This window comes from Alosa sapidissima, chromosome 19, assembly GCF_018492685.1.
Source record: "Alosa sapidissima isolate fAloSap1 chromosome 19, fAloSap1.pri, whole genome shotgun sequence".
NCBI classification, from domain to species: Eukaryota; Metazoa; Chordata; class Actinopteri; order Clupeiformes; family Clupeidae; genus Alosa; species Alosa sapidissima.
The window spans coordinates 10321726-10457852 of record NC_055975.1 but is presented as its reverse complement, the minus strand read 5'-3'; the positions used below and the strand labels follow the sequence as shown (position 1 = coordinate 10457852).

Sequence of the window (136127 nt, the reverse complement as noted above, 5' to 3'; positions counted from 1 at the left end):
GTTTTCTATCACAAGAGGGCAGTGTTTCCTTAGGTACTCTCAGAAAATTCATGGCAAAACACCGTGTGTACTGCAGTCATATTTGCAATTTCAACTGTCATGGCTCATTACCCCAGATGATTAAATACTTCACTGATAGTTCTACCAAACAGTTGGCTTCTGTGGCTTCTGAGTGATCCCAAGTAAGATTGACTTTTCACACCAAGAATGGCTTACCTTCTTTTTTGAAAGGCAATTCTCTTCATTAACAGTTGCCAATTCTTCTTGTTCCTCTACATATCTGCTGTGACCTCAAACAATCTGTCTGAGACCCCTTCTGTCTTTCACTAATCAATGCCATCACTACGTTCCATATAAGATAGAAGACAGAGAGGGTTAAAGCGGAGCTAGTAATCAAGGATCTTTGTAGAAGATGTTTGTTGAAGAAAGATGATGGGAGAAAGTGAAAGCTTTGCTTACTGAAATGCCTTACTGTAAATGTGTTTTTCCATTCTGTGTGTTTGGATGATGGGTCATTCCATGCAACAGTTCATCAAACTCCTACCACCTGCACCTCAGATTTGCCTAAAAAAATCAGGTGGAAGATATACATCCAAACGGAAAAGTATAACATTTCAGGTCTTTTGTCATTGGTTTTCTAAAAAAAAACAAAAAAAGTTTAACATAGAGTGCTGGATGCTTAAATCTCTTAAGATGCATAAATCTCTATGCAAGTTTACATTAACATGATGATGGTAAACATAATTCAGCCTCTTTCAATTGCTATTTGTTCAGGGTAGCTCCGATAGAAATCATTTTTGAGGGAAAGAAATTTCCGGACATTTGGCTTTTTTTCTAGAAAATTGGATCTACTGTTTTACAGATTTGCAAGAGGCATGGAGATTTTAATAATATTACATTCTACTGATGGTGTACATATTTACTGTTTTAAGACTGCAAAGTGAGATGGCTTCTGGAATAAGTCCAAAGTCCTTGTGGAGGCACAATTTTAATATAATCGAAACACTTAATCAGATCAGAAATACACTAGCCTGGTTAGCACACAGACCTTCTTGTAATTGAGAGTGTCTGGAAAAGTTCATTGACTTACAGCAGGGGCGTAACTAGCAGTGAAATTAACTTAAATTGGTGCAACTTAGGCTACCAAATTGTTTCAGAAGTGTAGCAATCTCGTAAACAAAAGTTTTAAATACAGTTGTTTACTGAATTCCAAACAAATACACGTCTATGCCGATTAGCGATTGTATTTAGGTGCCCATGTTTTGGGAACATTGAAAATGGGCTTCAATGGCCCCTTGGCCAGACGGACCTGCAGTGCAAATCCCAAATTTGCCAAAAGTTCCTATGCGTATTCCTAGAAATACACAGTACATCTATTGAAACATTATAGAGGTAGGCTACTTTAAAGTTCCAAGCAGTGTGCTACTGAATTCTTCATGTTTGTCTTGACAATCAGTAAACAATCAAGAGCAGTTGTTTTCTCACAATGCGAATGTCTCATAGACATCTGATTTGTGTCATTCTCAGCTATCCCCATTCTTGGCTGAAAAATGAGACTGACAAGGTCTCTTGACTGCCCTTGGTGTGCGTCATGCATAACGCCGACTTTGCCTCCCTAATGCTTGTGTAAACCTAAGCCACAGACATGGTAAAAGAAATGTTGGTAAAAAAAGTTGTTAAGGACCAAAATTTCAGACTTCAGTGGTTCATCAATAAACGTACATTTGCAATTGACATAAAATGATCTATAAGATCAGCAAATCCTGGGATTTTCAGGCTGGGATTAGAGGCGAAGGACAAATGGAGATTGAGCACAAAGAGTGACATTGAACCAGGGGAAGGAGGGGTCTTTGCTTACTCCACTGGGTGTTCAGAATGTAGGATCAATGCAGTCTTTTACCATCTTATATCCCCAACTTTACAAGACTCTCCCTCTCTCTCTCTCTTTCTCTCATCAACTCAGAATCTGACAGCGAACAAGATGAGTCAACACTGTGGAACTGATATCAGTCACACTCCATCTCAGTTCATCAAATTAAAAGAAAAAAACTTCCCACCTGACCATCTCAGATTTGCCTACAAAATCAGGGGGGAGACAAACTTCTTAATAAAAAAGGTACAAAATGTCTTTGCGCTTTACGGTAATTTTTTACACACTCACAAAATAAAGAATTTAAGGAGGAGGGAGTTTTTTAGGCCTTCTCATCATTATGTGTGACCATTTTAAAACTGCAATATCTAGAAGGCTGAGCCAGGTCCTTTAAATTTGGAAGCAGTACATTATACATTCAAAGGCCACTCTAAACAAATATCAGAAAAAATGTGAAGGCTCTGTATAATTATATAATCTATTTTCAAATATTTAACAACTCCGTCCACACCTGAATTCCAGCAGAGTGCCTGAAAATGTTAAGCTCTGGGAATACGACTGGGAATACCCCAGCTGTGGCGCAACTGGCTGGGGCACCTGCACCGTACGCCGGCGACCCGGGTACGATTCCTGCCCCGTGGTCCTTTCCGGATCCCACCCCTGCTCTCTCTCCCATTCGCTTCCTGTCACTCTCCACTGTCCTGTCATTAAAGACATAAAAAGCCCAAAAAATATACTTTAAAAAAATCTGCCAGTTGATTATCACAGACCCACCTGCACAAAGACTCTGTAGGCATTTTTGATAGGCTAAACACTAGGTGGATAGGGTAAAAAAATAAGTTATAGATCACCATAAAACATTTTACAGTTTTGTATTATAAGTTTCTGAAATGTAATGTTTACAAATGCAAATGATACATGAACTATTTAAAGGGAAACTTGGCGGGATTTCCCCCTCTGCTGGAAAAATTGTGCATTATGCTATTTCAAACTGTGGGAAAAGGTAACGATAAAGCACATGGATTTGTTTACAAGCTAGCGAACGGTTAGCATACGTTTGGCATACGTTTGACTTCACCTTGGACAGAGTGGAAGCTGATACTCAGACAAAAGTTCTAAGTGTGTCCCAAGATCTTGTCTACAATGTGACTGGTGGGACACACTGGGCACCCAAGCATTTTGGACTAGCTTGCACTTTGCACCAAGCCACGCGATCAAAGGAGCTGGTTAAACTGTTTCACAATGTGGGGCACACAATCAGCTATCACAGTCTGTTGCAGGTTGATACTGCTATGGCAGAAAAAAAACATGCAAACCATGGATCCAGAAATAGGAACAGTGACTCCACTTGTACATGCGACAACATTGACATAAATGATTCAAAGCTTGATGGCAAGAACCCCTTTAATGCTACACAGATGGCAGCGTGGCAACGTGGTCCAGAAGGTGACATGATGATGAAGGATTTGAGGCCATCAAAAAGTGAATGCCTTCAGGTCCCTGAGGTGATGGAGATGCTTTTCCCAGCTGGAAAAGCCAAAGCCTGTCCAAAATCAAAAGATCTGATGAGAATGGATCAGCTGCAAAAACAACTGCCATAGACATGGCATCCTTTTTCAAGTGTCAGAATGAAGGAGACATGAAGCAAGGCTGGACAGCCTTTAACCAAAGTTACAGTGAAAGGTCACCTGAAATGACAAGCATTGGTTACATGCCCATTATCCAGGCACCTGCTCATGACCTAGATACACTGAATACTCGTGCTGAGATGTAAACATGTGACCAGAAAACTAGGGCTGCATCATGTTGTTATCACAGTGGATGAAGCATTGTACTGTAAATTGATGAGGTTAAAGTGGGCAAATGATTATCTGGATTGCCATGTTGTCAAATAGGTGGCCTGCACACTGCCGTAAAGTTCATGGAAGTCATCAGCAAGCACATCCAATCATCTGGATTGTTGGAAGCATGGGTTGAAGGGAACCTATTAGGCCCCAAAACTGCAGAGCAAGTTATGGCAGGAAAGTCTTACAACAAAGGAAATAGAGCTCACAAAATCACGCTGCAGTCCATGTGGAGGATGCTGTTGCCTCAACTGCTTAGCTTTCTGGAGGACCGGAATCGTGACCTTAAAGAATTACTGGATAAGACAAAGAACAACCCTGCAAGAGATCTTATGACATTGCTTGCTTCTGAAGAATTTCAAGCAGTCACAAGCAGACGTTAAAGCCAACAACAATCCAAACCTCAGCTTTTGCTACATAAAGATGGTTCACATTCTTCTATTATTCAATCGTGCACAGAGGGATAAAATCTGGGACCTGTACCTTGGTGCATTCCAGCAAATGTTGCCCTATTTCATGCGGTATAACCACATTAACTATGCTCGGTGGGGGATCATCTATGCACCAACTTCCACTGCCTATGAACAAGGGGTTTGAGGCTGGACAATTTGTAGTCAAGCTCTCTTTATGCTTCAACCAAGTGGACCGCGATCACAGTCAGGACTGGCTAGAGTGGCCAATTAATAGCCATACATAAAAGCAGATCTGATCTGATCTACTTCCTGTTTTGGTGTGAATTTTGAAAAGAACCATTTCAGTTGTAAAGCGCCCAGGTATAGCAATAAATACATTTGAGTATCCTGGGTATGATGATCTGGGTCTGGTTTGCTGTTTTTGCAAATGTAATAAAACATAGGAAAGCCCTCATCCTGGTTTGGACAAACTCATAAATACCAGCTGGAATACTACTGTTGCACCTTGTCTCTGTTTCTGACAGTTGCTGACTATGATATGAATAACCAGATTTCTTTGTTAAATTACCAAAATTGGGATAAGCTTCATAACCAGGTTACTGGTGTATACAATGGCCCTCAGTAAGCAGACTAGACAGCTAAGTAACAGAGGACAGGATACTGTCCACAGATAACTGCAGACAGGAAAGAATATACTGGTACTAATGTTTCTCAAAGAATGGATCCACAAATAAAACAAGTAGTGTGTCTTACTCCCACTCATGTTAAGTTTAGGCCAGTAGAAACTCTGATATGATGTCATGATTCACTCATGTCACAACAAACTGATCCTGCTCCTGCTAAGCTTGTTTTGTTAGCCAGCTAGCAAGATGGTGAGCATGGAGAAATATTGGAGTCATTCAACATCGTCAAGTTACAGTAAGCTAAGCCCAAACAAGCAAAATTGAGACAATATAACAGTTATATGAAGTTTTTTTTTTTTTTGGAAACCAAAATGCATCAGGTGTCTTCAGGTGCTAGCGAATGTAGTCCTGAAGCTAGACAAGTTAAAACAACTTCCTTCTAATTAGAACTCACACAGAATAGCAAATCACATAGAATGGCAAAATAACACCAGTCAAAAGTGCTACGAATACACTTGGCAAAAAGCGATGTTTGAACCTGGCCACAAATCCAGAGAAAGCACAAAGAGCTTCCTATCTGGTTCCTCAAAGGATCGCAAAAAGTCACAAAAAATCACTAAGAAAACAGAACTTAAGTATAGGTTAAAAAGTTTAAGAATACAAATCATTCCATGGCATCTAGATTGCAACTGGTAAAAAGCATATTCCCAGTCTGTGTTACAATTCTTAGAGGGTTCTTGGAAACTACCCCCCTGTAAGGGGTCCCTGGTCCCAAAAAGTTTGCGAACTCTTGGTCTATACATGTCAGAGCTTATCAAATTGTCTATGTTGGTAGTATTTGTTTAATTTAACATGGAAATTTGCATTTGCTTCCCATCGTCCCTCCCTCCCTTTGCACTTGTGCTGCCCCCTCCACCTCCCCCTGTCTCTTCGACATGCTCCTCAGAGCTGCCTCCTGTCACAGTGGCCAGGCGGCCATGAATATTCAGCGGCAGAGGCGGCATCTCTTCCTGCTGTGTGTGAGAGAGTGTGTATGTGTGTTGGTGGGGCTCTGGCCAAACAGAGAAATTGACACCCAACTCCAACTCTCTCTCTCTTTCTCTCTCTCTCTCTCTCTCTCTCTCTCTCTCTCTCTCTCTCTCTCTCTCTCTCACACACACACACACGCACCACAGAGATATCCAATACGGGCCCACTACAGTCTTATCACTAGATCCTCTCCTGCTTCCTGTAACAATAAACAAATATAACCTCCACCCACCTCCACCCCCACACACACCACCTACTTCTCTCTTCCGCCTCCTCTCCAGCTCTACCCCCTGCTACCACAGCATTCGGGTCCTGTCAGCTTCTGGTCTCCTCTCCATCCCTCTGGTGGCTGGAGTGCTGACCTGCATGTCCACTCTGCCACTCTGAGCATCTGTGGGCTAGGCTCCAGGAGTATGCGCCTGCCTGCGGCGCCATCTGGGTGGGGTCGAAAGTCATGGCATGCCCTGGCAGGAGTTGGGGGGCCTGGAGCAGCCTGACCGCCACACAGAACAGTGGGAAACGGCTTTAATTGGCAAAACGCAACAGGACAGAGCACGCTGCCAATCCCTGCAAAGGACAACACAGTGGAGGAGTGAAAAGAAGAAAAGAGAAAAATCTATGAAAAAGAGATGAAAAAAATTATTACCTTCCCTAAACTAGGAATACATGACCATCAAAGAAAATTAACACAAGGACTACAGAATCCGTGAAAATGAAACAGAAATATGTTTTATCTAATTAATTCCTAGTCATACACTGGTAGGAAAGGGTATGAAGCTAGGATTTGGTTAGGCATTCAGCAAAATGTTCATATGGGATCACCAGGAATTTCACTTGTATAGTCATGTGTAGTCAGAATGGTAGGTCTGCATAATCTAAATCAGAGGCCTCTATCCTTCTTTCTAACAAAGTATGATACGTTTATCATTTAATGAAATGTTTTAGTTTAACATGCTATGAGAATATGGTTCCCTTCCTTTTTCTGATTAGTACACCTCCTTTGTCCCTGACGCTTCCCTCTGTGGAAACTTCCAGATAGCTAGAAGTATGTTTGTTGTAGGGTGTCTGATGGTGCTGACCCCAGGGGGGGATAACAGCACAAATATGGCCTAAGATAAGAGGGGAGGCTAATGGGGGTTTGCAATATCCTGATAATATTAAACTGGCTAGATGGATCATTGTTATGGGTGGCATCTCCTGATTTCTGTGTGTGTGTGTGTGTGTTAAGGGTATAATAAGGAAACTTCAAACAGAAAGTGGGCTTGTTACCTGACACTGCATCCCTGGTACCGTGAATAAAGCTGCAGTCTCACACCTAAGTTGTCTTTTTTCCACACGTGCTTGTTAGCCTTCTCTTCTCTCTTTTTTTAGAACTGGGACAGGAGACCAAAATGCATAATGCGGCTTATCAAATTGTCAATCTGGTCACAGAACAATGTATTATTTACATTGCAAGAAAAACTATGTGAACTTTTTGGAATTACCATTTTGATCACTGATCTGATCATCATCATCGGGCATCCGTGGCCTACTGGTTAGGGAATCGGACTTGTTGCCGAAGGGTGGCCGGTTTGATCCCTGACTGGTAATAAAAATGTGGGTGGGGTGAGTAATTGAACAGCACTCTCCCACATCCATGGATGAGGTGCCCTTGAAGGCACCTAACCCTCAACTGCTCCCCAGGTGCTGGATTAAGGGCTGCCCACTGCTCTGGGTGTGATGTGTGCTCCTAGTGTTGGTCTCCTTCTGGTGAGCTCACTGCTCTGAGTGTGGGTATGAATGTGAGTACCCCCGGATAGGTAAAATGAAGAGAACAAATTTCCAATAGGAACTTCCTACAGGACTATACAGTATAGCTTAACTTAACTTAACTTACTTTATTTAGTCACAGGTAAACAGACAAAGGGCTGTCTTGGCAATATAAAACGCATGGTTACTGGCAAATAGCTTAGGGGTTTGTCAAGTCCACATTGGGGGTGGTTTTGTTATCAAACATTATCAAACGTCGGACACCTGGCGCAACAAGGCGGTTCTTATGTTTCCTATTCAGTCATGGGTGTGTTTTGGGCGTAACATCCTTTAAACCAATGAAAATGACATCTGTTATTCCCTTTAACAGCAAGCAGGTCAACTTCAAATAGCGCATCAGTATTTCAACGGCACATTTGAAGGAATCTGCTTGCACGCGAGACCGTATGGAACAAGTATTCCACTAAACCATGCTTTACTAAAACCAAGCAGAGTATAGACACACATCTGCACTCGTCTATTATTTGAACTAACTTCACTGTGATCTCATAGTCAACGACAAAACAGTTACAGTATACACAGTTAATTACTTTCATAGTTGACTGAAAATGGGTTACCATCGAAAACATAGCCTGAAAAAAGCAACACTTACCCCAAATATATTTAAATGACTAAAATAAAAACCAAAAAAATTGTAATCTATCATGTGTTTATTCAACGCACCTTTAAAACAATCACAGTGCTCATAGGAAAGGTAGCGAAACCTCCTGGCAGCAATAAGCTCAACCAAGCAGTCCTGATAACTACAGATCAGACCTGCACAACATTCAAAAGAAATGTCAGCCCATTTTTCCTTATAGGACTGCTTCAGTTCAGCCATATTGGCTTAGGAAGTCTGGTGGGAATGGCTGTCTTGAGGTCACTCCAGAACATCTCTATTGGTTAAGGTCTGCGCCTCTCCAAAAGGTAGATTTGCTTTTTTGAAACTATTCTTCCTTCTGTGTTTAGCCATTGTTGTGTAGGACCCAACCTTTTACTGAGCTTCAGCTGGCAGACAGCCACCTTGTCATTATCATGGATATACTAATAAACTTGGGAAGTCATTTTTTTTAAGCCATTAGGCTTGGGACTCACTTAGTCTTTCCAACCGACATTGTGAAAGCGTTCACTTATTTTTTCATGCCAGCCAGAAGTGTGCTCCCTGTGGTCTTCTTGGTCTGTTTTATATCCCTAAATGACTCACATAATTTTCCTATAAGGAGAAATGGGTTTGTGTTCTTAGGGACAGCCTATAATTTGTAAGCTATAGCTGAAGGCAAGAACATGTTTGAAAATGATAATGATACATTTTTAATTAACAACAAAGTTTTAATATCTGTGAAAGCGACGATCACTGGGGCCAACAAGTGTCAGTTGCAGATCCCCCTATGGAAAGAATTTCACACAATTTGGCATGCAGGCAAAAATGTGGTCAGTCAGCAGGTTTCGTGACATTTGAACCTTTACATCACAAGATATTGGCACAGGTATGTACTGGCTTCTGGATTCGCCTAGATAAGAAATCTTTATTGTCCATTAAATTGACTGCAAAGCCAAGTTATATTAAAGGCCTTCAAACATACTGTCCTCGAATGCCTTAGATTTCTCAAACCAACAAGAAGTGATAGTTTTTCACCTATTAGATAACGATGGTCATCTAATTGGTAATTTTGAGGTGTAATATAATCAAACTGACACCTATATCCAGAAATCAGGGGGGAGTACACTGTATCAGATAAAATTGACCTCAACTATTTTGATTATTATCAGCAAATATATAAAACAGATGTAAGAAAATGCTAAATATGATGCTGCCACCGGTTAACTTGTTCACCTTTCTTCTTCTTGTTTTTCTATTTTATCAATTACAAAATATCATGAAACTTTAGCAAGACAAACAAGACTTTTTTTTTCTGAGCGCAACATGAGCTTCTCTGTTTCATATTCATGAATCACAATGTGACACTGCGTCCTTCTCACCACCAAAGCTACACACTCAGCACATTTGTAGCCCCCCCCCCCAGGGCTCTTAATCAAATTTAACAGTCTTAGTGCAATGACATCAAAAAGCTTTGAACTACATCTTGACCTGCAACTGCACGTTTTGCAAAATAGTTTCCAGGGGTTCTCCAACGAAACCCCATCTGGTTCCTGTCTAGCAACACTTGAGCCCATTCTACTACCTCTCAATTCTTCTTCTTGAGTTATTTCAAGTGCATCTTGGGGTACATATGGGGAAATAAGAATTGAACATGTGATTTTTTTTCATTCATTTCCAATGAGGCTATTCACATGAAATTTTCACCAGACTTTGGTGTTAACTCAAGAAATCCACAGTGTCTAATGACTCTCGATTGGGAAACATTGTGAGGGGTAATGACGGGTACTAACTTTGAAATCATTGGTCCAGCCTTACCATACATCACATTTATCAGATTCCTAACGTTACTTCCTACTTCACCTAAACTTTACAAACTGACAATAAACAGCATCAACAGTCAGGAAACAATGTACTGTATGTGGGTCTAACATTTTTTTTTTGCGTGAGGGAAACGGTTATGAACTATGGTGTTCCAGACTAGATCTCCCTGAAAGAAGATCTAGGTGGGTGGGGCCAGGCTAATGGTTTGCTACAGTTCATTGAATTTTTTGGTCTTGGTCTTTTTCCTCCACCTCTTCCTCCACACACACTACCTCTCACATACACACCTGCTCCTCTTCCTCCACATACACTACCTCTCACATACACACCTGCTCCTCTTCCTCCACATACACTACCTCTCACATACACACCTTCTCCGCTTCCTCCACATACACTACCTCTCACATACACACCTTCTCCGCTTCCTCCACATACACTACCTCTCACATACACACCTTCTCCGCTTCCTCCACATACACTACCTCTCACATACACACCTTCTCCGCTTCCTCCACATACACTACCTCTCACATACACACCTTCTCCGCTTCCTCCACATACACTACCTCTCACATACACACCTGCTCCTCTTCCTCCACATACACTACCTCTCACATACACACCTTCTCCGCTTCCTCCACATACACTACCTCTCACATACACACCTTCTCCGCTTCCTCCACATACACTACCTCTCACATACACACCTGCTCCTCTTCCTCCACACACATCACATACACACCTGCTCCTCTTCTTCCACACACATCACATACACACCTGCTCCTCTTCCTCCACATACACTACCTCTCACATACACACCTGCTCCTCTTCCTCCACACACACTACCTCTCACATACACACCTGCTCCTCTTTCTCCACACTACCTCTCACATACACACCTGCTCCTCTTCCTCCACACACTTACACACCTGCTCCTCTTCCTCCACATACACTACCTCTCACATACACACCTGCTCCTCTTCATCCACACACACTACCTCTCACATACACACCTGCTCCTCTTTCTCCACACTACCTCTCACATACACACCTGCTCCTCTTCCTCCACACACTTACACACCTGCTCCTCTTCCTCCACATACACTACCTCTCACATACACACCTGCTCCTCTTCCTCCACATACACTACCTCTCACATACTCACCTGCTCCTCTGCCTCTCAGATTAGTTCTCATCCATTGTTGGTATCAACCCCACTCTCCCTGTGCACTCTGAACTGGCTTATACTGGGGTGACTGTCATCATATCATTTGCAACAAGTGTGAACATTACAATGTTTAGTTATTGTGTGTAAGCAATGAAATCTGTGCAACACCTTGCAGCGGTGGTACGTATATTCCGAAATGTCCCTGAGTGTACAGCGCACTTCAGACACCACTTTTTTCCTTTTTTTTACTCTTGCTCCCCATCTCCTTCTTTCCCTCTCACCTTCTTACTCTCTTACTTTACCTCCATATTGACATATCTAGCCAGCCCTTAATGAATTCTGTCCATATGTCATGAGCAGCTGCTGCGCTACCCCTTTCTCCCTCCCCTGCTGAGCTGTGAAAGGCCCATCCATGTACAGACAACCTCTAGCTGTCTCTCTCAGGGATGGCCATGCTCACCACCCCTCTGCTGGCACAGGACCACGGTTTCTTGGGGGACTTGTGGTGTGGGCAGCCCATTCAGATTATGGCCCTGTGATCATGGATAACTGACCCTTTTCAGATGTCTGGCTTAAACTTCACAGTATTAGTGGGGATTATTGGAGAGGAAGAGAGTGCTGGTGTTGGCATGTGTTTATGCCCAGATTCTGAAAGTGACCTCGCTCGCTCCTCCTCACTCGCTTCATCTATCTCCATCAGACGCTTTTCTGTCCATCATGCTGTCGCTGGCTAATGAATCATGTCTTTTTCCACGCTCAAGCTGAGCAATGCACATAAATCCGTACATTAACAGATAGATTGACTAACTTATTGATGTATACAGTACACAATTGGGGGACATTCTTACAATTGCTTACCCCTGTTTGTTCCAGTCAAATACTGTTCACAAGGTGTGACATGGTAATAGAGTTATTCTTACCTCCACCGAGAAGTTACATTTTCAGAGCTGTTTGTCCTTCTCTCTGTGTGCAGGATTACACAATAACTACTGGCTGGATTTTCATGAATCTTGGTGGAAAGGTGTAGCATTGGCCAAGGACAAACTCATACAGTTTCGGAGAAGAGGCAACTCACAGGACACCTCAACAAGGCTTAACTCAGACTACTGTTGAATTATACAGCATACATACACATTTGGGTAATTATTTGTACTGCTCCCTCTGACTGAGTGTGTTGTATCATGCAGCATGTCTGGGGTAGAATGAGGGAGGTAGGTGGAGGTACAGGGCACATGCATGAGCACTGAGCAGGGACATGATGACCGCTCTGGTGGAGACGGCACAAATGTATTAAACCTGAGTGGCAGCCAGTAAACATGATACACTTTTTGTATGGTTACCATAGTGCTTGGCTTGCTTGCGCCTCAGGTCAGCCCGAGACACAGAGTAATCTCCAGACTACTGGATAATTGCAGAGGTGAGTTCTTATATGCTGACACAAATGACCTTAGGTCCGACGCAAACTCCCCCAGTGATTGCCTCTTTGTTGTTTGCTACCTCAAACACTGCAGCTTATTCACATACTCACAACTAAAGCAAACCGAAATCTTGTAAATTATGCTTTTAAATGGATTTTTAAAAGTATGACAGTGAACACAGAAAAACCAAGGCTAATGTGTCACTGAATGCGATGACACTAACTCATGAGCATCAGTTTCATAAAGAGGAAGAGTGACCCAACCCCAATATTTAAGCCTCATGTACAAACTTGCCATAAATATCAGATGATCATTGAATGTAATTTGCTCCGCTTTCTGGACAAGGACACGTGCACTAACTCTACCAGAAAACGACACCTCATTCTACTTCAGAGTGACCATGAGTGGTAGAGGAGGGGGAGGGAGACAAGGCTTGCGGACGGCGTGTGATGGGCTAGAGATTAGAAATGACAAATAATATGGTAGACACTTCTGTCAGCTCCTATAGAAGAACCTGCCTGATACCTTGATTTCTAGGTTTTACTTAAATCTGTTCTTAAGTAGCCTACGGTCCTCATATTAGGACATCCTCATGTGTCGGAGTCTGGTCTAATGAAGGGGAGCACAGGAATCCAAACATAAAAAAACTCTAGGAGGTCCTGTAGTCACTTAAGCCTATATTCTACACTTCTGTACATTATGCAGTATACTGCATGTGCAAGCACATTTGATTGAAATGGTAGTTAGTATAGTATCAGTGCAGTGTAAAGTAAAAAGATCCAGAATTAATTGGAACTGAGGTGTTAGTATTGTGTTTAATTAATTTAAAAGACCACAATGAAAAAAATAGTTGTCATTTCAATCCTATGATATGATAAAACGGTAAAAATGTGTCAAATGTGTCAAATCTGTGTAATGTGTAAAAAACATAATAACCAGTTGTCTTTTTTCATAAACATATGTACACTCAAATGTGCGTAAGAGTGGCCTTGAGTATTAGAATGTGTAGACTCTATCCTTACCTAAGAATAAATTCAAAATAAGAAAACATGACAGAATTTTTGTGGGTTTTCTGCACAAATTTCTTCTTAAAAACGATTGGTCAATAAGGTCCATTGTCTCTGATCCTCTGTACAGAGGAGCATTATAGAGCTCTCTCTCTCTCTCTCTCTCTTGCTCTGTGTGTTTGTGTGAGAGAGAGAAAGAGAGAGAGAGAGAGAGAGAATGTCTCTGGAGTGATTTATTTGGCAAATCAGTAGACAATGAGTGGATTCTGAGTGGTCTAATAAGAGAGTGTATTGGGACAGGCTAATTGGCCGTGATTGAGCTGCATGTTGGGACTGTGGTCGAGTAGGGGCCTGGGTGGAGGAGACCGTCAGGCAATCATCCGCTAATCAGAGCACAGAAATTAAAATGGCATGTTTAGAGTTGAGGAGGGGATGATGTCAAAATCACACTGCTCAACACCTACACCAATGACTGTGTGTGTGTTTGTGACAGTGTGCATGAAATGCTTGTGTGCTTATGTTGTGATGACCAACAGTAAAACTGAAACGGTTTTGTGGCTTTATGTAATTGATCAATGTAATGCTTTTCTGACTGACTAATGCTTTACACTCCTGCATTTGTTAATTTTCACTTTGATCTGAAAGTGGGTTTGACCTTGTCTAATATAGCATATACTGTACTGTACTGTAGTGGGTTTGACCTTGTTTAATGTATAGCATATATGTACTGTGGTGGGTTTGGCCTTGCCTACTGTATATACTGTACTGTGAGAGTACAGAGAGCAAAGTATGGTATGTACCATACATTGCTATTGCATAAAGTGCAAAATAACCAAATGCATTTTGCTAATTTTTGTATCACTTCATGTCTGCTAGAGGGCAGTGTTTATCTGCATTGGTTGGTTAGTCTGATCAAAGTTCCTTGAAATACAGCTCTACAAATGTTTGCAAATGTGTGATGGCCTGTATGTCAAATTATTTTATGTATATGATACAACTGAGGAAAAAGTATCATTAAACTTCATGTGAACATGTACATTGTAAGTGATGGTAGAACTGTTGAAATAGTACCAATGCTAATCCGGTTACTGTAAAGCCAATTGGATGGACTAATTTGTTGTTCACTGATTCGTTCACTGATTTGATAACATCACAGAATTCACAGAATGACTACTTTTCCAATTATTTCACTTTGATTATCTTTAATATTCCTGTACCTATATTGTTTATATTCATATCCACAAACAATTTTGTTTGATGAAAGATATGTTACCATGGGTGTATAATCATACATCATCTATTGATAATGTATGATTATACACAACTATACAGTAATTGCTGAAATTGTTGGAACCCCTCCATGAAAAAAAAACATACATTTTTCTTTGAAATAATTTGAAACTGACAAAAGTTTGCCATTCATCATTGTTTAATATAAATTAGACTTCTAACTTTTTAAACACTAAAACTAATGTAAATGGCTTTGACAAAAATTACCCTTCACCTAAGAGTGTGTTGTACAAACTGAACTGAAGCAATCCCTGCCAAAAAACACTTTCTAGCTCTGACTGAGACTTCTGCATCTGTCAATGAGTAGTTTTCCCACTCTGCTTGAGCAAACTGCTCCAGCCATCTCAAGTTTGAAGGTTACCTTCCGCACACGGCAGGTTTCAGCCCTTTCTAGAAATGTTCAATGGGATTTAGGTCTGGACTCATTGAAGGTCACTTCAAAATAGTCCACTGTTTGATCCTTAACTAGTCTTGGGTGCATTGTGTGTTTTGAGTCATACTGTTGGAAGACCCATGACCTATGACTGAGACTGAGCTTTCTGACACTATCAGATACTTTCTGACGCTATATGTTTCACTCCAGGATGCCTTCTTGTCTTGAGATCTCATAGTGCCCTGCATAGTTTTAAGGCACCCTGGGCCAGATGCAGCAAAGGAAAACATAACTAAGCTTCCTCCATTTTTCAAAATTGGGACATGTTAATTTTTTTGTCTGTGAACATGAAGGGAGATGTGCCAAAAGGGCTTCAGTGTAAGCCTCATCAGTCCAAAAGGACATTCTCTCATATAATAAGGATTGTGACTTGACAATATGCACTTTAGCCAATTCCAGTCCTGTTCATTTGGGTGCACACAATGATACCAAACTGCAGAGTGACTGCTTTTCTCCATTTAACTAATTTGTGACAGTCCTAATAAAATGGTTCGAATTTGAAATGAGTCTTTTGCCTCTCTGGGATTGGTTAACCATGCATTCATGGTTATTTTCTTTTGAAAATGTTGTGAAGAGTCATTCACTCATCCACTCAACATCAAATACATCCATAACAAATCTGTCCTTAGAATATCTACTTATTTTCGCTCTAACCCTCATTTGTGCGCGTTCACGTATAGGGGTAGGGTGTCCCATTAATTTAGGGAGCAAGGGGGAGTGCTATTTTCCCCTTAAAATCAACTGGTTAATTTACCAGATGTAGATAAACCAACACAGCCCACACAACAGGCAACACGACGGCGGGAACCGGCATTTTCCTGAATAAAAATAGTAGTAGGCTAGTACCGATAGACACGTCAATGCTGCGCGTGACGTAGGTGAGCACGTTTGCTACATTCGCTACGCTAATTTGCATATAGTGGTGTCCCATTTCATAGGGAAAGATCTTCACCCCCACTTCCCTCGTCGAGGGGACTTTGTCAGGGGCAATCAAAAACCATGTGGAAGAGGGGAGAAATGGGACGGGCCCTTAATTACATACCAGAATCATGCATTTATACTTGCATTACTTTGAATTTTATCACTTTTAAGGAAAAAGTCTAATACAACTGTACAATTGCTACAACTGTATACCTGCTAACTTTCACACACACATCACATTGTGTCAGGTCCCACCCTCTCTGTTTCTTTACTTTATCCCAGCTATAGTCATAGGCCTAATCTGTTGCATACTTCTCTCCCTCCCTCTCTCTGAAACTCTGCTCTTGACCACACAGAAGAAGATGAAAACAAAGACAGCGGACCAACTCTCTGATGTCTGTCTTGCTCTGACATATTTCCACCTGTTTGTTCATGTAGGCTAGTTATTGAAAACAATGAGCTGCTGCAACCCTGCTGTTATTAAGAGTATTCTTTATTTAAGTGTCACTTTGCTTGCTCATTGAAATGGCCACCAACAGCCAATCAAAGTTCATATCAGCAGTCAACATCAAAACTATGTCCTCTGAGGCTGTTCATCTAGATTTCTTGAATAATGGTGTACATCATCAACAGACCGACTTTTCCTGATGGGCATGGTCCCATTTACTATCTGACCTTATACTTTTTGCCACCAGTGGTGCTTTGCGCTACTACTTGGACCCCGATGATTGCCGTTTGTGGCTATATGTCTGATATTTCTATCCTAAAAGTAGCCTATTTAGGTGACAAAAAAACCCATAGAATCCCAAAGCAGAAAGTTGTTAAGCAGAAAGTTAGATAAGCAATGATCGGTTACACTTTACTTGACAGTATCGACATAAGAGTGACATGACACTGTCATGAACGTGTCATAAACAAGTCATAAACGTTTATGACATAACGCTTCTGTCATTAAGTGTCATTCGGTTTTGTCATAACAAGTTAGGGTTAGGGTTAAGGTTAGGTTTAGAGTTAGGGTTAGGATTAGGGTTAGAGGTTAGGATTAGGGTTAGGGACAGTGTCATGTCACTCTTATGTCGATACTGTCAAGCAAAGTGTTGCCCAGTGATCACTTGTGTGTTGACTTTTTTAGTATGCAAATTGATTTTTCAGTATAATATCCCCCATCTGGAGGGCATAATGCCAAAGGCATTCTGTACCACCCTCCTTCACTCTGAGTCTATAGTTGTAGATTTTCTTCAGTTGGGTGGGGTTCTGCAAAGGGTAGGGCCACATTGTGGGAATGCTGGGTCACCCACCATGACAAATGACACATCACCCAGTTGAGAAGCTCCACGCAGACAGATACTGGTCAGCAGGCTACATCAAGAGTTTTTCCCTCCATCACCCTCACGAGGGATCTGAGGGATTGGATTGGTTGATCCTCTCAGCAGGTAATGTCCAGCTCAACCACCAATCCACACGGATGACATCATTTGTGGAAATGCGATGGTGCCAGAAGTGAGCGCATGTGAGACGTCTTTTTTAAAGATGGTGGCAGCCAGCTGGGTTGCTAACTGGCTGATCCCCTTGGTTGGACACATCTTGGCACCATAGGTAGATCAATCTATTTTATCCCTCCTGCCCGTCTTGACCAATCACATCTTTATCATGTGAGGACTGAAAAGAACCCCATGATATAATGTGACCATGAAATACCTAGACATTCTCAATCAAAATCTGGATACATTTACCAAGACACTAAAAAAATGGGACATGATTGGATCACCTAGCAGGTCAATGATCCAGATCAACACAGAAATGGTTAATTGAACACAAAGTTGAGCTTCTGCCATGATGATGTCAGTCCCCTGATCTGATCACCATATAAACCAGTGGTTGAGCTCTAGATGAAAATGCAGAAGGCAAGACATACTGTAGGAATGTGAAGGGTCTGGAGAGATTCTGTAAAACGGAATGGTAAAGGTCCTGCACTCTACTGTATGTTACATTAGAGGACTAAGATCTGTTTATTGGCAAAGGGTGGGGGTTCACAAAGTATTAAATACAAAGGTGCCAAGAATTGTGGCATTAAAAATATTAATTTCTTTCTTTCTTTTTTTTATTATTATTTCAGAATAAATATGCTTCCCTTCAGTGTTGGTTTGTTCATCATTTCCTTTCAAGATAAATGTCCAAATTATTCATTTTATAGATTTATAAATTGCCAAAAAAGTTGTTGATGGGTGATAACATTTTGGTGTTGTCCATTTGAGGATGGTACCTATTGTATCTACAATGTATTACATGCCCTACTGCGAGGCAGAACTCATACCATCGGTCAACTCTCAGAGATGGACACACAGAAAGTCTAAGGCTTTTGCCCAAACACAGGGGGTTTTCCCCCTATTGTGGAAATTAGCCAACAGTGTAGCAGTATACCTGTGCATGACATATGTGTGCATATATATGTAGATAGCTGGGGTTGGGTGTTGTACAGAGACAGAGAAGGTGGGGGGTGTCAAGGTGTCTGATTTGTTGTGATACCCAATGTAGCAGGAAGCTGTAGATTCCGGGCCTTCGCGGCATGCCTGCGGTGAGCGATACTTCCTCTAGCTCCTCGTGGCTGTTGCCAAGTTTTGCCAGACGAATGCACACAACATAGTGGAATCATAATGTGTATAGTGTCCATGTATGGCTGCTGTCCTTTTATGTGTGTGAGTCTGAGAGTGTGTCTGTGTGTGTGTGTGTGTGTGTGTGTGTGTGTGTGTGTGTGTGGCCTTTATGTCTGAAAAAATGTCTAGTTGTTATATTGTGCTTAAAGATCCAATAATTATTAATACCAATTACATACCAAAAGCTCATTAATACCAACACAAAATTACACATATCCCCATGAAAAATGGCACTTAGATAAAACCATTTTTTCTTAACATCATGTTTTAACATCATGTCTCTGTACCATTCACTCAGAGGATAGACTTTCTTCTGGCCACTTGGCCACTGCCTCTCTGCTGATCTGGCTGCACTCCCATCAGGAGCTGGACATCTAATTTAACTTTCTGAGGTTCTTCTTGTCTATCCAGGCTATACACTGGATTGCATCAGTATTTCACATTCTTCCCAGCAACTTTTGAAATGACTATTCAGTTGAGTCCTCCATATTTTTCCATATCCAGTATTGTAAATTGATGAACAATGACATGCGCACACCCAAGAATAACACCATTGGGTAAAATCTCTCTAGTACACACAGACTTTACCATATGATTTCAGAATCTGACTGTCAGACATGCAGATCGGAGCAGCAGGCCATGATGTGTGGAAAACTGAGAAACCAGATTGAATTGAATGAATTACAGGATGAAATAATATTTGCATTATCACCAAGTAAACCTGTTTTAGGCCCATTGAAAGTGTTTCTTCATGCATTTCAACCAGTAAGCTGGAAAAATGCTTGTGTTAAAAAGTTAACATTGTGAAAATCACAATCAGATATAATATTCAATGTTGTTAAATGAAAACTATCATATTTCTCATAAAAGCAGTAACACATTTGGTCAACCATTACATTTAGGGATAAAATCAAAGTCAAAGTACCTTTATTGTTTTCAAAGGGGTTAATGGTTTGCAGCTAAGGTCATAGGAAAGACAGACAGAAAAAAGACCCACAAAAAACCTAAACACAAAGCAGCAACAACAGGACAGGACAGTGCTCCATCAGCAACAGGACAGTTTTGAATGGGTCGATAGGAGCTCCTACCCTGTTCAGCTCAGATACAAGTGAACGTAAGAGCAGACTACAATGTATTTTTAGAACGTTTCCATGACCTCTGCCTGTGTCTGCCTTTATAGCCACACGAGAGAACGGTCTTGTCTGCTACTAACGTTCCTTATTGTGTTATTGCTGTGAATAGAAAAGAACGGTCTTGTCTGCTGCTAACGTTCCTTATTGTGATGTTCCAGTTTTCGGTTTTCTCGGCATTCCCTCACCTTTCCCGCTCTCTGTTTGTTTTTAGCCTTTCCCCTTTTGTCCAGACTTGATCTTGCACTCACCTGTGTTCACAAATCACCTCTTCCCATGTCAGCAGGTAGATTGTTTTGTCCTTCCCATCGCCTGCTTTCATTATCTTGTGTAAATGAAACGATATGTTGTCTAGCAGTGTGAACCCTGAGCAGTGACGCCAAAATCATGAGATCTGGCCTAATAAATGAAGACAAACTGGCGCTGGCACTATTACCCCTCCACGCTCGCTGGTCTTCATTATACGCTCAACTTGCCGGAGAAAATGACTTAACCCTGATCCGCCGCACTAGTCACAGGCCCTGCACATTTCCGAATGACCACACCACACCCCACCCCACCCCAGCATCAAACCCAGCATTCACTCTTGATGATAGCTCTTTAACACCAAGCTGGGCAATATATATTACGTCAAAAAGGCTGATTCTCTCTGTCAGTTTTCCAATTTCCCATGAGGAACCACACCGTCATTAAACCTGTTCATTCCCGTGTTTGTCCATTATTTCTTCTTTTTACATACAAGTTGGCAGCATTATTCTCTATGAGTGGTGATGGTGGCTGCTCATTTTTTCCCCTTTCCCCCACCTGCCCTAGCATTTGATTGGAAGAAATATAACTCCAGCTTGGGGGGTGGGGAGGGGGGCTGCTCTCCGTCCTGTCCAGCGGCTGAATCATGCACTTGATGAAATAGTGTTCCCACAGAAAGAGTAATAAAAACAGACTTGTGCATTATGGAATACACTAAATCTGTCAGCCACAGCAGTGAGCTAGAGAACATAAGAGAGGCTTATTCATACCGCCCCACCATACACACCTTTCAAAAACACCCTTATCTCCAATAATAATTTCCTTGTCAGACAAATGGGACACTATGCCCATGCTGAGGGCTGACCATGGCAGAACATGTACTGTACTGCTGTTTGGGTGACCAATGAATATCAGGGGCCTCATTTACAAAACTCTCGTATTCTAGGTTAATTTCTCATGTGTGCATTGTGCATACAGGTCGTTCAGAGAAAATGAATGTATGCCACTCTCCTACATGTGAAACCAATCACAAATGATTGTGAAACTGTGTACAACTGAGTGGTTAAATCTCTTGTAAACACCCTTCATCAATATAATTAGCAAATAAAAGAGCTTGAACCAAATCTCTAGCCTAACTTAACAGTGTCCAAACATATACAACTATACCAGGGCAATTCCATGAAAAATTACATTTTTTGTAACATCCATAACGCCAATAAAATGTGATGGTATGGTATGATGTGAATGATTACATGAAATTTGAGCATTTGCCATTTTTGGCTGAAGAATGTAAATGAGAAAAAATGCACAAAAAATGAATGTTATCATTCACATCATACAAATGCCAAGGCATTTCACTGGCGTTATGGACAAAAAGTCAATTTTTCGTGGAATTGCCCACCAACCAAACTGACCTGTAAAAACAATCAAAAAACTAGTAAGAACCAATCAATATAGATCAAATAAAATAAATAAAAAACAATAAAATATATATATATTTTAAATCTAGAAATAAAAACACCTGAACAGTTTTACTCTGACTTATGCATCTGTTCGATGGCTGCTGGAACAATACTATTTTTGTATACTTTGTTCTACACCTTGGATCTGTACACCTGTGTTCAGAGGCCAGAAGCTGAAAGTCAGTGTGTAAAGTGTGAGAGTTGTCACTTAATCTAGTTTAGCTTGTAATTCGCCATGTCTGATATACAGGGCCAACAAGTTGTCTTTTGACTCACCAATCAGCCTGCTGGATCACTTCACTATTTGATTAAGTGAGTTTTGATTCTTTAAAGAAAGGTTTCCGAGCCATGACACCCAAAGAGTGATAAAACGGATTTAATAAAATCATGAAAGAGTAAATCATGGATTTGTCATTGTGGAAACGTCTCCACGTCCTCTAACAGAACAGCCGCTGGTGCTCCTTTCTGCACACAGCTTCACAATTTGCTTCAAAAGCACGAAAGCAAGAATTTTCATTTTCCTTATTTTGTGGACATGGGATGGGAATACCATTGGAATATGCCAACTAACATATGATATAGAATGTTTCTCTAGCTCCACACTCTCATGTGTGCATGTAAACACCTGTTTGGAATAATAACTGAACCAGAATATGGACCCTAATTGGGAAAAGGGCAGCATGTAAATAAAGTCAGCGTGTAAAACAGTGAACGACCCCTCTGTTAGGCCACACCTTGTGGAAAAATGAATTTCGCATACTATGGTGTGTTACAGTGAAATCATTATAAAGTCATGTCCTTGAAATATAGGTGTAATTAATGCAGGAGCATTTCTAGGCATAGGCAACCTAGGCACTGGCATCTGCAGGGGGGTGGGGGGGGGGGGCATTTGGGTATTGGGCGCCAGCTCATAGCTGTGCCTTCAAGCACGGAAGACGTAGCAATCTAGATGTTACATTTATTGGCCATCAACTGACACTGTGAAGGGTTTGTGGGTGATGGTGAGTGGTGGGGGTGGGATGGGGCCACTGCCCTGCTCCCCACAAAGCTAAAGTGAAACAATAACCCATGGACTTCTCTGGACTCTGAACTCTGGAAATAGACTTGATGTAGCTTGTTGGTTTTACAGTAGATATTTAGATTTTTTGAGGCAAAAGTGTCGCTAGTAGAGCTAACATATGCTATGAATCACAAGACTACCACTTCTATGTAACTTTATTATACGGCTCTTCACAATGCTAGTAGAACGCTCCATTGACTTGAATGGGATTTCCCAACGTTCTACGGTAAAATAAATTCATGTAATTACCGCTGCAAACATATAATTACCGCTGTCAATGGTAACGGGTTTTGTGCTGCTGATTATATCACTCCGCAAGTATTCCGGTCACTTCTTGCATTGGAACTTCATTCAAAAGTGAAAGACGGTTGATCAGCTGAGTTCTAAAGAATGTTTGATACAAGTTCAGCGTGTGTTGCGAACTATTTGTTTCTCAGCAAAAGCCACGACGAAACGGTAACAAATAAGTGTAAAGAGACATATCGTGGAGTTTATTTTTTCGTTTTGGCAGGTAGCCGTATAATAAGCGGGATAATGTATAGAACGCCAGTCATTACGGGAAAATAAGTCCCTTCAGGGCGAAACAAGACCCCTCCGCTGGCGCGTCGGGATCCGGTTCGCCCTGTCGGGACTTATTATGACCGCGGCCCTTCGAATCGCAAAAAAAGCAGTTTTTCCTAAATAACTACCCGAACCGTGGCACTGAGAATGAAGAATCTTTTATGGTATGTTGGTCTCAAGGGCCCACATCAATCTGGCCCATAATCACTCATTTGTGATTTGCACCCTCCCTATCTTCAGTTAAGATGTTCAGAACTGCACCAAATTTTATGTGTATGATTGACCTGGCATTCTCTGGGGGTATGCCAAGTTTCGTAGAATTTCATCCATGGGGGGGTCTAAAAAAAATTAGGTTATGTGTACATTTAGTGACTGTACACTCATTGGCCTGTAGATGGCGGTGCACACATATACACATACACACACACAGACAGGCACCCACATACTATTGGTATTAGAACGGCCGATACATAATTACAAATTCAGTAGTATTAAAAGAAAGCCAAAATAAATATTCATCATCATCATCATCATGGCTGCATTTCCAGTATTGGCGATAAGTAGTCGTTTGTCCACTAGATGGTGCATAGTTGCAAAGTGAGACGTAATTTTGTTGGAAGTTAAAAGTGGGTTGGAAAAACAATGGACGCTTCCTACAAGGACTGTAGTTTACCGCAGAGAACGTCTAATAAGGATAGGATGATGTTCACATGAAATGTAATTCCCATTTCTTCTTGAAGCCGAAATAAATCTGAGGATGTTTATCGGACATGCTTGTTTTTTACTGCAGGTACGTTAATCTTATAATATCAATGAGGACCTAGGTAATGTTACTGTTAGCGTTGGTTGAGTGATGGAGGCCAATTTGATTGATTGCATTTGTAGAAAACTATAAATGCGGTTATAACAAGCAAATTGATAGCAGCACATAGCTGTGCAATGGAAGATTTACCAACGTTACACCGCTCTGATACAGTTTTGCCTATACATGCGTGAGACTGAGACGCCTGTTTATTTTGTTTTAAGTGCGTGCAGGGTGTGAGAGGGGAATTGATGTGCTTTGATTCCAGCTTGGTAGTTGTAGTCTGTGAAATTAAAAAGCACGTGTGTGTGAAGTATCCAAACAATGACACCTTCATTTCATTATGGCTGCTTTAGCAACACACCTTAAAGGAGAATTCCGGTGTGATATTGACTTAAAGTGTGTTGAAACATGATACCGAGTGTGAACGTATGTCTCATAGCCCATCTCTGCTTGTCCCCTGCACTCCAAAATCTGGCGCTAGTTAGCCGATGCTACCAACAGCTTTTTCAATGGTGGTGCTTCGGCATCGGACTAGCCATGCAAATGTGGAATTCTGTGGAAATGCATGGATTCCAGTTTCTTCCAGTAGCAGCAACTAGAACCCATGCATTTCCACAGAATTATTTTTGGAATCTGATCCCTTATCATACCTGTTCATTCTTACTCGTCGCTCGACTTATCGTGACTAAATTCAAGATGGCTGCAAACGCTAAACTTTGTGAAGATACTGTCTGTATAAATCGTCTTGTAAGTAAACTACCAGTGCTTTTTCAAAGTTCTCAATGTCTCGTTTTAAATGTCAGGGCCCTCGGAAGTCTACCAATGAAGTGTGGAGATACATTGAGCCTCGTAAATGGTGTAAAACAGTGATTTATTTGCATGGCTAGCCCGATGCCGAAGCACCACTATTGAAAAAGCTGTTGGTAGCATCGGCTAACTAGCGCCAGATTTTGGAGTGCAGGGGACAAGCCGAGATGGGCTATGAGACATACGTTCACACTCGGTATCATGTTTTAACACACTTTAGGTCAATATCACACCGGAATTCTCCTTTAAGCTACTGTGTAGTGGGTCCCATTTAGAAGTGGCTACTTCATTCGCGCTTTCCTTGACTCATGGAGCTGCGTGAATTTTATTACAACTTTTCGCCACGATATGGTAGTTTAAGTCCGCTTGATACTGTAAGGCGTAAGCCATTGGTTTCCAAAGGAGATTTTATTTGTGTCGCCAGCATAGCCTATTGACAATTTATGTTGTAAATAGGCTTACCTTATAGCCTACCTGTAGCTTAGGGAAGCTAACAGCTTTCTATTAGGATCTAGTTTGTTAGTTACAGTTTTGTCATAACTCCCTGATGCATTTTTGCATTTAGAATAGCCAAAGCGTGGATATGGGTGAACCCAGCCTGATCTGCCCGCTATTTACAGTGCATGAAAATGCACTGTTCTGTTGTCCGAAGTCTTCTTCTTCTTCTTATTCTTCCCACCAAATTTCTGCATCTAATTCAGCTTTAACCGTTTAACGTAGAAACTTTGTTCAAACTTTGTAACGTAGGTCTTGAAAAGGACACGTGGGGAATGTATTTTTCACTTTTGTAAACTTTATACTTTTTGAGATATTAATAAAAAACAAGCTTATTTTTCCCCATAGACTTAACATGGGCTGATGACATCACAATGGGCTAATTAACTTGATTTGCACCTGTATCAACTTCCAGCTGCTCACTACTAGGACCCATCAAAGGGCCAGTTAAACTGATTGCACCTGTATCAACTGCTTTCTGCTTAACTAGGCCAACTCAGAGCCATAGAAAAAGAGAGTTGCGACACTCTTTGAAGTCGCCGCCACGCGGTCACGTGGTTCACGTACGCTTCAACAGTTCCAAACAGCTCTTTGCGTGTAGTGTTATTTCAATGGGATAGACAGCAGCAAGTGCGTTATTTGACGGGAAACATTACAACAAAACAAAAACGAGTGTTATTACGTGTTAGCATGCTTACATTATAGTGTCAATTACATATTGCGAGTATAATTGGTCTGCAACATCGATCTAAAATATGTTCTTTGGTAGTTCTAACATTGGACGTTTGTTTCCTTGCTGGACATACGCTGTTATTGGATTCCTACATTTGCCTGTATCACGCTACATATACTTTACTTACATTGTCAAAATGTAGGCTATGAATTTTGTATCCCTTTGTGTGTGGACATTAGATCCAGTGTCCTTCTCAGTTCGTTTGGTGAGATGAAGATGAAGGTGCCCAGACCCCCCCCGCCCCCCCCCCCAATCTACAGCTTTGATCATTGTAAGACTAGCAATAAACGTCTACCAAATATATAAATAGCATTCAGTAGCCTAACAGCTTACATTTTAAAAGTTTCATCAATGCATTAAATCTGTTCAGTTCTTTTAGAGAAATAGCATAAAGGTGGCCTTGGTAGTAACATTTTAAGACTAGCCATAAACATGTCAAAAACACATAGGCTAAATAAGAATCAATAACAACTTAAATGTGAAAAGTTTGATCAATACTGAAAGACACCCACTGTTTCAATAACACACTAAGCAATAAGCAATCAACTTTTTCAATAAAATACTTATAGCCTAACTTATATTTCAGCCGCCTGGTGAGACTACAGCATGAAAAGGATGACTGATAGATTTTCAATAGAATTTTTGTTAAGTTTTCAATATGTGTTTAAAACAAGAACAAGAACAAATGCAAAAAAGACTGGGAGGAAGGTATGGTGACACTGCAACATAAAAAGGAGGTCTGACACTAATTTAGGTTTCCAAAAAATAAAAATATTTCAGTATCCAAAGTTTAAACAACAATTGTGTGTGAACTACACAAAAGACACAATGTGGAAGGGATGGATAGCTCTCCATATACTCTGTACACCTCTAAGAGGGACATGGTGACATTCTTGAATTTCCCCTTGGGGATCAATAAAGTATCTATCTATCTATCTATCTATCTATCTATCTATGTATCTGGTAAGGAGGATGCAACACATTTGGCTGGAGTCAGGAGTGTTATGGGAGGTGTGGAAGATGCTGGATCAACACAACTCCATTTGTGTAAGGGCCCCATTGTGTGGACCTCAAACATAAAAAATGATCTTATCTGACCATTACAGTCATATATCGCACACCCTTCTTGTCCTCTGCATCCTTGGTCCTGTGATAAGCAGAACAGGCACAGTGGAGAATGGAGGGAGAGAACAGAGCAGGTAACACTCAGTGTATACTTGGGACAACACATTAAGTAAGTAGCAGAAACCTAAGCAAGAGGCCAGCAAGAGTTTTACATAGGCTACCCATATACACAGCCAACTATTTGCAAGGCTGGCTGGGGTGCCACAAGTCCACACATCAACTATAACAATAACAACATGAAGAATGTTGGGAATTACTTTGAGTGATTTATGCCCTATTAACATGACTACACTTTTCAGTTATCCAAAAAAATACATTTGTCCTACTTACAAAGATCACTGACCTAATGAAAGGCAATGCCCTCGTGTCACGTCGGTCACTTCGATGGAAACTTCGCTATGTATTTGACAAATTACTTGACAGACAAAGCAATCAAAATTATTACACCAAGAACACCAACACGAAATGTAAAATTACTGAAAACTAAATGAACTAACCTGAAACCGATTATCAGTTGGAGCAAAAACTCCTACTGTAGGCTACTATAAAGACGCCACTGTCCCACGACCACGCTCGTGCCACACTCGCCTACCGCTTGTGCCACTGTCCCGTTTGGAACAGTGATAGTGGCACAGGACTGGGCTGGCAAGGGACACAAGAGCCACGCACCAGTAACAAAAACAATAACTTATAATAGTCTAGGTTTTGCTCCTACTGCTTCCCCTGAAATTCATAACTGAAATCCCCTCTTTCACGAGTCGTGGACACTAGCTTCATGTCATGTTCAGGCCACGGTTCAGTTCATAACGCCATAAAACTCGCCATCTAGCAAGCTAATCTATATCAGGTTTAAAGACAATAATCCCATTAATTTGCTCGATTTTTCACCAGAAGAGCGTTAATCACAAACCCATTGATAACCAGCACATCTAAATATAGAGTTACCATGCTGAATGAACTGTAATTTTTCGTGTTCCCCTCATAGCATGTCTATGTCCAAATACAATGTAGCCTACAGGTGTAAGTGACCTTTCATCAATCCAGTTGCAATGGATGAACTGTGATGAACTGCCCTACTTGTGATTGTTTAGAGATTTTAAAGGTTTTATAACAATGCTACATCTTCTTTGGCTATTCTACAATCTATTCACCTTTTCAGCACCAGTAGGCTACTTTCTGTGCAGCTGCACACATACACTCAGGCATGCCAAACAAGCATACACAAAAGTTTCAAGAGTGGGGGATGGAGTAAAATATGGAGACAAATTGAAGTGTGATTTATTTTCGCGGAACGGATGTACAGCACTGAGCGGCGGTCATATTTTGTACCGCTATGAGGTAAATCTAGTTTTCCCCATAATGACCGGCGTTCTATACATTATCCCTTACATAATCAATGTCTTTACCCCAGAGTCATATAAGCCCAGTGGTGTGAAGAGGGCACTAAATAGGAGTTGGGGGGGGGGGGGGGGGGGGGGGGTTAATTAGCATACTTCTTGGAACCTTCTCCTTGTCTTTTACATTTCAAAAGTTTAACAAGGTCATGCGTAAAGTCTTTTCAAACAACACATGCATACAAATAAGCTCTCTTATTCCATGGATCACCAAGCTGTGTTGGTTATCAGCACAGAAGTAGACAGACCTATTAAACCATCTACATAACAATTCCTTGTCAGCGTTGCCACAATGATGGGAATTGAAATTCGGCCTGACCACCTCTATGTTCACCACGTAGCATCTAAGAGACCGATAAAGGTTCGGAGCAATGTACAGAGCGAGGATGACATCTTTTTAAGAGATGATAAGGAGGCCAAGTGAAATAGGATGGAGTAGTCACCTCATGGGCAGATAGATAGCTCATTCCCGTCAGGTGCAAGTCTGTATCCCCTGTGGCGCTCTGCTTGAGGAAGATTACTCTGTTTGACTCCACTCATTGTACCACATAGGCTGTATTTTTCACATGGTGCCATATAATGCCGTTAATCTGATCAAACACATTGCAATATTCAGATGGAAATCTACATTAATGCTTGAGACCAAAACAGTGAATATCTCAGGTGTAGGAGAGCATAAATAGTCATATGCCAGAGAAATGTGCAATATTGGAGGAAATGTGGAATAATGGAAATTTCTCTCTGAAATTATAGACCTGGGGTGTGTTTCACAAAAGCATAGTTAGCAACTTACATGCTTAGAACTATATGCAAGTACGACACAACTGTTTCCCAAAACGATAGTTTAAACTATGGTGGTGCAACTTATATAGTCCAATGTAACATTAAGCGACACAAGTGTTTCCCAAAACCATAGTTCCAACGAACGTTTGCAAACACTGTCGTAAAGTTATGCAGTTCGAACTACACTTCTCGATCTGTGGTAAGAAGCTTAGTTCCTGGAGACAACGTTATGGATTTATCCAGGAGGATAAAGACTTCTCTGCTCCCAATGGTAAGACATGGGTTTGAATTGTTTACCATCGTAGAGCATATTTGATAGCATGTGTGCACATGGTTGTGAATATTGCATCCTTTTGAGACGCTAGGGGCCCTAATTTTGCGACACCAGGGGCCAAACCCACACACCTTTCTTCACCTCCTCTACTGTACCTCCTGTTTCTTCTATCACTTGATTCGCCTGTTTTTTAGTCTGAGATTTGCATATGAAGGAGGAAACAACCATGTTTCCATTTCATGGTAGCTTTGTGGCCATGCACCAAACTCTCCTTATTAAACAAAGCCAACTTAAAAATGGTTTTGCTTTCTGTCATCTTTAAATGATTTAGATACATGTAGCTAATTAATTTCAGGCTACTACGGATACATTCACTGTCCTTTCAGACATGCTGTTCTGATTATGGCTATAATATATCCAGCTCAGTCTGAGGAAATTATATTACTATCACAAATAGAAGAGAGAGTGTGTCTTTCATGTTATGAAGAAGAAGAAAAACATTAATATAAGCGGTTATGGTCATTGAAGAACCATGGGTGGGTGAGACAGTTTAGTGAACAAGTGAGAATCAGTGTGCTTTTCTCTGTGCCATAATAAAGGATGTTCAGTGCTAGTCTTATTCTGAGGAGCATATTCCTTTGGGTCTGAAAGAAGAACAAAAGAGGAAAGAAATAAAAAAACTGGCCCATCCACTGGCACGCCAGTTTGCCTTGAACAATGACGGCCCCAGAGCCCACCGGTCCCCTGGGCCCCTGACTTGCAGAAAGCCATGGCTGGGTAGTAGGCTAGGGGCGCCTTGCGACATAGGCAAAATCTGGAGGGGTGTGATAAGGTGGTAGAACCACAAAGTCATAAGCCCAGTGGGGAGATGATTCATTATTAATTGGAAGATGGCAGTGATTGAAGTAGTCTTTTTGCTCATTTTTACCAAACTTCTGACCTCCATTCATTCTGTCAACTCGCCCCCCAGCCCCCCCCCCCCACACACACACACAGTTATTGAGAAGTCACGGCTGAATCTCAGCTTCTTGAAAGTCAGGAATATTTACAAAGGAATGTCCATATGTACGGACAGAGGTGGGAGATTCATGACGTTACCTTATCTTCATACAATTACCACAGTGTTTCTGCTTGTAACATTTTTTTGTGGCTTACCAAGAACACAGCAAGAATAAAATCAATCCATCCAATCAATAATCTAATCCATCGCTTTTGGCCAGTTCGCCCTCTGTGTGCACACTGCAGAATTAATTTACTGACAATAAAAACACCGTAGTCTAGATATAACTACTGGAACTGTTAAAAACTTGCTTGGAAAAGGACTCGTGTGTAGCATTCAAGGTGGGTTTTTGGCATACATAGAATAATGTACTGAAAATAACCCCATGCCTATGTATAAGTATGGTGGAAGGTCTGATGTTTTGGGGAATTGATTAATCCAAAGGCCCGGGGAACCTCATCAGGGTTCATGGTATCATGAACTCCACAAACCATGAAAACACTGTGATGCCCCTGCAAAGACACAAACAAGTGGGTCATAATTGGATAACCCAGCAGTCAGTGATCCAAAACGTATGTTCAGATCAACGCAAAAATGGTTCACTGAACACAAATTTAAGTATCTGCCATGGTTACCCTAGTTCCCTGATCCGAAAAACCAGTAGGGTGAGCTTAGGTCAAGAACATACACGAGAGGACCTAGTAATCTGGACTATCTGGGGATATTCTGTAAAGAGGAGAGCCCCTCAAATCCCCTGCTTTTTATTCTCCAACTTTATGAGATGCTGTAAGAGAAGACTAAGAGCTCTTTTATTGGCAAAAGGAGGCTTTACAAAGATTTAGATACAAGGGTGCCAATAAGGGGATTGATGATATTTCTCTTATCATAATACATTTGCTTATTTCAAGGTTTTTTCCTCATTGTTTTCTTTGCTACACTAAGATAGAATGGCAAAAGGTCATTTTTAATACCTCTTTTTAATCAATATGTTGATAGAAAATCAAGTATGATTTATCACAATATCTGTGTAAATGAAGAAGAAAAAGGCAACAAAATACCCTTAAAAAGGCAAAATGTATGTGTTTGACGTACAACAAAGTACAATGTGCAACTGTATAACTTCATCACTGCAAGTTTACCCTCAATTATTTGATATGCACCTCCACACAAAGTCATGAAGTAGGGACTAGTACATTAAAAGTCATGAAGTAGGGACTAGTACATTAAAAGTCATGAAGTACGGACTAGTACTGTACATTAAAAATCATGACATAGGGACAACATTAAAAGTCATGAAGTAAGGACTAGTGCATTAAAAGTCATGAAGTAGGGGCTACATTAAATTGATCCATTTATTCATTAGGAGCACCTGCATGTTTTTGTGAAAATATTGATATTTGGCACTAGCGCATGAATAACATATCACTTTTGTAATAAGGTGGAACATATTCCCTACTGTTTCCTGGGTCGCCCAGTAGTGGAGCTGGCCAATGATTGGCTCCTGCCAGCACCAGGTGAAGATGTGCCTGCATCTCTAGTCGAAGCCTGGAGGCTCGGGGGGAGGCCGGCCAGGTGATCAGCGGCATCAGCTAGATGGGCTGGAGGGTCCACCAGGACATCTGCCGGGGCTGATGGCATGATGCAGACAGACGCTGGATCACCCGCAGCTGTAGGGGCTGGAACGTCCGTAGGGGCATCTGGCTGGGCCACCGGTGTCTGCTGAGCTGGAGAGGCCGGATCATCTGCAGGGGCATCTGACAGGGCCATTGGTGTCTGCTGAGGGGTAGAGCCACAGATGGATTAACTGGGTTGTCAGAGGGGGCATCTGGGTGGGCCACAGGTAGCCAGAGTTTAGCAGAAGCCACAGTCATCAGCCGTGACGTACTGTACACTTACGCTACAGCTGGAATCCGGCATACAGTATTGCACAGCGTGAGGCTGTATAGTATGACCTTGTTAATGATAATGTTGGTGTGTCTGCTAAAAGCTTGCATAGTTTAGTTGATTGCCAATTTGCTCCATGAAATTGTAGGCTATATAATGAGTTAGTAATATAGTACTGGTAGCAATTCCTTGTGCTGGACAATGTCAGCAAAAAACACAGGACTGTGAATGGGGACGGGGCACGTTTTTTTTTTTTTTTTTTTTTTTTTTTTTTTTTTTTTTTTAAGATAGGTCATAGGTCTGATTTACAGATCAGCTGTTTGTCGATTTTTCAATATTTGTCACACAAAATATGAATTATTTTATGAGTTTTTTTCTTCACTTCAGGTTTCACAATCAGAAGCTCCTCAGAATAAGACTAGCACTGATCCTGGGTGCATTTAGGCCTCTAATAAAAGGAAATGATCTTCTTAGAGCCATACTCTTGACTTTACAACCTCAGGGTTTCTCGTATTGTGATCTCTGAGACTAGACACCACGGACACAACATCATCCTCCTACATCATCCTCTTTTAACATCTGTTTACGCTGACTGGTCTGTCAGCATTGCATTGATGATTTTATGGAAAATTCGACTGATTAATTTTAAGATTAATTTCATGTCTGACAGAAAATAGATTCAGAAAACACGTTGGCACGCTGTCAATCATTTCTTTCCTCACCTGCTCCCACTCCTGCCCCTCCATGTTTGATTAGAGTGTTGGGGAATATGTGACTCTCTGCCAGAATTACTGAGTTTATGAAATGAGAAGATTTTGTTCTGCTTTAGGATTCAATAATAATTGTTTGAGAAAGCCACACTGATGCAAGGCTCTCCGGTCGAGTTTCAGGTCCAGCTTTGGATAGCCAAGTCAAACATCTTCATTTAGGAAACTTCATGCGCCAGCTGCTTGCTGGAGGCACATCTTTCTGCCCTTAGCCATACAACTGTGTAAACAGCTGCATGTCTTCTTATGGACCACTCCTCATGATGCAGTCGAAGGTCAAACGGTGCTTGGTTTTAAGTAAAGCAGTCCCCCCACCTTTTCACCCTTTAGGCATAGAATACATAAACACCCACCCATGGACCAGACATTACTTTAGCTATCTCAGTCGTGTGATGAGCAGCTGTTCGCAGCTCCAGATGGACATGTTTGATTAGACTCAGGCCTGCTGGTTGGGAGGCCACCTAACATAAAGTCTGTCTATGACAATATCCATCTCCTGTACGCTCTCTTATAGAGACACCTCTCTTCTTCATCTGGTAGCTAGACAAACTTTTTTATGCTTATTTTAGATAAGCAGGGTTTTTTATTTCTATGGATTTTGTCCGTCTATTCACTTTCTTAATATGGCTATGCAGAATTCTGTCAGAAGCGACTTGCTAAAGTTTCATTTCAATAAATCCCTGAAACTAATCCAATTTCTCATGGACAGGGAGCCTTGAATAACCCTTTAATCACGACGCCCATGGAAGAGGGCGATGATTTGGAGTGAGGAGGCTTGTTATCAGAGCTGCCCCACCCTTCCCCACCACTTCACCCTCACTGTTCCTGTACTAGGAGGCTATGAACAAGCCAATGACTCTCAACACCTAAATATCCTGTATGTATGTATGTATGTATATATACTCTTTTGATCCTGTGAGGGAAATTTGGTCTCTGCATTTATCCCAATCCGTGAATTAGTGAAACACACTCAGCACACAGTGAACACACAGTGAGGTGAAGCACACACTAATCCCGGCACAGTGAGCTGCCTGCAACAACAGCGGCGCTCGGGGAGCAGTGAGGGGTTAGGTGCCTTGCTCAAGGGCACTTCAGCCGTGCCTACTGGTCGGGGTTCGAACCGGCAACCCTCTGGTTACAAGTCCGAAGCGCTAACCAGTAAGCCAAGTCCACAATCAATTCAATTGTCTTGCCACGATCTGTGGAGCTTACAGACAACGTTCTCACCTAAACTTGCCCATTTTTCTTGACTTCATTCTCGACTCGACTCCAGAAGTCATTGTAATAGTTAGTTTTAGTCTTAGAAGACGTCTGGCTTTAGAGGTTTCAGAGGTAATTAAAACAGATTCACTTCTGTAGAACATGTAACAAATTGTACTATATGTATTCCAAAACAGTCTGTGTCCTGTAGTAGCTTGGAGAATCTCCAGATGATTTTGTCTTTCTCAACCATAATTTCTTTCTTCATTGAACTTTCTTTATAGTTTTGACGAACCCAAACCTACTGTCACAGATTTATATACCAATTATAACAAAGAAACAAATCATTTTCAAGCGTTGATAGTCCTGTTCTTGTCTGCAGTTGGTCAACTGTCTGACTGCTGTCCTATTAGTTATGTGTACCTATGCTTGTTGAATATTGTTTAATTTTCCAACAGTTTATTAACCTGACTTGGATTTGTTCATCATGACTGTATATGGCTCAATTTCAGAACATTACCTCTGCAGACATGAGAGGGCACACTGCTGCTAAAAACAAATATTAAATGCATATAAGACATGTCGACCTCACTTAGGCTACAGCATGTAAAACCTGCCCTAATAGTTTATTAGAGATTGAAATGGTCTGTGCAGTGCCAATTATGATGAGCTATTTTGAATAACCTATAACTAGCAATGCTCAATGTCATTTATTTAGGAAATATATTAATCTTATAGAAATCAGTCGTCGGAGCTCATGAATGTGATGTTGATAAAATCTTACAAGTTGCTCTATCGGCATTAAATGGTGGAAGTTACTGTGAGTTTTTTTGTGAGAATGTTACATTATCAAGATACATTTTGAAAACGTAAGATGCAACAAATGAAGATATAAGGTGCAGTTGTGGTGAAATTGAGCCAATGATTGTGCTTTATGTTTTAGCTGTGACAACGTAACAGATGCAGCAGATTAGTGCTTGTTGATGGAGCGTCATAGCCAGGAGGAGGGATGGCTGTCTCCACTGGACCAACTCGAAGAACATTCCAGATGCTCAGCTTTCCATCCAGTACCACTGAGGAGGAGAGTGGCTATTCTCCAGGGACTCTCGCTCCCGCAAACATCTGCCTCTATGGTGTTTGAGGCAAGACATCTGGTGAAAGAGATACAGCTTGAGTCAGCTGTCTTACTTGGACATCAGCAACGAGTCAGTCTTACATCAGAGGGCGATTTACCCCCGCTGTCTAAGGTCAGCCATCGCAACTCCTGGGCAGAGGGCAGAGAGGGCATAGCTGTTAGTCTTTGTCACTTCACACAAAGTGGATCTTTTATACAGATCACCTGTGCTTTCATGACCAGTTGTCATTCAAAGAAAATCATTTAGATGCCAAGGTCATGTAATGCTGAGTCATTCCAAATTAATTAAACCGATTAAAAATAGGCTTGACCAATCAGATGTTATTTTCCTTTCCTCCAGGATAACAGAGAGCTCAAATTATATATTTTGGCCAAAAAAAGATAATTGTTTGATTGGATACTTTCCATGATCAAGCAATAAGACAGGAGAGAGGGTTGGTAAAGGATATGACTGGGCCATAGACAGAAAGTTAGGTAGTTAAAGGATATTAAATTTTGCACTTGTTTTAAGTTGTACACTCCTTTTACTAAATCGTGCTCGTTTAATAAATCATGCACTCATTTGACTAAATCGCGTGTACATTTCACTGAGTTGTGCTCTCGTTTTGATCCGACCGCAGTAGCATCTCTTTTCAGTGTTGCACTTGGTAGACAGTCCCTATGCACACCTCCAGACAGCCAGCTGCACACAATATCAAAGGCCATCTTGAATAATCAGATACCTGGCCTTAGTGTTGTGAAATTTATATTGTATTTGAGGCATAAACGTTCAGACATCTTCACCATCTAGTTTTACCTGAGACATTTTAAGGTACAAGACCTTACAAAGCACGTTGGAAGGCTTTTTGCAAACCTCTTTTGTCGGGCAGGTGCATAGGATATGACCAAAGGTCACAGATCAGGAAACTTAGAAAGAGTCCCGCACACTGACCATTCCGCAAGCAATTATTTTTTATTAGAAATTACAATGTTTCAGTCCTAGACCTTCATCAGTTAAATTTTAATTTCAAATAAAAAATAATTTCTTGCGGAATGGTCAGTGTGCGGGACTCTTTCTAAGTTTCCTGAAGGTACAAGACCTTGTAATGCATGTTTTCAAACATGGAATTTCGTTAGAACAGGAGGGCATCTGTTGAGGACGGCCAGGCATTGGTCAGCGGTGTAGCTGGGTTTAAAGGTCATCTGACCTCTGTAGCGGATGCTAGCCAGTTGTGTTTGTGTTATATCCGCAAGGCCAAGAGTATCTCTGACTTGCTTCATCAACAGACTTGTGTCTGTCGTGTGTATGTGTCTTGCCATCCTTGGAAAGAGCGGAAAGGCAAGGTAGAGTAGATTGGAGCTGACGGGAGGTGTGTGTGTGTCTGTGTCTGTGTGCGTGCGTGTGTGTGTGTGCACATATTCAATTACATTGAGTGTGTCAGTCATAAGCTTCGATCTGACTCCATCCTCTGCCCTCTAACTATATTTGTAATTTGTATGTGGATGTAGAAGAGCATGTGTATATCTTTTCCTGTTTTGTCAACCCCAATCCCCAGTTTCTAAACGTAATGTTCTTATAAAACATGACAAGACAGAACATTAAAGTAATTCAATCTTGCATGTTTATACATTTTGGAATCATACTGCTTCTTAAAGGTCTAACCTCTTAGACAAATATGAAATGTTTGACCCTTCCTCTAAATCAATAACTCTACGTAACATGTTCAAGTCAAACGGGTATAATGTAACCAGACACTGTTTCAAATCTTCCTCAGTGGCATGTGCTGTATGGGAGTCATGAAGAAGGCTGAAATAATAACAGTAAATGTTGTACTTTGATGCACTTTCATGAAGTGATGTAAATCAATTTGTTTTTTCTGTGTTCATACATCTGATTCATGTTTGAGTTATTTTACATGCTATGTGGAGTGTAGTTATTGTTTTACTTATTGATGTAATTGTTTTACCTCCAATAGATATGGTAAAAATGAATATGCTCCATCTGTGAAAAGTATGCAAGAAATAATTGACAGCCAGCGTTTACTAGTATAACTTGATAAAATAAAAATAAAACAGTTTCTATGACAGAAATCAACACCAGGCATTCAATCTATTGACTCAGCCAATATCACAACCGGCCCAGCTATTCAAAATGTCCTTTATCTTTTTAATCTCTCACATTTAATTATTATTATTTCATTTTTTTAGTTGATTTTATTTATTAGGGACCATGTACAATTTTAAACATAAGTGTTACCATTTGATACATTGTACCAGAGTTAGCCTCAGGCTAATTTACATCTGCAGTCCCCAAGCAGGGCACAATAAAAACATAGAATAGAAACTATAACATATTCTCACATTTGAAAATGTAATAGTTTGCATATTACATATTTGCTACACATCATTTATGTGACAAAATGACTTGTAATTAGGAATTAAACATGTTATAACATGAACTGTTAACATTAGTATACATGTATACATTTAATAGCATCACTGACATAAGAATATTGATGTCGCATATCTTTACCCCACAGGGCGTTGATGCCAAACTGGGCTGTTGGCCGCTGGGTTGTGGTTGCTGCATGGGCACCTAGCGGTGCTAATAGGAGGCTGTCATGTCGTGCTAATGAGCATTGATGGCTTTGCTAATCTCATTAGCCCATGTGACAGTAGGCAGCCTCTGATTTAACAGTTGTCACTACACCTTGACTGTGAGAGGCATGGCCTTCACATGTTAGTGGCTGACAGGTCCGCAGAGAGCACAGTGTGGGACCCCATTTCTCTGTTTAGGGTCAGTGGTGGTCATGCTTAGCAAAGCACAATGAGTAGGCATACGTTGTTTTGTATTGTCCTTTTAATCTTTAGTATAGTAGTTATATGGGTGTCATCCAAACACTGAGCACTTCATTCAAAGACTTGAACACCTCAGGAATCCTTACAAAAATACAAATGGGCCATGCCAGGTAATGAGGTATCATTGAGGTTTCCTGTGTATTGTTTGTTCAGCTCAATTTATTCACAGGAAATCTGATTCTATGTCCAATCAGAGGGTAGATGTACAGCTTGTTCATATAGAGGTGCATGTTGCACCATTATTCAGTTATCTTAAAATGAATGTTAAAAATGATTTCCCGAAGGCCACAGGACGCTAAAATTAATGAATATTTCTGCACAGTGCACATGGTTGGGATCCATCATTTATGTCTATGTAGTAGGTGGTATATAAAAATAGTGGATGCTTTAATGGGGGATACAGATTGCATCAATTTATTGCACTGAGTGATGGAGTGACTTGCCACCCCACTGTCCTTCACCTTGCCCACCCCACTTGCTCACCACCCATTAAACTACAATAGAGTGGCCCTCTGGCCTCTTAAGACCCCACTCCATGTTCCACAGCAGAGGGGGATGGGATAAGGTAAATAAGGTATTAGGTAAATAATGTGTCTATTTCATCACTGTAACGTGTAATAATGTTAATCATTAATAATCATTTTTGCTGGTGGGTCTGAGCTCAACAATGCCTCAAATCCTGATGGATTTAGGTGAAAGTTATGCGGGATGTACAAACCATTGGTCAAGTCCAGATAAGGTCCACAGATAAGAACACTCATTTTGATCCGTTTTTCTGAATAGATAAAACAAAGGACAAAACATGCTCACTGAATGAAACATTTTCACCGATAACCAAAATACTTGTACATAAATCAACATGCACAAATTTACACCTGCTAATGAATTACATCAAGAATGTGCTATTTTGTCTCTTAATTGTGAAATACTTTTTATGGAAACCTAGAAGACTTTTCTGTATGTTGTTGTTTTTCACATGGTATCTAATGTTACAGTATAATAGAGGAAAGATTTCTGTTTTTGTTAAGCATATTCAGATTCAGTTCAGTTTAAGACCTTAAAATACTCTCTCACTGTAGTGATGTTAGATTGATCTATTAATTTCTCCAAAAGGGGGCTTAGGAAAAACATGTCAGAATTCAGTCATCTCCAAATAATATCTGCTTTATTCATTTCTGTTACACAAATACAAGACAGCTTAATTTTCCGGATTGCATGCAATGTCTAAGTTGAGCAGCATAATTCTTTATTTTTTTGCCTCTTAGTTGCAAGATCCAAGCTAATATTCTGAAAAATTCTGGGTAATAGGCTACACTGCATTTAAACTTAATAGCCACGAAAATGGGAAAATGAGACCCTACAACACCACATTCAGTGCTTCCTTGAAATGAATGTGCCTTCATGAGTTTCCTTGTGCTGAATATTTGTGCATTTCCATGTATTGGAGTGAAGATTACACCAATGTTAGGAGTTCAGTATAAAATGAAGCCATGTCTTTAAGCGTTAGTACCCACACTGGAGAGACAATGTGTCCACAGCACATGGGGGTATTGCAGTAGGAGTACCCAGCTGTTGCGGCATCTCTCTTATCTCTCCCTTTAGCACTTACCAGACTGTGTTGAAGCAGGCTGTGAAAGAGCGCATCCGCTGTGCCCTGTGTTTATATGAGCTGGCCACCCCACTTTACAGTTTCAGATTGGCTGCAAAGGGCTCTTGCCACTCTCATAGTGCCATCATTGCTTGTACATTGCTCACAGAACAGTTGAAGATAACTCATTCAAGCTCACCTCTCCTACCGAACAGGAAGAAGGAACCAAGTCAAAATAATACCCCTTTGATTTTCATGCAGTTTTCTTATAATCAGTTGTGGAACATGCCTTACTCCTCAGGTGCGATGCCTTGTAGATACTGTGTTATTTTATAACAGCTGTTTGTGAGTGCAGCTCTGGGCCTCTCTCTTCACATTCTCTGTACTAACACCTGGAGCTCTGAGTTCACCCATCTTACAGCATCTTGCAGTTCTCACACTTCTCCCCTTCATCAGCACCCCCATCACTTGTCATCATGCTGATAATTCCTCCTCACTTACCCACACTTCACCTCCCTCAGGTCTTATAATATCACATCCTAAACCTTTTTCTTCTGTCTCTGTCATTCTGTGTGTCTTTCTAGACCTCTTTCTTTCCCGCCCTTGCTTTCTTCTTCCTGTGTGGTGACATAACCTCCATGTGAGGGGCTCTGCTGTTTTAGCCCGGCGTTCCGACCCTCTCTCATTAATGCCCAGGCCAGTGTGAGGACCATATGGCAATGCAAGACAAATAACACTGGGGCTCAGCCATCACTTCTGCTGACAGAACTGCAGCCCTCTGCACTATTTTGCCCTCACGTGATGCGCTCATGCACTCATGTCCCCTCTCCCCCCCCTCTCTCGCTCTGCCTCTCTCTCTCTCACCCTCTCTCTCTCCCTCTATCTCTCTGTCTCTGTCTCTCTCTCTCTCTCTCTCCTCTAGCGTCCTTCAGGGTCGTCGCCTCCACTGCCCATTGTTCTGCTCTAACCTGACTTCTGTTTTCCAAGGATCCCTTAATCCCTTGTACTATCATCTTAAACCCATCCAATGATCCCTTGTACTATTATCTCAAACCTATCTTTTAGGGGTGCAATAGATCACTAAAATCACTGTTCCGATCATATCATGGTTTTGAGTCATGGGACGGATTATTTTTCGAATCAGCAAAATAATAATAATAATAATAATAATAATAATAATAATACTTTGCTTTCTGTTTATTAATTACTAATGTAATGTTTTTTTTTATTTGTGCACAACAGTTTTGCATGAATTATATCTGTGGCACATACAATAAAAACATTGGATTTTGACCATCTATACCCCCAGTCTGAATGTAGCTTCTCAGACTATATATGGCATGCTCTTGTTTATACATCTTTATACATCTCTTGTTTATACATCTATACTATCCCTCTAGAAGACATTACATATGTGCGATCATGATTCATTAGAAATGACAATATTCAACCTTAGACCTCCTTTCCAGAAATGTCACCTATAACTCCTTGGCATATTACTACAGATGTATTCATGTGTAGTCCTTTAAGTGTATGAATCAGCAGACTCTTTATTGTCAATATTTAGCTGATTAAGAAGAGGCTAAGAATTCCAGAGGAGGAGCTTCAGAAATTATTGCTCTTGACGACTGTACAGGTGATTATTATGATTTTAAAGAGCAACTTGCAGGTTGATTTCAAAACTGAATTTATACTTCATCTTGTCTGAAAATGTCTTTTTAACAATGTATATGTATGAATAAATATATGTTTTATTTATATGTAAATAAATATATGTGCGCTTGAACTCTGCTGTCATTGTGGTTGTAGATACTAGTCTGAGCAGCTGCTGCAGCAGCTGTCTAAGCTATACTGCCACTTGCTATATGTAATTTATATGTAAAAGCTATCTTACATGTGTTTCTTTCTTCCTCAAGAAATATGGGCCGTCAAACAGTTTGATGTTATTTGCCATGCTGCCAATTGTCGCAAAATATAAAAAAAACAGGTGTTTTCGTTGTTTATAATCCCATTTGAGTCTGTGTCAGGATCCATTACACCATTGACCAGTTTACCCTCTGTTACCTCACTTCCGGTTAGTGGTTTATGTGGAAGTTATTTTATCACAATTTTATCACAATATGTTGTTTCTGGGGTAGTTATATTTTTTTCTTTTTGAGAATCTAGTTCCTTCATCATTTATCTACACTTAGCTACCTACACATGCTTTATAGGTATTTCCAACCTGCAAGCTCTTTAAGGGGTTCTGTTCACTCACTCACACTACATAAGGGGTATTACATACACTGTCATTGCAGCTACTGTACATGTATAGGCATCCACCACACCATCTCAGAATTGGCTGATGGCTTTCTGACATAAGTCCCAAAATTTCAGCTTTGTACTCCAAAAAACTCTTCTACTTAGAATACAAATACCTCAAGAGTTGAGCAAATGTATCAAAATTCTGTCTAAGTGTTCTTGAGATATTTTTCACAAGAATGGGACACACGTTTGGACAACCAGAAAACATTGCTTCTGGCCACATCTATTGTTGAAGTGAAGCCACAACAAGGGCCTGGTCTTGGGAATCTGGCCAAAACCATTGGGTTGATTTGTGGAACTGTATGGAAATGGAGATTAGAGTATTTAGCCAGCCATCTTAAGACATTTGGTGTTTGGCATTCTGAGCTTCCTCTACTCTCCACCCTCCCCATCGGGAACTGCTCTCTCACTTAGCTGTCTCTTCCCCTTTTCCCATTTGAATGTCTGCCTGTGTTGAGCAGGGCTGAGCTGAGTTGAGCTAAGACATGTTGATGACGATATGTTATGTTCTCTGTCTTTCTGCAACATCTCAGCTGTCATTCAACAAAATGGAATGGTGTAATATTTCTTAGGACAAAGCCACCGCAGTTGATGAGAGAGAGAGAGAGAGAGAGAGAGAGAGAGAGAGAGAGAAATAAAGAAATGGCACTTTAGGATGACAGAGCAAGAAAATAGTCAGTGTTCTTGCATGCCTCCCATATAGCACTTCAACTCCATGTCAGTGTCTTTTGGCCACACTCACTGGTTTAGGGATATCATTAGTGCTGCCCGTTGTCAGAGGAGAGCTCAGTACACCCAGCATGCTGAGAGGCCACTGACAGCCGCTTCCTCTCCCACTGCCCGACTCACAGATAAATTAGTCATCAGGCTTTGAACTGCAGATAAAGAAATCAGAGGATGATCGCAGGGATGTGCCAGAGTCTGAGGAGAGAGGCTAGAAGAGAAGAGGATAGATGGTCATTTGAGGAGTGGCGCATGGGAATGGATCTCTTACTGAAATAAGATCCCGTGGGAGGGCAATGTTGTGTTTATAGAGAATATTAAAGGGTTGAATGGCAACTGTACTATTTCTGTATTTGTTTTGGAAGTAACATGTGTTATTATATTATGAAGTTATGCTTGTCATAAATGTTTGATTTCATTCATGTTTATCAACCTTTTATTCAATCTGCAATGTATACTGTACATCCGAGAGCAACTTATCAAGACCAGAGGGGGTTGGGTTTCACAAGGGAGGAAAATCTACTGAGTAGCCTAAAATCTGTTGAGTTGCTCCATCCTCTGCATCCTGAATCATCCACTACACCTGCTCTAGTCTGCAACTGATCCCTCCTGTTTATGTTCAGCTCACTTCCTCATTCTAATGTTCTCTCTCTTTCCCCATCTCAACCTAAAATATGGTAAACAATTTATTCAGGCTGACACTTAGGGAGACCAGGTGTCCCATTGGGGATTGTACAGCAAAACATTTTCACCCCTTTTCCTGCATCCCACCTTAGTGAGACCTCCGAGTCCCGCATTTTCATTGGTTATTTGGTTTTTACTAGTCAAAAATGACGACGTTTGGTTATTTTTGTACCCACACAACACATAAGTGCCATAATCTCTCTACTCTATGTAACAAATGTCAAAAGCAGCAACCTGGATCATGTTCTAAAAGCCTGGCTTACATCCGAATGGTGGAGGATAGCAGTGAGGTCCGTCAATCAAGCTGTACAGACATGGAGCCAGTAAATTTCTTTTCTACATCACAAAACCAAGTTCACACAGGTGTTTACAAACTAAAAGGCAAAATATAAATGTTTTTATTATTATTATTATTATTATTATTATTCAGTTATATACACATTATATGGAAGTTTTAGGTTACCTCTCTCCATTGACAACATGTCCCACATCATCCCACATAAACTTACTACTTGCCCCACCTTTGGTCTGTTTGCATCTGGTCCCCCCACTGACCCTCCATCCTGCACTCTGTTACCCTCTCGTCTCCCCTCTCTCTGATTTCGCGTGTGCTTTCATCAGGCCTGGAGGCTTATGTGTGCACAACTGTGCTGACCATGGTTCCAGGTGAATGGGGCCTTTCATGGACCTGCCTGGAGCCTGTCATCAGTAACCTTGCCCCCAAACTGAGGAGCTGGGTGTCCCAGCCCCATACACCTGGCAAGCATGGGGCAACACGTGCCATCAGTTCCAACAAAAGCTACTCTGTTAGAATATTTATTTTGACGAATGTTTTCCCTTTAAACAAACTCATCTTTTTACAGTCATAAAAAATGCAATGCTGAAAACAATGAAAACAATTATGCAGCAATAACAGAGAAAATATTCCATGCTCTTGTGAAGATTTAGATGGGGTGACATTATATTATATGATGCCTCACCAATTATGACCTCTCCATAGGAAAAAAGAAATATGTTGCATTAATGATGAATTAAATCAAAATATTAAGGTTGTGGCTATGAGCAGAGAAAGACAACTGTTCTGTGTTTTGACACCAGGGAAAGCCCTGTTACAGCTGAGCGAAGATTTTTGAATGATGAGAGGCCTATTCCATAAGAGGTCTATTCCAGTCGTAATTAATATTCACTCAAAGGCAGACTCAAAATTAGAAGGGCAGTTCACACCTTGATAGGTCTCTATCCTTGTATGATAAAAATGTTTCCAAGGTAAATATGTAAAGTGTGTTATAGCAAGCATTGTTCTGTTTTTGTTTTTCACACAAGATGGTCATGCTACTCATGGCATTGCATCTTCTTTTTTTAAAACACACAGAACACTTCATCCTATCTGGATTATTTCCATGATTGTCTTGTAGTTTAGATACAGGATTATGTGTTGCCTAGCTCAAATTGCTGCAGCCACACCTAAAGCAGCCAGGCAGCTACAGCGCTACACTCTGGAGGCATGTTTGTGAGCTCCCATGTTCATGCCTCCAGAGTTTAGCGCTGTAGCTGCCTGGCTACCTTAGCTGCTGGCTGCAGCAACTCAAGCTAGGTAAAACCGGGGTTTTACCTACAGTACAGTAGCTTGTAATCGGTGACCTCAAGAAAAGGAGATGTGAAAAATCCTTTAGTTCTCCTTTAAAGCCACACTATGCAAGATTTTCACCTTTACGAAGCCAATTTGATGGTAAACGAACTTATGTAATAGGCGAATCGTTCACCATAGCTATACAGCATAGACGTAGCGAGTCCCTACTGAGAAAACCAGCCATGCAACTTCCAAGAGTGGCGCCCCGCCAAATCTCGTGAGAATCGTGAAACATTACCTTGTCAGTAGATATAGCTCTTTGGAGATAGTTTTTGCCTGTTGTTAATCCTTCACCTCCACAACAAAAGCATTTGCATTGTGTACAGGGAGGATAAGTCGCAAGACGTTTGCTATTTATAGAGAGTAACGTATAAATACATCGCCACTCTAGAGGGAGCTCTACACTCGCCAAAAATACCTAAACCTGCATAGTATATCTTTAATTCAAAGATTCTTATTGCGGGAGAGCAATTAGTTTGGGTCACATGCATCACTCTGAACCAATCATATCAATTCTCAGACGACACTGCTGACTGCTGCTGCACTGCCGACAACATTTAATAACCTTATCATAGCATAAATGATTTTCATTCACTTATACTGTATGGAGAAGAATTGTCACTTGTCTCACAAAATGATAGATATTGTTTTTATTTCTGATTTTATCAGATGCAATCATAATTAACTATGCTGTGGTGATGATTGAGATGATTGAGATCATCTAGATCCCAGATCTCACTGTCTCCTTTGGCACAATTTCTACTGCCTTTCATTAATCCGTTGATCTTTTATATAATATATAATAGGCCATTTGGTTTGTTTTATAGTCATATGTCTATTTATTCCTTTTAATTGTAATAATAATTGTATTTTATTCTTTTATATTTGTTTATATTCCTTTTTACTTGGGCTATTTCCGTTTAATTTGTTTGTTCTGTCTGTGTCATGGGCTATTTCCATTTTGTTTGTTCTGTGTATGTAAAGCACATTGAATGATGATTTTGGATGATAATGTGCTATACCAATACATTTAACTTTGACTTTGACAATTTCTCATTTCATCATCCTCAACTGTCTATGTTGGCCTCACCAGTGTTAAGCTCTCCTTGTTCTAGTCTTAACTTTCTAACGGGAAACAGTTTGTCAACCTCAGGAACTCCAGCTCCACCCTGTCAACCAAGGCATACCCCAAATCTCTGTGTTCGGACCCCTTCTTTTCACCATCTACACATGCTGCCTCTTAGCCAGATCAACCATCACCATGGGCTCAGCTTCAACTGTAATGCAGAAAATATACAGACGTATCCCAGCGCCAAAACTTCCACCCTTCTTCCCCCTGTAATGCATAAAATATACAGATGTATCTCAGTGCCAACCCTTCCACCCAGCTTCCCCCTTTGCCACTTTGTACTGCCTGTGAGAAATAAAATCTTGGATGTCAGCCGACCTGCTCAAGCTCAACAGCAATAAAACCGAGCTAATAGGTGTAGCTCCCTACCCACTGCTCCAGAAGGTTGGAGATCTTCTCCTTGATGTGGTGACTGCTCCATCTCTCCCTCTTTGGAAGTCCCTAACCTGGGGTCATAGTTGACTCCACCTTCACACATCAAGCTCATCAAGTCTGCTTTTCCCAAAACACATTTTCAAACTTCGGGCCCTCACCTCCTGACCCGGTGACCCTTATCCATGCCTTCATCACCTCCCGTCTTGATTACTGCAATGGGGTCCTGTTTGGCCTTCTCAGCAAAGCCCTGGTCAGGCTCCACTACGTGCAAAACTCAGCTGCTAGTATCTGTGCTCAGTCGCTCACTAAGCCCTAGCAGCACATTATCCCAACCCTCACGCTCCTCCAGTGGCTCCCCGTCAAGTCCCGCATCTCATACAAAATCCTCTTCCTCACCCATAAATCCCTCTGTTGCACCACCCCTCAGTTAAATTATAATCTTCTTGGTAGTAACCAGAATCTCAGGACTGTTTGCAAAGGCTTTTCATTGAATTAATCTCAACATTGATCTAGAGCTTGAAGACAGTTCTTACTTCATGACAGGAGCAATGCTTTGTGAGAAGAGGCTAAAGACCATGGCTCAAAGGTATGTCACACTCACGTGACTGAAAAATTATGATGTGATGGAGACCAATATCCTTTCTGTAGCATCTCTTATTCAGTTTCATGTTTACCTTTTCCAGCCCTGATGCGTATTATTAGTCAATAGGTAGTAATTAGTGCCGGCCTTCTACATGTCAGGTCATAACTCCTGAATGAGAATTATGAGACAAGAAAAGGTTGGGAGGAGACTCTATTAAGATTGACCTTTTCTGTTAAATTACTAATATTTGAGATTTAATCCAGAATTAAATGAAAGCAGAATTTTTATTCCTATAAAGTATAAACTCATAAGATGACGGTTGTTTTTATCAGATCAGAATTACTAAATCTCTATAAAATAACTGCAAGGAAATTCCTAATCTGATTAGATTACTTTGTGTGGGTTATAATATTGTATGGTTTCTTACCAATACGGAAGTGCCCTCAATATCTGTTCATTTGTTCTGCCATTACATGGGTGCTGTATATCACACACACACACATACACGCCCCCCCCCCCCCCCCCCCCCCCCCCACACACACACACACATGCACGCATTGCCTCTTCCTTGGACTGAATTGCATGCAAATTTTTCTTTATAATTTCTAATTCTGTTTGATGAATGAGTGACAGTTTGACACCTCATTCAGCAAGATTAATAGAACGACACAATATTTACGTCGCGGAGACAGCCAATTATCCCACCATATATCACCAAGATTATCTTTCTGATTGAAAACTACTCGTCCATGTAATCAGAATTATTTAGAATTAGAAGGGAATTTATGGCTTCTTGTGTCAGTTTTGTTGCTTCATGGCAAATTAGAAATATTACACACATGGCATGACTGCTGGAATGCAGTAAGTCAGTTAAACATTGGCAAATGATTTTTTTTTTCTCTCATTATTTTGTTTTACTGGCCAAGAGCTGAAATTCCTTCATGCTTTCATTCTGTTTAAAAGGTGGATAGTGTTGCTACTATTGATTATAACATATTATTTTATACACATGGAAGAACACATCCTGTATGGAAGGAGTTTGCTTTGCTGTATGAAACTTTTTTTTTGGAAGAGGTTCTAAGAATCAGGAGATTAATTTATAAAACAGCATGTAGATTGGTGTGCATATTCCTCAAATGGATATTTAGAGTCCACCTGGATACTCTGATATGCCCCACGGTTTTTGATACCAGCTGACATTATGTCTACAAAAATAGTAAACTAGAAGAGAGGATGCCCTCAAAGTGTCCACGCTAAACATGGGTCAAGGGGACATTCTCCGTCATAGATGAGTGACACCATAGACATGCCATCCACATGGGATTCCTGAAATGTCCCTGAAGGTTAACAACCTGCTTGTGAGAGGGCCACTGGCACTCACACAGGGACGGCTGTGGATTGGTTTCTCTGACGTACAAAGATTGGAATGCACAAGGCATTGTACAGTTTTGTACTTAAACATTTATTTAAACTTACCTTTATATTATGTACCGGTACAAATGAACATGTTTTATTCCTGTCTGTAATTTCGTTTTTCAAAACTCTAAACACAATTAGTACAACACCCATCTGTTGTGGTCATACCATTAACACAGTTAAGGTTTCATGCAAAATATTTAAAGTTTTGAAAATATGACTTTATATTGGATAGCAATTGTTAAAAAAGTGCAATACAAAATGCATTCAGTGACCATGTCATTTATAATCCATAAATTCATTTCACAATCTTAACTCTTAACTACCGGTAACTCCTTTGTTCATTCATGAGATACATCTATATATATATATATATATATATATATATATATATATATATATATATATATATATTCCTCTGCTGTTGTAAATAGAAAACTTCTTGTTTTTTAAGATTTTCTTCTTGTTTATTAAGATTTTCACCTTAATATAACCTTTACGAAGCCAATTTGATGGTAAACGAACTTGTAAAAGGGGAATCGTTCACCTAGCATAGCTATAGACGTCACTTCAAGAATGGCGGCCCGACAAATTCTCGCAAGAATCATAAAACATTACCTTGACAGTACAGTAGATATAGCTCTTTGGAGATAGTTTTTGCCTGTTGTTAATCCTTCACCTCTACAACAAAAGCCTTTTCACAGGGGGGACAAGTCACAAGAAGTTTACTATTTACAACAGCAGAGTAAAATATATTGTAAAATATATTGTTGTAATGTAGTGTAATGTAAATAGTTTTAAGTAATGGAAATTTGATGTGTCTTCCAGCAGGTGTTAATACATTTCCTTGAAATATGTATGAACAGAGATTTTGTGGATGCATTGCATTGTGAATAAGCGGATTAGTTGTAAAGAAAGCTGAATTTCACTTCCTTCTTCCATCCAAAATGGGTGAGATCACAAAATGTATTTTCCTTTTGTATTCAAGTATTGGGGAAGTGAGGTTATAACTTAGAAGGTGTATGTTTGTGGCTATGGACCACAATGATTAGCCTGCTTATATGGATGTGGATTTTGGATGTGTTTGGTATTTGGCAGAATAAACAAATAAACAGCAGAATAAAGGGGAAACACTAATCCAGGTTCCTTTGCTGGATGTAGACGTCATACCGTTATACCATTTTGATTTTTTTCCTGATCTGCTTTTGAGCTGTGCCTATGAAGTTTGCCCAGGCCTCATCAGATTTTACGCAGGAGTCTGACAAAGCCTCGTCAGATTTATCAATTGAATTTTCCATTTCAAAATGATTGCGCTCACGTCAACAGGGAAGATGCCAAACTGGTAGAGTATGCATTTCAGCTATGCTGCCTTGTTCTTTTTGGTCCCCTTTGCAATCACTCAAAAGCTTTTAAGCCATGTATTCCTCACTTTAAAAATAGCAGAAATTGTCGAATCAAACTGCACTGCAGTGGTTTAATATCATTATGCTGGGTGTATTCAGACTTGTAAATGGGATTAGACCATCCCAATATAGTGCTTTCACAACAAGCTTATTTATTTTTATCTTCCTGTTAGGGGAGTTATACTCTTGAATGGCGTTAAAATTATCTCATGAACTGCTGACAATGAAAAGTGAAAAGGTCCCTAATGGTTATTATAAGCAATCTGTCTTCATGGTGGCACAATGTGACTGCTGTGTTTGCGATACCAACAAGGATGACCTCAGCACAGTAACACAGGGAGAAAGAGAAAAGCCAGCTGTCACAGTCCTCTACCTGGTCTTATAGGCCTAAACATATCAAATATCATGCTTCCTCTTTGTATACACACATATACAAATATTTTTTGCCAGGAATAGTCTTAATGTATTAGACAAATAACAGATGTCTATGGTCAGATGTGTTTCTAAAAGAAAGCAAGAAAGAAAGCATATTTCTGTCTATGCCATAAACAATCCTTATATATTCTCTTCTTAAACACCACAACAGCTCTCAGACAGATGCAAGAGTTGAATTGGCCATTTAAACTTGACAATAGGAGTAGCTAACAGGTTGATTTCCTCAACCTTTCTACTCTATGCATCAAACATGTCTTCCCATGAATCCTATTGGGCCTGACACTCATAAAGGCTGAGAATAGGAGGCTATGGCCCATGGTCATGGGTGCTAGCATCTGTCGGGAGGGATGTTTACACACAGCCACTGTGACCCCTGGCTACCATCCGGATCCGGGTCATGGCGCAAACGTAACCTGCGCTCTATTAACGGTGTGGTTCAGGGAGGGGAGCTCACATGCCCTGGGTCATGCTGACGACTCTCTGCAGTGCTTTTCAGTTGCTGGCAATACAGCCTCTAAATCCAGCAACTATGCCACCAGTCAGAATGCCCTCTGCTGTGCCCCTATAGAAAGCCCATGGAATGTTGGTACTCATGCCAAACGTGTTCAGGCGTCTAAAGTAGAAGAGGTGTTGTTGTGCTTTTCTCACGTCCCAGGTGAACACGTAGGTGATCACATCTCAGGTGAGGTCCTCTGTGATGTTGACACCAATGAACTTTATTTGCTGACTCTCTACAGTTGAGCCGTCGACGATGATGAGGTCCAGCTTTACTCTCTACAGTTGAGCCTTCGATGATGATGAGGTCCAGCTTCACTCTCTACAGTTGAGCCGTCGATGATGATGAGGTCCAGCTTCACTCTCTACAGTTGAGCCGTTGTGTGTTCCATTTCCGAATACGCCATTGAGCTTCGGATAAAAGTGTCTGCTGAATACCAGTCAACTTGATGTTTTCCAAGAGTACTGATTCAGACTCTTTATGCTGATTGTTCTGCAAACCATCCATCAGTCTTTCCAGTCCCTCTCTGTCTGTCTGTCTCTACCTATGTCTCTCTAGCTCTTTATCTCTGGTTGTATTGTGGTAAAGCGATGATCTACCCACAGCAGGAGGGCTCCTAATTAATAGGCTTTTTACTGAGTGTGCTATGTCTGGCTCTTTGCGTTCTCCGGTTTCGTGGCTGTGAGGGGAGAACTCTGCCTGGGGATTTGGGAATGGATAATTGCCTTTGCCTCAGGCAGCAGTAATCTGGTGAGCTAATACATTATTTTAATAAGTTAGCTTCTCCTCAGGGAAGAGCTGTGGTGCAGCGAGCCTCCGAGCCCTGACAGTGGGACCCTTGTTACATGCTGAGATCACTTCACAGCAACCCATGCAGGGTTAATAACAGATATTAGCCTAACTTTGCCAATCATTTCTTCTTCAACACGAGTCTTTCCTGCTCTAACAACTCATCAGGAACCTGCCCCTATGCAGATGCTGATTCCAGCCAAGGAGGCCTTTAAAAAAAAAAAAAAAAAGTAAATCCTCTGGATTTCCCTCCGAGCCCTCCATGTTTAATCTGCCCCCAGATGATGGCCACTGTTTTGTTTTATCTGGTGTTGTTTGTCTCTTCTTTTCTCCAAAGCGTCCAAAAAGCTATTTCATGCTGTGGGTGAGCATGCCAGGGTGGAGAGATGTGATTCTTATTAACAGGCTGGATGATGGCTGGATTTGCGTAACTAATGACTTCATTTGAGAGTCAATCTTCTCATTTGGTAATAGACCTCTGGGCACACGTGTAGGCAGGTCTTATGACTCCAATTCATACAGATATCTTACACACTACTTGATCTAAAAGCATGCAAAACAGCACCAACAGGTGCTGAATACCCACAAGAAATTCTTAGATTTTTTTTTCTTTTACAAATCCAAAATTGGTCCCCACTTTGATAAGATTGTAATCTAAGAATTGTGAAACAGATTTTAATGTGTCCTCATTATTTTTTTTAATTAAGTTCATTTCATGGGAGGAGCAGTGGTAGTATTGCTGTCACACCTCATACAAATCGGAGCCAGATTTCAGAGGTCATTACTCAAGTACACTCCATATCTCTCTCACACACTCATTTTCTGTCTGATCTGCACTGTCCTATCAATAAAAAGACCAGAACGTTTTGGGTTGTGTGAGCTCCTAACTGACCAGGATGAAAGCCCTAAACTGTACAAGGAATTGATCACTGTGTGCACATTTACTTTTGAATCTGGTTGTAAGGGTGCACCCTTAAAAAACATTTCAATTAATAATTGAAGTGAAGTATGTATGGCTTAAATAGGTTATTTTACTCGCTGCACTGTACAACTTTCTCAATGTTTGTTTAAAGACTGGATAGAAATTAACCAAAATTACATTTGCATTATACATTTAAATTTGCCAAGGCTGTGACAGAACCTTTGCAACCTTTGTATCTGGTCACAAAATGTCACACAATATAAATTACCTAGCGCTCTATTATAACTACTTTAAGTCCAAGATGACCAGTCACATGCGGAAGAGAGGTTGACTTCTGAGAGAGTCTGATGGGGTGTGTTAAAGATGATCACTTCTCAATCTCCCTCAAAGCCACCTGCTCCTTTCATAGACTGTTCACAGAACTGAGCTTGGTCAAGCAGTTCTCCCTGTGATCTGAGTTCACATGTCCATTATGTGTACAGTATAGGTGTATATAGAACTGTGTTTTTGTGTGTGTGTGTGTGTGTGAGAGAGAGAGAGAGAGGGAGAGAGTGAGTAGGACAGTGAATGTATAGTAGGTGGTGGGGAGATGTGACTGAATCCTTTACATATTTGCACTGGCCATCAGGAGCACCTGGAAAAAACCTGTTGGGCCTGTTGCTCTGTAGACCCCTTGAGCAGCCAAGATTGATAACTATAATGATGACGGCAAAAAAGTATCACTCTAGCTAACAACGTCCATACATAAACTATAACAATGGCGATATGAAGAACAATATCATAGGAGATCACTTTCAGAGCGATTTAGATTTTTTTTAAAAAGCTGACAGCCAATCAGAATCCATCACATTTTAGACATCACATTCATCAATATGAGGAGAGACTTTCCTACTGTTGATCAGTGTGGACGCTAATATTGTTAGAGTTATAGTTATAGTTATAGTTATAGTTATCTTTATCGTTATCGTTCTTGGGGTGAACGACCCTGAAAGGCTGAATATGATAGTGACAGTGAGGGCTGGAATACGAGGGATATTTGTGTAGCAATGTACAGGGCTAATATAGGGGAACAACACATCAAAAGTGTAGCAATGTACAGGGCTAGGTTAACCTGAAAGTCTTTACCCATTAAGATGCTATATCGGGAACCAATCCACAATTGAACATGGTCAGACCCTATTCACAAAATGAATTTAGGTGTGGTTATACCAGGCCGATGCAAAATGGCAATAAAGAAGAGTCCAGACTGAAGACCACAATGCATTTGCCCTAATCGGCCCATAGAGTGCCAGCAGATGCAAGCAGGAGGGATAGTGAGCTTGGTCTCAGTAACCTCTGGTTAGATGTGAAGCAGCAAGTGACGCTTTGTGCAGATGTCTCCAAAAGCAGTTGGGCAGTGATTAGCTGACACTGCTTGTCTTGTTTTGCAAGCTGTGCTATTGTGGCATGGGGAGGGAGCCAGGACGGGAATGAAGATATTGATAGCTTTTTCTACTATGACAGTGATGCAATACAAGCTATTTTGGGAGGGGAATTCACTGCCTCTGGCTGAATAGTGTGTGATGTGGGTAAGCTCCTCTAAATACCATAGCCAATACAGAGCCATAATAAACCCCTTCCTTGCCCTGTACTCATCAGTAGCCTATGGACCCTTTCAACAAGGCAAACAAAAACAATGCTTGAACGTTCTATTTGGGCCCCAATCTACTTCCTCTGCATTAAGATAACATATGGAATGTTAAAACGGAAGTCTTGTGGGGCCAACTATGATGCTGATAATGGAACTCTCTTGAAAGGGTCCATACAGAGCCATAATAAACCCCTTCCTTGCCCTGTACTCATCAGTAGCCTATAGCCAGGACATCAGCTGAGGCTGGCAGGGAGGCAGAGGTGGAACATAGTGATCAACAGATATAATGACAGCAAGTAGGTTGCAGGTGTGATGGCAGCGAGGCAAGACTAAGGGTAGAAAATGGGGGTCTGGGGTACGGATTGTTAGAACTCCGGTGCAGTTCGAATGCTATCTGTTCCAAAACCAGGAAATAAACTGCTGTTTTTGTGACGTATTTTGATATTGATAAAAAGAAGCTAGTGTTTATGACATACTGTAAACGCATGTCCACAAACAAAGATGTAATGTGAACAGAGACCAGCTGGGTCAGGGCTAGGGGGGAGTAATCGCAGGTACGGTCCAGTTAAATGGACCCAATGTGAATGCACCCTTACACACTGAACATTTAATCTGAGCAGCTGCAGAGAGCCGTCAAGGGCACTCAGCTGAGGAGTGTCGTGTCCTCTGTGGCGCTGGTACCGTGATTTCCCAACTATTAGCCACGGTTTATACATTGATTTTGCATAAAATTATTCAGCTATGAGGTTAATGCACAGGGGCAGTTAATATGCTATTATTTTGTTTTTTAACTTGCATAAAACACTGTCCTACGGTTTATACACAATGCGGCTAATACACAGGAAATTACTGTACGTCCGGCATCTTCTGTAACTGTATCACTACAAAAGCAGGTACGACTCACTACAAATAGTAAAGGGATTTGAAAGTTGTCTTAAAAATGCACTTCATGAACTTATTTTCACCAAAATGTTGAGCTAATTATGAACCTAAGTTCATATTTGGTATGTGTGTATTAAGCTAAACATTGGCATGAAGCTGGCATCCCATGTCCCACTGATCAGGAACAGACACACCCACTGCCCAGACAGACCCAGGGCCCTATTTTCGCCCTGGCGCATGGCGGTAAATGGGTTATTTTATTGGCGCATTATCAACAGTGATATGGGCGGGTGCACAACGCACCATGCTTCTCTCATTCACAAACTCACACCAGTGCACATCCATGCAAAACATTACAAATTACACGATTTTGAGTGCTGGATTTTTTGAGGGCCGAACTATTTGTTTCTCAGCAAAAGCCACGACGAAACGGTAACAAATAAGTGTAAAGAGACATATCATTGAGTTTATTTTTTCGTTTTGGCAAGTAGCCGTATAATAAGCGGGATAATGTATAGAACGCCGGTCATTATGGGAAAATAAGTCCCTTCAGGGCGAAACAAGTCCGGTTCGCCCTGTCGGGACTTATTTTCCCCATAATGACCGGCGTTCTATACATTATCCCTTACATAATGACCGGCGTTCTATACATTATCCCTCACATATGAAACGACACTATTCTGTTAAAATGTACGTATTCCGCCAGTAAGAACACAGTGCACAGGGTACTGCACGAAAGTGTACTGACGGAAGTACGCCAATTGAGACACCGTCTGGGGGCCGAAAAAATCCAGCACTCAAAAAATCCTCCATAGTAATGCATGGGGTTAGTTTGTAACGCCAATATGGCAGTTGTCTACACATATCACAACCCTTCCGCGGCAAAACGTTGACATGTGAATACGTTGAGCCAATCATGTGGTGTGTTTTAAAATACATTGAGCCAATCATGTGGTGTGCTGTGAAGACATCATGCCAATCATCTGTTGTGATCTCGCTGCTGGAGCAAGATTGGTGTCATGAATCCTTACGCACACGCATTTCTGCCGAAACAGATACGAAACGATAAGTGCCCAAAAAGTGTTGCAATATGGCCGCCGAGTGGAGGTACTTGCCTGATAAGGATGTTGAGAAATGGAGATCTATGTGAAAAATCACCTCCTTTAAGTTCTTTAAGTTTGAGCAGTAGTTGATTTTCAAAGTTAGTTGCACTCATCCTTGGGTCGCTTTGCAGTGAACAGTAATCCAGCACAACTGAAAAGCCCCTCACAGGCAGCTGAGGCAGGCAGGCCAATGTTGAGTTGCAGAGAGTTTTTTTTATATTTGGAAATGAGCAGAAGGTTCAGCAGATTAAAGGGCGTCGAACGAGGGGGGAAAGTGGGAAGTATAGGGCAATGGAGGAGAGGGCCCTTGAAAAGTGGAATACAGGGGGCACAACATTTTCATCAGGCATTAGTAATAACTCAGGTAATCCACACATAAAAAATCCAAACAACTTCATAAGTAGAGTCATGTGTAATGAACTGGAATAACACAGGGAAAAAGTATTGAATACGCTAAGAAAAAGCACTAAGGCAAGGAAAGGGAAGGAACGAGCTGGAATCTGTAAGTAGTTAGAGTAGTTATCCTTTCTATATGCGCAAATTAATATAAGCTTGGTTAGTATAGCTTACATATTGATGGGCTATAAAAAGGTTTTTCATTACCAAGGTGTCACACAAGAAACATTTCATGATGGATAAAAGCAAAAAGCTCTCCCAAGACCTTTGCAACCTTATTGTTGCAAAACATATCAATGGTTACAGATGCATTTCAAAACTTCAGAATCTTCCAGTAAGCAGCATGGGAGCCATTATCTCCAAGTGGAAGAAACATCACTGCATCATCAACCGGCACATGGCACAGGATCTCCTCGCAATATTTCTGGGAGTCAGGATAGTCAGGGAGTCAGAAGGATAGTCAAATCCAAGAGCCAAGGACCACTCGGAGAAAGCTCCAGAAAGACATGAAAGCAGCCAATTCAATTAAATAGTTCTGGAAGTAATCTGGAACTAAAGATCAGGATTCACAAGAGGGACCCCTGGAATCTGTTTAGAACAACGGACCAAAATCACACCTGATACTGCGACTAATAAGTTTTGTCATACAGGAAATGTCTTGAAGCTGTCTTTACAAAGGCTTTTCCACAAAGTATTGAAGAAATTTCAGTAGGCACGTTCAATACTTTTTTCCTGTGTCATTCCACTTTAATACACAAAATTCTTATGTTTGGATTTTTTATATGTGTGTTAATATAATGTGTGGTGAAAATTTCGAATAGACTCACTGAAAGTTTAGGCTAATTACTGAAAAAAAAAAAAAGCCTTCAATACTTATTTCCACCATATATTTATTTTACCTGAATATTTTAACTTCCAAATTAAATGTAAAAATGAATGTCAGACGAAATGTTATGTTTGACTGACTGGATTTTGTATACAAAACATAGTGAAAACTGTCTAAGGTCACTCTCACTCTCCCTTGCTAAAGAGCTAAATGGTTTAGTCCGCCTGCACGATTCATAAGGTAGTCTATCTTTTGTTTATTTAGTTGAGCATGCTAGTCGTGGACCGCTAATTGTTGTGCTGCTGGTGCAATGTCTTTCTCCAAGAAAGCCAAGTCAGGTTACTAAAAACAAAGGCCAAAACAGGAAAAAGAGAGACATCAAAATGAAGGGAAACAACTTCTTTCCAAAGAAAGGTGAGCACAAACGTCAAAACACGAAATCCCATGGTGTTTGCTTGAATATCTCCGCAATCATTGGTGCTAAAACGAACTGAGACAACCCATTGGAATAGCGGAAAATACACTTTCATAGGTTAGGCTAATCTGATGCATCTCGTAATCTAGCTCCATCTCCATCACTTTCAGAAAGACTGCATGGCGTCAGCTTGATTCATGTCCTGTTGTAGGCTACATGCTGATCATTATCACTAGGCTAGTGGTTTAGGGCGCGATTTTTTTTTCTCTCCCTTTCTGTTTTCGTTAGTCTTAACTTTTTTTTTTTACTCAAGTAATGGATGGGATTTTTGATGTAGCGAAGTACAATATTTCACGCAAAAAGTAATCAAGTAAAATTTAAAATACCAATTTTATAAACTACTTAAAAAATACAAAATACACAGAACAACTACTCAATACAGTAACGTGAGTAAATGTATTTCGTTACTTTCCACCTCTGCAAAACACACCCATGACTAAAAAACCTAGGAACGCCTTGTTGCGCCATCCGCCTGATGTTTGATAACGAAAACACTCCCAATGTGGACTGGACATCCCATTAAATTTAAATAAGCCTTTTGCCAGTGACCATTTTAGACTGTCACAATAGGGCCCCCAGACGGTGTCTCAATTGGCGTACTTCCGTCAGTACACTTTCGTGCAGTACCCTGTGCACTGTGTTCTTACTGGCGGAATACGTACATTTTAACAGAATAGTGTCGTTTCATATGTGAGGGATAATGTATAGAACGCCGGTCATTATGTAAGGGATAATGTATAGAACGCCGGTCATTATGGGGAAAATAAGTCCCGACAGGGCGAACCGGACTTGTTTCGCCCTGAAGGGACTTATTTTCCCATAATGACCGGCGTTCTATACATTATCCCGCTTATTATACGGCTACTTGCCAAAACGAAAAAATAAACTCCATGATATGTCTCTTTACACTTATTTGTTACCGTTTCGTCGTGGCTTTTGCTGAGAAACAAATAGTTCGCAACACACGCTGAACTTGAATCAAACATTCTTTAGAACACAGCTGATCAACCGTCTGCTTTCACTTTTGAATGAAATTCCAAGCGCAAACTCCGTTGCCATTGACAGTGGTCATTCTTGTTTTCAGAGGTCCTTTCCCAAGAAATAATGACCGCTAGAACTTTCTGAACTCCCATTCAAGTCAATGGAGCATTCTACTTGCATTGTGAAGAGCCGTATAATAACAAACACTAACTCCGTGCACTTAATGGAAATGACAATCACAACATTTAAATATAACTTTATTGGTATCCTCTATTCGACAGTGACATGGTCGTACTGTGTCAAAACATGGAACAGTTTATGTTATAACTTGCTTGTACCTCTGTAAAGTGTGTTTTTCACTGCTGCTGCTTCAGCGTTCTCAACCGTGATTACCATGAGTTTGAAAACACTCCCTCCCCTTTCACTATGTAGCCAAGATGGCGTCCGTTGAGGGCAAAAAGTGTCCAGCGTTCCACACTCAGCTTTTTGACCGTTATGAGTGCACCATCCGGGGACTTGCAGTGCCGTTGGAATTTTCAGTGTGAACGCCCTCACACACTTAAATTAGGTATTGTAAGTGCAGAAGTACGTGATTTGAGACACAGTCCCACTGTCCAGACAGACCCACTGCCTCCTCTTCAGCACGGTAGCTTTTATCCGATCCATGGATTATTCCTTGTTTAATTTCACCCCCTTTCCCAAACACCCCGCAGGGAGTTTAATTCTTTCAACCATATAAATTCAATTGAATTATTTTTGTTCAATGTTTAACTTAAATTGGAGCCCTCATAAATATTCCAAATCACTCGCTATGTGTTTGATGAGGAAATGAGAGTGTGACCCCTGCAATTCCCCAGCTCATCCAGGCTGGAAAGGGGAGGCTTTGAGGGGGCTACATCTGAACTTAGCGGTAGCCATTAAAGACAGATGCACCACAAACATGTCAATGAGACGACACACTCATAGTGCCTCCCCTTCATCACACACTCTCTGACTCTCTTTCTTGTTCTCTTTCTGTCTCTCTCTCTCTCTCTCTCTCACACACACACACACACACACACATACTCAAACACTGCTCCACTGAAAATAACCAGCATGAACAACTCAGAGAATGTGCCCACAGCAAATGTGCTGAGGGAGTATTTAGGCATCCCTCATGCATACTTACTACACTTAATTTTTTTTATAAATAAATAAATTAGAAAACTGATAAACACTTTTTGTTTATTTTGGCCATTGGGAAAACGTGGAGCATAGACATTTGAGTCCATGTTGCTATTGTCATTAAGTCCATGGAAAAGATAAACATCAACCTGAATTTTTAAAAAATAATGCAAGCAGATACTGTAACTGTATCATCTTTGTAAAATAAACCATTTGTTTCTATGTACCACTATAACAACACAATTGAATATACCTAATGACACATTTCTAGGCCTGTCTAGGCATATTGAACAAAAAGAAGTTCAAGTTTTAAGAAAGATTGAGAAAAGGGTGTAACAAAGCACACGTTCCAATGTCCTAGTTTAAGCCCATGTTGCGCCATCACTAGACATGCGGTTTGAAATGACCAGTATGCAAGGACAAACAGAGTGCTCGTGATTTATATGAAGACCAGCTGAGAATGTAGGTGAGGATGCCACTGTGGCAGGAAAGCTCTCTAGCTGTCCAAGAGTCTGCAGAAGTAGGTGATTGGTTCAGCGTCAGGAAATCTCTGAATGCACTGTGCATCAGTAAACTCCAGTATATCTGAACATGGTCAAAATATGGGATATAGTGGAACAGCAGTCAGGGTTAAATCCCTGAATGTTGTGACTCTGTTACTTTGATAGCAGCTTTGATATCAGCATTTAGTAAACATCCCTTAACTTTACCGTTTTAATAGGCTACTCCAGGCGGACAGTGTCACTCGGCAAAAAATGACATATAAGAGATAAAGTTTGTCTGCTAGGGTTTCGCAGAACTTGTGCACATTAACTCAAAGTTCTATGTTCAGAAATATTGCCATAGTCACAGTGTTCTCTTACATTTCACAATGAGGTGTAACATTACAAAATGTAAACAGACATTTCCTACCATTGTGACAGAAACTAGATGTGGTACAGAACAATTTATTGCTAGCACAGAACTATTAAAGCCTACAGCGCCACAACATCAATCAACTATTGTTTTGTTAAACAACACTTGTCGTCTTAATTATATATTAGCTTTAAGTTGCGGCCGGCATTTCTGCACTTTGCCATTACATCTCTACTAAAGTTTATATATATATATATGTAGAGCACGCATTTAGAGTAGGGTTGATCAGGTCTACTAGAGTTTATATATATATATATATATATATATATATATAGAGCACGCATTTAGAGTAGGGTTGACCAGGTCTAGACCCTACCATACTCTAAATGCGTAGTATTTTACATGTAGAAGCCTACATGGATTTGGACATTTAATATCATATGGGGGAGGTCATATAATATGTTATTAAGATATGGTGATCGTCTGAAAGCTAGGAAGTAAATGCACAGTCCACTAAACCACACACCAAAACAGTCCACTAAACCACACACTAGTGACATTTTACTATTTTTATCCAAATTTTGAGATGTCCTGAGGGGCCAGTATAAGGAAAAAGTTAGACTGAAAATTTTTAAGCCGGTTAAACAGGGAAGCTGCCCTGCCATGCCCTGCCCTTTGCACATCACCATTTTAGCTCTGGAAGTTAAAATTTTTTACCTTAATATTACAGCTTTGAAGTCATTTTGATGGTAACTAATAATAGAGAGAATGGGAGATTTTCCAAGAGCCTCAGTAGCAGCAGGCTCTGGAAGAGACTCTTCCCTAAGGCAACCACCTGCTGAACTCCACACCACAGCGCTAATAGCATCATTGCACTCAATATTCCACTACCACCAGTGCAAGTTTGCACAGACTGAACCACCCACACTCTGCAGATAACTTCACCACACCAATGTTTGTTGTTCATACCGTACAGACAAACATGTCCTCTCTCTGTCCTCTATGCTATGTCATATAATAGGCCTACACATACACTCACCAGCTTTTTTATTAGGCACACTGGCTAGTGCAGCTAGTACCTGAGTGTACCCCATTTGCCTTCAGAACTGCCTTAATACTTTGTGCCATAGTGTCAACAAGGTGCTGGAAACATTCCTCAGGGGCTTTGGTACATATCGACATGATCTGCTGCACATCCATGATGCAAACCTCTAGTTCCACCACATTCCAAAGGTTATTGCATTGAGATCTTGTGACTGGAGGTCATTTGATTGCAGTGAACTCACTGTCATGTTCAACAAACCAATTTGAGATGATTCAAGCTTTGTTACATGGTGCGTTATCATGCTGCAGGTAGCCATCGCTGTGGTCAGAAAGGGATGGACATGGTCAGCAACAGGGTGTGGCCAAAGTGTGCCAAAAATATCTCCCACACCATAACACCATCACCAGCAGCCAGTTGATACAAGGATGAATGCATCCATGCTTTCATGTTGTTTGTCGCCACATTCTGACCCTACCATCCGAATTTGAATTGAGACATCGAGACTCATCAGACCAGGAAACATTTTTCTATGGTCTATTGCGCCATGTTGGTGAGCCTGTGTAAATAATAGCCTCGGTTTGCTGTTCTTAACTGACAGGAGTGGCGCCTGGTGTGTCATTGCAAGCTGCTGCAGCAACATCCGTACCACATTCAGGTCTAAACGTACACGGGGACGCGGATTCGAATCTGACCCGCGGTATTTTCCCGATCCCACCCTATTGTTCTCTCCTCACACTTCTTGTCACTCTTCACTTTTCTATCTGAAAAAAGGCAAAAAGGCCCAAAAATACAGTTTAAAAAATGATTCTGCTAAATAAAGTGTCATTCAGAATCAGTGGGTATGATGACTCTTTCTGACACAAAGAGTTGTAAAGTAGCCTACTGTCATTTTATATCACCTGGGAACATGTAAAGGGGACTAGACTTAGCTGTCAATAAGCAGTACCTGGATTTGTTTGTTCAGTAATTAGATTTGATGGTGTTGATTGATGTGTAATTGAGAGAAATTGGTCAGAATAGGTGTAATTCAATTCTGATTGATAATGGCTTGTCCAAGGTGGGAGCCCACTATTAGGCTGACCCAGCCCCATTTTGGGAAAGGAGGAGAACATGTGAGATTAGAACATGTTGCATTGATCCCTGCTATCTGGGACATGCTCTGTGTGTGTGTGTGTGTCTCACCGTGTATTCTTCTGCACATATTGCATGTATGTGCCAATGTTACATGAAGGAATAACGGCATGCAGAGTGTTTTCTCCTATTGTAATTATTGTGATATAATATCATTATTGTAATGATTGATTGATTGTCATTGTTAATTAAGTAATTGCCTGCACATGGGCATTTTACCCATGATGCCTCTATACCTGGGACTATGTAGAATCAGTGCATGACTTGTTCCTTAAACCTTAATAAAGGTTGTGTGCCGAGACGTCGGTTAAATATACAAGAAGAGATCAGAGTGTGCGGCTACTCTGTATTTTTTTAATTTGATAAACCTCCTGGCTAGCACCTCCACTTGGGTGTGCGTCCCTCTTCTAAGCCTTCCATACTAGATTTCATCGTCAAAGTTGTATCCTGCATCTGAACCAGTGAGAAAGGTGTGTGGTGTAACAGGATAAGATAATTTCTTTTGGAGGGAGTGCTTGATTTTGTTTAGTTCAGGAAGACAACTGTGAGAGTTGAGAGTTAAGCAGATCTGTTCTGTAAGAGTTTCGCTTCTATTTCAGGCTCCAGTTTTTTTTTGACCTGAGTGATGTGCACGTTTATGACCTTAAACTTCACTGGTCAGACCTCACATGCTAACTACACTACAGGCTTTTGTTCAGACAGTCCCCTTAAACTGACACATTTTCATGATATGTAATATGTAGGAATATTTAAGAAATGTAAAGATTTTTTTTTTTTCCAGCAGAATTTACCAGCAATAACCTAAACCTGAGACATAAAATGAAACAAACAATGCTGATGCCTTTCTATAAGTATTAGGCCTATTAACATACTATGTTAATTTAAGAAGAGAAAAATATCTACATATAAATACGTACATATAAACTACAAATAAGGCAAATAAACAACAAACCCAATGACCAATTCACTGTAGGCTATTTTTTCCTCTGAGGTAATGCTCCCTCTAGCGAACGTCTTGGAATCATTTTCCTGGCCATTTTTATTTATTTATTTTTGAAATGGAGTGGACCCTTCACAGTGGACCCTGTGAATACCATTTCCTGGAAGGTTTAGCAGTATCAACATGTCATATGCGTAAAGCTATATGAACTAAACTCTTTTTCTATTTCTGGTTTAGGTAATTAGGGCGATATATGTGCAGTCCTAACAGTAGCCTAATCACTTCATTTATTGTTTAGCCTCTGTGGCAAACTATTGCGCACGCTTTTAGAGTTGATGGCCTAGACTAGAGCAGCATGCTCAATTGTTTTAATGTACAAATATGTTTTCATGTAGGCAACGTCTACTGTTAAGGGACAGTATTTTTATACAAATAACTTTCGTGTGCCTCCTCTAACTAACTAGGCCTTGGTCAGTTACAGTGATAGGGATGCCATTATCTCAACCTTCAGACGCGACAGGACTGTTGTCTTATAATTTATTCATTACCCTTGGAAGTCATCTGACCTTTTCCGGAATCATGCCGGTAATCAGAATTTGTGCAGTGTTTCACCTGTCACAGATGTCTTCGATGAGAAAATTCAACCGGACTTACCTCCACATGCTGCAGTTAATGGGACGTACTAGGCCACATGCGCTTAAACGAACCCATAGGCTAGTTTAATACGTAAGGCTACTATATCATGTTCAAGGTTAGAGAGATTTTACTGCGAGCCTTCCTATTACAGAGCCCATTTTGGTGGTGTCTGACTGGACTGAGGAAGCTGAGGCTGGAGGAGGAGCTGGTTGCCTCCACTGTGGTAGCCGAGGGCAATACTCGCGGCAGAGCAGAACACCGTTCACTCTTGTGAGCAGTAGTAGGCTACCTGCGGATTCCGCTATGTGCTGTGTGTTAAAAAAGGTAAATCTCTCTCCCACATCTTTTGATTTCAGAGGACACACACTTCTGTGCCATGAGCGATTATTTGAAAAATCATATTATTTGCAATCTTTAGATGTACTGTGGACTAGTAAGGCTACCCAACAATGTCGGTTCAGAATAAATTGAAGTTTGTTTCTCTTTCAGTGCCCTGCAAATTGCATTTGTTAACAGTCAATTGCGTTTGTTGTAGTCTAAATAGTTTTTCCAAAACTATGCAAAGCCTACATGGACTAGATGAATTAAGCTACAACAGGTCTGTATGGCACAACGAAAACCTCAGTGATCCGCTGTCCCAGAGATAAGAGTCCAAGTGGTATAGCCTACCTAGAAGCGTGATCAGGCTTGCAGTGCTTTACATCGACTGATTAATTTGTCGTGTGAACTACCCGTTTCTCCTGATTTGTCATCTTCTCATTATTTCTTTCAACTGAAAGATGAACTAATCAGTGGAACTGAAACAGAAATAAACTTGGAAAATGTTCCTTCTTGTTCATAGCCTGAGCACTAGCGAATCTTGACAGGTGTTTGGGGGCGGCATCTCCTTGTCTCGTTCAAACAGTCTGAGAAGTAACCGCCTTCAACCAAATTCACATCAATCAGCTAGACACACTCTGTAGACACTCTCAAATAGTAATAGTTAGTTAATTATTGGGATATATATATATATATATATATATATATATATATATATATATATATATATATTATTTACGGTTCGAGTGTCAGGATTTAGAGGAGGGCATTGCATTCAGTTGGCCTATAAGCCTTCATTTTCAGCACACAGTAAACTTACATTGTGTGTATGTTCCGTTGCAGACTATAATAATAATGAAATGTGTTTATATGACAAATATATATGTCTAATGGAAGATAATGGAAGACTTGTCAAACACCATTGAGCAGGTGGGTGAATAGTAGGCTAATTTCATTAAAATAGCTTAGAACACACACACACACACACACACACACACACACACACTTACAGTATTTACATTTATATGCACAAAACCAATGAATCAGGAATTCCTAATCACTGTCGAATATAATTAAAATAAAATAAAAACGATAAAATGCTAGGATGTACATTTCAGCATCCTAGGCTGTCTAACACCGAACCTACCTAATTTGATTTTGAAAGAATGACGCAGCTTGAAAAACAGCATTGTATTGCATAGCCACCTTGACACAAATGCACAGTAGGTTCCCTGAATTTGAATAAACACTTCCAAAATAAATGTGTGGTAAATAAGGAAACGGGATAAATTTTGACATTGGATTTTGAGGTCTTACCCATGTAATATAAGGGAACTTATACTACACACAGTTCATAAAAATGTCATTTTAATCAGAGGCTACATGTACGTATGGTATACACAGGTAATGATTGGTCAAATACTAGACATAATTTTAAAAAAGAAATTGGAGCCTTGCTTATTGATTCTGTCTGGTGTCATCTGGCTTTATTTTCCAATTTGAATATTTGATTGGATTATTTTTTATCATATACTTAAATAATTCTCATTATTAAAGAGGGTATAATTGATTTTACACTTTGATATGATTTTGGATCTCTAGCTGTCCTATGTAATTCAACTGACATGCACAACAGTAAATGACTTGATTTTGTATTTTAAAGAGGAACTCGCAGGTCTTATTGTTGTGCGTCAGTGCAACTGTGATGATCAATAGGGATTATGTGCTTTTTGGTATTGATTATGGAAATGTGAGATGGTGAATAGAATAATGTTGGATTGTCTTAAGTCTGGTGTATGGTTTTGTGGTTATGGGACATCGCTGTGTAGCACATATCATCTGTGAAACTGAAACCACATGATAACTCACATGTGTGTTCTTTTATTTGCCTCCTATTATTCACACGTGTCTTCTCATGTTTAACGTCATGCTCATGATTTCAAGATAGCACTTTAGTATTTCAGCCTCAGCAGACACTCACTCTATAAATAATAATGCATGCTGGTCCTCTTAAGGTTTAAGGGATGTGTTTGTTTCATTAAGTTCAATATGCACTCTGCATTCCTTCCTTACCTCCAGTGCTTAATGAAGAGTGAGGCATAGGCTGTCCACAGGTAATTAAAGTTAGTCACTGATAACTAATGATGACTTACTGACTCAATTCACTCACTCAATTTACTGATACACTTTTGCCAACAATGCTAAGATATAGTGAACATGCATCTTCAGTCATTCTTCCAACAGTGTTAAAAGCTCCATTGTACTCAATATCATATTCTACAACTTTGGGATCGCTTTATAAATCCTTTATCTCGGCATCACTGAAAATGAGGACTACTCTCAATAAACTTCCGAGAAAAAAAGGTTGAATGAATGAATTTCCGTTCATGGGGAGTGGGAAAGCCACTTCTATCCCTGTTGTCACTGTTAGGAGCAGACTAAGAATATAAAGGGTCCAAGGGATAGCGCTTGGTTTCGCAGGATCCTCTTTTGATTTATCTGGAGATGTTGTTAGTTGGTTACTGGCACTTGAAAGTCCATCATGACGAATACTTCACATCAATTTTAATATCCACAAAGTGACAGTGGAATGTGAAAATTTTTAGATTTTTTTGTAAATAATTGACTGTGATTTTGGTGGCCCATATTGTGTTTATGAAGATGAAAAATATAATTTAATATAATGTATTTGAAAGTCTTTCGAAAACCGGTTTTAGCATTAACGACATGGTTTCCAGAAATGTCTTAGAAGTTACTTCAACAAACACAGAAAAACAAAGCTATTCTACAAAAAAATGTGAGCTGGTGTCAGTGCTTCGGAAACTTTATTTCAAGAATCTATGTGATAGCATGGAGAGACATCTTTTTGTGTGTGCGTCGTAATGCACGTGGATCTGTGTAGTGGGTTGTTTGAGAGAGCCCGAGTCCCCTCCCTCTCTCCCGTTCTCCCCTCCCCCTCCATTGAGCCAGCCCTCTCTGTCTCTTTAAGTCCCACCCCCCACCCCCCAGAGCCAGCTAACAGCAGCTGTTCCATATTCATCAAACTCTTCAGTCTTAAAGAGCCCTATCCTTACCATGGAGAGAGTCATTCCTCTCTCTCGCTCCCTCACGGTCACTCCATCTCAGTGCTCTCTCTCTCTCTCTCTCTCTCTCTCTCTCTGTCTGTCTTTCTCTCTTTCTTGCACACTCCTCCCTTATTACTTTCCTTGTGTCACTCTCTCCTCTCTCTCTCTCTCTGTCATTCACTCTTCTCTCTCTCTCCTCTCTCACACACACAGACACACACAGACAGGACCGTACGTTGGCTCACTCATACTCGCACCAAAACGCACTCGCACCCACCCTTCTCAGACACATGCACTCGTACACATTGACATACCTGTGCAGATCGGGGGGTGGCAACGTGCTGGAGGTGTTTTGTTTTCCTGGCGCTGGCCAGTGAAGGGTCTCGACGTGTGTTTTGGGGGCAGAAGTGGCTCTGCGTGCCTTACCTCTCTCCACCTCTGATTCCTGGAATGCTAAATCTGGACTGATGGACATTTCAGAACTTTGCATCCCTGATCCTCTCAACTATCATAACCAGTAGGTGCTTTTTTTTGTCTTTTCCCTGTAGCCTATTTATTATGCTTTCTGTTTTTTTTTTTTTTATTAATTGACTTGGTCACTCATACTCAGTTTCTTTTGTTTTAAGAGTTTTAGTGCAATCTTTTTCTTTAAGAGATTTAAGAATGCATAGGAAATTGCCGCTTCTTCTGAAAACTTTTTCTTGCTTTGGATACAGACTGGTACTTTCTCTGCATCTTACCCCAACTCAGTTTAAAGTCCAAACCTGCTGTGACACTTTCATGCAGTTTCATGCAATTTTACAGGAACTATCCCTGTTTGACTTTGGAGGTGTGAAATTGTAGAATTGAACCACATTTTGTACAGCTGTTGTGAACAGGGCAGGTGTAAACCTCTGGTGCAGGTGTTTAGCTAATCAAACGGATTTGTGGGGATCCCGTTTTCGTTTCTTCCTTTCTTTACTTGCATTTAATTCTCTCTCTTTTACTCCAAGTGTATTTGGGTGTGCACTGGAAAGAGTAACACCAAGATGAACAGAAATAGACAAAACACAAAAATGGTCCCACGTGTTAAAAAAAAAAATCCCAGCTACTTTGGGAAGCAGTGGTCACTTTTCCCACACCATTTTGTAGAGATAGAATAAATCTGAGCACATAAGGTGAAATGCATCTATGTGCTAGGGATTGGCAGGGATTAATTACATGCCTCAGTGTTTGTGGGACAAATGAAACCGGGCGGTGACCCTGTCGAGCTGGCCAGGCAGCATCCTGGTGCAAAAGTTATCCTGAGCTGGGGCAGTTCCGGGTGAGGAGAGAGGGAGACTGGGGACCTGTGTGGGGCAGTAAGACTGTGTTTGTCCACTACCAGGGAATTTAGTCAGTTTAGCTTCACTCAGTGGACAGCATCGTTATATTTCTATTGGGACATAAACTGTTTCAAGTCATTTGTGTAATTTTACTTTCATTTCATGCACATATATCATTACTTTTAATTTCTCCAAGAGAGATTTTGGTCTCTAATTTAGGTGGTGTGGAACTCAGCAGAGCTGAATACTGATCAATAGTTATTTTCACATTTCTCCATGCTAAAAATATTAATATGGCATGTATAAATGCCACAAGTGCATTCTAGAACTATTAGATAGGCCTATGTTCCATCTTAACCAGTTAATTATGTCCACACTGCTTGACAAATTGAAGAGAAAGAAATCATGACTGACATAAAAGTTTGATAACAGAAAAACAATGGGGTGAAACTACTAAAACTAAATTGCATATTTTTTGTCTTTTCTATGTGAAGTAATTTTTTTGTCTTTTCAAGAATGTCCAAAGTAGACAGGACTAACTTAATTTAAAACCAGATATCTTTGAAAGGTGGGCCTAAGCTCTAATGTTCACCAGTGTATGCTTGGCTATTGGCGTATTACTTTCTAAAGCAGGTACTGTAAATAGTAATCTAGTCTCTGCCTTAATCAGGTTTACAGTACTGAAACTACTCAGCTCCTGTCTGGGCTCCCTGGTGGCCCCAGTTTTACTGGTGTCACTTGCACAAACAATTTTTTAAATATATGATCATGTTGTAATTATTAAACAGCCTCTTTATCTGAAACAATAGAGCATTACGTGCTCACAGATAATAATTTTGACACATCTCTATATTCTAAGATAGCACAACACAAAGACAAACACAATGTGTTTATTGGAATCATAAAAAAGGATAGACAGCCATACAAGGGCATCATTAATAAACTTCTAATTTTATTAAAATTACATAACGTACAATCTATGTTTTCAATCTATGTCTTAGATCTATCCTCAAAACTGAAAGTAAATCCTGCTTGCGCAAAGGCTTTTTTAAATTGATGCATGATTTTGTGAACTGGAATGGATGTGATTAGTGATTGGTACAACCAGATTACAAACACAAATCCTTTTCTCTGCAACAACTACGCAAATGTTATGAAGGTGTTGAGAATGCAAATAAATACATATTTTTGCAGTGATTAGTTATCACACATGCACAAGTATTGTACAGAAATATTTAATAGACATGTTGTCTATTGAATATTTCTGGTTTTAAACAAAGGATCTGTTCCAAGAAACAAAAATACACACAAAGGTGTCGTTAGTTATTGCCTGTGGTAAAGAGCCCAATAATGAAGATTCAATTCAATATTAAAGAATAAAACATGATACAATATGAACTGCAATAACGGCGCTGCACACAAACAGGCAAGGAAGACCATGTGTTGATTTGTTGTTGTTTCAGTTACCCAATTTTCTGAATATTGGAAATTGCAGTGTGAGAACTAAATTCATGCTGTCATGCAATAAATAATGTAACAACAAATACCGCTGTATTGTTTCTGTCAATGTGTCAAAATTACATTATGTAGACTAAATTTAGTAGCTCAAGTCAAGTTTGTTAATAAATCTGTCTAGGCATTTTTATGAGATATTTTAAGTTTCTATTAAACAAGGTACATTTCTGACATTTTCAACCTGCTTAAACCTTATGCCAATTTCTAAAATAATACCTTTAAAACATTATGCTTTATGTAGACTTCTGATATTGGTCTCCATAAATATATCTCTATCTATATAAAGGCTAATCTTTTCTTTGGATGTTGATGTTAAAAGTCAGCAGAGAATTTTAGAGAACTCTAAAACACCTTAAACTAAATAAATGTGTTATGAATATCTATGTGTGTTTTTTGCGTGTAATATTTATGTGTGTGTGTATGTGTGCGTGTGTGTGTGTGTGTGTGTGTGTGTGTGTGTGTGTGTGTGTGTGTGTGTGTTCATTTTGACTGGACAGAAATGTGAAAGTTTACTCAAATCAGAAGATGGTTGAATGACACATCCTTTCACAGGTGTAGTCTATTTCAACCATGTAAAACCATGAACATTTCATGTCTTAATGGCATCTACTCTGTGTCTGTTTATCACAATGCTTTACATATAGAGCATTTCTTTTCTCATCTGAAAAAAAAAAACATGCCACAATTCCTTTCGAGGTACAGTAATCTCAGAAAAAGTATAACATGAAAAAATAAAATAGAAATGGATGAATAAATGAAATAATATGTGCATTAGATGAGCATTAGGTGACTTGATATGCATGGAGCTGTGTGAAGAAGCTGTGGTGAACATGTGACTCCGAGACAGTGCAGTAGTACTGGACCAAATGTGCATATTCTGCCATGCTGAAGTAGAGTGTGAACATGTGTGTACTGTTTGAGCGGAGCAGGGTGTTGTGTGGGCTTAGATGTGTAGCAGAGTGGCCATAATGGAATATGCCTGGGTGCCTCTTCATTAAGCAGGCTCGGAGAGCAGACAGTGGGATGGTTGCATGGGTGTGTGGTGTGTATAGATTGCCCCCAAGGGAGAGCCATTGCCCTGGTTTCCGCTGGTGTGTGGGACAGTCCTGTCCACTGCGTGTTTATTGTTAGACGGAGAGGGCTGATAATCACATCTAGCCAATTTCCGTTTTAATGGGCGTGACAGTTTTATGTTCTGCTAGACTGTATTTTTCTGCAAGTATGTTTAAAGAGTAAAATTACTGTAATCACAGTTACTGCTAAGAACATGGACAGACCTGATCTCGAATGTGATTTTTGGCATATAGTTGTCATATGAAGAGTAAAATGAACTGTTTTGCGTGTGAATTTTGTCTGTTGGCATTCTCCCTTTTCTCTAAATTCCTGTCATCAGCATCTTCTATTTAAACCTACACTATTTGAATCCTCGTATTTAACCCTACGCTATTTGCATCTTCTTCCTTCTTCTTGACTGCAATTGTTATTTTTACAAGGAAATGATTGTAACTGTCCTGTACCCAGTGCAACAAGCACCCAGTTATTAATTACATTTCAATTGGTTTGACTCCTTTCCTGCCTTAACACGTGGAACATTTTCAATGCGTATTTGTAGTGTTGCATTTGGCCTGTGTCCATTTGTGTGTGTGTTTGGATTGCGCGTGACCTGTGTCTGTTTGTGTGTGTGTCTGGGTAGTGTGTGGCCTGTGTCCGTATGTATGTGTGTCTGGGTTTCATGTGGCCTGTGTCCTTTTGTGTGTGTGTCCGGGTGTCTATTTTCCTGTTCTCCTTCCGTCGTCGATTCTATTACATTTTCAGAAAACAAGGAAGCAAAATTGCATTAGCATGTCCTAAGTTAAAAGCTCTTTGGTCTTTGACTGAGTGTTTTCAGTACTGGTAGGTTAATCAGATTTTTCCTGTCTTCATGGTGATGGTATCACACGGTAACCAAAAGCAATGCTGAGCTCAGAAACTATCCAGATGGGATCAGCTTACGGTAATTTGGTTTTCGAATACATTACCTTCCGAGGCTGCCGGGCCGCCATCGGTCACTCCCATCTTCTTAGGCCCGGTCCCTTTGCTCTCCTTCCGTCAGGACAGAGGCCCACTAAGCACCTCTTTGGATTAGCAAATTTACTGCCCTCCTCCTCTTTATCACCTGCCCATCGCTGTCTCCCCTCCTGCGCCAAATACCAAAATGCACCGCTTCTGAAGTAGGAAGGGGAAGCCATCCTGGGGAGGGTTAAGAGCCATTTTACCATATATTTTGTGGGCAAAGAAAAAAGCTATGTTGAAGCTTTGTTTCGCCAGTCTCTAAATGCATTTCCTTGTATCAACAGGAAGTCGTTGTCCCACACTTTAGGCCGATTGCTCAGTCCTTTGGCCTCTCTGGATCCTTCTCATTTCTGGTAAGCCCTGCACAGCAGTCTCATTCCTTTGCAATGTTTAGGTGCATAAAGATGTTGTTGAGTTGTTTAAGTATTAAATGGGACAATTTCTCCGATTACATTCAAACTCCTAAAGCTCATCCCCGGGACCTGTTTACCATATCGGCATTTGAACTAGTTATTGAGTTTTCCTCTCCCTCTGTAGACCAGAGTGATATTCTCAAAAGCTGTAATAAACAACAAACTATTTTCTATGTACAGACTATGTTCTATGTTTATCAATGGAAAATCAGCTACTGGCTTCTTTTAAAATTAGCCCATTCTACATTTAGATGAACAGAAAAAGTAGCTTTGAGCTGAATCCAAGCCTGACCATTATGTTCTAGTGAACTCGTGTGGTCCCAGTACGGAGTCTCAATTGCTCTCATAGGCAGAGCATAGACTTTATGTTCAGGGAAGCAAGACGCCATTTTCAAAAACATTAAGGGAAACATTTGTCTCCACCCCAGTCAAATAAGAGTCATAGTTATTTTGTGTTGTTTATTGTTGTCTTATTATAAAAGCCAACAACATTAGGCTCTATTATTAACCCACTGTTTGAGGGGCGTGTTGGTGAAATAATTTTCTCTGGAGTAGGCTTAAAGTAACAATCAATTAGTGTCAATATTTGGAGAGGGCTGATAGTAGCAATACTGTTCTTCATTTACATTTATGATTGATACAGGCAGTTAATATCAACGGTACGTCTTAATATGCTGTGTTGCTGAGGAAGACCTGATAGTAGTGTAGCACAGTAAAATATATATTTTATAGAGTATATATATATATATATATATATATATATACTCTCTCTCTCTCTCTCTCTCTCTCTCTTATATATATATATATATATATATATATATATATATATATATATATATATATATATATATATATATATATATATATATAGTTATCAAGGAGCTTGTGTATTGCACCTGTACTGTTAGCAGCTTTGGGGTAAATTAATTAGTATAGTAGTATAGTTATAGTTGTATTTTAGGTGGAATGTTTTGTTCAGCATTCAGGGTAATGCATTTCAAAGACCAGACTAGAGGAATATGACAGATCAATGTTAATCCCAGGAGATGTGTGTCTGTCCGCTCTGCGTAATAAGGCTACAGTATTACATCTTTGTAATGCACGTTACAGAGGGCAACAATATGAACTAGTTGTCTAAAAAAATCCTAAACATTCTGTCAGTTTGTTTAAATGCAGCAGTGTTCAGTAGGCTGGTGATGAGTCAAAACTCTCTAAGTGCACCCTGATTATAATGATCATTTATATGTACAAATCTGCATCCACCATCACACATATCACACAGCCACATTGTGTGTAAGGTACCAGACACCAGAGGAGGCACAGACCCCCCCCCCCCCCCCCCCCCCAACCTCCCCCAATAAATAGGATTTTAAATGCAGACTGCTTTTCCATTTACTTCTGAATTTACTACTAATTCAGACTTTTGATTGACGCCTAAAACTTGTCTTACCTCCTAAAAGATACATATTCTAAGTGTTTATATGAATGAAATCCTTTCATAGCCTTGAAATTGCTGATATGCATCTTCTTTACCCCCTCTGCCTTCTGTCCAATGTGGGAGCTAAGTGCCCCCACCCCGACACTGTATACAACTCTGTCAGCTTGACAACTCGGTTTGACAATGTTATCAAATGGTTAACAATGGTATGCAAATAGGTAACTCTGACACATAAACTTGCTTATCTTGTAAAACTATTTTTCCAGAAATGGTTTTGAAAAACAATGACTGGCTATCTGATTTGTTATTCTGAATAGTCAACCAGTGCACTGTCCATCTAAACCAGAAATACTTAGCCATGGTGTTTACAGATTATTTAGCGTGTAATATGTCTTTTAGCACATTAAAAACACTCAATGGGCATGTTGAAAAGTTTAAAGCGTTTAGCTGGAATGGGTCTTTAACACATCTGCTGACAGGCTAGCCTGCATACCATTCTCTCCTCCTTAGCATTGTCTGCTCTGATCTGTCATTGCATGGATTGTAGCACTCCTAACCTAAGAAACCGCTCCATGTCATTTATTGCAATAATCAAAGGACATTCTCAGGTAGTACCTTGGCAGGTTTACAGTACATCACATCAACATCGAGTCCGAAATATCTCATCTTGGTAAAAGATCAAATATCTTCAAGTGACAATACACAAGAACAGCATTTTTTTAACTGAATATTTAAAAATATGTTCACACAATAGAGTTAAAGTCTGTAAGGTATAGGCCGTTTATGTTCCTTCAGCTGTTTGTGTTAATATTTGCGTTATTTCCATATTATAATATGCCAATAGATTCACATTCATAACTATAAGCTAAAAGTATTTTGTGGTGGGAAAGGTTGAGCAGCACAAAGCAGTTCCACGTAGGACACCCAAATGGCCCGCAGCTGCCCTGGTGGAAATGAATTACACTGGGAAACTGATTCATTTACAGAGCGAGGGGTTGAGGAAAGCTGCACAATGTGTGTAACCTGCTCTTTATTATCCCAGCGATCAGGTCATACCAAAGAGATGACACGATAGGAAGTGCAAATAACTATAAGGAAAAGCACGAGAGACATCACATTCAGAAGGTCACAGCCAAAAGCAGGCCCATCATATAGCATACTGGACATAGTTTTTCTTCTGGATACTTTTTGCTTTCCCTACACTGTTGATAGTTATATCCTCTGCCTCTCTTTATTTCTTTAAGTGGGTATATTTTTCATTCTCTCTTCCTCCAGAGCATAATGTACCAATACACTAAACATGGTTGCTTCTATCTAATGTTTTCCCTATCCTAAAGGTAACCTTGGCATCATCCCTGCAATGTGACAGTGTGTTTAAAAATAAACTGTGGTCCATTAGGAGGGTGTAGGACTTTGGGGGTGGGGTGGGGGGGGGGGGGATGATAATGCCTGCGCCAGGAATGGGTCGTGCATGCTTGGGTCCTTGTGTCCTCCTCACCACTGCAAGGGTATCACTGACAGAGAGCGTCAGCATTTCTACTGTCTGTTCCTAGAGTGAACGTGCTCTGTCTGATTAGCACCTGGCAGGTCAGTTCAGAGTACCCTTCACAGTTCATGCACACATTCAAATTCACACACATGGGACTTGATATGTAGACATGCGTACTGTGGAAGAATTGAAATGTATAATTGTTGAATGCATAAATATGAGTGTATCAGAGGTTTTTATGTTAACCTGATGTTGGATGTGTATCACGTTGTGATTACACATACAGTACATGGTGTTTTTTTATTGACTTGAGGTTAAATCACACAGAAATTTCACACAACATTTCTGCTGATTGTAGCTAATAGACCGTATTCTTGATAATCCTGTGTAATAGCGCAGTTATATACTCCACAGTTGCCAGTGAGCATTGAATCACTAAGTCCTCATCCGTCCATGAAGTATCCATCATGTCACTCTGATGTATATCTGCCTCTGTAAATTCTTTAGTGGATTTGAAATACTCAAGCCCGAAGGCAGCAGGGTGATGATGATGCTTTTGTGTCTTTCTGGTATGAATCAGAAGTAATCGCTACAGCATCTGTTAAGTCCACTAATTTTCACTTCAGAGATTGTAAGAAGAATAAAAAGCATACAGTACATGGTGGGTCAGACTACAGTATGTTAGCACTTAGCAGCATTTGTATTATTGGTATCGAGCATGCAGTCATTTGAAGGTTATATTTCAGAACAGTAATTGGAGGGCAGAATAGCATTAGGTTCGACGCTTAACTCTGTTTATTTATTCAATCAATATGAAAACAGTCCATCTCAATAGTAGCTCTGATTTCTCCTGACAGCAGAGTGGATGGAGACCTTTTTCTGACCCCAGCAACACACTGCGTCCACCCTCAAATCACTACTATTACCACAGTGTGGGAGCTCCAGAAGTTCTTTATATTATCATTTTATGCTGGGATGACAGAACATAGAATTTCTTGAATGTTGGGTTGCAAACTACAAATCTAAGGATGTCCAAATATATATTTTTTTAAATACATGAATTATGACTATAAACCTCTGCCATTTCTACTTCTTTCATGTGATCTATACCACACTAAAGGTAGATGCAATGGGAATGCACAGCTCTTATATCAAGCCCTACCTTGAGACACAATGAGTCTATGACACATGACACTATTGTAGTCATTTTTCTCAGGCTGTGTTTGGTAGCAGAAAGATCACACTTATACGCACTTCATTTGTCTTTATTATTATTATTATTATTATTATAATTATCATTATTATTATTATTATTATACATTCCAGTAATAAAAATAATAGATTTGTTTACAACAGTTGTTTCCAAGCACACGCTCCATGTCTATTAATGGGTATGGAAGTAGATTCTATCCTCCAGGAGGAAAAAATAGGGTTACTTTTGAATCTGGTGTCATAACCCCACTCAGACTAGATTCATCTTAAGTGGCAGCATGATGCATTGACATTATGTGTTTATGACATTTATGCCATCCACATGCATTTTAAAAGTACAAGCAAGAGGCAACAGAATGGCGAAGACATTAGCGTCAGGTGGACACAGGACTCGGAACGCTGTTTTGGACAAGGCCACTGCTCTTATGTATGCATTGTACTTATTCAATGCATATTTAGCTGCATTGCTCACATTTTAGACCCAGCAGCTTTAACATTACAACATTAACAATAATACTTACTTGCAGGTGTTCTATTTACCATACCACGCCATCCAGGGAGTAGAATCAGTAAAGTTGTTGCACAGCATAAAATGATTGTGTATTTCTTGGAAAATGCTGACTTAAGCCATTCTAAAATATAGCTTGTAAATTACCTTTTAAACTAATCTACCTTTTTAACCTTAGTATTTTGGTGAGAGTGACATTGTGTTTACGTTAAACTCATTTGTGAGAAGGGAAGTTGGGCGGGCCCCTCCTTTCCAAGCTGTGGGTAATTTGTCAATTATCTCCCCATTGCTATGCAAGGCTACTGCATGGGCTCCAGGTGACACAGGTGGTCGTAACAGTCACAGGAAAGAATTAAGAACTTCTTTGTTGTCATACAAGTCCTTTTATGTGCCGGAAAAATCAATTATGTTGGTCACCAGTTAGCAGGTTCACTGCATTTGTCACAATGTGCAGCTGTGTGTGTACACGTGTGTTCAGTACCCAGTGGCAGGCGCGTAAACACTGTTGCGTTCAGCAATGCTTTAATTGTACAGCACAGCCAATAAACTCACAAGTACTCAGTGGTGTGCATTTCCCCATGTGACACCGTCCTGTGGGAATCCCCATGGGGGGAAGGGCATCATTTATGATCGTACAGGGAATACTGTGGGTTTTTTCAAAGCAGGTGGAGCACCCCCATCTCAACAAGGACAGTTTATGAGACAAAGATTAATGAACTAATTTCATGCATCACTCCTCCACCTCTGTCCCCCTGCTCACAATGCCATCTCCATCTCTATCTCTCCCTCTCTCTTCATCTCTCACACACACATATAAACACACACACACACACACACACACACACACACACACACACACACACACACACACACACACACACACTCATAGTACACACACACACAATCACCACTGTGATTTACACCAGACAGAGCATAGACGTCTTTAATCCATAACAATAATAACTCCATATCTCTGAGGCCGGGTTGAAAGATTGTCAAAATGTCATGATCAGGTTTCAGAACAAGTAAAAACCAAACCAAACACCAGAAATGCATACATTTTTGTAACCAATTCAAACTTCAAGAGACTCTTTCAGAGAAAATAATTTGCTGTTGTAATGTTTTTTTTAGTTTATTTAATTTAATTTATTAGGGACCATGTACAATTTTAAACGCTAAATAAATGCTACTATTCAATGCATTGTACCAGAGTTACAATTTAATTTACAGAGTAATTCACATCTGCATGTGAGTTTACCTTATAAGTGATGTCAACATATAAAATCAAATTTGATCTTCCATTATGACACCATGATGGAGGGTCATACAGATTTATTTTTATGGCAGGTAGAAAATGGAACTGGAAATGGAAGATACTTTTTCTCTCATTTTCAGAGGCCATTTTCTGGTACTTTTGATATGAAAAATTACTTCTAAAAACCCACAATACATCTGTAACCCACTGTACTGTCTTAATGGTTTAAATGTTTAAATCACATTATACCTTACAGTTAGCCTGGGTGAACCCAGATGAACCTGTTAGCAAATTTGAATTTGCTCTGTAGGTCCGTCTGGAAAGGATTCCATGAACTCCTATCATTTCTTGTAAACAAAGGTTTTAAAGGCATTTGTTTACTCAATTCCAAGGAAAATACACATTCCTGGGGTTTTGGTGATTGACATTAATGGATTCACCCAGACTAGCTTACAGTCATATTTCTACAAAATGTTGCAAGAAACCAAATAGGATTACTTGTAAAACTGTACAACTATCTGAAGGTTCTGCAAGGTCCTAGAAGTGCAGCACTAAGTGAAGCAGATTAGGAAGACAATATATTGTAAAGGTAGTTCAGCAGGTTATAGTTCCATATTACATTAGGTCTTGATGGCTTTAGAATGTAAAACACTTGGCAAACAATGTTTGTCTATGTTATGCTTTGTTGGTGGGCAAACATCTTTATCTCCAACTTCCAGGTCACAGCAGTAAACAGGATGTGAATTAGTATCTTAACTAATCTTTGATCAATTAACATAAAGCTCGCTGTGAGTGCATAGCAATGTCCTTGACAAAGTGACATTGGGTTTCCATAGCAACTATGCCCTGCTGGGTTGCTTGACCCCTCATTACTCCTTTCAACTACGGTTTTGATGATAGTCAACTTAACAACTCAGGTTTCCATTTCCAGCTTTCTGTGATACCTGTGATTCATGTACCTTCCTTTTTACTATGCTGTGTGTATTCTGTGCTGTTTGTATCTGCTTCTTGGGTTTTCTGTTGAATCTGAAAAGATGTCTACAGCAAAGACATGAACAAAAGTTTGCATCAATTGTTACATATTATCCAGGTCAGGCCTTGCACGACACATATCATTTTAGTTAGCAACATTAGCAAAGGACTTCCAAAACGTGTCTGATCTTTTAAAGCCATTATACCATCAGACATTAATTCCAGAGTTAAAAAGAAAAAAAAAAATGATTAAAAATCCTCCCTTGTGTGAGCTGTACACGAAATGAACTACTTTTTCCATATGAACTGTTCAATTCAAGAGGGAGCTTCACCTCTGGGTTTTCACAGCTATGCATTAACTCCTTAACTGCTATGTAGTGCTGTGCTGCCGTGGCATTGAGCTCACATCTTTAAGCGTGTGTTTTACCTTAAGGTTGGAGTATCAGGGCTAATCATTGCATCCACACAAAATTGTTGTTTAATAGAACTTAGCTTGGCATTTTTGTCACACTCATTATGTTATCATTTGAAGCAATGCAAACTAGGGTTGGGTACCTTTCACATTTGAACCAATATTGGTATCGGTGCCTGGTGTTCGTTTTAGGTACTCAACGGTACTTTATTTTGGTACCTTACTCTCACTGAATCTGTAATGCCTGGTTTGCAACAGCAACACAAATGATTGGGGAAAGGGGATGTTTTATTGGGCAAACACATCTGATCATGTCCATTTTAACTGTTGGCATCAAGCCAATGATGGGAGGAGCATCTTCCTCCTCATTCCCCACATCCTATCCTTTTAAAGAGGAAGGAAGGAAAAGATTGATAGATACAATCAGCATCCAGTCACAGTGCTATCTCACTGGCGGAACACTGGATTTTCATGATGTTGTTTCAAGTGAGCATAGGCTGCAGCAGTAGGCCAATGAGGAGAAACGAGCTCTATTGAATTCTCCACTGAGCTGGGGGTCTTCATTGCAGGACCATGGAGCTGGGTGTTCCCCTCCCCTCCCAGTTTGGAGACAACCAAGCACCGGCTCTCCAGCCTGCACACTTTACAAACTATTGATTTAGCTAACGGCTATTCTCCATTGGCACGAGGGCTGTATGGCAGGCAGCTCTATTATTTTCATAACTAGCTCCCATGCTTTCTTTCGGAAGAGAACATGATGATGTTCTCTTCCGTTTCCTCCTCTTCCTCTGTCTAAAGGATCTGCTCCGTGGCCTATATCTTTCTCTTCATACTTGCCTTGTTCTATTCAATCCCACCACTTCCCCTCTCCTCTCCACTGTCTCACTCTCTGTTCCTTTACTCACGTAGATCATCCAATAGTAAATCTGTCAGACTTGTATAAAGGACTGATGTTCTTCACAACAAAGAGTTCCCTTCTGTGTCTGTTGCTATAGATCAGCGTGTATGGGGACTAATAAATGAATGAACAAATCCAGAACTACTGACCGGTTGCTGAAAATGATTAAAACGGGTCCCTGTGGGGTTGAGGGAATCTCTTTAGTCTCTAAGCCAATCCCATATTATATGCAGATGCATTCTCTCTGCCCCCCTGATATGTACACACAGGCCCACAGGCATATTTACACACTCTATCCACAGACAGACCTACACATTTGGAAATTGCCAGACTGAGGACCCCTCCCATATTCCCAGGATGGCTGTTAACCAAAAGCTTCTGAAAAGGCAGATGCATTATGGGCAGAGCTTTGTCTGGGCTCATCCCACTTCATTTACATGGCTGTGCACCAGATACCTTCTCAGAGACGGGTACACAGTCACACAGATACTGTATGCATAAAGACATGGGGTCCTGTTATAGCCATCCATATGAATAGTCTGCTCTATATATATTTAGTTTAGGTTTTCTTTTTTTTTTTTCATTTTTAAAGTCAACTTTCTGTCTCTGTTTTGGAATGGTTGGGGAGGAGTTTGGTGGCTAGTAAATAAATGAAATGAATTGAATAAATGGTTACATTTTGGACAAAATTAATTATTGGCAAAGGTGTAGTCTTTTCTCTTCTCTTAACTACCCTAAAAAAGGTGAGTTAAGATGCCAACGGGTCACCAACTGTGCCCTCAGTGAGCTGATGCTAGACCACCATCTCGTTGCTTTCTGGGTAGCAGTGGCAGTACTTGAATTTGGAGGAAAACCTAGAGTGCTCTTTCAAAGGGTTTATTCTTCAAGGTCACTGGATTTAACAGGGGGCATTTTTTTATTATTTATTTTAGCCATTTGCAGAGATGGCTTGAACCTAGAGATGTGATGAATATACATGGCAGACCAAAGGGACGGGAACTTTGGAATGAGATTTAATTTGACACGTTGACCCTGTCCCCATGGTCGGAGAAAGCTGGGGTGAGAAAATAAGGTTGACCCTTTCACCCTTGGACCTGCTGTCACCCATCCTTACGATTAAATCAGATACGTAGAGGCAGTGTGTAGCACACAGAGAGATGGAGTGGAATCATATCTGACTTCCTCTACCTATAGTGTACCTCTTCCAGCATTATTCTTGTTTTTATTTTCCTTTAGTGTTCTTTAGAGTCAGAAAAAAGAAAAACACTGTTACTCCACGGTACAGCCGGTTTATTGACGGACAGCTGTTTTATTTTTTCCGGTTACTCCTGCACCTGCAGTATAATCTATCAAGGTGTACAGGCTCCTTTGGATCTCCTTAGTGTTCTTTACCACAAGATGCTTCATCATTCTTTTTAGACTTTATTCCTCTTGATCATCTCTTTAAAAGCATGTGGCATTATTTATTTTTTGTGATTTGTGTTGTCACCCAATACCCAAATGTTCATTCCCCCAAGAGTGTAGCGCTGTAGCTGACTGGCTGCTTTACCAATATTTTTTTTGTTTGTTTTTTTCCGTACTGACAGTACTCGGTGACTTTGTTAAATGGAGCTCTATATGAACAATTGATGGATTTCTCTTTAGTTTCATTTAAGCTACATTTAAGCTACATTTTCTAAGTAGCTTGCCCATTACTGCTCTAGGAAGCACATTACACTGGCTCATTAAAGTTGCACTCAAGGGCCCCCTATAACCACTCAAAATCAGAAGTGTTCCAAGGGAGGAGACAGATCTGGAATGGAGGTTTATTCCTCCATGATTTTTACTCCATCACTCCATCATTTGTTTTTGTTCCATCATGGAATATCCTCACCCACTTATTTCACTGATGGGAGGCAAAAAAAAGTTGGGCAACAAGGGAAATATCTTGCACATCAACTAAAGGTATCACGTAGCATGTGGGATCACTATGCTGACCTATGTATATTTCTGGTTAGGATCTTGCTAATGGTACTAAATTAGAAAAATCATTTTTTCCCCAGTTATTGAATTAGCTTTGCGTGTTGCACATCAATGACATTTTGCCTAATGTCTTTAATTGGGATCACTTTATATCTATCTATGCCAGGCATAAGACAGCGTTGGTTGGACCTGATATATCATTTTCCGTTCCCTCGGACTTTAGCGAAGTAGTGACATTTTACCTTCTGACAATACTATATGCCTCATGTTCTTCAGCCACAGCTCCAGCTCCCAACATTGTCCTGCCACTTCTTAACTCTGTCCTCTCCTCTGTTTCTTCCCTGTTGCCCCCATCGCAGGCTGCTGAACAGAATGGCCGCTGATGAGAGGCACCTGCCCTCCAGCTGCGGCTCCTACATCAAAACCGAGCCCTCCAGCCCGTCCTCCCTCATAGACACCGTAAGTCACCACAGCCCAAGTGGCAACTCGGACGCCAGCGGTGGTTACGGCAGCGGCCTGACCGGCCACCCCAATGGACTGGACTCGCCTCCTATGTACACACCGGCTGGCCTGGGCCCCAATGGAGCCTGTCGCAAGCGCTATGACGACTGCTCCAGCACCATCATGGAGGACTCGCCCATCAAGTGCGAGTACATGCTCAACTCCATCCCCAAGCGGCTCTGTCTGGTGTGCGGCGACATCGCCTCGGGGTACCACTACGGCGTCGCCTCCTGCGAGGCCTGCAAGGCCTTCTTTAAACGAACGATACAAGGTAATGTTCATATCTTGTGTCATTTTCGTTTGTGTGTGTGTGTGTGTGTGTGTGTGTGTTATGTGTATTTTATATTTCCTTTTTTCCCTATTTTCACTTGTCCCATTATTGCTGTCCATACCTGTAAGCTAACACACACACACACACACACACACACACACACACACACACACACACACACATACACAACATACACTCTCCCCTGACCTACTTTTATGGTGTCCCTTGCTCCCCACTGCCCTAAGCAGCATTGTTTCCCACACACACATGCATGCACAGACACACACACACACACACACACACACACACACACACACACACACACACACACACACACACACACACACACATACACACACACACACAGATCTCTCTCTACTGTGACTGGAATATACTGACTCTGGATCATAGTTGTTTCTCTGCTACACCTCATTCAGATCATATTGCATGTTGTATTTATCTTTTTCACCCCTGAAAACACACTCACACACACACACACACACACACACACACACACACACACACACACACACGTGCCCTAGTCAAAGGGCCAAAACACTCAAAAGTAAGGCAGATTCTTTTCCAATTCCAGTTTAAACCATTACCATCTACTGTATGCTTTGCCTGTATTTTTTTATGACTGAAGAAAACAACCAAAATATGGTATAAGTATGAATTCCATTCTCTTGATTAACATTTATACCTATTAGAATAGGCATTAGAATGGTTTATCAAATAAAAACATTTACTCTCTGTCATCACCTACAGCACACTGCACAGCTCATAACTTGTCCAATTACGTTGAGCATTTCTATGATTATACCAGTCAGACTATTATACCAGTGAAATATGAGTTATATAACTCAACAGTATGGATTTGGTTGTCAAAACGGTTAGTATCACTATTAGCATTAGCATCAGTATTGGTCGAAACAGTAGTTGTTATTGAATGCACTGTCTCATCATTTCCACATTATATGCTACAATAATCAGTGGGGGTCAACTATGCCACCTAATGCCGGCCGGAAATGCATTAAGAGATCATTAAGCAGACATGCCTTAGCTAAGCGCGTGGACAGAGAGAGAGAGAGACCTGAGTCAGTTTGTGGCGCCAGATAATGACATCATCAGCATGATCGATTCATGTGATCATCAGAAATGCATATAGAATTACAGTATCTGATGTAAGGGTTAGCACACTGACTAGATAAAAGCCCATGCTGGAGATAACATGGCTGCTCTGAGTTCCTCAGATTGTTGTCACACTTCCATTAGAACGGACCACTGACCCCAACTGAACCAAGTGGTTAGAGGTCTGTGGAAAAGTCTCCGTTCACTCACTGTGGTACTCATTACCCTTTCTCCTCCTATGTTTTAACAATTTCCATTAACATATTTGGTAAACTTACACTGTCATAACCACATTTATGTGGCATGACATTTTTAGAATAGAATTGTTTTGTTGTTGTATTGGTGGTGGGAAATATATATACCGGTGTATATATATATATATATATATATAATGCCCTTGACTATGTATATGCACATGATGAAGCTGTAAAGAAACATTTTTAGAAATTGTATTTGTAGAATGATGAATGCTGAGGGATGAGAGAGAGGCAGAAATATGTGGCGTTCTATTTTTATCTCAGGAAAATCAACCTGCTCTAGACTGATTAAACTGTGGATTTAAACATCTAACAAATAGTTAGAAAACATTTTTGGTTTGGACAGAACGCAGGTGTCCAAATATCACTGTCTAGGTGTTGATCCACCAGCCCTCTATGTATCAGCTTCAAACAGTCTATGTACCACTTTTTGCTGTCAAACAAAGGCTTTAGTCCAAACGCTGCTGTTTGCAGCCGCCTCCACCAGCAGCAGCCGCCGCTACTGTTGACAAAGGATGGACATGCCCCCCACGCCACATATTTAGAGGTCAGCTTTTGTTCCTTCTTTAAACACATCGACTGGTGACTCGAAGGCTGTAACAAAAGAGAGCAGAAGAGCCGTCTCTTAAGAGAAGCAATTGCCTGAATAATTAAGAGAACAGATACATAAAAAAAAGAAAAACTTGACTATCATTTCTCTCTCTCTCTGTCTCTGTCTCTCTCTCTTCTCTTTCTCGTCCTCACTTTACATTGTCAGTTTGAGATCCCCCCTTCCATGTCTCACCCTCCCATGTGTTCCTTCTCTTTCTCTTTTTTTCCCTCTTTCTCAGAGGGCTGCCTGTAATGGACCTAATCTTGTGCCGTTTGTCCAAGCCACAGGAGTTTTGTCAATAACAATCAGCGTTTGGAAAGTGTAATTAAGGCCGAGGCTTTTCATTAGGACAAGAGGAGGGGGGTGTCTCCGGGGATAGCCATGGCAATTAGAAACGCAGGCACGCGTCACCGGGTAATTTCAGCGGAGGGGTGGAAGAAGGGATGAGAGGGAGAAAGGAATAAGAGAATGACAGAAAGACATAACAAGGACAGCTAGAAGATGAAGAGGAAGGCAGAACAAGCTAAGGACATTCTTCAGATTGAAGAGATCCATCCATTCTTTTGAAAGGAGGAGCACTGGCTTAATGGCATAATAATCTGAGCTGGGTTTTCCCAGGATGCACGCTGACAGGGTGTGTTTCTCTTCTGCATGAGGATGAAAGTGAAAGACAAGACGTGGTGACTGACTAGAGAGGTGACGAGGAGATCATATTATTTAGACAAAAAGCCTTTAAAGAGGAAAACAAGTGACTAATGAGCTTAATAAGGGTGGAACAAGTGCCACACTATACTAAAGAAATAAAGGGGAGGCAGAGGACCATTTCTGCTCTACTTCTGATCAGATATGGTCTTGAGAGACTGTAATTGTTAGTTGGTTTAAACATATGAGGCACTATCTGTCATGCGCTGTTTTGTTTTTTTCCACACACAGAATCCCGTCTGGCACTCACGACTGATGTGCCTTTTAATCCATGGGCAAAACGTGTCCTTTTAATCCATGGGCAAAACGTGTCCTCAGAGTATCAGAATTGATTTAACATTTTCAGTTGTTTTTTTTTGTTTTCCCTGATAAGGAACAGAGGGGTTTCGGCCTCGGGTGGGCTTGTCCCTTTGGGCCTTTAGTTGGTTAGGCCCAAAACAGATTTTGTGCAATAACTCAACAACTGTTGTGCCATTGGGAGGCCTATCACCTTAGCTCATTTATGGAGCAGCAGCCATCTACTGAATCACTACATACACTGTAGTGAATGAAATTTAGTGTTTGACTGTGCAATACCTTGTGATGAAAACATTAAAGAATTTGAGATGTATACTGTAGTATAATCATAATCACATTCCTGGATGCCAAATTTCATGAAATGTTGTCAGTACAGGGGTAATGCTAATGATGCATTTACAAATCACAAGAACTGCTTTAACTGAAATGTTGATATTTGGTATGATTATACATGCCTATATTTCCCCAAATTCCCCAAGGTCCATTTGGCTCACTGAATAAACTGGTCATTAACAGCCAAAATGTCAGTTGCCAATGATGTCTGCATTATTATATTATGATGCACAGGTTCAAACATCGCTCGCGCAGTTTTTAGAGGCACACCTGATTCTGTGACATTTCATCCATAGCAGGTGCTGCAACTGACTCATTTCAGTATCTCAACATATGGTTGTGCCAATATCCTGTGATGTAAGCGCACAAACTGCGCGAAAAGTGACGTGTTGCTGCATCACTACCACATTAAGGAGACATGCCACATTTAGTGTAATTCTGTTTGTAGGGTATAACTTGCTTGGCTGTCACAAAAGTATGCCTTGTCCTAATCAAGCAGTTTGTATTGAAAAGTTGGTAACACTTTACTTGACAGTATCGACATAAGAGTGACATGACACTGTATTGACACATGAACCCTAACCCTAACTATAACCCTAACCCAACTCTAAACCTAACCCTATCCTAACCCTAACTAGTTATGACAAAAACCGAATGACACTTAATGACAGAAGCGTTATGTCATAAATGTTTATGTCATGACACGTTCATGACAGTGTCATGCCACTCTTATGTCAAGTAAAGTGTCACCGAAAAGTTGGTGGTGTATGACAATATGCATGGCCTGTATGGAGGATGTAATGTGGCATCATTTTCATTGTGTGCAGATGGTGTTCAGATTGTATTTGTATATTTGTACAAGTATAGTTAAGTGGGAGAATGAGCGAGAATTCAATGAACCGCGATTACCGGGTGTGGTAGTGGCTGCACTTTGATTGTTTGATCACGTGTGTGTGGGTGTGACTCTAGTACCCATTGGATTTAGGACAACTCTTAAAGGTGCAGTCCAAGACCCCACAAACTTCTTGTAAAAATTCAGCAAATTGCTCTTCACAGTCCTAGCTGTCTGTTTTTTCAACGTTTATTCAGTAAACTGTGGTGTTGGTAGGCCTACGCAAGCACCCCTGGCTATAAAAATGAGAAAAGAAGCATAGTGGCTTCTATACCTTCAATAACCTTTCACAAATCTGAATTACAGACAATATTGTTCAACAATGATCAGATCTCTTATTTTCATAGGCAAGCTATATAATAGGCTAATTGGTGTAACCAGTGTGTTGGTTTAATAATAGTGTCTTCTGAATATCAATCCCTTTTCTTTTACTTGACACTGTAATCAATGCAACCACCATATTTCTGTACTGCCATATCTAAAGATCAATCAAACTCAAACAAAGTTGTTTGAATTCATTCACCCACTCAAAAACATTTTGGTAGTTTGTGATGTGATTTGTGTGATTGCCCAGTGAAAACACTGTGGCTCACCTGGTTTTCAATCAACCTAAAAGGGCACGTCACTCTGACCTCCACTGACTACCCCTGGCTGACAAAATCAAATTCAAGTCACTAATGCAGAGTGACTTCTGGGTCTGCACCCGTCTACCTCAACTCAATAATACAAGCTTGCACCTTCTCAGCCAGTGTGTTCCAAATGCTCTCAGAACAGGCTGCCCCTATCTACTGTACCTTCAGGAAACTCCTGTCATCTCTTCCCAGAGCACTTACCTTCATGACACATCTCACCAAACATAAATAATAGTTAGTGAGCAAAAAAAAAATTTCTGACTTTGGTTCGGTGGTGGAGTAAGATGGCAATGTGTCAGTGATGTAAAGTAGCCTGCAATTGAAATGATTTTGATATCACAATGCCATTCGCCTCATTCTGGTGTTCCATTTCATCCTACCAACCCAGTTCTAGTAAGCTACAAGGAGGAGATTTTTGAAAAAGCTTTGGCCTTTCCCTTTTGATACTGTATGAATGTATCTGATTGAGTTCTCCACACATCCTCATTGCTGCAGGGGACATATGGTGAGATACTGTGAGATATAAAAACTGATCTGATCTTTTGCATTTTTGTATAATTTCAGATGTCAAATAATTCCCATCGTTCAGTTAAGCCTGTCCTCATTCCCAATCCTTCTAGTTCTTTAGGCTAAACATGTAATTTGGCCCTACCAATGAAATATATACTGTATATAAATGTGTGTGTGTGTGTGTGTGTGTGTGTGTGTGTGTGTGTGTGTGTGTGTGTGTGAGAAAGTGTGAAATGGAGAACCCAGCTGAACCCCACCCACTCTTCTTATTGGTATATGAGGTAATAGACCTTGACAGTAAGCCTGTAAAAGTCAGTTTAGATTTTCAGGAGGAATACCTGCCATTTTACTGTAATTTACTTACAGAACCTGACTTCTCCAATACGCCCCGGTCTACTGGCACAGGTCCTGAAAAGCCATATAAGAAATTGACATATAAATACTGAGAAAGGGAGTGTATAAGGAAACAACCTTTCTTTTTCCAGTTTCTATTTATGTTAAATAAAATAACCTTTGATACCAGACTAAATGAGATTAGAAATGTTAGGTTTAATGGGATGACTGGATGGACAGTATACCAGGGGGGCGTGTGTTTGTTTCAATTATCCTATGCTCCAAATCTACTGTTTACCATCAGGCCGCCTTCAAAAAATACTTTGTGAATATTTGCATTGCCCTCGGTATTGTCATCAACTCTGTGTGTGTGTGTGTGTGTGTGTGTGTGTGTGTGTGTGTGTGTGTGTGTGTGTGTGTGTATGTGTGGTTCAGGGTTTTATATACTTTTTTATATACTTATAATTATGTAAGGTTTCACATTGCACCAGCACGTACATACTGTATGACACCAGCTACTTTGAGTTGTTAGCTTGCATGTAGTTGAAGTGTCAAAATATTACTGTTAGGAACACATGCCACATCTGTTGTTCCCCGTTGGTGGAACGCACTACTTGTTCCTACCAGAGAAGTAGCATCCCTCTCTACCTTCAAAAAACTCCTGAAGACCCAGCTCTTCAGAGAGTATCTCCTCTCGTAGCACTACCTACACTAGACTTACTAATTCTCTCCATTACCACCTGACTAGAACTGACACTTGACTGTATATTCACTGCTGCACTAACTTGTTCTTATCATACTCTAACTTGATTTCCCTTGTTGTGAGTCGCTTTGGTTAAAAAGCGTCAGCCAAATGTAATGTAATGTAAGAAGAACATATCCTTCCTTCCTTAGTTTATTTTGATATGATTTTGTATTCACGGTATCTTACATTGGAAGTATACATTTTATTTAGCTATCAAACCAAAGCAATCATTGCTAAGTAGCACATAATTTAGATTGTTTTGTGCAGCAGCTGCTTGACAAATGCAACATAAATGATGAATGCATGTGAAACACAATAACAGGAAGAGGTTCTATCACACTTTATCAACATTATCTTTTCTGCTTTATTAATCCCCCAAAACCCGCAGCCAGAGAGAGGAGTTGGCATACTGATTCAAATAACCCAGATAATGGGAGGGAATTTCTAATTATTTAAGACATCTTGGGACATAACACTTGAGCTGTACAATAATGTTGGCATAATTGCAAAGGCTGGTAGTCTTTCATTTGTGCCAGAAAAATATGACTGCAAATCTAATTTGTGAAGAAGTCATTTACAAATATATTATATAGAAACACTCACACACACACACACACACACACACACACACACACACACACACACACACACACACACACACACATTCATGCACATTTTAATCACCCATGCTACTCAGAATTCAGGACCTTATTTGCCATCATCCTTTACTCTAATTGAAGTTCCTGTGCACCACCTGGCCTGCAGGAAAACAAACTTGGTTGCAACCACTCACCATTGTTAGCAGCACCATACAATGGAAAAAAAAAAAGTTTTATTTATTTTGATACTGAATTTGCTATTCCCAAGTATCTAGAGTCCAAATGCTGGGTGTGAATAATGTATCAGTACAATGGGTGTCATGTAAATAGATTTGGTGAGCGTGTGGTTGTGTGCATGGGAGCGGAGTGTGGATGCATGAGTGTGGGTGCAGACTGGCGAGGAGGAGCCTGGGCTCTGGGAACTCTGCAGAGCAGCGTTGGGTCCTCCTGGGGCCCAGTGTGGAATTAATGGCACACATGCAGACGAGCTGAATGGAATGGGAGGCGCTGCCTGCCTCTCTGTGTCTGGGCCCACAGCGGCGCTCTGCTCTACATCTGCTCTCCTCTCCTCTCCTCTCCCCTCCTCTCCTCCTCTCCTCTCTTCTCCTCTCCTCCTCTCTTCTCCTCTCCTCTCCTCTCCTCTCTTCTCCTCTTCTCCTCTCTTCTCCTCTCCTCTCCTGTCCTGTTCTGTCCTCTCCTCTCTTCTCCTCTCCTCCTCTCTTCTCCTCTCCTGTCCTCTCCACTCTCCTCTCCTCCTCTCCTCTCCTGTCCTGTCCTGTTCTGTCCTATCCTCTCCTCTCCTCTCCTGTCTTTCCTCTCCTCTGCTGTCTCGCTCAGTTCTCTGCAACACCATTCCCTTCCTTCTTTGTTTTCAGTGTCCCACAGTATATGCACACTTACGCTATTTATTGATGATAGATAAGAAAGCTTTTGTTCTTATTTCTGATCACTATGTTCTTTACAGATGTCTAGCTCTTCTCAAAATAATATTTACAGACATGTCTTTCTAGATGCTTGATGGGTGTACCACTGTGTATGTTTGTGTAATTTATTTTAATATACACTCATTCAAGAACCTTCCTATTCAATTCTTTGTATTTTTTAAGCTGTACTTTTGACATGGGTGTATCAGGGTTAGGTCTGTGTGTATATTTTAAATGAATTGAAATCATTTACCTTTCCTATTTTTTTTTTAATAATCTTCAAAGCATTTTACGTGAATTAAAATGGCCACTATGACAAAAAGTACCTTTAGTAAAACCTAGAGTGAATACCTGTCCTCCATCTCTCCACAGGTAACATTGAGTACAGCTGTCCGGCAACAAACGAGTGTGAGATCACCAAGCGGAGACGCAAGTCCTGCCAGGCCTGTCGCTTCATGAAGTGTCTTAAAGTTGGCATGTTGAAAGAAGGTAAGAAATATAAACATCCTTCTCGTCTGTGTGTGTGTGTGTGTGTGTGTGTGTGTGTGTGTGTGTGTGTGTGTGTGTGTGTGTGTGTGTGTGTGTGTGTGTGTGTGTGTGTGTGTGTGTGTGTGTGTGTGTGTGCGTGCGTGTGAGTGTGCATGTGCGTGTTTTGTAAATATTCTAGTTTCACATTGCCATGGGCTCATGATGCAGTGAATGTGGATATGAAGTGCTGGTCACAGAGTGAGTCTGTCCACCTATGTGTGTCCACCACCCTGCCTGAGCCAGCTGGTGGTAAATAATGCAGTGTGTGGCTGTGGGGACAGAAATATGCTGAACAGGTCAATCTCTGCATCCCACTAATAGAAGTGTAACAGTATTCCAACTGGAAAAGCTTCAGCATGGTCTCTTAAGCACACACCGCCTCTCACAGGCCTCCCTGGCTTATTGATTTGCTAAATGTTTTCCGAACATCCAAACTCCCTTCCTGTGGATGTTTTTTTTCCCCTAGTCATGCCATCTGGGAATTCTGTGACAACTGAACATGCTTCTAGTGGATTTTCCCTGTTCTCTCTGTCTGTCTGCCGGCCTTTTCTATCTTTCTTTTAATCTATCTATCTATCTATCTATCTATCTATCCATCTATCCATCTATCCATATATCTATCTATCTATCTATCTATCTATTTTCTCAGTCTAGCCTCCCCCTGCCTGTTTTCAGGTCTGGTGTCTGGAGAGATACAGAGACCTGGCTGGTTACAGTTTTTCTTAGTCGCTTTGGTGCTTTTTCTATTATTAATTTTACTTTATTATTATTATTATTATTATTATTTTTATTTTATTATTAACATTTGCACAGCAGTTAGTGCATTTCTCAAAATAATTGCTGAAAACCTAGTGGATAACCTGCAAAAGCACGTCTCTTGCTCAAAATGGATAGTCCATTCCTCAAAAGCAAGTATTTATGTCAATGAAACTGCCAGTGTCATCAAAATGAGAAGTCTTGACACCATCGTTTATGAACAAGATAGTCAAATGGCTTTGTCATGTTTTTCTTTACGACAGTTTATGCTCTCAGTGTTTTCCCATGCAAAAAAAGGTCAGAACTCGGTGACACTACCTGAAAATGCTCAAGACAGCACTATACAGTACTTGTACAGCCATTTGAAAACTACAGTAAAGTTACAAATTGCTGTAGTTAGGGGAGTAAGTGAGTACAAGAAACTGAATATGTATGTTTCACAGTTTTACTGTATATGCTCTTTGCAATTCTACAGCATTGTGACAGAATTTGATAACTAGTTCACCAATTTTGTATGTAATGACTCAAGCAATAAAATGAAGACTATTAGTTTTATTTGGAACAACTATTCAGCATCCATAAGTATAGTTCATTTTGACTGACATGACAAAGCAACTGATACATGTTCAAAGTTATTTGCAATAATTGTTTAGAGGAAGGAGAAATTGCTACTATGATGTGCACAAATGTCTAAATGTTGTGGAGGTTGATCTAATAGTTATGAGAATTTTCATTCTGATCTGAGAAAAGCACCAAAGCGACTGAAAGAAACTGTAACGCATTACCTCATTATTTGTCCTTGTTTTCTTTTGCTCCAAGTCATCCCAGTGTGGATGTTAAACTACAGAGCTTTAATTCCTCATTCCAAGAAATGTTTTAGATGTTAGAAGACCTTCAGGAGCTCACAGAATGATGACAACCTGTACTTTATCCATGTTTGTGCTCACAGACATGGCATAGAAATGAGCATATCCAGGGTTAGAAACTTCTGAAATACATGGATGCCACTTTTCTTATCTCCATTTAAACCCGATATGAAGTGGTTTTGCAAGTTTCCTGACATTGTGAGTGTTGATCTGTATAGGAAGCATAGCAAGGTAATGGAATCTCCCCTGCTGCATGTCAAGCTAGATAGGTAGACAGAGGGCTGGAGACTAGAATGGGGGGTAATCACATTACGAGCTGATGAAAAATTAATGGAAATATATTATCTGGAGGAATAAGAGACCATCAAAAAAACAAGACAGAGAAAGATGTTCATAGATGAATCGCCAATGTCTTGGCAGTTTTAACACGACATTTGAGCACGTCTTCATTGGCTGGTACTTATTACCAGTTCATTTGGTTAATATTTAGCAAATAAAATAAAATAATAATAAACAATAAATAAAATCATAAACATAATGAAATTTGGTCAGGTTGTGCAAAAGTGTCAGTGGTATTGAGGAATTATAGCATTACTATACAACAAAATATAGACAATGCTTACAAGCACACACTCAAACAATATATTAAATGATGTAGTGGAATGTTTTCTGAAGCCTCTGAAAATATCCCTATTTCATGCTAACTACAGTATATGTTCACTACATATTTATTAAAGCACAAATAATCATGTGAAGGTTTCATAACATAAACAGCTTTACTCCAATATTTTTAAAACACACCTCACAATAAATTGATGCATTTTGCAAATGACATAACCTAAAATCAGGTCCATTCTTCCCCTGCCATCTCTCCTCCTGAAGCAAGGTCAGCTGTCTATCCTCTTGCACACGGTACGTGAGTGTAAGATCAATCAGCTCCTCAAGGAGACATCAGAACAAAATTACAAAGATGTAATGCGCGCCCATCCTATTTCCAGTTGAAAGCCTTTCCACTAAACAAGCTGCCGTGGTTGTATCGGTGGTTTAGAGATATGAGTGGTGGAGAAGGCATATCTTTTCACTAAACAAATACATCTCATTGGAGTTCACAAAAACGGAGACAATGAGCCAATCAATGTTTAACATACACAATTTTTATACCAGTGATTTTATTCTGTGATGTTTCCTTAAGTGGAAGTAAGTAATGCACAACTAAATAAATGGATAACTGAACACTATCCATAGCTTCTTTTGGGTTGTTTTCAGGTGCATTTCTCAGATCACAGTTGCAGTTCTCAAAACTGCTTTTTCAACCTCCACATCATTATTTTGAACAAACAGCCACTGTTTTGGCACATCCAAACAAATGATTGTGTGCTATTGTCTGCTGTATCTTATATCATCAGTTCATATAGGGGCAAACCATGGTGGAGTATGCAGAGCAGCATATGAAATGCTCATAGTTCTGTTTAAGGTATGCCAGTTCGGCTGAGGTCTCACGTTGACTTGTGACCAGAGACTGGCCATGAGCTCTTCCGTCATCCTTCGTCCGAATGAACCTCAGTGAAGAGCGTGTAGAGCAGCTCTGGTTGTGTGTTAGAGTGCTGAAGGTCACGGGTCTCTCATGCCTCTCGGGGAGACTGAGATTCCTCAGTGGGTGAAGCGCTTGTTTGGCTCCGCTCACCCCCAGGGTCTCGCATGCTCCGCTGCCCAACAGGTGAACGGGATTAGAGCGCGCGCAAACACATGTTTTCCACCCGGGCTGTAGGCGAGGCCAGGCTGCGGTGTCCCCTTCATGTGGCCAGCAGTGTGGTATATCATTTCTGCCAAGAGACACACAGGGAGCCAAAGCTATGACAGGCGCCACAAGAGAAGGCACTCTGACACAAAGACAAGTGCAAACACACACACACACACACACACACACACATTCACTGCTTTTACTCACAGTGTCAGTCTACATGCACTCTTACGCAGAGGAATGAAGAGCACTAACAGATGTCCCTTGTGAGAAGAGGGAGGGCCTAACTGTTGACCATAGGTTTATTGCATTTACATTTATTCAATTAGCAGACGCTTTTATCCAAAGTGACTTACAAGTGTCATTCTCCCCAAAGCAACTTGGGGTTAAGTGCCTTGCTCAAGGGGCACAACAGTGGAAGTTGGGAATTGAACCCACAACTTTTCTGGCTACTGCATGCTAGCCCAGCTCCTTAGCCACTATGCTACCACCGCCTGCCTGGAGGGACATGGAGCCTCTGTCAGGTTTGGTCAGGACCAGATGGACCATCTCTTCCTATGACAATAATTTACAATGCAGGTACCATAATCAATCTATCTAAAGAGCCTCTGAGAGAAGGAATGCTGCAACACTCCTCTGTCATGACAGCCTGGCTGCGGAGGCCCTTTTGAAATAGACATGGCCACCATGAAAGGCAGGATTTGGCAGAGGAAGGGTGGCAGGGCTGATGTCACCGTTTTTTTACCCAGCTAAAATAGGGTCCCTCTAAGCCACCCTTGTCAGTGCCAACCATCTAAGCCATGCCGACAGCCCCCCACCCCCACCAGCATACAGCCGCTTTTGAACAGGTGAGCATCCCAAAAATAAGCACCCCCACAACCTCAAACAGTCATGGTAGGGAGGGGGGCCAGTGTGACAAGAGGGCCCAATAGTCTTCCACAAAAAAGTGTGAACAGGCCATTTCTAGAGTGTGTGAATGCATGTGTGTGTGTGTGTGTGTGTGTGTGTGTGTGTGTGTGTCTGTCTGTGTGTGTGTGTTTGTTGAGTGTATTGTTGGCTTTGGAGGGAGAGAGGAGCAGAGTTCAGCTGCCCCCTAGACCTCATGGCCCTTACTAATCAGTGTGGGTATGCCAGCCACACTGACCCCTAGCCTGCCTACCTTGTCTATTCTCCACTAGCTGCTTTGAAGGACTGTCATCCGAAACCCTGTCTGCAGACACAAGGATCCTTTGTTTGGCATGACACATACGCCCAGATATTCACATACACTATCCCCATCATACCATCAAACATACACACAGATGATATCTCTAAGGAACTCGAAGAGAGAAGAAGAGTTTAAGTAAATCCTCCCCAAGCTCTCTCTTTTACTCAATAAGAACACTCTTAGCCTCTCAGCAGGTTACAAAAGAGATAAAAACATACTCTGACCCATACCAGTTTTTACAACGATTTCTTAAAATAAGAATTTAGATCTTTTGCTTGATTTGAGGGACTCAATATAGGGATACTCTCTCTCTCTCTTTTGTTTATCTTTGTCTTATTGCAAGAATGCTCAACATGCTTTTAATTTATGTGAGGATATGCCAGTTATGCTCTGTTCTATTAAAATCACGCATCCTCCATATACCTTGGAATCTCATGTAGACCTCATGCCATGCTTCACTTCAGCTTATGCATATACTGTAGTCAGTAATGCGGGAACAGGGCACTCATGCGCTGGGGTCACCACAGTTGTTAAGTGCCTCAGTAGGACAGGGAGAAGCATTAATGTTACAATGTGACAACATCACAATTAGCACAGTCTGGAATTTTCCATCCAGACAATGGCAGATATGTGGTGCTGACATAGAACTCAAACTCTCATCAGTATACTGTGTGCTGCACTACTGACATTCTCATCAGTATACTGTACTGTACTGTATGTGCTGCACTACTGACATTCTCATCAGTATACTGTGTGTGCTGCACTACTGACATTCTCATCAGTATACTGTACTGTATGTGCTGCTTTACTCATCAGTATACTGTGTGTGCTGCACTACTGACATTCTCATCAGTATACTGTACTGTATGTGCTGCTTTACTCATCAGTATACTGTGTGTGCTGCACTACTGACATTCTCATCAGTATACTGTATGTGCTGCACTACTGTCATTCTCATCAGAAAGAGTTCCAAGTTGGTTTTTAATACATTACATCCATCTGAACAATGTCATCATATGCATTTTTATTGTTTTTTCATACTTTAAAATGCAAAAAATTACCCACATAAATACCATGAAATAAATGTACTTTGAAATAGTCAGTTTTTGTCTGGATTGGAGGATGGGGAGTTAACATATTCTTTTGTCCTTTTCTCCTCTCTCTGATGATGTTCAAAACATGTTCTCCAGCTTAGGCTTAATCTGTTTCAATAATTTGCATGTTTTTTATTTCAATTTTGTATCTTGCCAATTATTGGTGCAGAAATAGAAAATGACAAATTACAGTTTGAGATGAGATTTTTACTGCAACTTAGTAGCAGTTCAAATGATCTCACTGTGTTTGCAAGAGAGACGGAGAGCCGTTGGGACTGGGAGGTAATTAGGTTAGTGGGTTGTCAGTGTCAGGAAATTGAAAGACAATCCTAATCAGATTCGTGTTTCTTGGGAATCAAATAATTTATATAAGCAGGAGAAATCTCCCTGTTCAGCTGTTGTAATGATAATATGGTTTGCTGGAGTGGAGAGAGGGAGTTTGCTGTTTGTTGCTTGGCTTGTGACATAAATGAATGAAGTATACTTGCACATCATTGAAAGGTACAATTTACATTTGCGTGGAAAATAAAGTTTACAAATTTAAAAACAGCCCACTTGAAGATGCCATGCTTGAGTTTGAGCTTGGGTTCTTGATGTTAAGCGATTGCATAACATGGGATTTGTCAATTTCAAAGCTTTCAAGGTGTCAGTGTCATTATTTCTCTCCCCTGAAAGACATGGCCTCAGACATGAGTATTTACAGTGATTGCAGAGATGCTGATATAGTTCCTCAAAGCAACACTATGCATCAATTTGAAACTTTAAGGTATTGTATGTTTTTTTTATAATTGGGGGGGGGTTGCCTTTGTATGGATAGGAGGGAGAATTGAGACAGGAAAGGGCAGAGAGAGATAAAGGAGGATGGGACCATCAGTCTGAATCAAACCAGGCTCTCCTTGGGCACTTGAAGTGGGGGTGATTCTGCTGTTTGTTTTTAGTTTCATTTTAGCATCTATTTTTGTTATAGTATGTTCTATTTTTTTAGTTGATTTTTATTTTATTTTTTGCCTTTAGATGGAGAGAGATAGGAAATGTGTGTCAGAGATAGTGGGAATGGGATCAGAAAATTTGAGTTGAATTCAGACCTGGACCTTCATCACTTGACCCCATGCATGGTTGATAATCTAGTGCTTGCACTATAGTTCACCCATTATCTTCCAATTCATTGTGATAACAGATGAACACACCTAATCCACTAACCATCCAGTGATCAAAGCAAAACACCGCCATTTATATCACTGATTGATACCAGTTGTGGTGGTGTCACTGCTTTTCACCCCCCCCCCCCCCCCCACTTTAACCCCTGGGTATGTGTGAGTGTGTGTTGTGTGTGGGTCAGAGTGGGGTATGTGTGGTGGTGGTGGTGGTGTGTGTGTGTGTGTGTGTGTGTGTGTGTGTGTTTGTGTGTGCGTGCGTGTGTGTGTGTGGGTCAGGGTGGGATATGTGGGGTGGTGTGTGTGTGTTATGTGAGTGTGTGTGTGTGTGTGTGTGTGTGCCTGAGTGTGTGTTGTGTGTGAGTCAGAGTGGGGTACGTGTGCGTGAGTGTGTGTGCGTGGGTCGGTGGGATATGTGTGCGTGAGTGTGTGTGTGCGTGTGTGTGTGTGTGTGTGTGTGTGTGAGAGTGTGTGCGTGCGTGTGTGTGGGGGGGTCAGGGTGGGGTATGTGTGCGTGAGTGTGTGTGTGCGTCTGTGTGTGTGTGTGTGTGTGTGTGTGTGTGTCTGTGTGAGAGTGTGTGCGTGCGTGTGTGTGGGGGGGTCAGGGTGGGATATATGGGGTGGTGTGTGTGTGTTATGTGAGTGTGTGTGTGTGTATGTGCCTAAGTGTGTGTTGTGTGTGAGTCAGGGTGGGGTATGTGTGTGTGAGTGTGTGTGTGTGTGTGGGTGAGGGTGGGGTATGTGTGCGTGAGTGTGTGTGTGTGTGGGTGAGGGTGGGGTATGTGTGCGTGAGTGTGTGTGTGTGGGTGGGTGAGTCAGGGTGGGGTATGTGTGTGTGTGTGTGTGTGGGTGAGGGTGGGATATGTGTGTGTGAGTGTGTGTGTGTGTGTGGGTGAGGGTGGGGTATGTGTGTGTGTGTGTGTGTGTGTGTGTGGGTGAGGGTGGGATATGTGTGCGTGAGTGTGTGTGGGTGTGTGGGTGAGGGTGGGGTATGTGTGCGTGAGTGTGTGTGTGTGTGTGGGTGAGGGTGGGGTATGTGTGCGTGAGTGTGTGTGTGTGGGTGGGTGAGTCAGGGTGGGGTATGTGTGTGTGTGTGTGTGTGGGTGTGTGTGTGTGTGTGGGTGAGGGTGGGGTATGTGTGTGTGTGTGTGTGTGTGTGTGTGGGTGAGGGTGGGATATGTGTGCGTGAGTGTGTGTGGGTGTGTGGGTGAGGGTGGGGTATGTGTGCGTGAGTGTGTGTGTGTGTGTGGGTGAGGGTGGGGTATGTGTGCGTGAGTGTGTGTGTGTGGGTGGGTGAGTCAGGGTGGGGTATGTGTGTGTGTGTGTGTGTGGGTGTGTGTGTGTGTGTGGGTGAGGGTGGGGTATGTGTGTGTGTGTGTGTGTGTGTGTGTGGGTGAGGGTGGGATATGTGTGCGTGAGTGTGTGTGGGTGTGTGGGTGAGGGTGGGGTATGTGTGCGTGAGTGTGTGTGTGTGTGTGGGTGAGGGTGGGGTATGTGTGGCGGTGGTACACTTAACGCAGGCATCTCATTTACATTCCTGTCACCTCTCCTGAAAGCAGTGTAATTACAAGCCAGTGTGTGAGAGCATTGACCTCTATGATCGCGCACACACACACACACACACACACACACATACACACACATTATGTTTTACGCAATTTTTTTATTTCACCATCAAATGAAGAAATGATTTATTAACACTTACATTTTGGCTCTCCGTTTGTGTGTGACGAATGTTAGTGTGTGTGCTGTGTGTCTGAGAGACATGAATAATGTTCAATTAATAAAGAACTCTATCCATCTAGAGTGTGTATAGAAGTCCACTGGGCACTGATGAAGTAGTGGGCTACATTTACTCTTATTTTTTTACATGTAACTCATGAGTACAGTATGTCACATGACAGAATTGTGTGTGTACGTCGCCTGTGTATAATCCTCTCTCTCCCAGTGTATGTACAGTACAGTATGAGTTTCTGTCTTCCGTTCAGTTGTGTTTCTTACACACTGATCCTCTCTCCCTCAGGCGTGCGCTTGGATAGAGTGCGAGGGGGTCGGCAGAAGTACAAGAGAAGATTAGATGCAGAGAGCAGTGCGTATTTGGGCCTCACAGTCCCCCCCCCTGCAAAGAAACCCTGTGAGCACTCACACATGCACATCTCACGCATGCACACAGCACAGCAGAACAGTGTCGTCAAGAGCCAATCATTTTCTGACTCCCTATTCCCATTAGAATTTCAGTAGAGAATATGGGACAGGTGCTATCACACTCTACATGCTGTTCACTCATCGTAATTAATTGATTTTACAATCCAATCCAAAACTCACATGTCACGTGTTAGCTAGACCTTTGGATTGCCAATGTACTTATGCCACTTGTTTCTACTGTATGACTACTGTACAGCAAAGGTTACACTTTGCAATATGTACTATAAATTATACACGCAAAGGTAGATGTGTTTTTCAAGAAATACCTCCTTTGGATAAAAACATATCTTAAATAAATAACTATAAGAGGTGCATTAAATGTGCTGTATGTAAATAAAATAGAAATATCTGAACTTTCACAACAGACAACTTAAACTTATCAACATCAAAATACGTTGATGCTCCAACCTCACACCGCCTCACCTTTTCTTTGACTTTCAGTGACAAAGATTGTGTCCCACCTGCTGGTGGCAGAGCCAGAGAAGATCTACGCCATGCCAGACCCCACCATGCCAGAGAGTGACATCAAAGCTCTCACCACCCTTTGTGATCTGGCTGACCGTGAGCTCGTGGTCATCATTGGTTGGGCCAAACACATCCCAGGTAGGTGGCTTACTGTACATGCACACACACACACACACACACGCACGCACAGTCGCACACACACACACACACACACACACACACACACACACACACACACACACACACACAGTCGCGCACACACACACACACACACACACACACAGTCGCACACACACACACACACACACACACACACACACACACACACACACACAGTTCATAATCAGGAAGCCATATAGACAAACAGGGTCTTTGAGATCCTTTCTGCCAGTAGTTAGTATTGCATGTGCTTTGTGTTGGTTATAAGAATGTTAGTTGTTCTAAGGTAAGGTACAAATAAATCAACTTTAGCTTTTAAATCGCAAACAAAAATAGAGAATAGAACAGTGAAAATGGAATTTATAAAATAATGTGAAATAGCCTATATCTCTAGTCTCTAAATTGTATAGACTTAACAAAACTGGAATACCATTCAAAATGTAAGAACCAAATGATCTATAAACCTCAGTTTGTATGCATCTCAATGCATTTTAGACAGTTCCCATGCCGGTACAATAATGTACATCTAGTAGAAAATAGAATTATAATAGTTTATTCCTTCCTCCTTACATTGCATGAGCTGATGAGAAAGTAAATAGGCCTACTGTAAGTTGTCTCATTTCAAACAAGACTGCACATGCATATAACACATGCAGTATCATTTGATCAGTATATGCTTGTCAAAGCACAGATTGCAAAAAGAACTCATGACATTGGATTAAACAAGCTGTTTGGCAAACCAGCCTGGCTTCCATTTCAAAGTCATTATTATGGGCCTGTTCAAGAACCACTACAGGGCAGTAAGCGGAAAAAATAATCCAAACAGGTAACATTGCCTCGTCATGAAGAGACTAGGGCCATGGAAACATTTATAGTATATTTACAGCAACAATGTTGTTCAAATTAACATCCATTTTCAGATTTAGCACTGCCTGCCTTGCTTGCTCTAATTGCTTACTAAACACTGCAAATTTACCACACTTTAAATGGCTTTACTGTGACCCTTAACTATATGTCCTCCAGCACCCCACCCCACCCACTTCCCCTCATGAGGAGCAGCCCACCCCACCCCACCCACTCCCCCTCATGAGGAGCAGCCCACCCCACCTCATCCACTCCCCCTTAGTAGCATGAGGAGCACCCCACCCACTCCCCCTCAATAGCATGAGGAGCAGCCCACCCCACCCACTCCCCCTCAGGGGCATTAGGAGCAGCCCACCCCACCCCACCCACTCCCCCTCAGTAGCATGAGGAGCAGCCCACCCCTGACTCTCACCTGAATGGCAGGACAGCACTGATTACATTGTGATAGATTTTTAGCCTGTTGGCAATGAAATTAAAAAGATTAACAGTTCATTATAGTAGGGAAACATTGATTAGGGCATTGACAAAAAGCCAGTGACCAGAGTGGAAGGGTAGCAGTTTATAAATCAAGGAAATTGGCTCTCAAGATTCTCAATTGGTTTTTTATTGCCCCCTTTTCTGGGACATCTGAAAAGATGCTTTGTGAGTGGCAATTTGCTGTGAAGAGGTTGCTTCCTGCTCTAATTAGTGATTGAGAGACGGGGGCAGTAGTGGCAGTGGCCTTTTAGCATGCCTTTATCGGCCCTTCCATTTAACCTTCTGAGAGACTAGCTCCTAGAGAAACACTATTTACTTGGATGAAGGTAAACACAGACCAGTCCCTAAACAATCCCTAATGCCTTCCTGCTATATTTATTACTATATCAATGTTCCATACATTTGTAGAGTGATTGAACGTACCGCTATTCCCATTATGACTATACATCACCTACTCCCATTGGAGTGAACTGGAGACGCGAGATTACTCTATCTATCGATCTATCGATCTATGTATTCAAAAATGTGTTTTCCAGGTGATTTAGTGCACTTCAAACACACACATCTCAAATCTGGGTGTTAGTCTATTAGCTATTTATTTTCTATAGCTGGAAACTCTACTGAACTTTAGAACAAGCCTTCTCATTCACTCCAGCACCTGTCTGCACTGCTGATATTTATAACTCTTCCCACTTGAGGTCTGCTCTGGTGCAAATTAGGACAAAGGATGATGTCCCCAAGTCTGATTTATTGGCCTTTGTGTGAAAGGTTTGGAAAACTGTAAAAAAAGTGTTTTTTTTTTTTGTTTTTCATCATGATTTCATTGTGATTTCATTGTGTGCTGATAACCAAGGTTAGCTCTTTCTCACAGACTTGAATGACTGTGTAAATTGAGGCAGGTTATGAAGTCTTGTTCGCCCAGAACTGAACTTCTCGGTACATGATACTGACAAAATTGTCACTATCTGGATTACAGTAATAACCAGCCTGAAGTTGGCTAGCTGTCAAGTGTTCCAATGAGTGATCTCTTGAGCGTTTACTGTAATATGCTTGTAGCGTGAACGTGCGTGCTTCGCTCTTAAAGGAATAGTCCAAACCCAAAATAACCTAGGGTCTAACTTCCATCTGGGAACAAACATATTTTAATCTGAGGGGTTTTGAGCTAGACCATTATTTGCATTAGCAACTAAATGGCTTATAGTTCGTAGCAGCGGCCCTGGTGCCACGTCAAAAAAGATTGCTATTTTTAAACCACTGACAAGGCTCAAAATAGCTTTTCACTTCGGTGGTAGTGTGGAGAGGGCCCCAATAGCCAAATCGTAAGTATTGTAAACTTTGAAAGTGTACAGAGAGGTTATAATAAGGACTGTTTATGAAGTCAGTGCATTAGCTCGTCTTTTGGTAGCTTAATATCAGTGTTTGACTTCTTGCAGCGCTGCGCAGATCTGTCTGGCTGATTGTGATGCATGTTTGTATTATAAACTCCTCCAAATAACATATTTTTGCTCCGAAATGAAAGTTTGAACTCGTTATCATCCATAAATAGACCCTAGATTAATTTTAGTCCAAACCATTCTATAGTATTTAAGTGGTGCTGTCCATTTAAACTGTGCTGAAATATCCCCCAATGTGGTGCTATCGGTGTCATCACAGCTGCTTTTTTAACTTAATTGACTTAAACAAGATACACAGACATACAAATGATGTAAAAATGTATTATGATACTATTTTTAGTTTGTTTTATGACGTGTGAACATAACAGGCCCAGGCTACTCAAGACGTGCAAAATAATGCCTGCTATTTGCCACTTGTAAGTGTCCAACAGTGTGTGGAATTCTGCCTGCACAAGAGTGTTTTGAAGAATAAATTTGAATATGAGAAGGTAAGATAGTAAGGGAATTAATAAATGCTAAATTATAACTGATTTTGACTCAGCACAAGTCTTGTAGGCTAGGCCCTATGCTCTTTGCTCTGTTCTACTCTGCACATTTTATTTAGTGTAGCCTAATACAAAATTGGAATAGCTGAACAGTGTTTTTTGTAGTAAAGACACTAAAGCAACATGCTGTTATGTTTGTCATTGGGATGTTTTATGCCTGGTTAACTAAAGCTTGCTTCCAGCAGTGCTCAACATCACAAGGGGTTGCAGATAGAAATGGGTGTGAATACTTTTTTAGACTGCTGGGCTTTGAACCTGTCAGAATGCAAAAAGACAAGTAGATTGACTTTTTGATTGAGTTTTTTTATTTATTTTTTTTGCTAAAAGAAGCAGCAATCCCTGGGCAAATATGAAATGTATTTCATAACTCTGAGTGCATTCATGTCACAGATAACCAGTGCATGACACTTGGCATCTCACAGTGTTTTGGGCGATATCAGCAACAGAAGCAAACAACGTTGACACTGCTAGAAAATCCAAAGCCTGTATGACACTGCTACTAAATGCCATTCGTGCTGAGGCACGAAAACAGCTCAGGGTTGTTGGAAAATAGCGTTAGCTCAAAACACCAATGGAATTAAGGATGTGTGCGACCGGACCTGTCCATGGACTACAAATGTGATGCATAATCCAATAACATCAGAAGATGGCTTGGTACTCTAAAGGACAAACAGCAAATTTCTGGGCAGACCACCTCAGCTCTGCCCAACAAACATCTTTCTAATCTGTTCCTGATTCATGACCTTATCTCCTTAGAATTACTTGTTTGATGAACCTCCAAAGTTGACTTGATAAACCTCTAAAGTTCGGAGCTGTGATTCCATCAGACTCATCAGTTTTTTCCGTCTCAGGGCATATCTTAATAACCTGACGTCACTACACCAACTCATGTGTACTCTATAGTCAACAGCAGGGGAAGGTACAATAAAACCTCAGGATCAGAAAGGATCACACAGACAAACCCAGGAGAAATGCACAGAGCAGAACAAAGGCCTTGACTTCATAGTTATTGATTTGCCTTTCACAAGATTGACAAAAACGACATAGATTAAGCAGGGAATGATGATCACATCTGAAAGATTGTAGCTTTGTTATTCCTTCCCTTAAGTAATACCTTTCTCTGTTTAGGATTGCTGGAGTGATTTGTATAATAAGGACCACCGAACATATTTCCTTGATGTTCCATCACACCACCTGACTACTTATTCCCAAATACATTTACACTGTATTTATGCTGCTGTGAAATGGGATCAAATCAAGACAAGACTAAAAGATTACTGTAACATCTTAACATAGTTTACATTAAATCAAGACTAATTCATAAACTGTAACATCTTAACATACCGGTAGTTTACATTAAATCAAGACAAGACTAATTGATAAACTATAACATCTTACTGTAACATAGTTGTATCCCATGAACACATTATATCGACCTAATCCACTATGTCTGTGTGACACTTGGCTAAACCTTTGAGGTGTACACATAAACCTCACACATAATCCAAACAAATACACAAATTATGCTCCCCACTCACCTCATTTCCCTGCTCATTTTTCATCTCTAATATGTATATTTTCTTTAGCATTTACAAGTGAAATCTCAATGTGTAGCTGTGGTTAGGAAACCTGGGCCTGGGCTCCCTGTGTAGTCCCCTTGTAGTAGTGTGTGAATATTGCTGAGGATCTGAGCACATCTCACTAAACATAGACACCAACAGACAGGCCTTGGTGTTTTCAATTTGGCCCTGTGACAGGCCTCAGCGTCCATAGATAAAGATGGATAGCGTAATCAGGTGGTGTGGTGTGGTGGGGGCTGCACATAGTCAGAAGGTTTGTGAGGGAGGACAAAAGGTGAATAAGAGTCAAACATGCATTGTGGGCCAGTGTGTGCATGTTGTATTTCTTGGCTTTGTGATCTAAATTTTAGAACCTCTGCTACTGGATTCCATGCTTGTTGTTATTGTTATTTCATAAAATCGTCATATAATCCATATTTTCTCGGCTAAAATCGTCATATAATCCATATTTTCTCGGCACAGAGAGTTTCACTCAGCTGTCCACTGACAGTCCCCCTTCTTAGATGGTCTGTGGTCAGACTGGTCAGCTAAGGAGATTAATGACACCTTATTAAAGGGTCTGATAGAGGTGTTTCCGAGCATGTCGTGGACCTCTGTAATGCTATATAATGACCAACTGGGGTTTGTGGCCCTCTTGGGAGAGTTAAAGGCACATGAGCATGAGGGTCATAGGGTCACACTGCCATTAAATAAGGCTGTCGCTGTATTTAACATTATGAAACGTCCGATTGTTTACACTCCACAGCACAAATCACCCATTTCCATGGCAGGACTGAAGGCTAATGAGGATAGCTCAAAGCTTGGAAAAAGACATACATTGAGAGAATGGTGAACAGGAAGAGCTCAGAAAAATATGAATTGAGAGAATGATTAATTTTCTACTATAATCTTTGAATTATCTTATTATCTTATCATTGTTGAAATACCTGAATGTGAATACACTAAATTAGGGTGTATGTATATATTGAATTTAACATTTTGACATTTTAAATGTCAAATTGACAATAAATGAAGTGCAAAAGTAAAGAAAGTCCCTATGGAAACATTTTCCACAATACCATAGATTCTCTTAACCTGACCCTAGCCAGATGAATTTCGTTCCGCTTAGCTCCGCCTAGCTTCACTCACATCCATCTGGGACCTCTTCCATTGAGAGTGATTTCTGCAACCGACTTTATGGTTCAGCCAATCAGGACGCAGGGCGGGAGTTTCATAGATGTGACATAGCGTAGAAGCGACTGTGAGACTGTTATTAGCGTCACGGGTTGGCTTCGATGTGAGTGGTTGAAGTAGCACGTCAATAGATGATGGACAAGTGGCTTATTCAATCATATGCAAGCATTTTTTGATTAGGCCCAGCCTTCTGAAGCAACACTTCAATGGATCGGTTCCAGATGGATGAGTGGAGCTAGGCGGAGCGAAATTCATCTGGCTAGGGTCAGGTTAAGATTCTCTTGCTCCTTGGCAAAATAGAACTAGAGCAAAGAACATTTTAGCCGTGTTGCAATCATTGTCTTTGACCCTTCTATGATCCCTGATCCCAGCCGTTAACATCTTCCCAACTTTTGAAGATTTTGAAGTGATAGTAAACCAAAATAGTTGGAGGTTGTTCATGTGATTCCCACAAAAGTTAGTAGACACATCTTTTGACAATGCTGACAAAATGGTCTTTCTTACATCATTTGTTTCATTTTCATATATCAGTCTGTTTTAATTACACAAGCCAATCAAGTTCAATCAAAATGTTTGAGTATAGGAGATGTGTTTTGTCTTGTCAACAGAATCTAATTGTCTCAAAGCCACATAAAGTGTATGTGCAATCTTTATGATTTTCTATAGATGATTCCCAAGTTATGTACTGACCAGATATTGGTGCTCTAACTAAACATTGTTTGATACATTTTCAAAAAAGAAAATGAACCATTGAAAAACGTCGATCAAAATTCAGCAGCTTTATCTACAAAACTCTCCTTGGTTCTTTGTACTCTCTCTTTGTATACTCTCACTTTTTTAATCTCAAGTCTCAGTGGGCTTAGATTGGGACCTGCTTTTGCCACTGTAGCCAACAGTCACAAATACAACAATTAATGGATTCTGCAACACAAATCCTATATGTATTCTACACTTCTAAACTAATTGTAAATTGACATTTTAAAAAAGTAGACCATAGTTTTTTGCTGTTTTTACGTAATCAAATGTTGTATATGTCACTTTTAGACAAAATTGATTTTCCTTGGACCCGGTTATTGTCTCTTGCTTCTTCTTAATTTTTTCTCCCCTTAAACTGTCCCAAACTACCCACAGCACTGCTGTAATGTTCAAGCTTTGGTTTTTGCTTGTGTCTCAAGATTAGTGTGGCCTATTGTTAAAATGTCATGTCAGTCTCTCAAGTAATTTGCTCTACTTTGCTTTCTTACAAAACAATAAATTGTAAAAAATATATTCGTCCACACAATCAAACTCTAAATTGTTCAATTGCACAGTGATAAGTTGTTCCTCTTGCGATCAAAGCGTTCAGTATGGTTCAACTTCAAACCCTGTTTTCTTCCATGCAAATCATAGAAATCCAGAGTCCAGGCTGACACCTACTGTACTTTATCCTCTGGCTGGCTCAAAAATCTCAAAACCTCTAACAATTTGATGTTTCAACATCTTCTGTAGGTAAATGTGCCATTCTCATCAGTCTCTTTCTGTTTCTCCAACTGCCTGATTACAGTTGAAATCCAAGGGTATACTGATGGGGCGGGGGGGCAGAGGGCTTTAGCATGCCATGTAATTACTGCTCTCTTTATGAGCACTGCTAATGGCCTTTTGGGAGAAGGGAAACAATAATAAATTAATGAAATAAGACCGTCTGCTCCATACAAATCAGCAGCGCTTAATTTCTGCTGTTCTGCTGGTGGAGGGAGTGATGATATGAAAACGCCCCCTTGATTAATCATGGAGGAGGGCAGGCGTTGTGGATGGAGTCATGGTCTGAATGAGAATGTGGAATGGACGAATGGCTGAATTGGACGTTTTGAGTTATGAACTGAACTCGGTTATGAACTTTTAAGTTTAGTTTAGCTAGTTAAATAATAGAGGGGATCGTCAGAGTCCAGGCGTTTATCTGTATAGTCTTTTCAGTCCATGTAGGGTTACAGTGCCTTCAATGGTCAGGTCGGTGAGGCCTACAGTATTTCCTCTAAAACAGCTAGCAACTAGCAAAGCAGAGCATCTTGAGGGTGGTCAAGATATTGCACCAAAACAGACATAAACAAGGTCAAACATTGACGCCACAAACAAACTCAAGTGAATGTACATAGACGCAGGTTACAGGTCAAATGGCAATCAGGATAACGGGTTAGGCAAAGGTCTCATGAGGCACTGCTGTCAATGTTGTACAATCCTCATATTATAAAAATGTCAAACTGGTAAATGTTATGAAATGTGATAGATAGATAGACACATACTGCAGATAGATAGATAGATAGATAGATAGATAGATAGATAGATAGATAGATCAAAGAAAATTTACATATTGTGCATATTGGTATTTGAGACATACAGAGAGAGAGAGAGAGAGAAAGAGAGAGAGAGAGCATGTGCGTGTGTCTAGAGCTGTTCAATGGGGAAGTGATTTCATTATGGGATTACATGGAGTGGAAAGAAGGGGTGAGGGTAAATATAAAAGATCCTATTTGAAGCTAACCACAGCTAACCACAGCTCAGTTGTCTAAGTTGAGGGAGTAGTAGGGGAGAGGGAAATGAGTCTTCTTTCACATGGGCATATGGTGTTTGTGGAGAAAAAGCAGACTGGAGGGTACGCGAGCCTAGCAATTTTTACAGGTGCTCGACCAAAGAGCTTATAGATCTTTGTCAGGCATATGGTGTTTGTGGTCATCTGGTCGGATGCACTTATACAGTAGCTGAATTCTCTCTGCAGAGCATCACTTAGTGGTGGTGGCCGTTTGACCTACATGTGCCAATATAACACCAGAGTTTATGCTCCGATGGACAGGAGTGACCAGTGGACTACAGTGGAGTGCTTCACATTTAGTTCATGCTAGAAATACTTTTTGAATTACTTTTTGTTTGAAACATTGTTTTGGAATGTACTGTATTCTACAGTATAGCAGATTCAAATGGGGCGAGTCCCTTTGGTCCTAGATGAGAAGAGTATGAAAGTGTGGAGGTAGATTTCCTGGGTCTGGTCTGTGTGTGCAGATGTGTTTTAGGCAGCTGCCTTTGTGTTGTTTTCTCACTTCCCCCTCCATTCTGGCCATATTGATTCCTTCTACAATGTGAAGGCCCTCGCACTCCGATCACAATCTGTTAATTAATGTATCCCTCCCGCAAAGTGTTCACCACTCAGATAAGGAAAATTGAACTCTGAGGTTCCCCTGTTCCCGTCTGTCTGTTGTCCTCCTCACCACGCCTCACACACGTACGCACGCAGGCACGCACACAGACACGCACACACACACACACATACACACACACACACACACACACACACACACACACACACACACACACACACACACACACACACACACACACAGTAATGTCATTCTGTCACGTGGAGATAAACATCAGCCCTTCAACTCTTTCTCAGTGAGATCATTTATATGAAAAGGCTAGATGTGTCTGTCCACTTTGTCTGTACTGTACCCCTGCCCCTGCGTTTGCCTTCAGACTCCTCCTCTGGCTTAAATACTGTAAGTGGGAACCCCATAGCAGGGGCAACAGTAAATGTATAAAAGCAATCATTTAGTTTTATCAGATGCTTTTAAGATGGCCTTAAATCTGACCAAAATGGACGCGCCCAGGGGCCACAGGGTTTATCAACAGCAAATGGGTGGGGTAGAGACAAAATGGGCCCATATGAATGAGATGGTTATCTGCATGTTGACGTCACACACAACAACAACTTTTGGTCAGGCCGACATGACCGCCAGGCTTTAGAGAAGTCTTTACGTTGACTTGTGTCAGAAGGAGTAGGAGTTAGTAATCGCTGTTTCATTAACTGTATTTGATGACAATTGTAATTTGAATGTCTCTGTGTTACACGTAATATGCTGTGGCACATTACATCCATGCGTGTTTTGTTCATCATGAACGAGTAAGATAGAGGAGGAGGAGAGAAAGAGACTGTGTAACTGGCAGTTAAAAGAGGGAGGGATGACAGTTGGTCCACCCCAAGACCGATTTCAGAATGAGCCTTCCCTAACAAACTAGAGAGCATTGTAATATAATCTAAGCAAAATGAACGTGATTATTGTGATAATCAATCTATGTGATGAAATGTAATAAAAAATACCAAGCTGTAACATGAACCTCTAAAACACACACACACACACACACACACACACACACACACACACACACACACTCAACACATCTCAACAAGACTGAAATTTTGTTGTAATACATATTTTGCTTGTTCATACTATGAAATTATCAGTGATTTTAAAAGATTATAATTATTGTTGTTTTGTGTTATTTGATTTACTGCATGTTTTTTTTATTATGGACTGGGTTTATCTGGAAAATTAAAAGTGGTCATGAATTCTTTGTAAACCTGTTGTAAACCTGTTCTACGCATGTAGTTGCCAAAATGTGTAATTCAGACCTTCTATGCACTAGCAGTCCTCCAGCACCCCCCCCCCCCCCCCCCCCCCCCCCCAATTAAAAATAGACAAACACACACACACACACACACACACACAAACTCACACACACACATACACACTAACACACAGATACTGTAGAAATAAGCATCATAATAATTTCTCCCTCTCGGTCTCCCTCCCCCCCTCCCTGTGCCTTTGTGTTGCAGGCTTTTCCAGCCTGTCTCTGGGGGACCAGATGAGTCTGCTGCAGAGTGCCTGGATGGAGATCCTGATCCTGAGCATTGTGTTCCGCTCGCTGCCCTACGAGGACGAGCTGGTCTATGCCGAGGACTATGTGATGGATGAGGAGCACTCACGGCTGACAGGTCTGCTGGACCTCTACGTCTCCATCCTACAGTTGGTGCGCAAGTACAAGAAGCTCAAGGTGGAGAAGGAGGAGTTTGTCACCCTCAAGGCCATCGCACTCGCCAACTCAGGTAGTGTGTCAATGCAGCCAGGCCCTCATCAGCTGTGGAGCTATGGAGTAGCACATTTCTCTCCTGCAACTAAAATCTTTCTTCTCTTTTTGTTCATTTTACTTACAACCCCACCCCCCCCCCCTTCTTCTTTTAAATGTAAGAGATATCTAAGTACAGTTCATACAGTGGATTGGTTAATGAGAAGTATGTACATACATACAATAGAATTATAAGATAATTATAGATTTTTTAAATCTAGCAGGATAAAGATTAAGACCATTTCCAAAAAAGTTTTCCTATAACAGAAATAATATTTAACAATTAATCGGAACAACTGGATGACTAAAACAAACAAATACCATGTAATGAGCATGCAAAAAAATGCACACATCTCCCAAGTAATATGGATCTAATTTTAAGTTGCTTGTTTGAACTGTAGTTCAAATAAAGCATGAATGAGAGTGAAGAGAGAGAGAGAGAGAGAAAGAAAGAGAGAGTGTGTGTGTGTGTGTGTGTGTGTGCGTGTGCGTGTGTGTGTGCGTGTGTGTGTGTGTGTGCGTCTGTGTGTGTGTGCGTGGGTTTTGGGGGATGAGGGTGTACTGCTGAGCTTTTAATTGAATGCCACCCATCCCGTGGCATCCTCCATTCTGGTTCCTCTATCTCTATAAAGAGCCAGGGGACATGGCAGCCACGGGAGATAAATTTAGCATTTCATTAGTGGCACAGGGACTGTCAATAAAATGTGTTAAGTGGAATGGAATGAGTATCAGGGAGTGATGTGGCTCGTTTGTTCACTGGTTAGGGGGCATAGCAGCAATATCGACAGCTTGCTTTTCAGAAGGCAGCGCTTGTCCTTCTCTGATCAATGCCCGGCCCTGCCTTTGGACATTCCTGTCTCCTCTCTTTCTCTCTCTCTCTCTCTCTCTCTCTCTCTCTCTCTCCTACACACAAACACGGCTTCCTCTCCCCTCCCCCTCTTCTGTCTGAAAATAAAAAAAAATGCTGATGGTGCCTATTGCTCTCTGTTCTAATCGTGATCCTTATCGAACAAAGGAGGTGTGATATAAGAAAGATGATAAAAGGCAAGCTGCAAAAATACAATGGAGACAGACAAAAGAGAGAGAGAGAGAGAGAGAGAGAGAGAGCAGGACGAAAGCCGTAGTGATCAGAAGTGAATGAGAGAGAGTCTGATGCTGGGGAGAGATGGCAAGAGACAGTGACAGTGACAGGTTCAAATGAGGCAGAATGTTCTAATCACCTGAACAAGGACTCTCTGAGATCGGCCTCCTGGGAGCACCACTGTCTGTGTGCTGTGAAAATTCATAGTAATTGATTTTGTAATTAGCAGTTTATCAGCAGTATCGACGGGCTTCTCTGATGGATTGCAGGGAAATTGTTTCTTCATTTTCTTTTTTTTTAGCTTGTACAGGCCTCCCCCATTAATGTTTCATGTTTCACCTTCAAACACACATGCATGTAGACACACACACACACACACACACACACACACACACACACACACACACAGTGTATAGTACTGGAGAGAAATCATGCGACTAAAATGTTTCTTCTGTTTTTAGAAGCCTTTTGAATGTGAGAAATATCTTGTTCTCATAAATACATTTTTGGGAGAATTAGCAAGTGTGTATTCCCTTTTTACCATGAGGTCATTCAAATTTTAGTGCTGTTTTATAGATGTAAGGTTGGCTCTCTAGAGCAAGGCTGGCAGTCTCATGTCATCAGAGGTCAAGCTCTTGAGTGTGTTCCCCAGCACATTATACACATTTTACCTACAGTACAGATTTCCGTATGTCTAGTAATAATTAAAGCTAATAATAATATAATAATAATATTTCAACATTACATTTTTTTACACACAAATCATTCTGTATTATCAGAATAGCTGACTCCACTGTATGACTGATTGATTCACTATAACTGGGGCAATTATATATATATATATATATATATTATTTTCTTTCTCTTTTTTTGTGCTAAATGCTCTAAATGTAAAGCACTTTGAGCTGCATTCTGTGTATGAAAGGTGCTACACAAATAAATATTATTATTATTATTATATTATTATTATTAAACATGCGGGGCACATTGTTAATTGGCTGTTAAAAGTCCAGCTTTAATGGAAATTTCCATTCTGACGGCACCGTATCAACCTGGCACCTCTCCTGTCTCAATGTTGCTCGCCTTTCTCTTTCTCCCTTGCTTAACTCTTAGACTCCATGCACATAGAAGACCTGGAGGCGGTGCAGAAGCTACAGGATTCGCTGCACGAGGCCCTGCAGGACTTTGAGAGCGGCCAGCACGCCGAGGACCCACGGCGAGCTGGGAAGCTGCTCATGACCCTTCCCCTCCTGAGGCAGACCGCCACCAAGGCAGTGCAGCATTTCTACAGCATCAAGGTGCAGGGCAAAGTGCCCATGCACAAACTCTTCCTGGAGATGCTGGAGGCTAAAGTCTGAGAGAGGAAGTGCATAGTCGCCGCGGCAACAGTGGTATTGGTGTGGCAACAGGAATCAGAAGGCAACAGTTCAACTGAGGGGTGCATGGAAGAGAGAGGGAGGGAGGCCACTGATAGACAAGCTGGATTTGGACTTGGATGTCCAGTGCATCCTTCTCTTCATCTCCCTTTGTTCCCCATTCTTTCTCCTTGACTCTATGTATCTGTCTTTTGGACCTGAGACATTTTAAAGAAAGAAAAAGAGAGAAGTAACTTGTGAGAACTTTTAAGTAAAATGAAAATGGGTCCCAACTATACATATGAAATGGAAAATTTAAAATATATAACAAATCCTAAATACTTGTACAGTAATGATTTTTGCTGTTGTGGTTTTTGGTTTTCTTTCTAGTCTATCCTGACCAATGTATGACAACAGATTATTCTTCTTCATTCTCTGTACTCAGAGTGGCTGTTACACCCTCAGTAATATGATTGGACATGTTTTATTTGTGTGTGTCTTCTTTCTCAAATGGAAAACCAAACGCTGTGTTTAATGATAAAAGGGAAGAGGGAACTCTAGCTAACATTACAAAGGACCTCCTCTGTTCTCTGCTATGATACATATTTGGAAGCTTTGAAAACATTGTAAATATTAACTCGTTAGACTGAGCATACATGGCTGGGACAGAATGAAAATGGCTGATTCATTTCATTTTCCATTTTAAAACCACACAGCTCACCAATCGTCTAACAATCAAGTACATAAATGTAAAAAAGTAAATATCAGATTTTGTTACCTGATCACTTTTAAATATACCTCTGCTGTGCCGTGAACCTAACATAGTAAGCAGCACACTGGAAATGACATGTTAACAAAACTTGCATAGCAATTTAGTCCTTCTTTTTGTTTCATAGTAACTAGCAATAAAGAGATCTGTGGGCCATCTATGATCTCATAGCCCCATCTCTGCTTGTGTTCTATAACGCTAATATAAAAACAAATCTGTGACATTAACTTCAGTTTCTAAGCCGCCGTGGCAACGTGACAACATAGTCACCGGGTGCATTGTACATCTCCTTTCACTGTCATTGTCCTTTTCTCCCCCTCTTGTTGTTGTTGTTGATGATGTTGTTGTTGATGTTATCTTCTCCCATGTTTGGTCATGGTTATAGGTAGAGACTGCAATTCTAAACCAATACGCTTTTTGTCAAATTCAACAAATTAATTACTGCTCAAGGTCCTCGCGCTGCCCATTTTGGTTGCACCCAAAGGATAACAAACTCTTGGTTCCCAGTCCTGTAGAGGGGAAACAAAGTGGCTCAGACTGAGGCCTACACTCAGCACTTTTGATCACGAGCACAGAAGGAATGGGTGTGATTTGATTGGCTGTTGACTTCAATATCAACAACCTTTGACCAAAATCAGGGACTGTACCTTTAAGGAAGTGCACTGGGAACCACATGTGTTTGGGGGAACCTGAGGGGGAAAAAAGAGTAGATTTGGCAAAGTAACAGGAATATGACGCAAATACAGTGCATTGTCTGGAGAAAAAAAAAGTTGAGAGAAGATCAGTGTGGCAGAAGCTGTTACTAAAACAAAGCCCATTTGTCAAACGTGCTATTTTGGGTCTCTCTAAGCCGAGGGTAGTTGCTCCTCAAATAGAGAGCAAGGTGTCCAGCATCTGTGTGCCCCATTTTTAGAAGCAACACGGCCTTTTTATAGCACCGCCTCGGTTATATGGGTGCAGCCAATTCAAGGTGTAAGGCAGGTGCATGCTGGGGATTATTTTTAGCTTCTAGGATGCAGTGTTGGCCAGAGGGGGCAGTGGACTCATGCAGTGGGAGGGATGACCCCTATGTCTACACAACAGGCTTGTCATTTGTGAAACTAGGCACGATGATGACAAGTAGCCCTAAAACTAACTAATGACTTTCCCCCCCTCCCACTAAGGTCTTAGTGTGACAGTTAAAAACAGCTGACGTTACCCTCCAAATGGCATTGGAACGTCTTTCCCAGCGGTGTTCCAAGAGGTGTGGTGCAATAAGGCCTATGGGAGGCATGATGGGAGATGTAGTACTGTGCTGTAAATTTGTCATTGCTCAAATCTGCCTTTTAAAGAACACTAGAAAGCGAGGATGGTGTGTAATTTCATGTATTACCAATGTCATGTATATTCATGTGAACTGTATATTGTGACAGTGTCACACTTTGATACTGGCATCACTGACATCAAAGCTGAAGGACAGGTGGTGGGTGTCATTGGTCTGGGAAACTCCTTATGCCCTCATTGGCTACTTAAAAGAGGTGGGCTGCATCCCTTCTTACCAAACTATCTAAACTTGAAGTGGCCATAGTCTTGGCTAAGAGTTCTACTGCACTTTACCCAGACGACATGGGACAACTGGGACCAATTCTGACTCTGAGTTTCGTGTCAGTGAGACAAAAACTAATATTCAGGCAGCATACTGTATAGTACCTGTTTAATCAAAGGCAATCTAAACCTCTGACTTCTGCATATCATATCTGCCTAAATTAACAACACCTTTCCCAAAGTACAGTGTGTCTGAAATTGCATTGGGCTAACAATTCAAATTTTTTTTCCTGAAAACTATTTTGGCCCAGCACTATGGCAGTCAGTGGGCCCATCACACATGGCATGTCATTGAAAACAAAGTATAGTGTCCTGCAAACTACCTCATCTCTCATCCTAACAGCCATGACTGGTTCTTTGTGTCAATATCTGTTAACCTTTATCTGAGCCACTACTGTGATGTACCGGATTTATAAATACCTGCTGTCTGTGAAGTAATTTTGATGGCATTTTGCAGTAGCAAGAACGTAACAACTGGTGGATGTGACCAGTTTACAAGTCATCTTCATACAGTGTTTGTGTGCATACACACTTTAAACTACCCTTCAAAAGTTTGGAATCACCCTAACAAGTTGGTGAAATATGAGAATTGTTCACTTTTAGCTTAGAAGTAACTCACCATGATTGATAACAAGACCAGCAATAATATTTTTCTTTTGATTACATAATGATCGTAATATACCATTCTAATCATACTTGCATCTTATGGCAGCTGTGATTCCTGATACATGGACTTGACTATATTTTTTTAAGGAAATATAGGTCAGCCAACTTTTAGTATTTTTCTTTTGTAATTTATTTTATTTTATAAAATGTCTTCCATAGTCTGTGTTGTCACTTGTTGATACAAAGTAAATTATGCAAAATATGTGAAGCATTTCCAGACTTTTGGAGGGCAGAATGTGTATATGTATATGCTCACACAGTGTAATGTCAGAATTGGTCCCATGTCTAAAATATGGAGCAGAAAAGGGTTTTGTTTCTGTCCTGTATAAATATTTATTGTGTGTATTATATCATTTTTGCCCACTGTACAATAATAACTCTGATTGTCCATTTACCAAATGTGTCAATTTTTCAGTTTTGATGTCAAATAATGAAAAAGGAACAAAGACAAGATTTACTCCTAAGGTAGTGTCATGGTCTTGATTGCTCTTTTTTACTTATTTTCATCGACACACTTCTGGGGAAAATACAATTCACTCTATTATTCAGTAATATCTTCTCTGAATCTACATAGAACAGTTAGAACAGTTATGTTAACTATGTAAATGCAGAGAAATTAAACAAACTTCTTGCCTTAGAGACGAGGGCTCCTATTTAGCAATCTAAATGGATGGTCTGACGTGAGAGGCATATGTGCGTTATAGGGCATGTTTGAATCCACACCCCTTTACGTTTACCTTTATTCATTTAGCAGACGCTTTTTATCCAAAGTGACTTACATATGTCAACTATATTACAAGGGCCATTGTCCCCAGAGCAACTAGGGTATAGAATAATACTGTATACACGCATTCTGCACCCACCTATGACTTGAGCTTGTAGGCTACAAGAATATCAAGTTTTGGATTTAGTCATTTACTTTCACAGTACTGACTGACAATGGTTGGCCATTGAAAACATACCGAGAATGAACACTGAAATACTTACTCCAATAACATTTAAATGAGTAAATAAAAATCCTGAGGACATTCATCCCAGCACACCAAGTAAAAAACACTCAGCACAGTCTTTGCATTGCATTACTAAAGAGTCATTGCTGGGGACCTGGTAGTACGCTTTTTTAACCCACACTGTGAAATGATGCGCCATCCTCTGACCAGCTTTTTTCTGGTCAATCACAGAATCACTTTCAGCTTCCTCAAAACAGTAGTGTGCCAACAATGTGCCTGACAACAAACTCGTCTTTTCACCAGCACATCAACGGATGCACATATGGGCGCAAGTTGATTTGCTATTTAGACAGTGTGCGCTCCAAACGGGAGATTGATAACTGCATTGGTCACAAACTAAAAAAAGACACGTTTTGTCCCGCCTGGAGCTATGATGCATCAGGCATAGAGCACCCCAGGGGTACCCAGAGAGTGTAGTCTATCGTGAAATACAGTGTTTTCAAATGAGGTTGCTTCTTGGTAGTAAATCATTTTCTGCCCTATATAATTGTACAAGTAAAATAGTATTTATATTGCATGAAATCTAACCAATTCCACTCTTCCAAGTAGAAATGATTTACATGAGCTAAGCAGTTACTGTAGAGTTTAACATATACTAACTTTACTTTTAAGAGCACTCATCATTTTTTGCACTGACAAAACACACACACACACACACACACACACACACACAGAGAGAGAGAGAGAGAGACACAATTAAGCACATATTAAACCTTTAATGCTGACAGAAAATATTCAATATCTGGAGAATATTGCAGAACTGGGGACAACCCTTGTTGCTCCTTTATTGGGTCAGTAACAAATGTTTAAAAAAAATCCAGTATCTGGATGTGGATAATTATGTTGGAGGATCGACGTATTGTGATCCTCTGCCAAACAATTTAAGCAGACTCACGTACAGGTGGATAGACAGACAGACAGACAGACAGACAGACAGACAGACCCATTTACAATTCCCTCTGGGAGTAAGGGTAACAAGCTTGGCTCTCTGGAATTGTAATCAAACTGTAAGATTAGTATCATGTAGATCCAGGCTTTTGTAAACACACTGTGATCTGTCCCAGGAACCTAAAGCCATATTTACAGGTTATTTTACAATCTAATATATTTGTGATGCTTAGATTATATTTACAATTAAATTAGGGAAAAAAATAATTTCAGTGGGTTTTTGGAATATCAGAAGAGACACTGAGAATTCCACAACCATTGTTCTCCTGTTCCACAATAAAGTTATTGTTCTATCTTAGAACCCCTGTTTCAGCTGGAGTCCAATAAGAATGCACCAAGGCCAGCAGAAACAGAGGAAAACGAGAGGCATGTAGTTGGTTTTAGGAATAATATCATTTCAACATGAGAGGGAGTAGTGATGACTGGTCAATGGAGGCATCAAGGACATAATGTGCAAATATTCTGATACTGATGGAGAGAAAAGGGAAAACAGAAATAGCATTTGTAAAATGTGTCTGTACACAAGAAAAACACTAAGGTGATTTTAAAGAGGAAAAAAGATTAAATGCATTCTTGGTATAATTAATTTAAAAAAGAGAAAACTTATTTAACTATTTTATATTATCTGTAACAAACTACACATTTTGTTTATGAAGTTGCAGTGGGTAGGTAAGGCAGGGACAGCATTTTCTGAGGGACTCGTGGCTGATTATAGTTCAGTCTTTGTAGCGCCTGGAGAGGGGGTCTGGGCAGGATTGAGTTGCCCTTTCCTGCATGTCAGCCAAAGGTTACAAATCTCCTATGGCCTTAAAAGACCAGCCCTGACTGTACCATTATGGTAGAGAATCTTTCTTACAGGTATTTGGAGAACCACCGAATTCCTAAGGGAATCACCCTCCGAGGAGGATGACTGGTGCTGTCCAAGAGAATACAACCGTTCCTCCCCCTGTCTCTTCGACACAAAACATAACATTTAATGACATATTCAACCAATACCAGTCTTCTTGTTCTATCAATGTAGACAACAAAGAGAAAACACAGGTCAATGTAGAGAGAGAGTGAAACAAAAACAATAATATCATAACAAATAAAATGATTCAGGTCAGCAAAAGAGCAATGAGACTTCACCCGAAAAAAGGCAAGGGCCTTCTCCAACTCACTGCTGAATGTGGTCAAGACAGCATTTAGAATGTAATGCACGGTGAAGTAGATATTATCTTTACATCTCTTTAAACATGGTATTGATTTCACAAAAGTTGACTTGTGTCCCATATGAACTTAAAATGACATTTTCAATGTTAGCACTTGGTGGGTGCATATTTCTATGCATAAATATGATTCTGTGCTCTATAGTCTCTTTAAACATGGTATTGATTTCACAAAAGTTGACTTGTGTCCCATATGAACTTAAAATGACATTTTCAATGTTAGCACTTGGTGGGTGCATATTTCTATGCATAAATATGATTCTGTGCTCTATACGCCCCATAAAGCATGATATATGGAAATGGTAGATCATATGTGACTCCTGGATTAAATGTCATATAGATCACATACTTTATGTCCTCTACACATACATGTACTCTCACTCATTCGTTCGCCCCAAACACACACACACACACACATGCATCCCCACTGACACCTACACACATTGACTTTGCCTGTGAGTGGATCCTTGACCATGCAGGTAATTTACAGTGTTATGGGATCAGCTCAAAACATGTGGTAAATAAATAAGAGTCAATCCATTTTCCTTTTAAGGGGGCTGGGGAGAAGGACTGCCAGACATCCCCACCCCCACAGCACACACCACACCCTGCACACACCCCACACCCCTCCCCCACACTCCACACCCCACACTCAACACTCCACACATCCCACACACACCACACCCCACACCCCTCCACACCTCACACTCAACACCCCACACTCCACGCCCCCCACATCCCACACACTCCACACTCCACGCCCCACACAACCCCACAACTCACACCACACCCTGCACACCCCAAGCCCCACACAACCCCACACTCCACACCCCACACACCTCCACACCACACACACCCCACACACCTCCACACTCCATACCCCACACCTCACACTCAACACTCCACACCCCACTGGTCTCTTAGATAGAATTAATCTGACTTATGTGAAATAGCTCTACACTCCTGAGCCCCCATGCTCATGCCCCCAGTGTAGCGCTGTGGCTGCGTGGCTACTCTACCTGCTGGCTGCAGCAACTCCAGCTGTAGGTTAAACTGATTGTTTTCATTCTTTTTTCATACCGACGGTAAGTTTTTATTCCCTTGTTTGACTTGGCTTCATGTTTTGACAGGTATTATTTGTGTCATTGCATAGCAAATAAAGGAGGCTGCACTATAGGTAATTCTAAATAATCTGAATAGTAACATGTAAGCACAATAGGCACTTTAATTCACAAGTTATTGATACATAAATTATTCAAAGAGATATCTGGGCTAAGTAAAGATTAAACTAAAGTATATATGAAGATTGGATTGTATTTTATTTATAGTTGTTGCAGTTTTTAACATAAAATGATATTTCAGTCAGGGTCACAAATTCAATGATCTTCAGAAACGGACTTTACTTCAATGGCCTACTACACACACACACACACACACACACACACACACACACACACACACACACATACATATATATATATATATATATATATATACATACACACACACACAAACACACACACAAAACAGAGCAGCAAGACATTTTACTAGTATTATTATTTCAACAATATGACAACAAATATTTGAAATGCAACAACATCATGATAGTTGCAATAACATGCAGCAATAAATGCAGTCAAAATCAGTTGATATGGATACAATTCTAATCTAATCTATAAATTATGTAAAATAGATGGGGTGTAGTTGGTGGGAGGTATTGTCAGCAGGTTGACTGTTACTGTGGTTGACGTTGATGAATCAGCTGATGAACTGACGTCAGTGGTCAGTCCACCTGAGATGGCACTACAAACGCTCTCCACCTGCTCATTTGCGACCACTGGATACTGGAAAAGAAGGCTGGATTTGTCGGCCGAAATTGAAGGAGCCGTCGAAAGGGGATAGCACTTGTCGTGCCACTATGACACAACTGGTCTACGAATCTAGCCTTAGAAGCATCCTGCCCCTTAATTGGGGCACACCTTGTAACTCTTAAGCACAGTCCTGCATCACTGCGTCAAAAAGTACAATGCCCAAACCAGTGGTCTCACAGACATTGTACTGAAAACATGAACATTCACGATTAGAGTTTCTACACTAGTGCAGGGGACAATTGACTTGCTTTGGTTATAAAATGGATGTAACTATTACTGTAAGGCTTTCCACTTACCGTCCAATTATCATGACGAGGATGGACAGGTACAGGCCGGTCAGGTAAAAGTCAGTTATATTATCTGTTTTCTTCACAATTGCCTTCTACTTTCCCTTTGTCATATTTTACTCCAGGACAGGTTGGCAAGTGGTTTCAGCTGAAATGAGGAATGACAGGTAACCTGGGCGTCTAATTCTTGATGTATTCTAATGAAAACAGCACCATCTATGGATCATCTATTTAACTGCAGAGAGGAGGTGCTGTAAACAGAACGTGACTGTCTGAAACATACATGAAGTCTTAGCATTACTTATGCTCTTAAAATATAAATTGTGCTTACTTGAATGGAGGGTAAATCATGTTCATTTACAGTTTAGTTGCAGGTCATGCATTTCCTGATATGAATTCACTTTTCCAGTGCTGGCTCACTATTTGCACCAAAACTGGTCATCCCAGGTTGCTTGAAAATCAAAGCAGTTTCATTACCTGTTGTGGTGGGGGAAAAGACTTTGCAAGGGATGGGGTAATTTATTCCCAGCATGCCGTGTGGGGGCATTTTCTTTCTTTTTTTGACAAGGGGTAGTGCAGCGGTTTCTCCCTCTCATGTGCGTGCAGCTCATTGCAGGGGTCATTTTCACTGGTCTGTGTTAAATTTATAGCCTCCTTTAATATTCTGTCATAGTTAAAATATTTTACTGCGCCTTTTTATTACCATATCCTTATGTCCTAAGCTTATGAACTTCTCTATGCAAATCACTCACTTCCTCTATCGCCCCTGTCCATCCTAGTCTCCAAAGCTCTCAGACCGACTGATGGAAATATGAGTGGCTTACACATTTGGGAGACTGGAATGTGTGAAGTGGAGGCCACAGTGTCCTCACATCCAGGCTACTCAAGGGTTTAAATCCTCCTTTTTTCTCCTTTAAACTTCTTTATTTTTTTCCCTTTGAAGACAACAGGAACATGAGACATGTTTTCTTTTTTTAACTTCACACAAACCACCGATTTTGCCATTTCACTCATTTATTCACTGCATGCATTAGAGTGAATACATAACATCTGTAGGAATACCATCACATTTTATTGGCGTTATGGATGTGACAAAAAGTCCATTTTCCGTGGAATTGCCCCTTAATTTTGCATCAGAGTATCTTGGAGATGATTGGAGGAGATCACACTGAAAAGGGGAAGCTGAAGTCATCAGAGTCTTGACATAGGTGTTGGTGTCCAAAATCAGAAAAACTCCTAGGCACTCTCTTTTAAAATAGTTTTATTAGCCTTTATTTTCATGGCTTGGTCTTGGTGTTAATGTTTTAAAGCAGACGCGTTTTAGCATCGGTGTTGGTGTCTTCAGGTGCAGGGACTGAGGTTCACAGCGTCGTCCAAAGAGCACTGGCTACGTAGAAGCGGAATGGATGTGTTTGTGGAGGGACATGTGCCTTTCAAAGTAATTCAGTTGAGAGCAGCAGGTCCCTACTCATTCAAGCATCTTTCTCTCTAAATCTTGGGATAAGGAACATGTATGATTGAAAGGTAGGGTAGCGTAAACAATGATGGATGATGTCACATTTGTTTATGTTTATGTTTCTTAGCAGACACTTTTGTCCAAAGCATCTTACATTGTATTTGAACCCAAGACCAAACAAAACCCACCAGAGAGGAAGCTCACTTCTCCATTCAGTGCTCCCCAAGAAACTCTGCACAGAGGTTTGTTATTATTTGGGGGACCGGCAGCCCCTCTTTGCTTGTTTCCAGTTCACAGAGCCAGGACTGTGTTAGAAGACAGTGTTCTCAAAGAATGGAGAGCTAGCGGATTGTGAGGAGATATTCACTGAATGTTACAAAAAGTGTTAGTATTCACTGAATGTTACAAAAACGTTTTGTAAAAACAGCACAAGATATTGCTGCGATATAGCTGGCATCGCTAAAACCTCTTGCAGCACTCAATGTGTGAGTAGGTCCAAGAATACCATAAAAAACACCCTGAACCCCATTTGTTTACACTTCTCCAGTTAGGCACGAGCAGAGCTGAGCAGAAGCTGTTTTTTCTGTTTGTGTGTGTGTGTGTACAGCTCTGCTCTGTTACACGAGCGGAGCTGAGCAGAAGCTGTTTTTTCTGTTTGTGTGTGTGTGTGTACAGCTCTGCTCTGTTACACGAGCGGAGCTGAGCAGAAGCTGTTTTTTCTGTTTGTGTGTGTGTGTGTGTACAGATTTATCTAATGTGCGTCCACATTATTGTGCTGGCTCTCCTTAGGCTCCTCAGAATATAAAGGCATTGCTGTGCCTTATTCACTCCTGCTGGTCCTGTGTGATCTTCACTCCCAGGAAGCTGAAGACGGGGACCGCTGCACGACGTGGAATTATTTGCTGGTATATATAATGCACTAAATCAGCGATAAACCTATTAACACATTTGAATTTGCACTGCAGAGACGTGGGTTCGAGGCCAGGTGGGGTGAATGTTCTATTCTTTCAGTACAGGTAAGAAGTTGGATGACTTGATATTAGTGGTTTGATGGTGTGATGCCTGGCTGTCATACCAGTTAAATTATCATAGGTAATGCCTTCGACAATTATCTCTAGATTTATCAGGTCAGATCAATGGAGAAATACATACCGCACATTATCCAGCACAATAAACATGGTAGTTCTTCCAGGAGAGAAAGTTGTTTGGTGTAAGAGGCCATTACTTGCCAAGACGGAAACAAATGTAGCCTAGTAAACTTGATTCTTACTAAAGTAGCCTAAAGCATGAGCTACAATCCTATAGAACGTTAGTTTCCTCTCTCACACCTTTAGTCTAGAGTGACCAGACGTCCTCTTTTCCCCAGGCATGTCCTCTTTTTGAGACCTTACAAAATTTGTAAGCCAAAATTTCAAAATTGTCCGGGATTATATTGTAGCAGGGGTGTCACTTTTAACTCAGCCCGTGCTCTAGTACTGAACTGCTGTGCACCAGTAAAATCTCAAGTCCAGGTTCAACTAGTCTAAATGTATTGCGGAGTACTCTAAACACAGATATCACATAAACGAGCGGAAACTACGCTTTCCAATGATATTAGCACCAGTTGCTGTTGTGTGATAAATGGTTTGCGAGAAAATTAACATTGAACCTGCATGAATCATATTTGCATTCTGCAAGCTCTGCACACCCATTACTCTTGGTGAAAGATCTCACAAACTCTTCACTCAACACATGACAAACCATATATCACAATAAACAACAGACCTACCGTATATTAGGATATAAAGCATGCCTATGTGCAATAAGCGGTTTCCGAGTAATCCAGTTTTGAAATGGCAGCAAATTTCTACATGGTCTCTAACCATGTAAACTATGTCAGTACATACCTTTTTATAAATTGCTTATCCATAGAGTATCCCACAATCTTATATTGCCAGATTCCAGACAATCCCACTTACATAGCTATGAAATATATTTTTGTCCTGGCTGAAAAGGGAAGATATAGCATGTATTGATTGCCATTACATTACAATTAGAGTAACTAGCTCAGGGGTCGGCAACCCGCGGCTCCGGAGCCGAATGTGGCTCTTTGATCCCTCTGATGCAGCTCAGCTTTTGAAAATAATTAAAATGCATTTTATTTTAGTTCATTTTTGAAAATGTAACATTGTAGGTCTATCTGAGTAATTCATATAACTTTCCACCTCACTTGACTCCGTAACCGTAGCCTGCACAATATTGTTACATTCGTGGTTCGTTGCCATGTCAATATCAAACTAAATTTCCCTCCATTTCAGTCAACAAGAACACTTTAATTGTTATTGTTGATGTGTGCGCTTGCTGTAGGCTAGATACGGAAAATTTCAAAAAGGAAACGTCAGCGATCACAGCTTGCGAGTGCGAACACAAGCGAGCTGAAATGGGAACGTTTCCATCCGAAGACTGATTCTGAAAACGCGAAATGAACTGCCTGTTATATATCGCACACTGCAACGAGTTAGTATTGCTGTGTTAACCCTATTCCTCTTGCATGTGAGAAATCTTTCTCACATATGAAAAATATAAAGACAAACCTGTGCTTGCGTTTAAGGGCTATTCCGCATAAAACTGTCACATCCATAATGCCAACTAAATGTGTTGCCGTTATGGATATATGACAGTTTTGCGTGGAATTGCCCTTAAATGATGACAGCCTCAATTCTTGCATGAAACTTCACCTCACTGAATATGAGTCAGCCAGACTCCCAGGCCATCACCAAATCTAATCTCTGGTAGGCCTAATGTTCAATTTCGCCAATGACAATGAAAATTGAGTGTTGTGTTGTTAACTATGATGTTACTTTGCATACCAAAGGACACTGGGAAAATAGGGGGTGATGTTTAGCCTACATGGGAAGCCTGGCCTATACTTCTGTCATTCCACTAGTAGAAAATGTATTAAAAAATCCTCTGTTGAATGAAAGTAACTGTACGTTAAATATCCAAACTTTTTCTTGTAACCGTCTTTATGTGGCTCTTCTGAGATTAAAAAAAGATACATTTGGTAAAAGTGGCTCTCCAGGCAAAAAAGGTTGCCGACCCCTGAACTAGCTGAACAACACAGGTGACCACTTCTGCATAATTTAATGGAGTGCTGAAATGTACACTATGTCTGACTATTTCTGAACTGTGAAACTCATTTGCAGTATCATCATAACTATTCTACCTGTATGTGCATGGTTAAAATTCTGAAGTGCAAAATGGTTTAGGCAGCAGAAATATTTCCATCCATAGATAAAAAATAAATCCTCTGAATTTCTTTTTTTAAAGTGCACCAGATTGATGCATTTAAACGTTAAAATATGCAACATTTTGGATCATGCCCCCGGAACCCCCTAGGATGACAGCATTGGAAGAACACTGTCACAGGTTCAGGGAATATTTTAAAAGAGGTTACAAATGAGGAAATTCTGGCTTTGCTGGCTGAAGTGCATGGCGTTGTGCTGAGTGTCGTAGGTCTAGTGCCTCACAGAAAGTGATGCAGCTGGTTGCTAGGATGTTGCTCAGATTATTGTATCTCAGACTTTGTATCTCGAAATTTCTCAAAACTGTTTTTTTTTTAGTGGCTGAAACAGGCTTCCATAGAAAGAAGACACAGTCATCCAAAATCTCCAAATTAACCAGTAGCCTATGGGGGAATGTTGTGCCAGTAGTGTCCTGCCTTAATCATTAACTGCATTTTGATTGTAGGCTCCTTACCCAATAACTATAGGCTTATTCATTCTACTAGTTTGTTCTTTGCCAATAGAGCTTCATCAATACATGATATAGACAACCCTGCCTTACATGTGAAAGCGGGGATTGTATAATACCACTACTGATTCTTTTGTAGAAATCTGTTGAGTATTAAATATTTGCATGTGTGAGGGTAATTTAATAAATCGGTTAGTCAGACATTTGCTAGCCTATACATTACACACACGCTTTAAAGCCATTTTTATTTGGAAAATTATGAGAAGTGTCCTTTTTTTCACTTGAGCCACTGCCCCCCAAAATCTCTGTGCACGTCCCGACATGGTAGTAATGCGACTTTAGTGGTTTGTGTCAAGCTCAAATGTGTGGCACAGCCCACACATCCCAGTCCCTGATTCATGTACAAATTAACCATCTCATTGTCACTCTGCTTTAGTCAATATATGTCAATAGTGGATTGGCTGGAGGACAGGGCAAGAAGGGAACATCAATGAGCGTATGATGGGGCAAAGAGCTGCTTTGTGTTGTTAATGACGGCTTAAAGAGATGCTTCCCCTCTCCTCCGTTTAGCCCAGACAGCATCTCAGTAGTGTGTTTTACAACGCTTCCAACGTGGCTCAGCCAATCATTATCAAAGACCGGAACTATCTGTTTTAGAATGGCTAATAAGGATTAATTGCTTATTGAAGATATTATAGTATTCTCTGTAGTCTGTCAATGATTTACTGTTCTATGTCTAGCAAATAATATCGTTCATGAGAAATGAATCATGTTACTGCAGACGGTTCAATCAAAAAATTCTACCTCTGATTTGAATTAATATAGATATGAAAAATGCCTAAATACATCCCCTTTGGTATTAGGAACATGTGCTTCATTATCAATTCTATTCAGAGAGACAAGACACTATGTGACTGACCAGTTGGATGGATGGCATTTTGCAGAATGAGGTGCATAACCACGCCATGGTGCTCCTCTCCTCTCATTCCCCCTCTCCCCCTGCTGACAAGAGCTTTACGGTGTTCCAGTCACACCATACCTCCCAATTACTTTTCAATTAGCGCAATGCACATTTCCCACTGCAGCACAATTACTTTATAGTACTGTGTCTTTGCCCATTAATGGTGTGAGCCACAACTCCGAAGTGATAAACCATCTGGACTGGCTCCCAACGAGATAGCGCAGAGTGAAGAAGAGCACAGTTAATGGAGTGAAAAAGTAAAAGCAATTAATGTCACATTAATGTAACGATAATAATCCCACCCCCAGTAGTAGCATTACAAAACCAGGAAATGCTCCAACATGCTGGTGAATTGCCTCATCTGCCTTCTCAGAATAAGTCAGGGAATACCATCTGAATCTGTGGGGACTGGACTGCTAATCGTAGATCAGTTTTCCAGGAGTCCATACCTCTTAATGTGTAATGAAGTAATCAATCTAAACCATAGATGTAGATATTTGATATAAGATTGGCATGGTCATTATCTCTGATTATCTCCAACATCTCTGCAGAAATACTAACGAAGAGAGGGGTTGTTTGCACTGGAATGAACATAGAATTGTGTGCATACTGTAGGTATGTATATAGTTTTATGGAGCTTTAGTGAATCGACATCACTGATTAACCATATAATGGTCTATTTAAATAAATCTAAATAAAAAAATTAGTCGGTATCGTGTGGTTTTAAGAAGAATCAATATGAGCATGTCTGGCAGATTCCTCCCATCACTTCCCATCCTCTCCTATCTCCTGACCCCTCGCTCCCTACCTCCCCTCTCTGTGTTCGTGTTAATTCCTCTACATCTCCAAGGTGGTTTATATTAGAATATCTTAACCACCGGGCAGCATTAGCATAGCGTGATGGATGCCCATGAATCTCACTGCCTGATAATGTCCACATTTTGCATTTTAAACTAAGCTACACCATGGATGTGCTATCTACTTTTTTACAAGGGACAGTGAAGTTAAATATCTAAGGGTTGCTCATTGTGTCTTTACCAGATAATCATGTCAAAGGCAGTCGCTATGTGTGATTACTGTTTTTTTATTATTATTATTGTTCACTGAAATACTCCTCCACTGAAATGAGTCAGTAGACAAAATGATTATGTAATGTCTTATTTTGTCACAGCTTCTAAGAGCATGAGATTCAGTTACGTTCAATCTACCTATAATACATGTTCAACAATAAAGAGCCTATCTTAGATATTGAGTATAGCTGGACCTCCAGTTAGGAACTCCAATAGCAATATGTAATTAATTTGTTGAAATTAATGCATTGCCACCGGGCCCCGCCTCCCCCTTTTTTTTTGCTAAATGGTAAATGGACTGCATTTATATAGAGCTTTTCTACTTCTAAGAGTGCTTGTGCTTGACAATTTCATGCCTCACATTCACCCACTCCCTCACACACCAATGACATGCAAGGAAGCACATCGGGAGCAGTTTGGGGTTCAGTGTCTTGCTCAAGGACACTTTGACAGGGTCAGCAGGGATTGGGCTCAAACCAGCAACTGTCCAGTTACTGGACAGCTCCTCTACCTCCATAACCACCACCACCCTTTCTCCAGAACTTTCCCTGCACACAGAACTCCTATTCCCCACTGTCACCCATTCATTTGGCCTCTCATTATTCTTCATGGTGGCTTCGCTCATCAGCTTGTTGAAGCAAGGCCTGATAGGGCTGACAAATTCCCCACCAGGCCAAAATTTTCAAGGTATATTGTTACCTTAGAATTATACGCTTCTATCTGACATTTTTGTCCAAAATTGAGTTATTGACATTCTTATTCTGTGACACATTAAGAAGCTGAGGTGAGGTGAGGTGTTGTAGTTGTGTGCTTTTTTGGACATTACATCTAAAGAGGTTTGTTCCGCTTTTCAGTATGACTCTATGGAATTCTAAGACTTTGAAGCTCAATATCTCGGAACTACTCAGAACGTAGATAGAACAGGTATTCCACCGCCTACACGCATCTGCACTTGTGTATTATTTGAGCTCATTGGTAAAGTGAAACTAACTTCACTATGGTGTCAGTCAACAACAAAACAGTTATACACAGTAAATTACTTTTACTATTGACTGACCATGGGTTACCATCGAAAATAGCCTGGAAAAAGCAACACTTACCCCAATAATGTTCGAATGACTGAATAAAAAACCTAATATATCCATTTATCACATCCATTTATCCTGCAGAGGAGTTGCTGCTTACATCTCTTGACAGTGCGTCTTCAGCTGTGCTTCATATGTGCCTTTCGCCTCTCGCCTAATCACTTTTATCCGTCATTACCAATTTGCAAATGATGGTGAATAACTACTCATTGTGAGATGTATTTTGTAATATCTTTGTTATAATAATGTTTCCCATTGTAATTGTGTAATTTGTAATGTTTTGCATGGATGTGCGCTGGTGCACGTTCCTGTGGATGAGAAGCAGGGTGCGTTGTGCACCCGCCCATATCACATTTGATAATGCGCTCTTCAAATAACATAAACTACTCAACAAGGATTTCTGTCCAGGTTTCTCTTGGTCAGTGGTGTAATGATTTTTAGAGGGTGTAAGATAGCAATTTTGAATTGTGCGCCGGAACACACCTTCTGCCACACCCCTGGACGCAAAGCTTAAAAGTAAAAGTAAAGTAAAGCGGATGGTGAAAAATCCGAGACTAAAATAGGAATAAACTTTGTGTCGGGATAATAATCCGCTTTGTGCCAGGTTTTGTGTCATGAAAATAGGGCCCTTAATGTTTCAGGTCTTCTTGTTTTCAGAAGATGCCTCTCAACTTTCATACTGTCTCGGGTTCCTGTCTTCATTAACTTTACAAGCAGGCAGGAAATGTTAGCAAAATCTGAAATAAATGATTAAATGTTGTTCACATATTCATCATCTGTCATATCTGTACAGGCGACTCTCATAGCCCCTTTCCACCGACAGAGAACCGGTTTTGTTCCCGTTCGCCAACCAACATTTGAACCATTCTACGGAGCCCAGGAGGTGTCATTTCAAGATCTTTTTGTGTATCAAGAGAATGTTTCATTTTACTAAATCGTGCACACGTTTTACTAAATTGTGTGCACGATTTACTTAATAGTGCTCTCATTTTACTAAATTGTGCTCTCAATTTAGTAAAACGTGTGCACGATTTAGTAAAACGTGCGCACGTTTTACTACATTGTGCGCTCAATTTACAACAATTAAAATGAGAGCACAATTTAGTGAAATGAGCGCACTATTTAGTAAAACGTGCACACAAATTACTAAATCGTGCGCACGTTTTACTAAATCGTGAGCACGATATACTAAATTGAGAGCACAATTTAGTAAAATGAGCGCACGTTTTCTGGATATATACCAAAAAATATCTTGCAATGACACCTCCTGGGCTCCATACCATTCGGAGTGTTTTGACCAAACAAAAACTGGTTCAGAACGTGCCAAAGCTGGTTCAAGAAGGCGCTCTCTGTTGGTCGAAAAACACCTTCAGTGAGCTAGGATTGCCTTGATACCCAGCCATCCAAGCCTCTGTCCCTTACATGCCACCTCTGACTAAGCACAACAAAGCCAACCAAGAACACAGCAGCCTATTTGCTTTGCAAAGCTTCACAATTTTTAGTTAACACAAACTTTCCTTGAGACAGAAATACTAGATATAAAAAAATGAGTATGATGGAGGAGGTAACCGGCTGCACTGTTGATATATTATAGGTTAATCAGTGTAGCTTTTAGCTAATCCTGTTAATAAATGCACACTTTGGAACATCAGAAATAAAATACAAAGGTGAGCTAGTTTCTCTCATCTATGGGATCTAAGGATGAGGCTCCAAGAGAGGGTAGAAAACAGAGTGTTCGGCTTAACAGATATGACATGTTTGGGAATGATGACCTTGATATAGTCATAACACAACCAGTAAGCACGGGGTCCCATGACTGGCTATAAAACCAAAAGGAAAAAAGAGGCAATAAAATTGACATTAAACTACATACCACAAAGTGGTGTGTAATTTGACCACAGCATGGTGTTCCACCTGCAACATGAATAAAATAAAGTAGGCTAAGACTCTCTCCGGGCTACAAGCACATCAAGATATGAAACTCGTATTGATTAACTGATTAACTTATATTATTTTCTGCTTTTTATTGACATCAACCTCTTTTGCACATTTCCATGTCTCCATATGTTGTACCTGCTTTGAAGTCTTGTTTGTGCTTGCTATATGTTGTGCCTGCTGTATAGTCTTTGTGTGTGTTTGCATTATGTTGTTGTTGTTGTACCTTCTGTGTAGTCTTTGTTTGTGTCTGCTTTATGTTGTACCTGTTGTGTAGTCTTGCTTGTGTGTGTTACATGTTTGTTGGGCCAAAGACGAATTTCCACAGTAGTGGACAATAAAGACTTCTAATTCTTATCAGCTGTGTGGGGCTACAAGCACACCAAGGTTTATATGTACAGTAGAACTGTATCTTCGACCAAGATTGTTTTTGTATATCAAGACGATATGCGCTCATTTTACTCAATCGTCCGCTCATATTATTACATTGTGTGCTCATTATGCTAGATTGTGAGCAGAATTTAGAATGTGCCCCACAAGGTCCTTGTTTATGTGTCAACTTGAAAGTAGAGCAGACATGTGTGGTAATGATCAATAAAAACTGATTTCTTAGGTAGCTGCCAATAAGCGAACAGTTGTGAAGATACTCAGTGGTTTCATAACTATCAGCAATGTAAAGGCTGTAGTAACCACTAATTCCACTTGCCTTACCTCTCAGGACTTCTCACCTTGACATCAGATCCAAAGGCATGAAAGGCACAGGAGATCTGTCACACAGTGTTACGCTACTGCTACTTTGGTAATTACTGTTCCTTGTTGAGACTTTTTGTGGTAGGATATCCCCTTGATGCCATATTGTGGGGAATATTTTGCTCCATTGGCCATGATTAGATGCCTAACTACCATTTTTTGTTTATGTACTAATTAAATATTAGCTTTGACCACTTAAACCCATAATGAATTCATTAATCCCACCTTTCACTGAATGCAAAGAATGTGATCAAGTGTGACTTTGGAATTAATCAAATTGTGAAATATAATTAATTAATTAGTGACTTTTCAGGACACATGCCATATTAGAGGCATATACAGTGGGTCCCCGTTAAGTTTGGACGGGTTCCTTCAGGAATCACGATCCCCATTTTCTCAGCAGAAATGGCACAAACGGCAGTTGACACAAACAACCACAAGGTGTCACTTTGGAGTTCTGCCACTACTATTTTTGATGCGACTTACTGCTTCCATGATGCAGTTTCCAAGTCAGTAGAACAATCAGAGAAAGCTGAGCCATTACCAAACATATATGATAAT

General features: G+C 40.7%; 1 protein-coding gene across 5 annotated transcripts; it reads left to right on the top strand.

The window, feature by feature from the left end:
* The first annotated feature begins 63947 nt into the window (after positions 1–63947).
* esrrb (estrogen-related receptor beta) lies at positions 63948–118804 on the top strand. Of its 5 annotated transcripts, XM_042073235.1 has the most exons (9): positions 63948–64015; positions 65273–65445; positions 73660–73728; positions 84294–84706; positions 93025–93141; positions 102022–102132; positions 102645–102806; positions 113509–113778; positions 115993–118804. In XM_042073235.1, the coding sequence occupies exons 4-9, from the start codon at positions 84307–84309 to the stop codon at positions 116235–116237; spliced, it is 1305 nt and encodes a 434-aa protein (XP_041929169.1). In that variant the 5' UTR covers positions 63948–64015; positions 65273–65445; positions 73660–73728; positions 84294–84306; the 3' UTR covers positions 116238–118804. The 5 variants fall into 5 exon arrangements, with proteins under 5 accessions (XP_041929169.1, XP_041929168.1, XP_041929170.1 ...); XM_042073234.1 differs by lacking the exon at positions 63948–64015 and having other exon boundaries at positions 65177–65445; XM_042073233.1 differs by lacking the exons at positions 63948–64015; positions 65273–65445 and adding an exon at positions 68558–69021.
* Positions 118805–136127: the final 17323 nt, after the last annotated feature.

Excerpts from the sequence above, each read along its gene's own strand:
- esrrb (XM_042073233.1), top strand. The coding sequence starts at position 68,972 with ATGGACATTTCAGAACTTTGCATCCCTGATCCTCTCAACTATCATAAC. Across the intron at positions 102,807-113,508 it reads TTGGGCCAAACACATCCCAG|GCTTTTCCAGCCTGTCTCTG; the intron begins GTAGGTGGCTTA and ends TTTGTGTTGCAG. Across the intron at positions 113,779-115,992 it reads CATCGCACTCGCCAACTCAG|ACTCCATGCACATAGAAGAC; the intron begins GTAGTGTGTCAA and ends CTTAACTCTTAG.